The sequence below is a fragment of the Ascaphus truei genome, chromosome 5 (assembly GCF_040206685.1).
Source record: "Ascaphus truei isolate aAscTru1 chromosome 5, aAscTru1.hap1, whole genome shotgun sequence".
Lineage (NCBI taxonomy): Eukaryota > Metazoa > Chordata > Amphibia > Anura > Ascaphidae > Ascaphus > Ascaphus truei.
In genome coordinates, this window is record NC_134487.1 from 17,419,883 (window position 1) to 17,560,911 (window position 141,029).

The following is a 141,029-nucleotide window of genomic DNA, read 5'->3' on the forward strand; positions in this document are numbered from 1 at the left end:
TCGGTAATGCTAGTGAAGCAACGTTTGTTGCTGAGGCACATCCATACATTGAAACGGGAGCATTTGGCATCAAACAGTAGTGTATAAAACACGCGCCACGAGTCAGGAGGGCTTGGGATGGGAGTGAAGCCTCCCACAAACGATTTTCAGCACATTGATTCTTGTACTGTACTCTGTAATCGGAGGAAGAGTTCCTCAAACAAACATAGAGGTTCTCAATATTAAAATAGCTCAAACTCATTGATGTATGAAACAGCCTCTCGGAAGCAATAAATACAGACATTGTCTATGATTGACACACGGGAATCTTCCAGTAATGGAAGACACAATTTCAGCATGGTGTAAAATGTTAATTAAGTAGAGAGACATATTTTAACCTGTCTATTATATTCCATTCCTACCAGAGACCCTCAAGGCTGCCTTCAACGGTCTCCCATGTTAATCTCGTCTGTAACGGTTACATACGCCTATAACACTGTCTCTAACTGTCCATGCAATGGCTGTGAATATAATGGATAACCTCCGTTCATTTAATGTAATCTTTGTATTGTCGTCATAACTGTGCCCAGGACATACTTGAAAATGAGAGGTAACTCTCAATGTACTTCTTCCTGTTAAATAAAAATACATTCTGTTCCCACTGAATATTAATTGTAACCCTTTGTAGGGTCATTTTATAATCCCACCTTGGCTGCAGTGCATAGTTAAGAAAAACAGTGCTCTTAAAGCTGCCGTTCAAGCAATATCCTAAATGTGTTTTATTTTTTATATAAATCAGTACTGTACTATAAGAAAATAATTGTAGCGTTTTTTTTTTTAAGTGAAGACATTTTTAATGTAATAAGCATTTTTGTTTCTATAGCAACCTTTTCCAAAGTCATATCCCCATCCTCTTCTGGGACAGGCTCTGGCACACCCCTTTTGCCCTCTTTCTAGCAGTGCACCAATTGTATCTAGTGCCAGCCTGGTCACATGATCTTCCCCACAGAACTTTGCATCTTGGGTACTGTTCTGCAGCACTAACAGTGATTTAGTGAACCCCCGAGCCGAATCTTCGCCGATCGATCGGCAACTTGGCTAATCACCTGTCAGTGTGCAGATTGTATTGATGCACATATTGAAAGTGAAAATAATTTAAAAAAATTAAAAACAGCAGTTTTAATGCTTCATATTGCTTGTCAGTCTTTAAATTAACCCTATATCGCTGCCTGCCAAACTCCCATATTTGTTAACCTGTATAGATGTTGCATCCATCATGTAACATTAGTAAGAAATATCAGTTGAAGATGTAGCATGTGACCAATAGTAAAATGGTAGACAATGATCATTTTAAATGGGGCAAGGAATCTGTAGAATAATTCACTGGTAAGTCCATGCCTCTGCACTTGTCCGCTAATTGATTTCTCGCTTCTATTCCAGCCGTGGTGGATTTGAACGGGAGGTATTTTGGTGGCCGTATAGTGAAGGCGTCTTTCTACAACCTGGATAAGTTCAGAGTCCTGGACCTTGGGGATCTATAGGAACTGTAACAGTTTGGGGGTCTATGGAAGTCTCGAAGTGTTCCATACAGTCTGTGTCAGCAAATTGGAAATGATCTCAGATTTAAATTTGTCACGTTTATTGTGATGAACAATATATTTTTTATTTTTTTGGTGTGTGTAGTATAAAGAACTTTTATAACAAATCTCGTCAATCACTGACATGTCATGTTCAGGTCTCGTTATTGTGCTGATGTATTAAACATTTTTAAACTTTTTTTTCCCTCCTTGTTTGATGAGCGGGAGGGAAATGTTTATTCAACTATGGATTATCTGCTGCCGGGGGAACTACACATAAGCTAAATTTGGTTCATACTAGTACCCATGGGTACCAAATAATAAACCTATTTAGGGTATACCGTGTTGTCCTGCAGGGCATTTGAAGGTTAATTTGAATCCTTCCTGTTTTGGAGGGGCCAATGAGTCACTGACCCCCGTGGAAATGAAAGTGTTAATTATGCTTTAATCCCTTTATCTGTGATGGTTTTGAGAAATTGTCTTCCGTGTGCATTTTGTGTTTTATTTTTGTGCAATGTTTGTTTATTCTGGCAGTGGCCAAATATTTTCTTGCTGAGGTGTTTGTTCAGCTTGGTGGATGGGATGTATTTTGCTACAAATGGTTGGTGAATTTGTCAGTAATTAATGCCGTTTTAGATATGCGCATAATTGTATTGTACAAAAAAAGTGGCGACTGACCTGTGACAACAGCGCGGCCTATCTAGCATTGAGAGACATCGAAGCATGACCGGGCACTCTGTGGCAGCGGCCCCAGTGTCCGCTCCTGCACGCCGGCCTAGCGGTCTGTGCTTGAGCTGCAGGGGGAAAGAAAAGATTGCGACTGGTGAGGGGGAAAGCCGTGGCGGGGGACAGCCATGTCACGCAGCTGGTTCGCCTTCATTGGCTGAACCGCCGCCATGACGTGGCCAATGCTCGAGCGCCAAAAGCCGATCTTTTCTTTTGGCCAAGGCGATTGTGCATCGCAGCTTGTGCACGCACGCCGACTGGGGCCTGCCTCATAGAGGGCTGTGCCTTGTGTGCGGCGTGTGCAGCGCAGCGGCCACTGGGGACCTGGCCTGTGTCTGGCTGGAGCGGTGATGGACAGATCTGCACAGCTAACTTGTGGCCCAGGAGGGAGAAGTTTGCGTGAGTGACTGTGTGTGTCACTGACGCATAGAGCCCCCGAGATCGGGGGGGGGGGGGGGCGGTAGAGAGAGGCTGTGACGGCTTCCTCCCTGCTCCATCTTTACAAAGCGCTGGCCCCTAAGGCCTCGGTCGAGTTCCCCACCAGCAGGGGAATCCTTCCGAGCCGGTCCCCCCTGGCGGCACAGCGCACTACACGCTGTGGCGCGTCAGCCGCTATGGGACACAAGAAAATGGTGATCCCTAGCTTTGACGCGTCACGTGGTGTGGCTGTGAGCCAATGAGGAGGGGAGGCTTCGGGAGGAGGAGAAGCTTCGGGGAGCGGGGAGGAGTGTGGAGTGAAAGCAGCGTGAGTGCCTGTCTGTGTGTGTGTGTGTGTGTGTGTGTGTATATGAGTGCATGTGTGTGTGTGTTGCTTACCATCAGCAGCTCCAGCCCGAGTCCGTGGAGGGAGGGGGGGGAGAGTAGCGGTTCCCTCCTCTCAAGCCACGCCCCCCCTCCCTGTCAAACCTCCCACTCCCACCCACCTCCCGCTCCGGCTCCCGCTCCCTACAGACCGCATATCGCGGTCTGTGTATGTCAGCGCACCGCCTGTCTGCAGTGCGGGCGCGCTGACTCTGGGAGCGGGGCCTTAGCCTAAGAATTCCAGCTGGCTACTACATTTCTCTTTTTGTTCACCCCTGGGTGCAAATCTGTCAGTCTATGTATAATTATACCACTTTATAACAATGAGTGCATCACAGTATTATGGAAAATAATTCAATAGTGCTGGTATAGATTAAAGAGCGTTATTAATGTCAAACAAGCATTTTCAGCACTAAAGATAGATGCCCGTTTTTGACGAGTTTTTTTAATTGAAGTAGAGACTTGGATTTAGCTGACAATACAGGTCCTGAAATAGAGGCACGTTGGGTTATTTTGAATTGCGTGGGTCGTTTTGCAACTTTAACTGTGGCTTGTGAAATAGGGATTTTAATTTGGTTTGACAGGGGTGTTAACTCTAATCAGTTTAAACAGTAACAGCTGCCGGTTATTATAATTGAAATAAACGTCGGCATCCTATTTTTCAACCCAAACTGAGATTGGCAGAAAATGCTCGGAGACATTACTTTTACAAAACTCCCTCTCGGTTCTTCGATCTGTAATTTAATTAAAAACAATAGTCTTTAACACATGCCTGAAAAAGGAGGGGACCTAAGCAGAGTGTAAATTTTTATATTTTTCCTTTAGCATTAATGAAGGAATAAAAATCTGCCAAGAGAACTCTTAGGCTGCGGCCCCGCTAGCGCTGAGCGCGCTCTTGCTTAGAGCATGAGTGCCGGGTGTCCTGCAACTTGCAGGGCGGGGGGGGGGGGGGAGGAAGGGGGGGCGCAATTACGGGCAAGCGGGAAAGTATAAAAAGTTTATTTACAAAAGCGCCGAGCGTGTGCCCGCGCATTTGTGCGCATCGTGTGAGCGGGAACATGTATGTACATATGTAACCGCTCCAAGCGCCGCCCGCTCAGCACTAGCGGGGCCGCACCCTTACCTGATTGCCTGTGTATGTATTGAGGATGCGATGGGGGGAGTTGGGGGGGCGTGTTTGTATTTTGGGAAAGATCTTTAACAGTAAGTAAACGATTAAGAGTATATATGAACGTTGGAAAGAGGTGGATTTGTGCAGTTTTTCTGTATCTTCTGAGTTTCAGGCAAAAATAAACAATTTATCAATGTGATTGAGCCTTTCTAAAAATCACAGTTAAAATAAACTTTTTTTTTTTGGTGTCCTTTTGAAAATAAATTTTCTGTTTCCTTGGGTGACATATGCTTATCAGATTCAGATCTTGTGTATCTGTTTTAAAGTAATGATGATGTCACCATTAATCAAAGTAGGAAGGAAGAGCCTGGCACTACGGATTTCTGCTTGTGAAATTTTTGGATTTAGCCAGTTTATACAAGCAGAAATCCGTAGTGCCCAGGCACTTCCTTCCTATTTCACTTGGAATACCACCCTGAGATTCCTGAACCAGGAGCACCGGTATTTATCATTATTTTCTTTGTTGGGGAGTGCAGCATTCACCTTCTAATTTGTAACCATTAATCAAAGAACATAAGAAAAAGAATCATTAAAAAAAAAAATACGTTGTCGAAACTCTTTGAAGCATTTGTTTTCCATGTCTGCCAACCAAAGGGTTAATTCCCACACCTCCGGCAGTGCCCCTCTATGTAAGCGGTTTAGCAAGAAAGGGGTGGTTCAGACTAGGGTGTAAGAGGGAGGTCTCTGGGTTGCAGGGTGAAGCGCAGGACATAATCTTCTACCCCAGGCATGTCAAACTCTAGTCCCCGAGGTGGGTATATGCAGGCCTTGAAAGGTATCTTTAGACCGGAGGTTTGTGTCTCTCGCAGGGTTCCCCACTGGTGATGCTCCCGCTCCACAGATGGCCGATTCGCCCAATGGTACACAAAAGATAAAATGCCAAATAGTGTGGTACAGTACAATTTAATAAAATAATAAAAAGACCAACATTTGATGCACTCACATGCTAGATGATCTAACTGCACGATTTACAATGTGCCGTCCGCAAGCATGAGGGGCTGAACAGTGGTGTGTGTGGAGGCTTTATCCCGCGTGTATCTCTTCCTCGCGGCCGCAATTCAGAGCGCCAGGTCCACCTCAGATGACGTCACCTCCAACAGCAACCTCCCAGCAACAGAGAATATATATATATTTTTTTTTTTAAAAAGGACTCCCCAGCCTGCAGCTAGTGAAGTTGACTCCAAGGGGTTGTCAGCCTCTCTCCTCCTATGGCACCTTGGTTGGTTACTGTGCGGAGACCCATGCGATTGGGCAGACCGCGTATGCGTCTTAGTACGCAGCGGGAATATGGCTAGTACGATGTCCCATGTGGTAGTATAGCACACGTGGGCGCTCCCACACAACGGCTCAGGCACGCCTTAAAACACTGGGCAAGCTATGACATCAGAGAGGTGACGGCCTCAGAAAATGTAAAGCAATCTGCTGCATGGAACGCTGCGCAGAAAATCTAAATCGGCTGCAAGAAGCTGACAGGATCGCAGAAATCAGCATGGAGGTTGCTTTCTGAAACAGGGCAAGTCCTTTGTTTAGAGTAGGAAATGAAAGTAAATGCATATATTTTGTCACCACAGATCCACGGTCATACAACCAGAAGAGGAAACTTCTAAAGTTGCAATGGAGGCTCTGCATAAAAAAAAAAGTGTCTAAGGCAAAGCTCGCACTGCCTGCTACGGCCGTGCGCTTCCATGCGCGCCGCCGCTGCCCAGCGATCTCTGCTCAAGCTGCAGGAGTTGGGGAGGGGGGGGAGAGGTCCGTGTTCCCGAAGCTAGTTTTATTTATTTCCCTCGTCCGTCCCCACTGCACACTGCCGTCCCCACAATTTCAGCAGCCAATCAAAAATCTGGGCATTGATTGGCAGCCGGAGATCACAGATTGAAAAGACTCCCGCGATTGCAGCAGCGTCGACGCCGCACTATGCAGTCAGTGGTCGGTGACTAACGCGCACGTCGCGAAGTGCGCAGTGTGAACGGGGCCTAAGAAAGCTAAAGTGTGTGCAGCATGTGATAACCCAGCATTAGAAGCCAAGAAAGTCTGTGGAGACAGCAGCAGGGGATACAAATGAACAGATTAATAGTTTTCAGTCATGGATGAAAGATACAGTAACTCAGAGGGTGGAGTCAGCAGTACAGCAAGACTAAACCAGAACAAAAGAGATCAAGATCTCAAACCAGTTTAGATAAAGTGAGTCTCCTTCGGACGAATCGGATGTATAATGTCAGCATATCGCTGATGCAGAGTACTGTGATTCCTCAGAACAAGAGCTTCAGACGAGAATCTGAATTCAATCTGGAAATGGTGGAACCTCTAATGAAGGCAGTGAGGGAAACCTTGAAGTTAGAGGATATGGAAGAGAACAGTCAGAGCAGATACATTATTTGGGGAAACCCAAAAAAAGACCCAGGTGTTTTCCAATCCATCGAGTAATTAAGGATACGGTACAAGCAGAATGGGCTCAGCCTGATAGAAAACTGGTGATCCCCAAAAGTTAAACAAAATGTATCCGTTTGGACAAAAGGATGGGAAATTCTGGGAAGTAACCCTTAAAATTTATTCAGCAATATTTAGTGTTACAAGAAAGACAACCATACTAGTTGATGACGCAGCATCCTTCATGGATGTGATGGATAGAAAGATGGACAGTTTTCTGAAGAGATCGTACCTGGCGGCAGAGACAGCATGCAAACCTGCGATATCGACCAAGTCGGTATCAAGAGCTATGCTATGATCCCTAATATTGAGGAGGCATTAGAGAAAGCAGTCAAACGAGCTTCAATTGTAAAAGCTTTATCTGAGATCAAGTGGGCGGTCGACAAGATTGCTGAAGCTTCACTTGATGCGGTAAAGTTACCAGCCAGATCAATGGCATATTCTGTAACCGCAAGAAGAGCTTTGAAGCTCCGACAGTGGATGGCGGATTCAGCATCGAAGAACAGTTTGTGTAATTTACCTTTTGAGGGAGAATTCATTTTTGGAGAGAAGTATATCCAAAGCATCAGGAGGTAAAAGTACTTTTTTTGTCCCAAGAAATAAGGACACAGATTTTTTTCCACATATCAATCGGAGAGAACACATTATAGAGAAGCAAGGTCATACCGTCCGAGAAGACCATTTTCGAGACAAACTTCTTGGTGAGGTCAACGAGTCCAGCGGCCTCCAGTTGGGGGAAGATCAAGCCAATTCAGGGCTGCATTGACTCAATCAATAAAAGACAGGTGGGTACTTCAGATAATTTTCCTATGGATACCACCGTTGAAACTGATATTGGTGTTCTTTATTATACACCTCCCTTATTGTATTGCTTGGGTATGTCCCTAAGGTCCCACTGCCCTGGGGAACAGGAAAAGAGAGAATTTATCCAGCCTACCGTAATTTTGTTTTCCTGAAACCATGGCAGTGGGCACATAGTTACCCTCCCTATGACTAATTTATATCAGTTACTATCTGCAGGTAGTAGGAGGGGCCTTTGGTGGGACTACCTACAGAATTCAATTTCCTGTCCCACTCAAGCTAAGGATGGTCTTAACCCTATGGTGTCCACTGCCATGGTTCCAGGACAATAAAATTATAGTAAGCTGAATACATTTTTTCATTTATTTATTTATTTATAAAATATTTTACCAGGAAGTAATACATTGAGAGTTACCTCTCGTTTTCAAGTATGTCCTGGGCACAGAGTTAAGACAAATGGTTACAAATACAGTTACATAAATGAACAGGGTATACATTATATACAAGACATTGCGTGCACAGTTAAAGATAATATATATTATGGGCGTAGGAAATAGTTACAGACCAGATTAAAATGTGAGACAGCCTTAGATTTGAAAGAATTTAAACTGGTGGAGGATGTGAGAGTCTCTGGTAGGTTGTTCCAGTTTTGGGGTGCACGGTAAGAGGAGGAACAGCTGGATACTTTGTTGAGCCTTGGGACCATGAACAGTCTTTTGGAGTCCGATCTCAGGTGATAAGTGCTGCAAGTGGTAGGGGTGAGGAGCTTGTTCAGGTAGCTGGGTAGCTTGCCCAGAAAGTATTTGAAGGCGAGACAGGAAAGGTGAACTTTGCGCCTAGAGTCGAGTGATGACCAATCTAGTTCTTTGAGCATTTCGCAGTGATGTGTGTTGTAGTTGCATTGGAGAACAAAATGACAAATTGAATTGTAGAGTGTGTCAAGTTTGCTAAGGTGGGTTTGAGGTGCCGAGCCATATACTATGTGTCCATAGTCAATAATTGGTATTAGCATCTGCTGTGTTGTGTTTCTCTTTTATTTAAGTCCCTATCACCTGGTAATCTTTCCTGCGCCGCCTTACTTACTGGAAGGGTACATGTGATTTGGACAGTGACTGCACCATTGTGCGCCTGTCTAAGGCTGAACATGTCCAATTGGTGGGGGTGAGGATGATGGGTATGCTTCAAAGTTAGACCATTGGTGGGCAACAGGCGGCCACCAACCGCACCACTCTAGGTCGGACAGGCCCACCGGAGACCTGGGAAAATGCCCTTGAAGTAGATGACGTTGCCCACCCCGGGCTCAGCTGCCAAGTGAATTTTACAAACTCTTGTGAATTAACAGAGAACTGCCAATAAATCTTGCTAATTTTCCTGGCATTTACAGGGAACAAAACATAGCGCCCAGGCACATTTCTCTAATGGGAAATGACGAGAGAACATAACGTTCAAGCCTCTCGTTTGTTTTATACCAATCCATGGTTAGGCCTTGAAACCATAATCAGCAATACAATTGTGTCTACCAATAAATCTACCTTGACAGAGATGCTTCTTCTAATGAGGTACAAATTAAATACACTACCTGGTCATTTGCCTAGGGGTGATCAGATGTCCAAATAAAATGCTGTTAAACCAACAGCACGTTGATTAGCACTCAGTGTTGTTTTTCTGCAGGGGTGTAGGTGATGTAAGTAATCTAATTAGCCGAATACTGATGTATGTCCGAGCTCCCAGAATGTAGCAATTTCAGCTCTAGGTGTCACTTAAAAGGAGCACATGCACCCCCAAAATGTTTTCATTAGTTTCAGCTTTGGGGAAAGTATCTCGGGAAGCAGGGGGTCCCCGGAGCTGAAATTAACGCGGTTCAGCACCAGAGACCCCCTGATTTAAAATGTCATGTACAAAACAGCGAACTTCTGTAGGATTTCATAATGATTATGTAAAAAAGGCAAAATAAAGTTAATTTGTACCATTAAAACTTAAAATAGACACATTTTTTTAGCTTGTATGGATATTCACACCCATTAAATAGGTTCAGTGATTGTTAGAAATAGTATACAGTATCTATAATTCCACATCTAACCAAATCCGACACACATAGTATAACTCCGTTACTTAAGAGTATTGGGTTAGTAATAAGCGCCAAAATACTCAATTATACAGCATTCAAATCACTTCCGTGTATCGGTCAGTACAAAGTAAGATGTGTTGCTAAACAAGTTCAACACACACTTCATCTGACATATTGTCAGCATGTGTAACTAAAAGTGAACGTGCAGCACAGGCTGTCATGTGTGCATACATAGACCCATCCTATAAATCGGAATAGGTCCTGTGTAGTGGACACAGTATAATGTGGTTATATATCCTCAATTGAGTCCACAGTGCACTGACAAATGGCAAGGAATGTACTTAAATGATAGTGTGAATCAATCACCATACAACCCCTTGTCCAGAAGTCAATCCACCCACTGCCTCCGAGACATCAACGCAAGAATCAGAGTACGTGCAAAAGTAGGTGAAACCCTGTTTTTATCTGCTAAATTAAAGGGGATAATTAGAATCAGGTGTTGAAATAATTAGGAAGATAGATGATCGATGCGGCACCGCAGTTCCTATGGAAGTCAGACTCACCAGGTAGGATGATAAAATTAATTTATTTAACTACATAAAACAGATACTGACAAACATGACTAGGAGACCTCCTCCCACGCGTTTCGAGCAAGTTTGCTCTTTCTCTACACTCCTTGAGAAAGAGCAAACTTGCTCGAAACGCGTGGGAGGAGGTCTCCTAGTCATGTTTGTCAGTATCTGTTTTATGTAGTTAAATAAATGTATTTTATCATCCTACCTGGTGAGTCTGACTTCCATAGGAACTGCGGTGGCATCGATCATCTATCTTCTTATTCATATCCGGATCGTGGCCGCGCAACGGAAGGACGTCATTCATCCTTGTAGGTGAACATCCAGCCAGGAGACTAGGGGAACGGTTTACTGTGAGTATCTACTCTATACATACAGCTGTGCAATTGCAGCCGATCACCATACACTGGGAATGGGACTGCACTCAGCTACTACCACCATATCTCCATTAGGCTTGTTTCCACATGTTCCACTTACTATCTTACAGTACAAGCTTATTAAGCTAGATCGTGTGTTATACCTGGAGTCGCCAGACGGTCTCTCTTGTTTAAATAATTAGGTAGATCTTTATCACACGCATTACTACAAGTAATTTGTACCCACTCATGATCCGTTAAAGATATACATTAGACAATTTGGTCAATATCACCGTATATGACTGAACAGAGTGCGGGTAATAGGGAGCTTTGGGTGATCCTCTCCTCACCCTCTCTTTTGGAATCATGTTTTCCCTATATCCACCAGTTGCATCCAACTACTGAATTGAATGAGGTGAGCCATGTGTGTGGACAACTTGTTGCGCTGATACTTTCAATAACAACCTGTTCTCCCTGACACAAGAGCAGACGGTTCCTGAGCCCTGCACGCAGCCAGGGTTGAAGCAGGCCCAGTAATACGCTTACTCTGACACATGGTACCAGCACGACGAGTCGCTGATACATGACCGCACTGCCAACGGAGCCTAAAACAGTTGTTGAATCCGACCTCTGTCCTCAGTTTCAAAGCAAGGGCGCATTGAGAACAACCTCTCACCCCCCCTGCCCAGGCACCACTCATAATAAATCAAAATAAAACAAATGGAACAAATTAAAATACTATAGAAAACAATATTAAAAAAAAAAAACACACACACAAAGGTTCCTGTCTCATCTCAAATTTTAATGACGGATTAATCCGCAGGCAGGTATTAGAATTTCTGACGAACTTCTTTCTTACAATACGACGACGGATTCCAAATAAACACATTCTACGGAATGGATTTTGGTTAATCCCGCCGGAAGGGGTGGGGGGGGGGGGGGGGGGTGGGGTGTTATTTTAAACCTTCATTACCGAGCCACATAGTGGGGGATTTTAATGGATCCACATGGGTTAAAAGTTGGAACAATCCGTCTGCGGATTTTACCCCCTGAAACGGATTTTGAAGGGAGAGCCTGGAAAATTCCAGGGGACGGATTTGGACTGTTGTGCTCATCTCTAATCATTATCTAATTCAGGGGTGGCCAACTCCAGTCCTCAAAGGCCACCAACAAGTTTTCAGGATATCCCCAAGTTTTCAGGATATAGTTTTCAGCACAGGTGACTCAACCAGTCTCTGCTTCAGCACAGGTGGCTCAATTTGTCCCTGCTTCGGCACAGGTGGGCTCAATCAGGGGCTTTGACTGAGCCCCCGATTGAGCAACTTATGCTGAAGCAGGGATATCCTGAAACCCTGACCTGTTGGGGGGGGGGGGGGGTCGGGTGGATCAATCAGTGGCTCAGTCACAATGACTATTGTAATCAGGTAGTTCAGGAAGAGACAGTCCATACTGTATTATTACATGAGATTGGGATATTTGCAATGGGATCGGAGTACCGGGTTATGAAGAGTATCTGAAGGACAAATCAGGCTTAGCAGTATAAGCCGTTTAATGCAGCAGGCAGAAGCTATATGGCAGTGGTTCTCAGACCTCTCCTGCTTCTCCGGGGCCACACCAGTGTTCCGATGCACCCACCCAGCCTTCTATCAATGTGCAAATTGGGTGACTTTATCTGTGCGCAAGTGCACGTTCCTAAAAAAAAGTCTGTGGCTGACGGTCCCCTGAGGAGAGGGAATCCACGTAATAAATTGCATAGGAAGCGCCCACTATGTGCTCATTTGTATTTCACTACCCAGAATCCTACTCGGCAGCTTAAAGCAGCAGTTCAAATAATATCCTAGATGTGTGCGTTTAAAAAAAAAAAAATCAGTTCTGTACGATGAGAAAATAGTTGTACTGTAGCATTTAAAAAAAAAACTATTTCTAAAGACATTTTTAATGTATTAAAATGTAATGTAACAAGCACTTTTTGTTCCGATAGCAACCATTTACAAAGTCACATCCCCTTCTTCTTCTGAAATAGTCTCTGGCACACCCCTTTTTGAGCTCTGGCGTCTCTAGCAGTGAACCAATTGAATCTAGTGACTGCCTGGTCACATGATCTTCCCCACAGAACTTTGCATCATGGGTCCTCTAACCCCCGAGCTGAATCTTCGTCGATCGATCACAGGAGATGCAGCTTGAACTGCTGCTTTATGTGCTGTACGACATGTGACTATGGGGAGAAGGAAGTAGGTTTACTGTATATACCCGTGGAATAGATTTGCTAGTTCTCTTATTCCAATTTAAAAACCTGGGCTGGCTAAACCTGCTGGGATCATCTGATGTCGTCAGCCTGACCATCCGGAGTGCCTACCAGCTCTATTTAATAATAATACATTCACTGCTTTCACATTGCAGTGTTCCACTGAAGCACATCAACATGAACTAGGAAAGCAGCCAGCAGCTTTTCTAACTGATCGTTTTATGCCAAGGTGCAATATATCTAGAAATGTGCTAGTTCAGGGAGCCAAGGATATATCAGGTCACTTGAAGAATTGTTGCAGAATGCAACACTTTGTATCAAACCTCACAAACATTCTAGGATTATTTGTAACTAAATACTCCAAGTGAGCTGTTCTATGTGTCAGCATCTGGCCACACTATGGCAACATTGTAGCTAAACCACCAATTGTCACTTCACTGAATGTAAAATCTCTTCTAACCACAAGATATTTGCAACCACAATTAGAACAGGGCAAATAGTGTCACTCTGAACACAGATAATGTGTCAGTTCCCACTTGAAGTGAACTATTTGTGATTCTGGTATTTGTTGCTCAAATATTGGCTGACTAAAACCAATTAATCAGTCAATCAATCAGTCAATCTCCACGGACGAGGTGGAATTATATTATTGGCCGACTAAAATGTATAATTCAGTCGTTCTCCACGGGCTGGGTGGAAACACACTAACACCTAATATTCAGGAGACTGGCTATTTGCTAGGTCTTATGTGAATTAAAAGTTTGTCTCTTTTTTTGTACACGTTATTTTAATAAAGATATTATTAAAGATTAATTTTAATACAACTCATTAATCAGACAGCTGGCTACGGAGTGCTTTTCAAGCTAAGTGCTTTTTTCTTTTTGTAGATTATTAGTATATTTCTCAGCGCAGCAGCGTATCCTATCCTACACCACTCTATCCTATCCTACACCACTCTATCCTATCCTACACTACTCTATCCTATCCTACACCACTCTATCCTATCCTACACCACTCTATCCTATCCTACACCACTCTATCCTATCCTACACCACTCTATCCTATCCTACACCACTCTATCCTATCCTACACCACTCTACCCTATACGGAACCTAGCTGAGCAGGGGCATTAACTTTAATAATGTCCCCTCCCCCCATTCCCCTCCCCCCCCATTCCCGTCCCCTGCCCCCATTCCCCTCCCCCTCCATCCCACCAGGTGTCCCAAGAAGCCAACAGAAGCAGAATATTAAAAGCATAGCTCGCATCAGCTGTTTGCTACTAGAAATAACTAATAATGAAATAATAACAATCACTACAATAATAAAGATATATAGTGTATATATATATATATATATATATATATATATATATATATATATATATATATATATATATAAAATATGATGTGTGTGCTTATTTACCTCTCCTACCCACATACAGTGGCAGAGTATAATGCTATGTCATCTATTTCATCTTCCCAAATCAATATGACACTATATGCAATTAAATGAACATTTGACTTAACAGAAGTGTTTAACGTTTTAAATTTAATTTAACATTTGTTATTATCTTTAATTCATACAATGTCTTTAAATATAATGTATAACCTCTGTTCATTTATTGTAACCAAAACGCTATGCCAGCGGTGTGCAAACTGTGGGGCGCTGGGGAGATTGTCAGCGGGAGGCGCATGATTTGCAGAGGCCCCGTGCGCTTCCCAAAGGCACTTAAATTAAGTGCCGGGGAAGCAGCGAAGGCCTCTGTAAACTGCACTTACCTTGCTTCTGTTGACACGTCGTCACGGCAACGTGGTGTCAAATGACACCGTGCAGTCATATGATGTCACGTTGCTATGGCAAGGTAAGAGGCGGGGGGGGGGGGTGAGGGAGGCGCAGAGTGGGGATCAGCCGGCAGGGTGGCGAAGGAAAAAAAAAAAAAAAGATTGCGCTCCCCTGCTCTGTGGAAAAAATGAGGAACAAACCTCAAAGAACCGATGCTCCGTCAATAGCCATGATGAAATAAAGAAATGTTGTTAAGCAAATGTCTCTGATTCCTTCGGTTGTGTCAGCGTGTGTGGGGGGATTAAGTAAATAAGCAAAGTGTCCTCGCTGTGTTGAGAGTGGACTCAGCCAGGGTGGGGAGTTAATAAGCTTAGTGAATCCAAATAACAAGAAATTTCAATGCCATGCAGGCAATGCGATACTCACAGTGTCCTCGGATAGCTTCCCTTACCGCACCCTGTGTCCCACACCATATATCAGCTGGCCGGTAATCACGCTGAGCTGCCCGTGTCTGCCTGTTGTCGCTGAAGTTTGATGAAGGACCCCCACACGCAATCGGATCACTGTGCGTGCTCCAGCCGGTAGATAGTGTAGCAAAAAAGGGTAGAAATGGTGGTCACTGCTCCCCCGAATCCTCGGAATCAACCAAGCGCTAAGTAACTAAAAATATTATTTATTCATGAAATAACGAGAAAGCGTACAAGGTGTACAGCTCCAACGCGTTTCGTCTCCACAGAGACTTTATCAAAGAGTGACGTGCACTGTAGCAGGTGAGCCTTAAGGAGGTAAAGCTCTGATTTCATTGGTTGAAAATAGAAAGGGAGGATACATCACAGTCCACCTGTTGCAAAGTGAATGTAATCACGAATGCAACAGGACTGAGTATACTACCATTAAAAAACCTCAACACACAAAACTACCACAGAAGAGATCACCCGCAACACAAAAAGCTGACAAAAAATATATATATGAAAGAAAATGTCAAAACAAAACACAGAATATACAGTGAAACAATAAAGAAAAATATTGCTAATAATGAACAATGAAAATATATAATAACAATAAAACAAAGAATAATAAAAAGGACGAAGAAAAAAATAAAATAAAATATATATATAACGAATAAAGAAAGAAAAAAAGGGCTATATAATAATGTTATTGAATTGCAACATAGATGCATAATACAAATATATCAAAATATATCAAACTGAATAATAGTGAATATGGATAACTATAAAATATTAAATATTGATTGTGTGAAAGAATATTTTGCATTATATAAAAATCATAAATAAATAATTGAGGCATCTGTGTAAATGCACGATTTCAATTTGTATAATGCTAATAATACATAAAAGACATAATGATGGAAAATACAGAAATATATAGGAGACATAACTATTGGGAATTAGAATAAAGAATAATAAGGAGGATAGGTATAAGCAATGTGACATATATCATGAGCACCATAAAGGGGGTTTAATCATGTAAGAAATGCTTAAGCTACCAATCAATGTTGAGACCCCCAGGAGGAAGAATGCCCATGGTATATATCCAGAACATCTCCTGCCTATTCAACCTATTCTCCCTATCTCCTCCTCTAGGATGAGGTGGTATGTACTCAATACAGGAAAAGGAAAAATTGGCTATGCCTCCTTTTGGACATATAGAAAAGTGACGGGACACTGGATGGGCAAGATCTTTCTTCTTAATGAGTCGTACATGTTCTGCTATTCTACACCTTAAAGCTCTTATAGTGCGACCTATATAACGTAGACCACAACCACATTGTAAGAGATAGATAAAATACGTAGTAGAGCAGTTCAAAAAGCTCTTAATACGATATTTGTTCTTATTTTTAGAATTGGTCAGGAATTTAATTGGTTGGGCATATCTGCACATAGAACATCTGCCACGTGAAAAAAATCCAGTAGGGATACCTCCAATAGGAGGTTTCATAGAACTAGAATCAAACTAGGAGATAAGTGAGACGCAAGTGTCTTAGCCTTTCTATAAACAAATGTAGGACCTGTTTGGGTAAGTTTACAAATATCTTTGTCAAGTGACAATGTATGCCAATGTTTCAGAACTATATCTCTAATTGATTTAGATTGTTTATTATAAGTAGGAATAAACAATGGACATACATTGTCCTCATTTGAGTATGTTGTTTTGTTATTGTATTTATATTTCTTTTTAACCAGGTCTTTTCTATCAAGACCATCTGCATGATTAAACGCTTCCAGAATTATAGTCTCATTGTATCCTCTAACAGAAAATCTCTCTTTCATATCATTAGACTGCAAGATGAACATATCATCATCAGAACACAGTTTTTTAACCGCACAAATTGTGCTTTTGGGATATTTTTGACAAGGGAGGGGGGGGGGGGTGACAGCTAGTTGCACACAGAAGGGAGTTCCTGTAATGTTCCTTTCTATAAATATCTGTTTGGATTCTCATCCCACCATCAATATATAGTGTCAAGTCTAAGTAGTTAACATGGTGAATATTGTGTTCATAAGTGAATTTAATATTTTAACTGTTCTTATTAAGTTTGTGAATAAAAGAAGAGAGTGATAAATGATCCCCATCCCACACCATTATCAGGTCATCAATGTACCTCTTATAATATATAATTTGATTACGAAAAGAATTAGTGTCGTGATAAATAAATTGTGCTTCACAAAAACCCATAAACAAATTAGCGTATGAAGGTGCAAAACTCGTGCCCATAGCTGTGCCGTTTCCTCTTTGATCTTCTTGTTCTGTATGTTTTTTTGATCCTGTTTGGGAAAAAGAGGACTGGGAAGATGGTTTACTTGGCTTGATGTAAAATGAAGACGTAGATGGCTTTGCCTGCCCCCTTGATGTCCCCCGAAAATCTCTGTTATGATCTGATGGACCCTCAAACGAGACTGAATGAGATCTATATTCATGGTCTGACTCGGAGTTGAGAAAAAAATCATTATTTTGTCCCAACTCAAATAGAGGCCCCTTTATCTCTACATTTGAGAGGTTAGTTGAAAGAGACCTTGGAATACTAGCCAGTGGCTTCTCTTATGCACATATGAACTCTAACAATCTCACATATTCAGAAATTCAACAAATAGATCAAATAAAAAAAGACTATAATATAATACTCAAAAGTGCAGATAAGGGGGTGCATTGGTTATTCTGTCGGCTGACCAATATCAATGGGAAGCCTACAGACAATTAAGGGATACTAACAGCTACGAGCGTCTGAGGGGAGATCCAACCCCCAAATATTTGGGAGAACTAGATGAATTGATTAACTTTGGTAAAATTCTTACGGTTATTAATAACAAGGAAATTGATTTCTTGAGCTGTCCACATCCCGTGGTTCCGGTGTTTCACCATCTCCCAAAGATCCATAAGTCACTGGTCGACCCTCCTGGTCAGCCCATAGTTGCGAGTATTGGATCTTTGGGAGATGGTTTATCACGGTATGTGGACAGCTTCTTACAACCTTTGGTTTGTCGACTACCATCATTTATTAAAGACACAACAGACCTTATTGTTAGTTTGCAAGACCTAATCTGGAATAAGAACTATAGGTGGGTTACACTAGATGTGACCTCACTATATTCTATCATTGAACACAAACACGGGTTAGCAGCAGTTGAACACTTTCTGGATTTATCTGATCTTTCTATCTCACATTGCACTTTTCTTTTAGATTCCATTCATTTTTTACTCACTCACAATTATTTTTTATTTGATACACATTATTATTTACAAAAGTTAGGCACAGCTATGGGCACGAGTTTTGCACCTTCATACGCTAATTTGTTTATGGGTTTTTGTGAAGCATAATTTATTTATCACGACACTAATTCTTTTCATAATCAAATTATAAATTATAAGAGGTACATTGATGACCTGATAATGGTGTGGGATGGAGATCATTTATCACTCTCTTCTTTTATTCACAAACTTAATACGCACAGTTATAATATTAAATTCACTTATGAACACAATGTCACCATGTCAACTACTTAGACTTGACACTATATATTGATGGTGGGATGAGAATCCAAACAGATATTTATAGAAAGGAACATTCCAGGAACCTTCTTCTGTGCTAATAGCTGTCACCCCCCCTCCCTTGTCAAAAATATCCCCAAAGCACAATTTGTTAAAAAGACTATGTTCTGATGATGATATGTTCATCTTGCAGTCTAATGATATGAAAGGGAGATTTTCTGCTAGAGGATACAATGAGATTATAATTCAGGAAGCGTTTAATCATGCTGATGGTCTTGATAGAAAAGACCTGGTTAAAAAGAAATATAAATACAATAACAAAACAACATACTCAAATGAGGACAATGTATGTCCATTGTTTATTTCTACTTATAATAAACAATCTAGATCAATTAGAGATATAGTTCTCAAACATTGTCACTTGACAAAGTTATTTGTAAACTTACCCAAACAGGTCCTACATTTGTTTATAGAAAGGCTAAGACACTTGCGTCTCACTTATCTCCTAGTTTGTTTGATTCTAGTTCTATGAAACCTCCTATTGGAGGTATCCCTACTGGATTTTTTTCACGTGGCAGATGTTCTATGTGCAGATATGCCCAACCAATTAAATTCCTGACCAATTCTAAAAATAAGAACAAATATCATATTAAGAGCTTTTTGAACTGCTCTACTATGTATGTTATCTATATCTTACAATATGGTTGTGGTCTACGTTATATAGGTCGCACTATAAGAGCTTTAAGGTGTAGAATAGCAGAACATGTACGACTCATTAAGAAGAAAGATCTTGCCCATCCAGTGTCCCGTCACTTTTCTATATGTCCAAAAGGAGGCATAGCCAATTTTTCCTTTTCCTGTATTGAGTACATACCACCTCATCCTAGAGGAGGAGATAGGGAGAATAGGTTGAATAGGCAGGAGATGTTCTGGATATATACCATGGGCACTCTTCCTCCTGGGGGTCTCAACATTGCTTGGGAGCTTAAGCATTTCTTACATGATTAAACCCCCTTTATGGTGCTCATGATGTATGTCACATTGCTTATACCTATCCTCCTTATTATTCTTTAGTCTAATTCCCAATAGTTATGTCTCCTATATATTTCTGCATTTTCCATCATTATGTCTTTTATGTATTATTATCATCATACAAATTGAAGTCGTGCATTTACACAGATGAGACTATGTCTCAATTATTTATTTATGATTTTTATATAATGCAATATATTCTTTCACACAATCAATATTTAATATTTTATAGTTATCCATATTCACTATTATTCAGTTTGATATATTTTGATATATTTGTATTATGCATCTATGTTGCAATTCAATAACATTATTATATAGCGCTTTTTTTCTTTTTTTATTCGTTATATATATTTTTCTTTTATTTTTTCTTCTTCCTTTTTATTATTCTTTGTTTTATTGTTATTATATATATTCATTGTTCATTATTATCAATATTTTTCTTTATTGTTTCACTGTATATTATCTGTGTTTTGTTTTGACATTTTCTTTCATATATATATTTTTTGTCAGCTTTTTGGGTTGCAGGTGATCTCTTCTGCGGTAGTTTTGTTTTGAGGTTTCTTTTAATGGTAGTATACTCAGTCCAGTTGCATTCGTGATTACATTCACTTTGCAACAGGTGGACTGTGATGTATCCTGCCTTTCTATTTTTAACCAATGAAATCAGAGCTTTACCTACTTAAGGCTCACCTGCTACAGTGCACGTCACTCTTTGATAAAGTCTCTGTGGAGACGAAACGCGTTGGAGCTGTACACCTTGTACGCTTTCTCGTTATTTCATGAATAAATAATATTTTTAGTTACTTAGCGCTTGGTTGATTCCGAGGATTCGGGGGAGCAGTGACCACCATTTCTACCCTTTTTTGCTCCCCTGCTATGTGCCCAGGACATACTTGAAAACGAGAGGTAACTCTCAATGTATTACTTCCGTGTAAAACATTTTTATAAATAAATAAAATAAATACAACACTATGGCCTGTCCATACAGTATACAGCCTATATGTAAACACAGATTCACAGCATTTGTATGTGTCCCCTGGCATTGCAATGCGTTACAAGCACTGCCAGCAGTGTAAGAGTTACAATTCAAATGAATTATGTATTGAAAAAATAAATAAAACCTATATAAACCCTTCCGTGGCAAGGTTTAATATAATGTATAGCAGTGAATATAACCCTGTCATTTATGTGTGTACAGTATGTTCTATAGGTTGTAAAGAAACTCATTCAAAGCAATGTCACAGCCAGGGTTACTGCAACTTCCCCTGTGTGCGCAGTGCAAAGTCTAACTCAGCCTCTTCCCTGAAGTGACGTCAGAGTGGGGGGGAAATTGCCCAAATTAGACCGTTTCCTGCTTTCTCTGGGATCCCCTCTGTCCAGACTGCTGCTGGCCTCTTCAACCTCTGATACTCCAATCACAGTGTCACTAGCTCTGACCTCAGCTATGTCATTCCGAAAAGGTAAGGGCAGAGGGTATGTGCCACATCCCATGCTGATTAGAGGGAGGTGCAGCTGATTGCACAAGCAGAGCCCAGTAACACTTTACAGGAGTTATCTGTAAAACACAATAATGGTGCAGTCCACACATTGAAACAAAGTGACATAATGACAGATGTTTCAGGAAGTATGTCTTACTTGTGTATGCCGTTTTCAGAAAGAAAAGTATTTATGTTCATTTCAGGGAGAAGGAGCGGCTCAGTGAGTAAAGACATTGACTGGCACTGAGTTTATTTATTTATAAAATGTGTTACCGGGAAGTAATACAGTGAGAGTTACCTCTCGTTTTCACCTATGTCCTGGGCATAGAGTTAAAATGACAAATAATACATGTTTACAAATACAGTTACATAAATGAACAGGGTATACATTATATACAATATATTGCATGCACAGTAGGAGATAATATATATTATGGGCGTATGTAACAGTTACAGACCAGATTAAAATGTGAGACAGCTTTAGTTTTGAAAGAACAAACTGGTGGTGGATTTGTTAGTCTCCGGTAGGTTGTTCCAGTTTTGGGGTGCACGGTAAGGAGCAAGTTTGAAGCAGGGGAACACTGGTTCAATTCCTGGTGTTGGCTCCTTGTGACCTTGGACAAGTCACTTTATCTTCCTGTGCCTCAGGCACAAAAACATAGATTGTAAGCTCCACGGGGCAGGGACTGTGTCTGCAAAATGTCTCTGTAAAGCGCGAAGTAAAACTTGCAGCGCTATACAAGAACATGCTATTATTATTATTATTATTATTATTATTATTTGTATTCCCCTTTTAAAAATAACATGCACTAATATTATTAATACTGTAATTATTAATACACATCATTAGTATAAATCTCATGTTAAAGAGTGAAACTGTTTTAAACCATGTTAGGCAGTTTATTGTAATCATTGTGACAGGAAGTTTTGGGGAGTGTATTACTGACCCTATCTCTGTTTATTCTCTCCCTGCCTTATACTATTTGGCTTTCTAAGTGGTTCTCTGGCACACAGAGGGTGTGTAGTAATGTGATTGTCAATATTGTTTTCTCCATTGGATGTATGTCTTTATTAATACAGTGACATCCATGTACACAGCGCTTTACTGCAGTAATACATGTGACACAATAGGAATAAGCCCGTAAGACATAAAAGTGGACATTAGGAAAGGGAGTCCCTGCCCTGAAGAGCTTACAATCTAGGGCTGCGTTCCCGCTTGCGCTGAGCATGCTGTGCGCTCGGCTCGTGCCGCTTTTACTTCTTGTACTCTTTATGTTGACGTCCCCATTCATGCGGCACGGGCACGCACGCTCTCCCAAGCTTGGCGCTTGAGGAGACAAAAAAAAGTGCGCTTGAAAACGCGCTCAACATGCCACCAATGCCCCCACGCGCACGCGTGCAAAATAGACAGGACACCCGGCGCTCATGCTTTGAGAGTTGGTGAAGTCACCGCTCTCAAGCATGAATGCGGTCAGTGCCAGCGGGGCCGCAGCCTAAGTGGTAAGTAGGGAGATCTACGGCTGAGACTATACCAAGGCGGCAGCGCTATTCTGTGACGTCGCCGAGCGGCATCTTGATTATACCGGGGAGACAGGGCAGAGGAGGCTTGGAGGCGTGGCCATGAGCGGTTTGCCTTTTTTGGCTGAACCGCTCACGTGACATGGCTGTCGCCAGAGAAATACAAATGTCGTAGTCTCTTCCCCAGCCGTCGGGTGCACCGCGACCGTCGCCTGCGGTATGAGCACTTTAATTGTATGTATGCTACTTGTTTTGGCGCCGTCGCTCCATGCAACGCACGTTTTTCAGTATAAACACGGCCTTACAGAGACAGTAGGGGGGTGTTTTTGTAAGTGCGTCGGCAAGAGGTCCATCGCAATACTAAAGCGATCCCTCTCATCACCTGGTCAAGAAATAGGGGGTCTTCCAAACCAAATGGAGTTAATCAGAAAATTATACAGGGGACCTTCATTGTTATTGTGTCTCCCTGCATGATGTAGCCCAGAAGTGGCCAACGCGAGCCCTCAATGGGCCACCAACAGGTCAGGTTTGGAAAGCCCTGCTTCAGCACAGGTGGCTCAATTGTTGACTATATAAATGAGTGAGCCACAGTTTGAGCCACCTGTGCTGAAGCAGGGATATTCTTCACATCTGACCTGTTGGTGGCCCTTGAGGACTGGAGTTGGCCACCTCTGATGTAACTCAATCATTAAAACAACAGTTTCCCCAACCGCATTTTTAACCCCCCCCCTTCTTATTTTACCAGGATGAGAAGTAGGGGGTCCCCAGAACTGAAACGAGCTATTTTCGGCTCCAATAACCCCCTGGTCCCTGAGATACTTACGGGTAAAAGTAGCCAATTTCACGTCCCCCTCCAGGGGAAACAAAATTGGGGTCTCCCATTGGCGCGGGTGATGTAGGGATTTAAATACCAGAAAGTAACCACCGCTTCTTTAACCAGTAAGTATCTGGGGAATTCACGCTCCAATCAGGCTGCAGGGATGAAGAGTATATGACAGCCCCATGCAGACATGGTAAAGGCCTGTCCTATAGTCATGGAATCCCTCCGCTGCCACAGGAACAAAAGCAGAATGCCCTGCACACTTCCTCTTACATTCCTGATGTGGGGGCCGGGCAGGTCAGGGCCTGCTAGGAAAACGAGCACAGGACTCAGGACTCTGAAACTCCTTGGGAAAAGCGTCACTGCGCGGATTAGTACATTTCTTGGTGGACTCTTTCCATCCAGCTGCATCTATTTTGTTGGTTCGGTGCCTGGTGTCTGCATCCTGTGCCCAATGCAGAACAGCTACACGTGCCAGTGCGTGAGGATATTACTATTATTCTCTGCTGCTCCCTTTTAGGTGAACCAGCGGAAGGATCATTAGCCGGGGCAGAGTGCACATACGCCAAGTCCACTGGGTTGGTTCCAGAGTTTGCCTCCCAGCGGGCGCCAAGCTCTGGTCTCTTTATGAGCTGCACCAAGTTTGATACGGCAGTACCATCCTCCAAGAACTAGATTAGATCTATCGGTACAAGGGAACTCGTGTAAATATTGTTTCGTGCTAAAGTGCCACAATGGGACTGAAATGGTGATTCCACCTAAGAAAATGAACAGCATTTGTCGTGAGTGGCTGACCAACGCTTTTATTAACTGCCACGGTCCAAAATCAATGGTACAAGAGGTGGCTCTGCACCAAAAATTGCCATTTTAACAAAAAAGTCCTAAAAATGTAAAAATGTCAGTATAGGTCAGTGAGACTGATACCAAATCCACGAGACTCTGAGAGAATCTGCACATTTCTGATTTGAGCTATTTCTGAGGATTCTGGGAGGGAATACAGCAAGGTACAGGATACAGTGGCAATTCTTAACTCTTTCAGTGCGTTGCTTTGCAGGCTCCCTAGCAATGAAAGGGTTAAAACCATTTGATGATAATGGGGAGGGGGGGGGGGTGCTACTGCTTTTAATTGCCCATTCTTTCAGATGATATGTCTGACTGACTGAATGATTTTGACATTGCAGACACCCCTGGCAGGGAAGGGGTTAAGCGTGTGAGAGATGGTGCAGCAGGGCAACACCTTGCTGAGCACAGGAAGCTGCAGTAATAATCACCTGCAAGTCGGCAATCACGTTAACTGCAGGAAGTCCAACTATGTCCCTCTCTGGGTTAAAGATTGTGCTGTTGGCAGCCCCGGCAATAAAATGGTGCAGAGTTTACCCGGAAGGCCGTACATGCAAAGACTTTAAGGTGCAATCCACAAAGAATGCCCCAAACCCTTCTCTTTGCTATCACTGGGGGGTGGAGTGTTTGTCATTCAAGTGTGTCCTCTTTCCTTACCCCAGGATCGGGGTTCTTATCGGAGACAGGGAGCCAATGAAGAGAATGGGTGGTCGGAGAGAAGAAATCAATTTATCTCACCATGTTTACAAAGTAACTGAGATACGAGTATTTTAAATTACTCATAAATGTCAGATATAGTCGAAATAAAAACTCCCCCAGATTTAACCCCTTATACATGCTGCTGCCATGCCCATTAGCACACTTTATAATGACAAAAGTGATCTATAGCAAGGGTGTTCAATTCCAATCATGATCCCCCCAACAGGTCAGGTTTTTAGGATATCCCAGATTCAGCACAGCTGGCTCAATCACTGAGCCTCTGATTGAGCACTTGTGCAGAAGCGGGGATATCCTGAAAACCTGACCTGTTGGAGGTGCTTGAGGACTGGAGTTGGGCACCCCTGATCTGGAGACGGCGCCATTTTTAATAGGTTAGGTGTAACTGTTTGACACCCTTTGTAAACAGAAGGGATGGATATAGTATTGTAATTATGAGCCATCATTAGTCTCACAGAGATAAGCAGAAGTAGCTGTTGTACTTTGATTTAACGAGGTTTAGTAAACCGGGCCTTAATAGCGTTTGTCAAAAAACTATCGCAAGGCTCTCCGTCTTACCATCAGGAGACGGGGCGGGGGGAACGACAAAACTCCCGCTGCGAAACATAGTTACGCCTTTAGCTGCCGTAGCTGCGCGTGGAAACATAACGCTCTGCCGGCCCCGCTGCATAGCGTTTGTACCACTGGTTCTCAAGCGTCAGCAACAGTCTGTATGGGACTAGGTCACCTACACAAGGGGTGTTTAACTCCAGTCCTCAAGACCCCCCCCAGGTCAGGTTTTCAGGATATCCCTGCTTCAGGTGGCTCAATCAGTCCCTGCTTCAGCACAGGTGGCTCAATCAGAGTCTCAGTCTTTGACTGAGCCTCTGGTTGAGCCACCTGTGCTGAAGCTGGGATATCCTGAAAACCTGACCTGTTGGGGGGAGGGGGTGGGATAAAGGACTGAGTTTAGCCCCCCTGGCCTACACAGCAGGAGTAAATGAAGCGCAGGAAGATGGGGGTAAAGGGTTTCTAAACACGCGCACTCCAGAACATAAAAATATAAGTACAGTAGCTACATGGCTGTTAATTAACACCGTATACATAAACCTTGGCCCCTTGCAGACGCACTTACCAGAACGCCCACCTACTGTCTCTGTACGTTCTTCCTACCAACACATTAGATTGTAAGCTCTTCAGAGCAGGGACTCCTTTTCCTAAATGTTACTTTTATGTCTGAAGCACTTATTCCCATTATTTGTTATTTATATTTGTTATTTATATGATTGTCAGGTATATTACTGCTGTGAAGCGCTATGCACATTAAGGACGCTATATAAATACATACTGTACATACATAAACTCATACACTGCACCACTTATTACGTTACTTTGACAACTGAGCAGATGTGAAACAAGATAACGTTTAACAATAGCCCTTCTTAGTAAATCACAGATAATTATGATTTAGACCCTAATTGGCTCATTAGCACCCCTTTTACATACCAGGAATTTAAAATAACACATCATATTACTGGTGAATACTCTGATTTACACTACATTGCTTTGTTACATACCATGTACACCATCAGGGGTTAAGCCCACATGCAAAATGCTAACGCTGCTTAGTGAATCGGTGCCTAGTGAGAGAGACAAACGTATTGAGGTTTCCTTGGAATGAAAGTGACACGCAGAAGCAGCACTTATTAGAAATCCTTTATTATTTATTATAAATATTTATTATTAAGCCCGGGGGCAAATCTGGTGGGATAATATGTAAGAGATATTAAAGCAGTATAATAAGAAGGGGTGAGGCTTTCGAAAAAAATAATACAAATGTTTCTAAATATTAAAAAAAAAGTGGTGTTTGTGTACACAGTTAAAGTAGATGAATTGATCCAATAGAAATGTGGATTTGTTGTAACTTGTGATAACTTTTATGTGTATTAGCGAGGTTGGGGGTATTTTTATATGTATTGGGGAGGTTGGGGGTATTTTTTTATTTGTATTGGGGGGTTTGGGGGTATTTTTATACTGTATGTATTGGGGGGTTTGGGGGTATTTTTATATGTATTGGGGGGTTTGGGGGTATTTTTATACTGTATGTATTGGGGGGCTTGTGGGTGTTATATGTATTGGGGGGCTTGTGGGTGTTATATGTATTGGGGGGTTTGGGGGTATTTTTATATGTGTTTGGGGGTATTTATATATGTATTGGGGGGTTTGGGGGTGTTATTATATGTATTGGGGGGTTTGGGGGTATTTTTATATGTGTTTGGGGGTATTTATATATGTATTGGGGGCTTGTGGGTGTTATATGTATTGGGGGGTTTGGGGGAATTTTTATATGTGTTTGGGGGTATTTATATATGTATTGGGGGCTTGTGGGTGTTATTATATGTATTGTTGGGTTTGGGGGTATTTTTATATGTATTGGGGGGTTTGGGGGTATTGTTATATGTGTTTGGGGGTATTTATATATGTATTGTTGGGTTTGGGGGTGTTATTATATGTATTGGGGGGTTTGGGGGTATTGTTATATGTAAGTGGCAGTGGAAGCTCGGCGGCGTGGGACAGAGAAAGGAAGAGGCTTGATATGGAATTGCAAACTGTGTACACAACACGAAGAAGGGATCTATGAGGTTCGGAAAGCTGTGTATATTATTATCTCGGTGACAACTCTTTCTGTAAGACCATTTGAGGATCAATGATCAAAATTCTGTCGTGTGCAGACCCTCGTAATTCTACTGCGTTTACAATACATCGTCAAATGCAATTATCCCGAAGTCAGAAAATGAGAAACCTTTTATCCAGGAGTGGCCAACTCCAGTCCTCAAGGGCCACCAACAGGTCAGGTTTTCAGAATATCCCTGCTTCAGCACAGGTGGCTCAGTCGAAGACTGATTGCGCCGCCTGTGCTGAAGCAGGGATATCCTGAAAACCTGACCTGTTGGTGGCCCTTGACGACTGGAGTTGGCCACCCCTGCCCTAATGTGTAATGTTTTTAGAAAGTTATTTCTGAATTTTCTGCTTGATGAGTTAATGCTGTTCTTGCTTTGGTTAAGTGTTATTTTCCCTGAGAACACTGCTGGGTGAATCTGGGCCTATTAGCAAGTACTGCTTGACACAATTGGGACTACCCACCGCCCCCTCCCCCCCACGCACAACAATGCAAGAACTAGGCCCAGAACCACTAAAGGGTGCTCATCTTCAGCACGCCTCGGCCCCCAGCACCCTGTTGTGGATCTGGGCCGTCACGTGCTAGCTGGCTGGACCCCGGGAGTAGGGTTGCTCTGATTCAATCTTCCGGGCTTTCCGGGAGGCTAATATATGGCCGCTCTTGTTGCCAGTGAGCACGGCAAATGATGTGTATTGCGCTCCAGAGATAACGTGTGGTTCTGGTTAAAAAGAAAACGTGGCACCATGTAAATCTTTAGTAAATAATATGCACATAGAAAGCAGCATACATACGTCACTATGAGTTCTGCTATGTAAAATATGAGGGTGACCGGAGCATTGCAGCTGTCGTTCCCCGAAGCATCTGATCCGCATCACACGACTTTCTGAAATCGTAGCTGATGCTGATGTAGCAAAGAGGAACTGTACTTGGTTATGTAACGAAGGGGCTGATGTAGCAAAGAGGAACTGTACTTGGTTATTGGTTATGTAACGGAGGAGATTCTTTGGAGGCTGCTGTCTGCTTGACATCTGACGGCCTAATAAATAGGGTTGCCAGGTTGTTTCTCAAAAAATACTGGACACAAGGGGGAAAGGTGTGACGCGCTTGGCGCACACACACCTCTCTCCGCTCCATGCTGTTTCCTCCTCTCCTTGGCCCCACCCCCAGGCTCCTGACACCTCCTGCATAACCCAGCAGCAGCCAATCAGGATCGAGGAAACTGCCCAGCCCCCTAGGAACAGCCATGCTTTCTCCCTGCTCGGGGGGGAAGTCCCGCGGCCCCCCAAGCCGGTCAGGTCACTATGTTCAGAGAGGTAATGCTAGTATACACATACATGCCCAGTATTACCTCTCATTTTTACTGGACAGTGTATACAAATACAGGACAGTCCGGTTCAATACTGGACACCTGGCAACCCTACAGTACGTAATAAATTAAACTAGTCAATGTTTTTAAAGCTTCATTCTTGCCGACAATTTTTTTTTTTTTTAACATTTTTATTTTAATTTAATATCTCCAGCATTTAATTACCTTTAATGAAAAGTAATTACCCAAGCTGCCAATCGATCCATTCATCCATCTTGTGATCGATCAGCGAATATTTTGCTCTCTGGGTTCACGTAATGGCTGCCTTTCAACATATCCTGAGATCTTTGAAATGCAACAGCTACAATATAACCTTGTATTACTTAGGGCCCCGTTCACACAGCGCACTTCGCGACGCTGTGTGCGTGAGTCCGCGTGTGCGCACCTCCGTCTGCTGGGCGATGTGTGATCATCCCCAGCAGACGGAATGATGCGGCAGCGGGGGGGAGGAGGAGAGTTTTCGTGGCAGACAGTTGCGTCTCCCGTTCCCCTGGTTCCCCCCCGTTCCTCCCCTTTTAAAAATTATTATACTGCGGGGGTCGGGGCTGTGTAAGCAAACATAAAAGAAAAGCGTGTGTGTGTGTGTGTGTGTGTGCGTGTGCGTGTGCGTGTGCGTGTGCGTGTGCGTGTGCGTGTGCGTGTGCGGAGCAGGGAGCTGCCGAGTCTCTGTTCACTTTCAGCAGCACATGCATTGATTGGCTGCTGAAACTGACGTCGCGCTGCTGGAGCCTGGAATCACACTTTCAAAAGACTCCCGCGACTGCAGCAGCGCGGACGCCGCGCTTTGCAGCCAATGGTAGTTTGAACAGTGAACACTACCATTGGCCGCCAGTGGTCAATGACGAACGTGCGCATGTGAGCGCGCACGTTGCGAAGTGCGCAGTTTGAACGGGGAATATGGGTAACATTAGCTATTGTTGCAGCTTTCCTCTCAGCCACAGTCTCCTGCTGGGAGCACTGCAAGAGATCTGTTTGTGGTCATTTGCTGCAAAAGCTTTTGCACTGCTCGGCTCATAAAGATGTGTGCCAGAGCCTGCTACAGCAACCAAAGGAAAAGGTGCTCAGCACATTAAAACGCATTAAACATGGCATTAAGAGGTCATTGTTAATGCAGTAAGTATTCTCTAATACTGCAGAACTGATTTATATATAAAAAGGATGCCTAATGCCGCGATGGCAGCTTTAAAAGCTAAATCTTATTTATTTAAAAAATATCTTTCAAACACATTACAAGAGCCTTTGCAAACCTTTCTGCCAGCCATGTGCACGAACATAATGTGTGTAAGCTCTTCGGACAAGGCGATTAGTGTGCCACTGTAATGCTGTTGCCGTTCTCTGGAACGGGATAAGGAGGCTTTTTAGCATTGGGTGGTGAATGCTGGTATAATAAGAACCCCTCTCATGCTAGCATGGGGGTTTTAAATAACCTAAACTCATTTGGAGACCTTGCCTTGCTGAACTTGTTTGTGTATAAAAATAAATATAATATATATTTATATTTATAATAGATATACAATAATATCACTGGCGCCCTTTAAAATTCTCATATAAATGTAAAGATTGCAGCTAGTTGCCTGGCAACCACTGATTTGTTGATTATATTTTGTTGAGGGATTTTAAAACAACATTATAGTAATAAAACACAGCAGAATATGTAATAAACACGTTTTAGGTTCAGTTATGCAGTATAGACTGCAGTCGTTTGAATAACAATTATAATTAATTATCTCTGGACTTGATTATTTTATCCTTCTCCTCTCTGGCCTTCCTGCCTCCCAACTCCACACAATATTTTCATAATGCCATTGTTAGAGTTATCTCATTGTCTCCTTGGTCTGTCTCTGCATATCCCTTTAATGGCTCCCCATCAAGCTCACTATTAACTATAAAATACTTCTTCTCCCCTTCAAGGTTCTGCGTCCTTATACCTCCTCTTACCTTACATCCCAGCTCTAATCTCCCATCCCTTACAATCTGCTGAAGGCCGTCTCCTTTCTGCTCCATTTGTCTCCACCAGCACTCTCAATTCTCTTGGCTCTACCGATGGAACGATCTCCCTCCAACATTGGCCAATCCACACCCCTCTACATCTTCATGTCATGCTTTAAATCACACCTCCCCAGCAAAGCATGCATCCACATCTTCTCCCCTCAAATGAGTTCTTTGTTGCACGTGCTTCTATTATGTTCTGTCTCTCATTTCATGTAGATTGTGAGCTCTGCAGGGCAGGAAGCTTCCTAATTCCCGTTATTAACTACCTTTTTTAATGCACTTGTGACACTTTGTATATTATCTCCCGGTGCTGTCTTGCTAATTCTGTAAAGTACAGTGTATATTGATGGCGATATAGAAATAAATGAACACATACATACAATAACAAATGCGTAACATACAGTAGAGCAGTAACAAATGCAAAAGGTCTTATAATATAGAAAGAGCACTGACATTTATGGAAATCAATAGTTTATTGTTACATGTTGTTAAACAAACACAAATAACAAGAGTATTATAGCACATAAAGTAGAAAAACGCTAACATCTTAAAAGTCTCAGTTGTTATTTATCAGACGTACTAGGAGTTTATTGGAAAAGGTAATTCTTCGAGCCATCGTGTCCATGTAACCCATGGGGCGAGTCCCTATAATGTATCGACCCGTAACCTCTTACATGGCCCAGCTCAAGCGTTTCTCTGGTCCACAATGCATTGCAGGTGCCTGTGATACTGAAGCAGTTAAGCTATCTCTGATATTTTGGTCTGGCTAAGACTCTGATAATGTCTGTAATATTTAAGAACATTATGTGACTTGGAACGTTTGATTAGATTTCAACTTATTTTGCCATTCTTGGAGGTTTGCCTCAATTCGAGGACCGTTCTGTCAAGCGCAGCCCTGTTTAAGTGAAAGTATTTGCCTGGGTTCTGTACTCTAATCTGGCACTCTGCCCATCAGCAATGTAAGAAACCAATATGGCACAGAATGTATTTTGTTATAGAAACACAAGATCAGACAGCAGAAATGTGTGCTATGTACTTGCAGGGGTGGAATTAGTCACCGGTGGGCCCCAGTGCAAGTTTTAACAAAAGGTCCCCGTGGTTCCTACCTGTGGAGATGGCGGGAGCCCACTCAGGTGGTGATTGCGGACGTTGAGTCTAACTTCCTTGTTAGGTTCACCAGGGTTGGGCTCCGTTCTCCGACGGGTAAGGCTCCGCAACAAAGGTAGGGCCCACGGAGGAGGCGTGCCGAGAAGGGTGCTTTTAGAAATTCTGGTGGTGTTATGCTGTTCTGGTGGCAAAAACATATGGACGAGGGGTCCTTGAAGCTGGTGGGCCATAGTGCAGCCACGCCAGCAGTGCTGAGGCAGGGATATCCTGAAAACCTGACTGCTTGCTTGCCCTTGATGACTGGAGTTGGCCACCCCTGGTCTACAACCAGCTACAGACATACATTGAATAACTAGCCACTGGGGCATCGTTTTGGATCCTACCTTGAAGTGTGAACTACTGAGGTATTGCTTGGGTATACATGGAGACAAGCATCCCACAAAGGGATTGTGGGTTTGTGATAAAAGACAAAAACCCACCGGGATTGGCTAATAAGAAGTAACTACAAATAGAGATGTTTAAGAAGTCATTTTAAGATACATACTTGGGATTGTCTGTATACCTCCTGTTATTCAACGAATCATTATGTACGAGCCAAACAGAAACCAGCGGTTTGTGAGATACCAAGTATTTTTTTTTTCCTGTAAGCTTTTAAATGTCCGTTGATTTTTATGAACCGTTCCTAGCACCAATGAAATCTTTGCAGCCACATTGCCCGGCCAGTGGCCGAAACCAAAGCTGAAGGAACGCCCCAGAGAAGATAAATAATGAGGGAGAGGGGAAATAAGCGTAACGTTCCCCGAATGTATATCCCTGCAGCCGGGGTGTGGTTACACTTTTATACCACCAGGGGGTCCACAGAACAGCACAAACTTCCCCAATTGCTTCACTCACAGACAGTCAGGATGGTAACTGAAATCTTCCTAATTCCAGGGGGAAGACAATTAGCCAGAAAAACATTAGCATTTGTACATGTAAGTAAGCCCCACCCTTGTTATACTAACTAAAGTATAGGGCCCTGGATAAGGGCACTATATAAATGTTGTTATAAATATATACTTGTATCAATATACATTGTAGTTTATACAAGTTTCGATTTATAATGTTCAAGTAGTCCCCCTGTACTCCTTTGGACGGGGGGGGGGGGGGGGGGGTATGACAGGGTGGAGGTTGAGGCACAGAGGCAAAAGGGTAGGTAAGAATTAAGAAAAAATGTAGTGGTCAGAGGGGTAGCGGGGGGGGGGGGGGGGGAGATAGAAGTACAAGGGGAAAAGGCTCACTCTTTTTGCTGCTGGTAGCCACAAGGATCCTGCCCTTGTTATTAGTGTTTGGCTGTACGTTCTTCATGTTGTAGGGTTGCCAGGTGTCTAGTATAGAACTGGACTGTCCTGTATTTGGACACTCTGTCCAATATAAAGTTAGAAATAATACTGGGCATGTATGTGTCCGGTATTACCTCTCTGGACATAGTGACCTGACCGGCTTAGGGGTCCGTGGGATTTCCCCGAGTAGTGGCAATCCTATTCATGTTGTATTCAATATGTTTGTTACGGTTGCCATTTTATTACAAAAAAGAAATATAAGTGAACAAATGTGTTTTTTTTTTTTTTTTTTTTTAAATGATAATAATTGGTTGTCCTGTTTGTTTGTCACAGCCAGCGGTGGGGTAGTGTTCAGATTGCAGGTGGGAAGGATGGATCAATGATTCAATTGGAAATAAGGTTGGGAAGGTGTTGCTGCGCTGTTGCTATGGCGACCGGTCTGGTGATGCCCTTCCGGGTTGGCTGGTGGTATATTATATATCTCCTGCTAGGCCGAAACAGGCGGTGGGCTTTGCGGTTTATAAAACACAAGTGGATTAACACTGGTGTGGGTGCAATCGGACGCTGCGTGTATTTGATATGCTTTCTAATAAACGCGGTGGCCATTTTAGCACATTTTTAGTGTCTGTGTCTGATTTGGTGGGAGGCTGGGTCGTTACGGGACTGGGGGACTAACTCGAGACTTCCCGACGTCATGAATGTGAATACATAATCATTTCTCAATCATTTTAGCTTTGATCTAATTGCATATGTTTCCAAGGATATACAGCAAATAAAAATATCACTTGTGAGCACATTCATATATCTCAGACAGGTTTCAACCTTTCCTTATCTCTTGGCATGCAATGAATCCACTGCAGCTAGGGATTCTGGGTAATGATATGCAAGCGAGCACAGTGTGTCTCTCTTTACTCCATTTTACCATGGACTCCTATAAGCTTATGCCTGCTGGATTACACAGCTTTCCAGCACAGCCTGGGTTAAAGAAGTGAAAAGCCAGTAACCCTGCTCACAGACAGCTATTTCGATCTTTTGGGTCTCATCAGTGTGAGGTTGGTTGCTGGCTTATGCAACGTGAAGCTGGTAGTGGGTATAACCAGACATTAAAAAAAGTGCTGGTGGGTACTAAAAGTGCCAAAAACCCTCCACCGTGCAGGATGGCCACCATTTTTTTTATACAGTCCCTGTGAGGTGAAGCAGAAGAGAGGATGAAACCTAATAGCTTGGAACAGTTCCCATGGCAGGTCAGCGCTGCAGTTCCTGTACAGTATGTGTGCATGTGAATGGGGCATGGACACCCCGTGCTGCTGATGAGGAAGTGAGCGTGTTCTGCAGCACAAAATGTTCCTCATATGGTAAACCCTTAAATGTCATATTGGCCAGCACTGCATGTTGCTGAAGCTTCATATTGTCTAAATTAGAGGTGTCTTCAAGGACCACCAACAGGTCAGGTTTTCAGGATATCCCTGCTTCAAAATAGGTGGCTCAGTCAAAGACCGAGCCACTGATTGAGCCACCTGTGCTGAAGCAGGGATATTCTGAACACTGACCTGTTTGGGGGGGACGGGGACTTGAGGACTGGAGTTGACCACCCTTGGTCTAAAACTTCTAAGCAATCTAACACCTTACCAACACCAATAGATAAACATTCACTGTTGGAACAAGTTAGGTGAATATCAACTTTTTAAAAGACTAGCAAGAGATCACTACACAGAAAAACTTTTTTTTGGTGGGGTGGGGTGGGGGGAGGGGGGAACGTAAAATGTGACCCTCTGTTTAAATCCCCCTCCTGTTAACGCCTTCGCTGGTTGTATAGGGTTATCAAAACCATCTTGCCATACGCGCTGTCACGTTAACAAATAAAACACTGTGCACATAGAAGAGACCTGTGAGTTTTTAATAGCTATTTACAGTAGTCGACAAATCACCAAAAAATCTACTCGCCGAACAAAAAAATCTACTCGCCACCTAGTACCACACGTGTGCTGCTTGGGCCAATAGGAGCTCGCCACGATGTTAAATCCACTCGCCCGGGGCGTGCAAATGTATAGGTTTGTCGAACACTGGCTATTTACACCTGGGAAGAACTCTTCTGTGGGTCGCTCTAGAGCAGGAGTGCTTAATTCCAGTCCTCAAGCTCCCCCCCCCACCAACAGGTCAAGAGGCTCAATCAATCCCTGCTTCAGCACAGGTGGCTCAATCAGTCCCTGATTCAACACAGGTGGCTCAATCAGTCCCTGCTTCAGCAAAGGTGGCCCAATCCATCATCCATCAGTATGACTGAGCTACTAATTGAGCCAGCTGTGCTGAAGTAGGGATACCCTGAAAACCTGGCCTGTTTGTGGCCCTCGAGGACTGGAGTTGTGCAAGCTACACGGTATAGCTGATGTGTTTGAATTTGGACCTCGATGGAAATAGAAACACATTAATTATTGACAGGATGCAAACACGTGAAACGGTTACTTAAACGGTGATGGGCTCTTTCTAAGGAAGCCACTTACTGTACACTGATGCGTGTAAGCAACTGGCTTCATTAGAAAGCTTTTTTTAACCTGCTATGCATGTATGTATGTCTTTATTTATATAGCGCCATTTATGTACATAGCGCTACACAGCAGTAATTCACGTGATAATCATATAAATAACAAATAGTACAAATAACACATAATGGGAATAAGCGCTTCAGACATAAAAGTAACATTAAGGAAAAGGAGTCCCTGCCCCGAAGAGCTTCATTGGTAGCAATGTCCTTTTGAGGGCTCATGTCTGTGAAACAATATAGCAGGACTTGCATATATGTCAGAAAACCACATACAGTAGCACCGTGTTTGAGTCGCTTGCAAAATGTTATTTTGCACCAAAAGTAACCTCTTGATCCCAAATGATTGTGAATGCATTGTTTCCCTGTGCATTGCAGACCATCTGGCAACTAAGGGGTTAATTGGAATGGATACGGAGCAGTAAAGGACAAATTGGTCCTGCAGCCCGCTCGGCACCACCAGAGACTTGTTCTGGACATGCTTATGCATTAGTTGACGGGAGCAGTATTACCGGACATCAATGTAAACTTGTGAATAAAAAGTAGAACTCGTCTGTAATCCAACTCCGCCCGTGCGATGGTTCATTGGATTTGTACAGCGGTGGCTGCCTTCCCGGTGGGAGAGCTCGTGGTATGTACAGTTACTGCGTGATCTGATTGCACTTTCACTCGCTCTCGCACCCACTCACTCGCTCTCGCACCCACTCACTCGCTCTCGCACCCACTCACTCTTGCACTCAGTCACACACCCAGTCCCTCACTCAGTCACCCCCCAGTCACTCAGTCACCCACCCAGTCGCTCACTCTCTCACCCACCCAGTCGCTCACTCTCTCACCCACCCAGTCGCTCACTCTCTCACCCACCCAGTCGCTCACTCTCTCACCCACCCAGTCGCTCACTCTCTCACCCACCCAGTCGCTCACTCTCTCACCCACCCAGTCGCTCACTCTCTCACCCACCCAGTCGCTCACTCTCTCACCCACCCAGTCGCTCACTCTCACCCACCCAGTCACTCTCGCACCCACTCACTCGCTCACTCTCGCACCCACTCACTCGCTCTCGCACCCACTCACTCGCTCGCTCTCGCACCCACTCACTCGCTCACTCTCGCACCCACTTACTCACTCACTCTCGCACTCACTCGCTCACGCTCGCACCCTTGCACCCACTTGCTCTCGCACCCACTCGCTCTCGCACCCACTCGCTCTTTCACCCACTCGCTCTCGCACCCACTTGCTCTCGCACACACTCGCTCTCGCACCCACTCGCTCTCACACCCACTCACTCTCACACCCACTCGCTCTCACACCCACTCGCTCTCACACCCACTCGCTCACTCTCGCACCCACTCGCTCACTCTCGCACCCACTCACTCACTCTCGCACCCACTCACTCTCGCACCCACTCACTCTCGCACCCACTCACTCTCGCACCCACTCACTCTCGCACCCACTCACTCTCGCACACACTCACTCTCGCACCCACTCACTCTCGCACCCACTCACTCACTCTCGCACCCACCCACTCACTCTCGCACCCACCCACTCACTCACACACCCACTCACTCTCACACCCACCCACTCACTCACCCAGTCACCCACCCACTCACTCAGGCAGTCACATGTCTTTTGTTGAAATATAAAAATAAACAGGTTGCATTGTAATGGTTTTTTCTGTATCACAATAAGAAAACAGTTAAGTAAAAGTTGTGCGCTAAAAACTATTTTTCCGTGGTAAGTGCGCTATGGGTTCAGGCGGGGTCGCTATGGGTTCGGGGGGGGGGGGGAGGGCTGCGCCTGCTCCTGCTCCTGCTCCTTTCATTTATCCCGGGCCCCATGATTTCTGTTGGCGGCCCTGATCAGCAGAGTGTATGAAATGTAATCGCCCGGTACAGTTCCCATGGCCCGGGCAGCAGCAGCCGTGTCTCCCCGTGAACAGTGCATGCACACCCCGTGCTGCTCAGATACACATGCCCGTGTACTGCACATGGCTTCCAGGAACTCGCAGGACAGGCAGACTGTCAAAACAAGTACAGGATCCGGCCAGTGCAGAGGAAAACATGTTTTCACTCTTACTGTAATCCGGGATCACACAGGATAGCATTCCTGGGGCTGCATAACTCAGCAGGAGAATGCTTACAGCCTGGGTGCTTGCATGGGGGGTGCAGCATTCAAAATATTATCATCCAACTGAACTATCTGAGGTGGGAGAGGAACATCTAGTAATGCACAAAGTGTGATAAGGAGCCGGAAGTTTTATATGTTGTAACTAGGAATCCTAGCAGTAATAAAGACATTTAGTAACTGTGTTGGTCCTGAATGACACTGAATTCTTTGTTACTAGATGTGACGGTGAATGGGTACCCTGGCTCACTAATAAAGGTTAAGCCCACTTGGTTGCCCCTGATGGATGTTTTGGGGCCCCAGAGTGTCAGCTCCTGGACATGACTGTTGTGTATGTACTGCTGTGACTGTATGTAAAATATGCGACAATAAAGAATTTTTGTGTTTTTGCCTTTCCAGGGGTGCCCGCAAGCAGTGATTGCTAGGCTATGAGTTTAAGGGTGGGTTTTGCGGAGAAAGTCTTTTCAGATTTTGGCTATGTAGTGGGGTTCCAGAGTTACTGGATACCCCAAAAATGTAGTCGGGAATCGGGTAAGATTCTCAGATACATTAAAGCACAAGGCTCTGGTCAAAATCCTACCCTGAAAACGTTCTTGCAGCTCACCGCCAGGAGTCTCTGCTTCAGCACAGACCAGAAAGGTAAAAGGGGCATATGGGATCAAGGTATCCCCAGAATGGTACAGGGGTCCCTAGTATAAGGGGGATGCCCAGTTCATGCCCCAGTCACCCTGAACCTGGTATAGGGGTTCAGGGGGTGCTCCAGCTATAGAATAAAGCTGCCAGGTTTATTTTGTGTAAAAAGGTAAAGTCAGGATTTTGCAGTGTGGCCGGGATATGGCTAGTGAGAATAGAGTATACATTCTTATTCTATACCTGACACCAAAGAAAGGCTTAGAAATTTTTAGCAAGACACAGTATTAAAATATTAAACGGGTATGTTTAAAATGTATTATGCTTTGTGCACTGTAACATGAGCAGGGAATTTTCAAACCCGGGAACCGGAGAGACCAAATGGCTACCAAGTTGGTGCCAGCGGGTCTGGTCTAGGTCCGGACTTGAAAGCAACACTTGCCCCAGAAGTGTGAGAGCCATTAGAGCAGGATGGTTGGGTATCCACGTCCGGGGATGAATACGAGCCATCCCGGCAAGTAGTCACCTGCCTTGACGTGTAGGCACCTAGCCCCTCAGGTGGCTTCTGAATAATAAGTGGCTATGGTGGCAAACTCACGCATGCCCTGATTTCATTCTGAAGAACCCACTGCCCGGCTTGGGAAGATTGGCAGGCAGCTGATTGGCTGGTTGTAAAATTCCCACGCAAGAAACCCGGCAGCCAAACCGGACCTCAGATTCTAAGCACCAAGACAGCAGCGGCAAATTTGAACTGACCAGAAAATGCGCTGTGAGAAATAGACGCGAGCCGGCTTCAGAAATTTCAAGGTCCTGCTTTTCGGGGCCAAGTTCTGAAAAAGGAAGGTAGCGGTCACGGCTGGAACTACAAGCCAAAAAGAGTACCTGGGCGTTTGGTACTCGCTCCCGGGCAAGGGATTTTAGCACCTCCAGAGTGGAAAGGGCGGTGACGTCAGGAACTGCATGCCGAGTTCAGTTCCAGTACTTTTCGGGCTTAGTCTCGGTCACCTAAAGGACGTGGTAAAGACTTTGTTTTCTGTGCTATTGCAACTAGGAAGGGTTAGTTTTGTAGCCCAGACTCCCAGTAAGTGTGTTTTCTTCTGTAAATTGTAATCATTGTGTATATGTCTGTTTCTAAGGAATAAATCACAATTTGTTTAACTTCTTGGTTTTGCTCAGTGATATGATCCCGGAATAAAGGTATAAATTACCTGGTCTCCCGTGACACTAGGGGTCATCACATAATATAGAGGTTTACTAGCTGTAGTGATTCTTAATCGGATAAGATTTTAATTATTGTGTAGGTTCAGAAGGGAACTATATAAGAGCTAGCTGTACTGGCGTAACATACGCCGATCTAGGAGATCTGAAAGGTTGTTAATTAAACATTACTCTTTGTTTTCACCCTTACCTGTAATGCCTTGAATCCTCTTGTCCCTTCTTCCCCACCTTACTCTCGCCTCCATCATGTCCTGCTCCTCTTTGCACTCTCTTCCCCTCTCTTTGCACTCCCTGCCTTACTATGTCTGCTACTCTCGGCACACTACACTCCCTTCTCTTACTTATCTCATCTGTATCCTACTCTCCTTTCTGTCTCTCTGTTTCCTCCTTCTAACCTGTGTCGCCTCCACTCTCTTTGCACTCCCTCCTGTCTGATGTGCACACTGCTCTCCATTCCCTCCTCCTCATCATTCCTCTGTCTTTCTCTCTTTGCTGTCCCTCTCTGTCTCCTCCTCTCTTTGCTGTCTTTCTCCTCCTCTCCTTGCTGTCTCTCTGTCTCCTCTCCACTCCTTGCTGTCTCTCCTCTCCTCCCTCATGCCCTACTCCTCTTTGTGCTCTCCTCCCCCCTTTGCACTCCCTGCCTTACAGTGTCTGCTCCTCCCTGTGCACACTACACTTCCTCCTCTCCTACTCATCTGTCTTCTCCTTTCCTTGCTGTCTCTCTGTTTCCTTCTCCAACTCACCTTGCTGTCTTTCCTCCCCATGAGCACACTGCTCTCCGCTCTCTCTTCCCCTCCCCCATCCATCATGCCCTGCTCCTCTTTGCACTCTCTCCTCCCCTCTCTTTGCACTCCATGCCTTACTGTCTGCTCTTTTCTCTGCATACTACACTCCCCCCCCTCATACTCATCTCATATGTATCCACTCCTCCTTGCTTTTCTTCACTACCATTAAAATCCCCTCCCCCCGTGTGTCCTGGGTGAGTGAGAAGCCCCTCAGTCTATCACAGAGGGGAATGTGTGTATGTATATATTTATATAGCACCGACGGTGTACTCCGCACTTTACAAAGACAATACAGTACAGGGAATTCTAATAATACAATAAACGCATTGAATCTCGCCACCAATGGGAACTTCATAAACATTGTGTCCTATAAGATGGAATTCAGTTTTTATCTCCCAGTAATTATAAATATTACCCCCCCCCCCTCCTAGGAAATCAGTCTGATATGCTAATATCCTGTTTGTTTGCCGTGCTCAGACGCAATAAAGTATACAGAGAAAATGTTACCATTCATGTCAAGACACATTTATTTTACAACAGCGATTCTGAGCACTTCCATCTTTGCCACGGTTTAGTGCAGAGGTAGCCAAGTCTTCGGTAGTCTTTCGACTGAGCCACCTGTGCTGAAGCAGGGATATCCTTAAAACCTGACTTGTTGGTGGCCCTTGAGGACTAGAGTTGGCCACCCTTGGTTTCGTAAATGAGTTTAATAGACAATAGTATTGGTCTCTCAAAGTGTTGCAGGTTCTGTCCAAACAAATATAGTATAGCAATTCCTTTAATTGTCAAGTACGGTATGCAGGACCACTGCTTTCAGATCAATGGATTCCTGGCATGTCCACTGACTTGTGCAATTTCCATCATCCTTTCAGCTATCTCTGATTTTGTTTTTGAGAAACAGTGTTAAGAAATATAACGTTGCCAGTCTTTAGTTTCTGTAAGAGGGATTCAACGTCCTGTTTTCGTCATTTGAAGTGACACTTCCTGCTACACCTCACCATCCATTCCCGTTGGTTGTTTTGTTACTTTTTAGTGACCTTTTTGTAGTAGTGCGCTGTACAGAAGAGTAGAGAAAATGCTAGTGGTCACCTTGGTCTTGGACAGAGATGGGCGAACTCCCCGGGATTTGCTCCCCCGAGGTCTCGCTTGAAGGTTTCTAAAAAGTTCTAAAATTTGTGAAAATGTTCCTTGGACTTTTTTGGGCCAAAACGTTCTGAACTTGTCCACGTTCTAGAGAAATTGGCGAATTTCACCAGCGAATCTATGTTCGCTCAACATCCAGACCCTGAAATAGGGTTTTCTTCCTCTCTCGCAAGAAAACATATTTCTGGCTGTGGAATTGAATTTGACTTTCCCTGGGTGAACGTCTTGCAAACTTGTAATGCGTGCAAACAAATTGAAAACAAGGGCAAGTTTCACACAGTTCGCAGACTTAGGCGAAAAGTTCACACATGGAGAAGCGTGGATTCTTTGAGGTTGGGGTGCCTTTTTAGGGAACTCTCATGTTGGTTCATACACAGGGCTATTTTTGTTGGGGGAACTATTTCTTTACAAAACTATTTGCGTCCACACACTTCACTTCCCATCACAGAGCAGCCAAATTGATTCAGATCTGGAGGACTTATTGAACCAGGACTGTGGTAAGGCTGGGATCTGAACCACTTGACCTCCTAACCTTCAGTGCCTCACAGGGAGGAGAAGTAAAGGAGTACCCACTGCACTTATAAGCAGAAAGGACACCAACTAAGGTCAAACAGAAAGCAGTTTAATGCAAAGAGAGAATCACATCTAATTAAACAGAACATGCTAAACAGGGTATTGTCAGAAGGCAACTACCCAGACAAACATTCTCCCAGAGGGGGTACACCCAGGAGGACTGGGAAAAGGGGACAAACAACACAATAACCTACATATTAAAAAACATGTAAACAACACAATAAAGTACAAAAAAGTGCTACACAGTGCAGAAGGCAAAATCATTAAAAAAAGGGAAAACCCAGTCTAAAGTCATGGGGGGCGGCTACGTCTTAGTCACTTAGTCCTTCTAGGCTCGTTCCCACAAAAACGTGGTACTTCCCTTCAAGAGGCAAAAAGAGTCCCATAGCTACAATGTGACATATGGATTCTTCATCTGTAAGAAGGTGATGCAGGATGGATCCAAAGACCATCACATCAGCTGCTGGCTGCTCTGGATCATCATAGTGTCCAGCATGTAAGAGGAGTCTGCTTTCTGTGTGACCTTAATTGGTGTCATAGCTGCTTATGAGTGCTGCGGGTACTCCTTTACTTTTGTATCTGGCGAGGGTTTAGGGAGACCCTCATACCTGCGTGCCCCACTTTTTTCTTTCTATATATGTAGTGCAATAGTGCTGACTGACCGTAGACTTATCACATAGAGGAAAACACAACTTGACAAGAGGTTAAGATTTTCAGCAACTTCAGCACACTGTTTGTGTTCAAATCCCTTCCTTTCTGGCTCGAGCCTTGTTTTGATGCTAGAAGTATTTTGAGGGCAGGCAGAGTTTGGAAATATGAGTTGACTAGGAGATATGCTATTTCAGATTCACTTGGAACGGATCCCTGGGGGAGTAACGTCATAAACTAACAAACATATGCACTATGTTTACCTGACATTGAAATGGTACTAGAAGCTAACACAATGTTTTCGTGCTATTACATTTTCTGTGCCAGTGTACAGTACATGCGAAGGCATCAAAGTAAATTAGGCAAGAACTTCTTGACATGTTTTTTCTCTCCACATTGCACCTCTCCTCCACTCACTGGAGTAAACACAGCACATTGCAGGTGTTCTGTTCCAGCCTAACAGCCGCCCCCCCCTGCCCCCCGTCGGCATTGTGAGTCCTCCCCCCACCCCCCGTTTCATACCTCACGAGCCCCCTCTATTTCCCCACATCGGCATCTTCCCAAAGGCGGACAGTTTGAGGGGGCTCCCCAAGAGCTGCTCCCTCTGCACAGGACCAGCGTGCTAAGGGTTAACATTTGCTTGTACTTTGTGGAACGTCAACCCCACCCACTGGAATGTTAATGAGCCAAGAGGACACAGAGACCTTTGTGTTCAAAGCTGCATTGAATCTCAACCACCCAGTGTGCATCTGCAATGCCCCAAAGGCGGACAGCCTTTGGCGCAGCCAAAGGGTGTGAGCCGTTTGCTGCCGTTCGCTGATGTTAAAGCTGCTCTATATCAATCTGAAACTCACAAGCCCTTTATCCCGTGTACCCAATTTTCCAACTCTATCTGTCCATGAAATGTCTGTGAATTGACTGTATAACCCTGTTCTTTTAATGTAACCATGTATTTTTATAACTGTGCCCAGGACATACTTGAAAACGAGAGGTAACTCTCAATGCATTACTTCCTGGTAAAACATTTTTATAAATAAATAAAAATGTATTTCGCTCCCTCTTCTTCACTCACCCCCTCTCACTCTCCCCCCCGTCTCGCATGTATTTCCCTCCCCTCCGTCTCACTCACTCTTCCCCCCCTCCTGCGTCGCATGCATTTCTCTCCCCTGGGTCTCACTCTTACTCCCTCTTTTCCTCACTCCCTCCCTCCCCCCTCTCTACTCTCACTCGCCCCCACCTTTCGTCAATTACCCCACTCTCATTCAATACCCCCCCAAAAAACATATATAAAAAAAAAAACCACCCCCCTAAATAAATATAACCCCACCCCAAAACATAATAAAAATACACCCATCCAAATGCATATAAAAAAAATACTCCCACTCCCCAATACTTATAAAAAAATCCCCCCAATACATATAAAAAAATACACCCAATCCCCCAATAGATATAAAAATATACCCACCCCAATACTTATAAAAATACACCACCCCCCAATACATATAAAAATACACCCCACCACCAAAAGATATAAAATTACACCCCCACCCTCCCCAATACATATAAAACATACAGACTTACATTGTGGATGGTCAGGCCGGGCCTGGTGGCTGTAGCGGGCCTGACCTGTGGCCAGGCCCAGCTGCCGGTCCACTAACAGCCAGGTCCTTGCTCTCCCAAAGCTGCAGGCCTCTCTCTAACTCTGTCCCATGCTGAGCTTCCAACGCTGGCACGTGACGGGCCTCCCTCTCATGCCGGCAAGCGCAGGAAGTTGGGCCAAGCTTACTTCCGGCACAGTGATGTCATAGAGGCCCGTCACGTGCCAGCATTGGAAGCTCGGCGTGGGACAGAGTGAGGGCCTGCAGCTGAGGGAGAGCCTGGGCCCAGCTGCGAGAAGGACCGGCAGCCAGGCTTGGCCAGAGGTTGGGTCCGACTTGCAGTGCCGGCAGGCCGGGCCCCTGCAGTCACTTGGCCCTGGACACCTGTCCCGGACGTCCCCCTGTCAATGAACCTGGTCAGGACTATCAGCAGGGGGAGCGCAGGGACAACTGTCCAAGAGCACAAAAGGGAGGCCTGCCCATAGGGTTGCCAGGTGGCTTCTCCAAAAATACTGGACACAATGGTGAAAAATGCGACATGTTCGAGACACACACACGCTCAAGACACAGACAAACACACACTCGATATACATACACACGTTCGAGAGACACACACACACGTCTCTCTTCGCTCCATGCTGTTTCCTCCTCTCCTTGGCCCCACCCTCAGGCTCCTGACTCCTCCTTCTGATGGGCTGCATTACTGACCAGCAGCAAATCAGAATGGTGGAAGCTGCTCAGCCCCCTAATAACAGCCCATCTCCCTGCTCAGGGAACTCCCACAGCCCCCCAAGCCGGTCAGGTCACTATGTCCAGAGAGGTAATACCTGACACACACATATCCAGTATTACCTCTATTTTTTTACTGGACAGAGTGTTCAAATACAGGACAGTCTGGTTCAATACTGGACACCTGGCAACCGTACACGTCTGGCCAAACCCGGAAGTTAGGCCCAACCAGAAGTCGGATCCAACTTCTGGTATCGGCCGGGTAGCACCTTCCTCTGCTGATGTCACCAAGCAGAACAGGTAGGACTCGCGGTCAGGAAGTCCTCTCCCTCCACCCACTCAACAAGCCACAAGCTCACCCTACCCACCGTGCTCAACAAGTGCTCCGCTTCCCACTCCCCCCATGCTCAACAATCCGGGGCCCAAGTGTACACTTCTGTCCTGGGGCCTAGTAATTCTGATGGTCGACCTGGGCACGGTCATCCCGAACAGCCCCTAGAAAACGAGTGAGTGCCGAGCAGGTGCCAGGGCCCATGCTCTACCAGGTATATCATAGGGGGACTGTAAAGGTTAAGTTACCAAGTAAAATGGTGAAGGAGCGGCTCAGTGAGCAAACACATTGACTGATAACAATGACACTTTGAGTTGGGGGAACCCGGTTCAATTCTCGGTGTCAGTTTCTTGTGGCCCGCGGCAAGTCACTTTATCTCCCTGTGCCTCAGGCACCAAAATCAGAGATTATAAGATCATACGGGCAGGGGCTGTGTCTGTAACCATCCTATGTGCTGCGTACCGCGCGCTATACTGTAACTGTGATACGCTTTGTGTCCCATTGGGAGAAAATCGCTATATGAAATAAAGTTATTATTATTACTAAATAGACCTGCTAATTCAGCACAATATAAAGTTCTGTATGCTCCGGTTCTTACTGGTGTTCTGAGATACAGCTCGCCCCCGTATAAGTAACCTGTTATTGGTGGTCAAGTTGAGTTAAGATGTTTATTTGCAAGGACGTTCTGGTATGCAGAGCCAAGGGGAAAGGGTTTCTAATTCCACGAATCTGAGCTCAACAAACTTTATGTTCTTCAGGAATCCTGTTGATCAGCTGGCTTTACATTTGTTTTGATCCTAGAAGTATTTTGAGTGTGCAGCAAATGTGTGAGATGTGAGTTCACTTAGATGTTATACCTTTTGCAGTAGGGATTGGAGCCCTCCATGGAGGTGCTCGGCTCCCTCATTTCCAGCACAGGGGGTAATAAAGAACATCAGAGCTATTTACTGTATGTATTTGCCCTGCAATTGTGTGGACGGGAATGTTTTATATGAATACATTCTCTATTACAAATCTCTGTTGCAACATACAGCACTGAGAACGTGGAATTGGTGGTAAAGCCTAATGTTTACCCCAATAAAGGGGAGCTGATACATATTATATATATTATATAAATGTATTTGCAGACCTTTTAATGTAATCAATATTTGCTAAGCTTCGTCTTGCTACAGTAGAACTGTTAACAACGGTTACTTTTTACTTATTGCCTACACTATGTCATATGCCCACACTGACTAACATTTGGGAGATTCTTTCAGGGAGATTTGGTATAAACATGTGGGCGATTTCTGAAGTATCCATTTAATTGCATGGGGATCATGTGCAGAACAAGAGAACGGTGGACCCCAGTGGCAAGACATTTCTGGCCTTCCACCTCCAAGGAAGCGTCTCCGTAGAGAGCCTCTGCAGAGCTATGGATTTCGTGGTGCGTTTTTTACCTGCCTGACAGTGACTAACAGTCGCCAAGCTAGAGTAGGCAAAATTGCTCCCAGAATGCTTTGCGGCAGTGCTGGTGCCACACCACGAGCATGACCATTGAAAATAAGGCCATGGGCTCCATTAAGGTGGAAATTCCACGTAGCCAACCAAAAAAAAAACATATTTTTGTAAAGCGCTTAATAGTCTAATTGGTTTCCCTAAACAAATCTAACCATGCTAATAGAAAACGTTTGGCTTTCGTTTTATATATATATATATATATATATACATACTTAGTTAAGTTATGGTGAGTAAAAAAAGTGACAAAAACCCTCCACAGCAAAGCATACAGTAGATGGAAATAGAACTGTATGCTCATTTGCATGTCTTAGTCAGGTCTGCAATCCCGCCTTTCACCATTATCACCCAGCACACAGCACTTCCACTGCAGCAAGGGATTCTGGGAAATGACATGCAAATGAGCACACAGTGCCACTTTTTGCTTCAAAACCATTTATCCTCATTGCTTCAGCTTTGCATAGCCAGTTACCAACCCCACACTGATGAGACCCATTAAGGTCGAAACAGGTGTCTGTGGGTGGGTTTACTGGCTATGCATCTTAACCCTGGTTGTGCTTAAAGCTGTGACCATGCAGCAAGCTTAAGCCTATAGGGAACCATGTTTAAAATGGGTTTGAAGCAAAAAGTGGCACTGTGTGCTCATTTGCATGTAATTTCCCAGAATCTCTTGCTGCAGTGGAAGTGCTGTGTGCTGGGTGATAATGGTGAAAGGCGGGGTTGCAGACCTGCCTAAGACATGCAAATGAGCATACAGTAATATTTCCATTTGATATATATATATATATATATGAATTATACATGAATTTCTTAGGGGCCTCTGAATAAGGATGTGCTCGTCAATCTAGTGTTTTCTTTACCCCTATCAAACCTCATCCTTATCAGTGAGGCAATAGAGATAAGGGAAGGGGAAGCGAAGGGACTGTGGAAACTCTGGTAGGACACACAGTGACATCAGACAGAAGGGAGCACTCTGGGGAACTCGAACCCCTCCCAAGTCTCCGCTCACCGGGTTTGCAAACAAACTTTAAAAGGTGGTTAAAAATACTTTATAGATGTCAGATTTACTGTAGGTAAAAAGGTGTTAATCACCCAGATTTAACCCCTTAAACATGTTGCTGAGATTAGATAACTTTGGTGCTAAGGGGATTGCACCTTCTTGCACTGGCTATAGATGCGCCCTGATTGATGTATGAAGTATGAAGCCTGTAGCTATGAGAAATATAAAACCAGACGCAGACTTTTATTGGCAATATCATGGTCACAGTGGCGGATTTCCCATTAGGCCCTAGCCTAAGGAGGGAAAATTGGGGGCGGGGGGGTGGCAGAAATACCCGCCCCCGTATACTTTTGTCGCGCTCTCGGGCCTATCGGGCCTGATGGGAAGTCACCTTCTCCTTCTGAACCCCATCATCAAATGACGCCGCGGGCATCACCAACGTACATCACCAACGTCGGCGCAGCGTCAAATGATGTCATGACATTGTGTTACCATGGCAAAGCGACGTCGCGGTGACATCCGTGGCGTCATTTGACACTGCGGTTCAGAAGGAGGAGTGGGGCGGCAGCAAGGAGGCCGCTAACCGCCATGGGACGTCGGATTTTCAAACGCGCCGCTGGATGGGCAATCACCTCTAAACCACATTATTTCCGTTTAATAACTGCAGTAATAAGCAGAGATCTGTCACTTACAAACCTATCCTATTTGTGCCCCGAAGCATTGGACTGACATCCCCGATTGTCCTCCCGTTAGGGGGAGGGGGGGGAAGGGGGGAGGTGTGAGGAGATTTCTGTAAGTCCCTTTGTTACCAGTTTGATGTTGCTACGATGCTGGAACGGTCACTGCTGGGAAGCTACGTTGTGTTGAAATACTGGGTTACAGACACTTAACCGAGACCGAGTTTCATCATTTAAATGCCCTCGTGATTCCATGGTGATCCAATGACACAGGTTAGATAATGACCATTTGCCAGCTTTCAGTTTCACAATATGGGTAGCTAGGGAAATAATGATGTGAGTTTAAGCCAGTGGCTGAAGTAGGATGATGTTTGAGATTGTGCTTACTAAACCCCCCTTTTTTTTTTTTAAAGAGCAGAGTCGAAACTTCCAATTGGTTTTGTACGTTTTTAAAGTTCAAGACATCTGATTTAAAGCAACAAATCGGGGGGGGGGGGGGGTATCCCGAAATATCCAAAGTCTCACCTCTAAGACAGTGTTACACTGCTATTTTCTTTCTCCAGAAGGTGCTAGCATAACTGATAACATGGCTAGAGCCAATGAGAATATTATCTGTGTCATAGCGATGTTCTCAGTCTAGTGGCCTTGTGAGCCAATGGGAAGCCGTGACATCATCCGGTGCGGCTTCCTATTGGCCCACGTGATGCAGGAGATTTAAAGCAGCAGTCCAAGCTGCCGTTCCTCCCCCCCCCCCTTTAATATGTGCATCAATGCAATCCACACAACGATAACTAATTAGCTAAGTTGATGATCGATCCGTTCTCCTGTGATTGATCGGCGACAATTCGGCTCAGGGTTCACTAAATGGCCGTCAGTGCAGCAGAAGAGGACCAAAGATGCAAAGTTCTGTGGTGGAGATCATGTGACAGGGCAGTCACTAGATACAATTGGTGCACTGCTAGTGAGAGGGCAGGGCTCAAAAAGGGGTGTGCAAGGCCTGTTTCCGAAGAGGTAAGGGGATGTGACTTTGTAAATGGTTGCTATAGAAATAGAAATGCTTGTTACATTATAATACATAAAAAATTTAATTCAGAGTTGCTTTTTTTTTTTTTAAATGCTACAAGTATTTTCTCATAGTACAGAACTGATTTATTAAAAAAAACAAAAAAAAACACACGTAGAATATTGCTTGGTCTGCAGCTTTTTAATAGCGGACTGCAGGCAAACGATTACACTATCCCCCCCAGCACTCCCCATCCTGTGACAGCTTCTCTGATGATGCTGCAGTTTGAAGAAAAATGGAGAGTTCATTGAATGTCAGACGTTTATGCAGCGCGAGATGTTAGTTTCCCATTAACAAATTAACAGGGAGAGCGGCAGAAAAAAATCTGCAAAATAATCTGAAAACCTTTAGTAAACTGCACTCGGAAAAAATTAAACAACCGCAAAGTTTCAAGACAAGTTCCCCGTTTTAGTGTTCGTACATGAACGTGACCCTCCGAATCTCCAGCTGCGCCTATCAGGACAACCCAACAAACCTGATTATATTCGTGAAAGCGTTAAAAAACTTAACGCAACTTGTGAACAAATTCGAACCCAGACATTTTTTCCCTTTAGATTGTAAGCTCTCCGGATCAGGGTCCTCATTACGCTCTGTATCTGTTTGCGCTTGTCTGTCCTTACTTGTATATCCGGTCAGTTTATGTCCTTGATGTCACTCTGCACCCCCACTGTACCGAGCTATGGAATAGGTTGGCGCTTTTTAGAAATAAAGAGTAATAATAATTTGGTGAATTTGGATCTGATACAGATGACCATGTATCAACGCAACGAAAATCTTGTTTTCACGCACTGCACCAAACTTGTTGCTTCAGCTCCATACACAAGGTGCAGATTTTTAAGCAAGAATTCTAATGTCACCTCATACCTGGTGTATTTTTTGGGGCTCAGATTGAAAGTAGAAAGTGACTCACAGAGGCGCACAGTGTGATACATCTCATTACAATCTGTGCACCTGCTAACTCCTCCCTAATTCTTCCTTTCCACGCTGCCGAAAACAAGCCAGTGCACATGGGGCAAAAACTGGTGCAATGTCCTTGATACATTGCTGCAAAGAGATGCAACATAGAAATGATGCAACTTGTTCCAAATGTCTCTACAAATTGACCTTAGTACATGGGCACCTCGTTTTTATCATGAAAAGCATGCTTTGTTATTTGTTTTTGTTTACCTGTCTCTGACCCGCACTCCCCTTGCAGCATTCTCCAGATCAGGACGAACCTATAAATGTGGACAAGTCGTAGCCAGGTTCAAATAGGCGTGGACAAGACCGTACTCATGACATGTCTTTTGGAGGTGTGAATATTGTGGTACTTTGCTTAAGTAATACGCACATTATCTTTAATAGATTTGTATTCTGTCAATTGGGGGACACTAAAAGGTCATTTGTATCCTGACAGTACCCTTTAATTTCCTACAGTCTTTCTACAATAACCTTTATCAAATAATCCAATCTACTAACATGATAAAAGCTCATTTAGTTTTGTTTTATATCCAGGTAAAATAATGTAGTTATATTTCATTGCTGCGCACTGTTCTCTGGCACTTGACCTTCTCAAGTTCTTATGAGGTCTGGGATAACTCAAGCTTGTCTTATATCCCCTGTGAACCTTATTATATGCACCATCAGCTTACTGTATGTGCTGGGCTTGGCAGGTCAGCTTGCTGATGGTTCAGCACTTGATGTTCCTCTTTATTTAGTTATGGGATTCCAGCATTCATGAACTGAAACCGTTCCAACACAGTAGGCCACGATGAGGCTGCATAAGAAATGGTTCTCAGTTGGCGAGCAATATGTCAAGCTCTATCACTGAATTTTTGGGCTATTTATTTAATGCTAAATCAGGCATTTTTAATGAACATGAGGATCACTACACATAGTGTACAGGTTACTTACGCAATCCCCAATAACGCTGTGTGAGTCCGTGTCAGCGGTGTAGTAGCCACCCAATACTGGGTATGTTGGTTTGTGATGGTGCCGGCACACCATGGAAGCTCGTTCTGTACTGAACCGGTTACAGGCCTGTGCTTCGGTGCCACTGAGCTTTTATAACTGTTGAGTGTCCCCTCCGGCAGCGCTTGATTTCTCGTCCACGTCTGCACTCGCTGCAGACCTCAACTGAACTTCATATTCTGCGCAGATCTGATGCAACATGGCTGCCCCAGCCCACCCTTTTAAAGGCTCCTCTCCCTGATAGTACCTCCCCTTCCATAGCCATTATTATTGGCTGCTCTCATGTCCATCACAGTCACATGTCCAGAGCACATTGGAGAGGATCCTGCCAGGGGGCAGTGCCAGTGTGTGTGTGAGCTCTTCACACATGGGGCTACATTAGCTTCTGTGAGGAGGTAGGAATTAGACTAAGGGAATGCAATTGATGTTATCTACTTAGTTTTTGCAAAGGCTTTTGATACAGTGCCACACAATAGTTTAGTGTACAAAATAAAGGAAATTGGTCTGGGTGAAAATATATGCACCTGGGTTAAAAACTGGTTGAAGAATAGAAAATAGAGAGTTGTCATAAATGGAACCTTTTCTGATTCGGCTAAAGTTCTAAGTGGTCTGATTTAAGCTTTAGTACTGAGGTCCCTGCTATTTAACTTGTTTATTAATAACCTTGAAGTGGGCATAGAGATCAAAGTCTCCATCTTTGCTGACGACACAACATTATGTAAAGCAGTAATGTAATTTCTCTACAGAACGACTTGGATAAACTGGAAATTTGGGCAGGTAATGCATTTGGAAAGCAAGAATAATCATGCTACAGTACTTACAAATTAAATGGGCCAAAATGATGTCAAACTGGCTTAGCAATATCGCTCAATGTCAGGCAGTAGCTGCAAAGGCTAACAGGATATTTTCCTACATAAAACGGGGTATGGATGAAGGGAAGATTGCATAATGTTGCCACTGTACAAATCCTTAGTAAGACCACACCTTGAACATGGAGTTCAGTTTTGAGCACTGTTCTATAAAAATGATAGAACTGCAAAAAGTGCAGGGAAGAGCCACCAAATTAATAAAGCGGACGGAAGGTTTAATTTATGGGGAAAGGCTAGCTAAATTAGTACTGTTTACACTAGAGAGAAGAGTCGTCGAAGAGGGAATATGATTACTCAGTATTTACAAATATATTCAATGTCAGTACAAGGCACTTTCAAGGGAACTTTTTATCTCATTTACAGAACACACGACATCATAGTATCCCTTGAGATTGGATGAAAAGAGACTTCACCAGCACAAAAGGAAAGGGTTATTTATTATGAGGGCAGTTCAAATGTGGAATTTACTACCCATGGAGACTGTGATGGCAGATACAATAGATATCTTTAAGAAAAAAATTAGACATCTTTATTAGAAATGTATACACGGATATGGCAAGTAAGTTAAACATAGAAGGGACGTTGATGCAGGTAGAAATCGGATTGCCCTTACTGGGGTCAGGAAGGAATTTATTTTTTCCCTTTGTTAAACAAAATTGGCAAATGCTTTTCTGTTTTTTTGTTTTGCCTTCGTATTGATCAATTTAAATATAGGATAAAGATTTCAGACAAAAATAAATATGGCTTCTATTTACAAAAGCAATTACATAGACAGTACGTGGTGCCATGTCATTCTGCATCTTTATAGTACCAGTGCATGAAGATACTATAGGGGTAATGTTCAAATGTTAAAAACCGGGGAAATTCCAAAACTCCAGCAAGTTGCTTGGGATCCCGATGGCATTTTCCCACAGCGATTTACTTAAGCATTTTTAGGCCTGGGACATAGTAAGCACTTAGGTGCTGCTGCTCGCTCTTGCTTGCTGCCGCTCGCTCTACCAGGAGCTTTTTGCTGTCCTGGCAGAGGAGACAGCAAGCGCGCTTGGGAGGCGGGTATCACTGTGTGTGTGTCACTTGGTAGCTGTCAGTGTGTGTGTGTGTGTCACTTTGAAGTGGTCTGTGTGTTTATGTGTCACTGGGGAACCTGTGTGTGTGTGTGTGTATATGTGTGTGTGTGTGTGTGTGTGTATATTATATAATATTTTAAAAATTTAAAAAAAAGACATGTTGTGAGAATAAATTATTTATTAACATTGTGCAAATTTGATAAATATATTCTCGCATGCGCACACACACACATACATACACATACATGCATACACACGCATACACACACACATGCGCACACACACACACACACACACACACACATGCACACACACACACATGCACACACGCACACACACACACACATACACGCGCACACATGCACACACCTACACACACATACACACACCTCTGTGCTGCCTCTGTCTTGTCTGGTAGTGCCGGACCAGCTGCAGACCCATTGGATGGGAGCGGTCACGTGACTGCTCTTCCGCTTCCCCGAGCGGCAAATTTCAAACTTGCCTGTCTCGGGGAAGTTTCTCCTCCTCCGCACGCATCAGCACGCATCAGCACGCATGCGGAGGGAGAAACTATAGCCGCGCTGATTACAGATGCAGGGGCTTTGTGCATCTGTTCAGCGCGGCTCAGCCCGCCTCAGCGACGCTTGTTTATGCAAATTTGGTGACCTTCCCCAACCCAATTAAGAGCAATTAATATTATTATTTTTGGTGAATGTTTCTTTTTGGTTTTAAGATGGTAGTTTATGCTACTTTTTACCACAATATTTTTGGTGGTCGAAGTGCAAACATGTCTAGTTGCCGCAATCAAAGCCAGGATGGTAAATCAATCTGAGCCCCCGGGGACCCCCTGCTTCCAGATATACTAACTTCTGAGGTGCTGCCAGTATCTCTGGCAAGTTTAAAGGTGCAGGTCACACAGGCCAATCGGAAGCCGCACCGGATGATGTCACGGCTTCCTATTGACATGTAAACGATTACATTGTTAGACCGCGCATATATTGATGTCACTGTCGCCGCTATATAAATAAATAAAGAAAGTTGGACTCAGTAATAATATATGCACCTGGATTGAAAACTGGTTAAAGGACAGACAACAGAGGGTTGTCATAAATGGAACTTTTTCAGGTTGGGCTAAAGTCGTGAGTGGAGTACCTCAGGGATCGGTACTGGGACCCCTGCTTTTTAACTTGTTTATTAATGACCTTGAGGTTGGGATCGAGAGCAAAGTCTCCATCTTTGCTGATGATACTAAATTGTGTAAGGTAATAGAATCAGAGCAGGATGTAATTTCTCTTCAGAAGGACTTGTAGAGACTGGAAACGTGGGCAGGTAAACGGCAAATGAGGCTTAATACAGATAAATGTAAGGTTATGCATTTGGGATGCAAGAATAAAAAGGCGACTTACAAATTAAATGGAGATATATTGGGGGAATCCTTGATGGAGAAGGATTTATGAGTGTTTGTAGACAGCAGGCTTAGCAAAAGTGCCCAATGTCATGCAGTAGCTGCAAAGGCAAACAAGATCTTATCTTGCATCAAACGGGCAATGGATGGAAGGGAAGTAAACATAATTATGCCCCTTTACAAAGCATTAGTAAGACCACACCTTGAATATGGAGTACAATTTTGGGCACCAATCCTAAGAAAAGACATTATGGAACTAGAGAGAGTGCAGAGAAGAGCCACCAAATTAATAAAGGGGATGGACATTCTAACTTATGAGGAGAGGCTAGCTAAATTAGATTTATTTACATTAGAAAAGAGGCATCTAAGAGGGGATATGATAACTATATACAAATATATTCAGGGACAATACAAGGAGCTTTCAAAAGAACTATTCATCCCACGGGCAGTACAAAGGACTCGGGGCCATCCCTTAAGGTTGGAGGAAAGGAAATTTCACCAGCAACAAAGGAAAGGGTTCTTTACAGTAAGGGCAGTTAAAATGTGGAATTCATTACCCATGGAGACTGTGATGGCAGATACAATAGATTTGTTCAAAAAAAGGTTGGACATCTTTTTAGATGGGAAAGGTATACAGGGATATACCAAATAAGTATACATGGGAAGGATGTTGATCCAGGGATTAATCCGATTGCCAATTCTTGGAGTCAGGAAGGAATTAATTTTTCCCCTTAATGGGGTTTTCTGTTTGCCTTCCTCTGGATCAATAAGTAAGTATAGCTATAGAATAAAGTATCTGCTGTCTAAATTTAGCATAGGTTGAACTTGATGGACGTACGTCTTTTTTCAACCTCATCTACTATGTAACTATGTAATATGTAACAGATTTGGATTCTGAATCCGTCAGACAGATTTTCAGTGATATTAACAAAAAAACAAATAAACAAAACAAAAAAAAGATTCTGAGACTAATCTGAACGGAACTGGCCAATCCACGGCGGATTCGAATACTAGCGAAAATTTTGCCCAACTCTACTACTGATCTAGTCTAAATCAGTGAGACTGGCTCTAAATCAGTGAGACTGGCCCTAAATCAGTTAGACTGGCCCTAAATCAGTGAGACTGGCCCTAAAATCGGTGAGTCTGGCCCTAAATCGGTGAGCCTGGCCCTAAATCGGTGAGACTGGCCCTAAATCAGTGAGACTGGCTCTAAATCAGTGAGACTGGCTCTAAATCAGTGAGACTGGCTCTAAATCAGTGAGACGGCCCTAAATCAGTGAGACTGGCCCTAAATCAGTGAGACTGGCCCTAAATCAGTGAGACTGGCCCTAAATCAGTGAGACTGGCCCTAAATCAGTGAGGGTTACAACACATTACTGGGGGGCGGCATGTCTGAATTAAGTAGCAGCTGGCTAAAGGTAAAAACTACTTTACAACTCATCCATGATCCCCGCAGCTTTGCATCTGCTACAGTATCCTTTTCTAAGTATCGCAACAACACTTGTATAATAATAATGTGTAGCGCTGCTAGTTTTACGTGGCGCTTTACAGAGACATTTTGCAGGCACAGGTCCCTGCCCCGTGGAGCTTACAATCTATGTTTTTGTTGCCTGAGGCACAGGGAGATAACGTGACTTGCCCAAGGTCACAAGGAGCCGACACCGGGAATTGAACCAGACTCCCCTGCAGCAATCTCAGTGTCAGTCAGTGTCTTTACTCACCGAGCCGCTCCTTCTCCTGTTCATATTATATATCCCATGGAATGTATTTCTATATCAATGGGGCGACCATATTTGTCCTGGCATAAAACGGACGAATGTTGAGCATGCGCGAACGGCAAGCGCCGACTACGCATGCGTGAATGCATTTGCCGGGTGCTTATGCGCATGCATGATCGCCACTTGCCGACCTCTCCTGCGCACGCACGAATCGGAGCTTGCCAGGGCGCGAATGTACGGCTGGCAAGCACAAGATTGCGCATGCGCACGAGCGGCCGGCAAGTGCCGATAAAAACCGGGACAGTGGCCAGAAATGTAGAGACCCGGAAAAAACGGCTAAAACCCGGGGACATCTGGTCCCCCTATTTCCATGTTCCCAGAACGCAGGTAAATCGTATTACCACAAAGTCACCGAACGGGAACGCACGCGGTAGGAAAAATGTTTCGGGTGTAAAGGATATTTGCCAGTGTGTGCTTCTTGGAGTTAAGCCATTGGATTAGATTTGCTAAATTAAACACATCTTAAATTAAGAAGACAATACTGTTAGTGGGGTGGGGCGCTATCATTTTATTATTGATGTATTGTGTAGCTATAAAGTAGCCAAAATCTAAAGTCATTACAGGAGACTCAATTGTCCAACGCACACTTTTCTCTACCTGGTGTTTCGATGTTGAAACCCTCATAAAAAAAGAACAACAACATCACAGCGCCAGCCTCAGATTTAAAAGATAAATGTGCATTCCCACATTTATCCCCTAGAGCAGGAGTGGCCAACTCCAGTCCTGAAGGCCCACCAACAGGTCAGGTTTTCAGGATATCCCTGCTTAAGCACAGGTGGCTCAGTGATTGAGCATCCTGTGCTGATGCAGGGGCTGATTAAGCCACCTGTGCTGAAGCAGAAATATCCTTGAAACCTGACCTGTTGGTAGCCCTTGAGGACTAGAGTTGGCCACCCCTGCGCTAGGAAGTAAGAGGGCAGGACAAAAGGTATGTCTTGAAGGCATGGTTAAAGAACAGGTGGGAGTTGTATCGTAATAATTACCCACTTCGCTGCATTATGCTGCAGAGTGTGACAGGTTCATCTGGAAGCACAGGAGTTGTGTTACCATTGCACACTTTGTGAAGGAGCTCTAATACCATAAGTAAAGTGTGTGTGTATATATATACAGTACACACACACTTTACTTATGGTATTAGAGCTCCTTCACAAAGTGTGCAATGGTAACACAACTCCTGTGCTTCCAGATGAACCTGTCACACTCTGCAGCATAATGCAGCGAAGTGGGTAATTATTACGATACAACTCCCACCTGTTCTTTAACCATGCCTTCAAGACATACCTTTTGTCCTGCCCTCTTACTTCCTAGCGCAGGGGTGGCCAACTCTAGTCTTATACATAGTCATATATATACACACACACACTTTACTTATGGTATTAGAGCTCCTTCACAAAGTGTGCAATGGTAACACAACTCCTGTATATATATATGTGTATATATATGTGTATATATATGTGTATATATATATATATATATATATATATATATATATATATATATATATATATATATACTTGGTTATATAGTGCTAACAATGAACACAGCGCTTTACAAAAGAGTGACTGCTACTGTATGATCATGTTGGCATGTGCCTGACATGACTTTTGTAGCTATGTTCTGTTAGTGATTGCTATACACGTGTGAATCTGCTGCTAGTAATATCTGACCCCCACTCCAGCTGTTCCCAAATGATGAGTCACAAGGTCTTTTCCATTAAGTCTGTGCTGCTTTGCAATTCTCTTCACTCTTTCTGGTTTTCCCACTGAAAGACCAAAATACCCTGCAACCTAATCCTATTTTACATATAAATGTGGCTTCTGTGTATTGTGTTTCAGCAGGGACTGGGGCATTTAACCCATCCAGTGCTGAGTCAAACCAATGCTTCATAGGCATCCCTGGCCTCTGGAGTCGGTGCTGACTTTTACCCAATTAACCCCCAAGTAACGCTTTGATAATGATTTCTATTCCCGTTTATGGTCTGTTGGAAACGTTTGTTGCAAGTAATGAAAATGGATGCATTGTTAATTATGCGTTACGTGTAACTGATGCGTTACTCAACTTCTAAACGTACTAAATATGGATTTTAATGCTTATATATTATATACTTGTTGGAACAAGGGGTCCTTCACCACTGAACTCTCTGAATGCATTTTTGAACAGATTGATGATTTGTATGCTTAAAACCCCATTAAATAGGTTGTGTAATATATATATATATATATATATATAATAACTAAGTGCGCAATTAAAACACTATAATCAGACAATGTACCATTAAATGCTGCCAATGTGTTAATACTATACACAATAGTAATGGAAATATAGACAGGAGAGAAAAAACACAGACGCAAATAGTGATAAGAGAAAACTGTTGCAAAGTTTAGCTTGTATATATATATATATATATATATATATATATATATACACAAGGTGACCAGGAAAATCCAGGTAACAAAGAGACAGCACACCGCAGTATAATGGATAAATAAAGTGTATTAACAAGACAGGGCAGCCAACGTTTCGGTCCTCAGAGTGGGACCTTCCTCAGATTATAGTGATTCTGAATAAATATAGAAAATCCATCCCGATTCTTGTGTTCTGCTCAAGGATGTCTTCTCTCTTTGTATCTAAAACCCTCTCCCGCCTTAAACCCTTCTCACTGACTGCCCCAAACCTCTGGAATACCCTTCCCCTCGATCCCCGACAAGCACCCTCTCTATCAACCTTTGAGACCCACCTTAAGACACACTTGCTTAAAGAAACATATGAGTAGCACCATAGATATTACTAGACACGATACATAAAGCTTGGCCCCCTGCAGAAGCACTTACCAAAATGCCCTCCTACTGTTTCTGTACATTCCTCCTACATACCAATTAGATTGTAAGCTCCTCGGGGCAGGGACTCCTCTTCTTAAATGTTACATTTGTCTGAAGCACTTATTCCCATGATCTGTTATTTATATTTATGTATTATTTGTTATTTAAATGATTACCACATGTATTACTGCTGTGAAGCGCTATGTACATTAATGGCGCTATACAAATAAAGACATACAATACAATACAATCACCAGTGCAACCTCTTCGGGGTTTGAATAAACTTGAAGAATGCTGTTCTAAGAATATCCCCCAGGAGAAAGGTTTAGCTTGAGCAGAGTAGACATACTCATTATTATTATCTTATTATAGGCTAAACATGGTAGCATTAAAAAGACTGCATGCCGATTTGGTAAAAAAATTCCAGGCATTAACATTTGCAGTTTCATGGTTCCTTCAGCACCAGAGTACCATCGGATTTCCAGTATAACCGCATTATGTGATCTGGAACTGAGCAGGCCCCAGCTGCCAAAAATTGAGAGTGTGTAAAGAGAATAGAGAAGAGGTCCCAGGACAGAGCCCTGGGGTACCCCCACAGAGAGATCGATAGAAGAGGAAGTGTTAGCAAAAGAGACACTGAAAGTACGATGGGAGAGGTAAGAGGAGATCCAGGATAGAGCTGTGTTATGAATGCCAAGAGTAGGGAGAACGTGAAGGAGAAGAGGGTGGTCCACAGTATCAAATGCTGCAGAGAGGTCGAGCAATATGAGCAGAGTGTAATGACCTCTGTCTTTGGCAGCATGGAGGTCATTAGTTATTTTAGTGAGGGCTGTATCAGTGGAGTGAGCAGTACGGAAGCCAGATTGTAGAGGGTCTAGGAGAGAATAGGTGTTGAAAAAATGGAGCAAGCGAGAGAATACAAGACGCTCAAGAAGTTTAGAGGCAAAAGGCAGGAGGGAGACCGGTCGATAGTTAGAAAGACAGGTAGGGTCAAGCTTGCTGTTTTTGAGTAATGGTAGAACTGTTGCATGTTTGAAGGAGGAGGGAAAGGTACCCAAGTAGAGGGAGGACTTAAAAATGTGTGTGAGCGTAGGGATTATAGTACGAGCAAGGGGTTTTAGGAGATGGGAGGGAATGGGGTCAAGAGGGCATGTGGTAGAGGGAGAAGAGGAGATTAGCAGTGACACATCCTCCTCTGTGACAATGGAAAAAGAGTGCAGGAATGCATGAGGAGAGTTAGGAAGAGGTATAGGATGGGAGGAGGATACAGAGGTGATGTCCTATTGTATGGATTCCACCTTTTCCTTGACATAGTCGGCAAAGTTCTGAGGTGAGATGAAGGAAGAACAGGCAGCAGAGGGTGGTCTGAGTAGGGAGTCAAAGACAGAGAAGAGGCGGTGTGGGTTAGACTTGTGCGTGTTGATTAGTGAAGAAAAGTAGGTTTGTTTAGCTTGAGAGAGGGCAGAGTTGAAACAGGATAGAATATATTTGTAGTGAAGGAAGTCTGCGAGACTGTGAGATTTCCTCTAGAGGCGTTCAGAGGAACGAGTGCAGGAACGCAGCATGCGCGTGTGGGAATTTAGCCAGGGTCTGGGGTTCAAAGGGCGAGAACGGCAGAGAGAAAGCGGGGCATGTAGATCAAGAGAGGAGGACAAGGCAGAGTTGTAGTTCCTGCCGAGGTTGTCAGGATCTGGAGCAGAACTGAGAGAGGAGAGGGAGGAGCGTAAAGTGGACTCAAAAGCAGGCAGGTTAGTAGAGCACAGGTCTCTGCAGAAACAAGGGGTAGATGGAGATGGAGAAGGGGAGAAGTGAGAGAGAGAAGATGAGATGAGGTGATGGTCAGAGAGAGGAAAATGGGAAATGGAGGAGTCGGAGAGACATTTTTTTTTAGTGAAAACCAGATCTAGGTAGTGGTCATCCTTGTGGGTGCTGGCTGCAGTCCACTGTTGAAGGCCAATAGATGAGGTTAGAGAGACAACGCGAGAAGCCCAACGGAGAGAGTGGTCATCAATATGGCAGTGGAAGTCCCCAAGGAGAAGAACGGGGGAGTCTTAGGAGAGAAAGAAAGAGAGCCTGGATTCAAAGTGAGAGAGAAAGACAGAAGGGGGATGAGTAGAAGTAGGTGGGCGATAGATGACCGCCACATGGAAAGGAGAGAAAAACTGGAAAGTGTGAGCCTCAAAGGAGGGAAAAGCAAGAGAGGGGGAATAGGAAGGGTACGGTAGCGGCAGATAGACGAGGGCTGGAGCCCCCACTCCTCCACCCCTGTCATCAGGGCGTGGAGTGTGGGAGTAAGAATGGCCACCATAGGAGAGGGCAGCTTCCAGAGCAGAGTCAGACTGAGTGAGCCAGGTCTCAGTTATTGGAAAGAGGAGCAGAGAGTGGGAGAGAAAGAAGTCATCCACAGAGAGGCACTTGTTAGAAAGGGAGCGAGCATTCCAAAGGGCACAGGAGAAAGGGAGAGAGGAGGGAGGGTGACAGGGGATGCGTATGAGGTTAGAGGGGTTGACATAGTGATTTATTACGGTGTGAGCAGTATTTTTTTTAACGTATTTTTTTAACGTATTTTTTCATGGAATATTTTGGACATACTGTATATCCTCTTGGAATCTGAATGATGCAATTAGTAAATGGATGGTTTTTTAAAAAAATTTAAATTGGCTGATCCTTATTAGAAGGCCGAAGGGGCTGAGCTCCTATAGTGACTGCCTTTTGTTATTATTTTGCTCCATTTGATATAGAATCAGGGGCACTTTCTTTATCGTTTTGTCTCAAGCATTTATCCTAATCTTTAGGCATGTTGCTGTACCTGGAGCCTACATGCATTTTCTTTCCCCCTTTAAAGCTGCAGACCAAGCAATAGCCTATATGTGTGTTTAAAAAAAAAAAAAAATCCGCTCTGTACTGAGAAAATACTTGTAGCATTTTTTTTTAAACAAGTGTGAATGACATTTTCAATGTTATATAATGTAAACAAGCATTTTGGTTTCTATAGTAACCATTCACAAAGTCCCATTCCCTTCCTCTTCTGAAACCAGCTCTGGAACACCCATTTTTGACCCCTACTCTCTCTCTCTAGCAGTGTACCAATTGTATCTAGTGACCGCCTGGTCACATGATCTTCCCCACAGAACTTTGCATCTTTGGTCCTCTTCTGCTGCACTGACAGCCATTTAGTGAACCCCCGAGCCGAATCTTCGCCGATCAATCACAGAAGAACGGATCGATCGGCAATTTAGCTAATTATTTATCATTGTGTGGATTGGATTGATGCACATATTAAAGGGGAGGGGGGAAACGGCAGCTTGGACTGCTGCTTTAAGGAATGAGCAATACAAGTTAGAATCTGTATACAGTATTGCATCAGCAGGTGAGTTCTGGGCGTGCTGCGTTTACGTTGCTCTGTCAAGAATCCACATTCTTCAGAATTTCATGAGTAGGAAATTACATACTTTTTGTGGGCTAATAAAATACTACAGTATATTTGCATGGTGTGTTTGAGTAGAAGGTGAGGTTTTTTTGGATACATGGTTATATACAGTGCTTGACAAATCACCCAAAAATCTACTCGCCGAACCAAAAAATCTACTCGCCACCTAGTCCCGCCCCTAGTCCCGCCCCCAACGCTGCCTCTAGTCCCGCCCCCAGCCACGCATTTAAAAAAAAGCCATAAATTAAATAAATTGAATAAATTCCTTGTAAGAACATTCGTTTTTGATATTAGTTTATTTATTGTATTACATTATACTACAATTAGTCCTTGGTGTGTGTGTGTGTGTGTGTGTGTGTGTGTGTATAAATGTCAAATCTAGAAAAAAAAAGCCAGATGTGGATGACTAGTTTCCTGCACCCCTTAACCAGTGTCTGGATGCCCCCGCTTCACAATATTTAAAGCAGCAATCCCGTCTGGGATCTTACCTGATCCGCAGACCCTCAAAGTCCAGGTACCCTCATTCCCGCAATGTTATACATTGGAGGGGAGGTGTTCGTTACCTGTCTTCTGGGTTAGGGGGGTTCGATGTCTTCCGTGTGAAGCTTGAGTCAGATCTGGAAGTAAGCAGTATAGGTTATTTCAGTGTAGTATAGGGCAGTTAAGATATCCAGATCCATAGTGCGAGAGTGTGTGGGGGAGAGAGAGAGAGAGTGTGGGAGAGAGTGAGAGTGAGTGAGAGAGAGAGTGGGAGAGAGAGAGAGTGGGAGAGAGAGAGAGTGGGAGAGAGAGAGAGTGGGAGAGAGAGAGAGTGGGAGAGAGAGAGAGTGGGAGAGAGAGAGAGTGGGAGAGAGAGAGAGTGGGAGAGAGAGAGTGTGGGAGAGAGAGAGTGTGGGAGAGAGAGAGTGTGGGAGAGAGAGAGAGTGGGAGAGAGAGAGAGTGGGAGAGAGAGAGAGTGGGAGAGAGAGAGAGTGGGAGAGAGAGAGAGTGGGAGAGAGAGAGAGTGGGAGAGAGAGTGGGAGAGAAAGAGAGTGGGAGAGAGAGAGAGAGAGTGGGAGAGAGAGAGAGTGGGAGAGAGAGTGGGAGAGAGACAGAGAGAGAGTGGGAGAGACAGAGAGAGAGTGGGAGAGACAGAGAGAGAGTGGGAGAGACAGAGAGAGAGTGGGAGAGACAGAGAGAGAGAGAGAGTGGGAGAGACAGAGAGAGAGTGGGAGAGACAGAGAGAGAGAGTGGGAGAGACAGAGAGAGAGAGTGGGAGAGACAGAGAGAGAGAGTGGGAGAGACAGAGAGAGAGAGAGTGGGAGAGACAGAGAGAGAGAGTGGGAGAGACAGAGAGAGAGAGTGGGAGAGACAGAGAGAGAGAGTGGGAGAGACAGAGAGAGAGAGTGGGAGAGACAGAGAGAGAGAGTGGGAGAGACAGAGAGAGAGAGAGTGGGAGAGACAGAGAGAGTGGGAGAGACAGAGAGAGTGGGAGAGACAGAGAGAGAGAGTGGGAGAGACAGAGAGAGAGAGTTGGAGAGACAGAGAGAGAGAGTGGGAGAGACAGAGAGAGAGAGTGGGAGAGACAGAGAGAGAGTGGGAGAGACAGAGAGAGAGAGAGTGGGAGAGACAGAGAGAGAGAGAGTGGGAGAGACAGAGAGAGAGAGTGGGAGAGACAGAGAGAGAGAGAGTGGGAGAGACAGAGAGAGAGAGAGTGGGAGAGACAGAGAGAGAGTGGGAGAGAGAGAGTGGGAGAGACAGAGAGAGAGAGTGGGAGAGACAGAAAGAGAGAGTGGGAGAGACAGAGAGAGAGAGTGGGAGAGACAGAGAGAGAGTGGGAGAGACAGAGAGAGAGTGGGAGAGACAGAGAGAGAGAGTGGGAGAGAGAGAGTGGGAGAGACAGAGAGAGAGTGGGAGAGACAGAAAGAGAGAGTGGGAGAGACAGAGAGAGAGAGTGGGAGAGACAGAGAGAGAGAGTGGGAGAGACAGAGAGAGAGTGGGAGAGACAGAAAGAGAGTGGGAGAGACAGAGAGAGAGAGTGGAAGAGAGAGAGTGGGAGAGAGAGAGACAGAGAGAGAGAGAGAGAGACAGAGAGAGAGAGACAGAGAGAGAGAGACAGAGAGAGAGACAGAGAGAGACAGATAAAGAGACGTCAAGGCGCTGTGACGTTGACGCTGCTCCGCGCTGATTGGATGTTTTCAGCCGACAGTGCTCTGAAAAACAGCTTGGCTGTCGGCTGAAAACTCCAGCGCCTCAGCACGCCTGCGGACGCTCGCGTGAGCCCCCTCTAAAGGCATCCTCATTGAGTATGCAGGGGCTCAGCGCGGAGCGTCCGCACGGCTCAGCGCGGCCTGTCCTTCTATGGACTCGGCCAGAGAGACAGATAGAGAGAGACAGATAGAGACAGATAGAGAGAGACAGACAGAGAGAGACAGACAGAGAAAGAGAGAGACAGACAGAGAAAGAGAGAGACAGACAGAGAAAGAGAGAGACACACAGAAAAAGAGAGAGACACACAGAAAAAGAGAGAGACACACAGAAAAAGAGAGAGACACACAGAAAAAGAGAGAGACACACAGAAAAAGAGAGACACACAGAAAAAGAGAGACACACAGAAAAAGAGAGAGACACACAGAAAAAGAGAGAGACACACAGAAAAAGAGAGAGACACACAGAAAAAGAGAGAGACACACAGAAAAAGAGAGAGACACACAGAAAAAGAGAGAGACTCACAGAAAAAGAGAGAGACACACAGAAAAAGAGAGAGACACACAGAAAAAGAGAGAGACACACAGAAAAAGAGAGAGACACAGAAAAAGAGAGAGACACACAGAAAAAGAGAGAGACACACAGAAAAAGAGAGACACACAGAAAAAGAGAGACACACAGAAAAAGAGAGAGACACACAGAAAAAGAGAGAGACACACAGAAAAAGAGAGAGACACACAGAAAAAGAGAGAGACACACAGAAAAAGAGAGAGACACACAGAAAAAGAGAGAGACTCACAGAAAAAGAGAGAGACTCACAGAAAAGAGAGAGACACACAGAAAAAGAGAGAGACACACAGAAAAAGAGAGAGACACACAGAAAAAGAGAGAGACACACAGAAAAAGAGAGAGACACACAGAAAAAGAGAGAGACACACAGAAAAAGAGAGAGACACGCAGAAAAAGAGAGAGACACGCAGAAAAAGAGAGAGACTCGCAGAAAAAGAGAGAGACTCGCAGAAAAAGAGAGAGACACACAGAAAAAGAGAGAGACACACAGAAAAAGAGAGAGACACACACAGAAAAAGAGAGAGACACACAGAAAAAGAGAGAGACACACACAGAAAAAGAGAGACACACACAGAAAAAGAGAGACACACACAGAAAAAGAGAGACACACACAGAAAAAGAGAGACACACACAGAAAAAGAGAGACACACACAGAAAAAGAGAGACACACAGAAAAAGAGAGACACACACAGAAAAAGAGAGACACACACAGAAAAAGAGAGACACACAAAAATGAGAGACACACAAAAATGAGAGACACACAAAAATGAGAGACACAGAACACACACAGAGAGAATGAGAGACAAAGACAGAGAGAGGGCGAGGGCGACACAGGGAGAGGGTGACACTCACAGACACACACTCACTCTCACAGACACGCAGAGACACACTCACGCACACACTCACGCAGACACTCACGCAGAGACACACTCACGCAGAAGACTCACAGACACACACTCAGAGACACTCACTCACACACACAGACACACACACACAGACAGGCACACACAGACAGGCACACAGACACACAGACAGGCACACAGACACACAGACAGGCACACACACAGGCACACTGACAGACACACAGACACACAGGCACACTCACAGACACACTCACAGACACACAGGCACACTCACAGACACACAGGCACACTGACAGACACACAGACACACAGGCACACTCACAGACACACAGGCACACTGACAGACACACAGACACACAGGCACACTCACAGACACACAGGCACACTCACAGACAAACAGGCACACTGACAGGCACACAGGCACACTCACAGACACACAGGCACACTCACAGACACACAGGCACACTCACAGACACACAGGCACACTGACAGACACACACACACACACACAGGCACACTGACAGGCACACTCACAGACACACACACACAGACAGGCACACACAGACAGGCACACAGACACACAGACAGGCACACAGACACACAGACAGGCACACACACAGGCACACTGACAGACACACAGACACACAGGCACACTCACAGACACACAGGCACACTCACAGACACACAGACACACAGACACACTCACAGACACACAGACACACAGACACACAGACACACTCACAGACACACAGGCACACTCACAGACACACAGGCACACTGACAGACACACAGACACACAGGCACACTCACAGACACACAGGCACACTCACAGACAAACAGGCACACTGACAGGCACACAGGCACACTCACAGACACACAGGCACACTCACAGACACACAGGCACACTCACAGACACACAGGCACACTGACAGACACACACACACACACAGGCACACTGACAGGCACACACACACAGACAGGCACACACAGACAGGCACACAGACACACAGACAGGCACACAGACACACAGACAGGCACACACACAGGCACACTGACAGACACACAGACACACAGGCACACTCACAGACACACAGGCACACTCACAGACACACAGACACACAGACACACTCACAGACACACAGACACACTCACAGACACACAGGCACACTCACAGACACACAGGCACACTGACAGACACACAGACACACAGGCACACTCACAGACACACAGGCACACTCACAGACAAACAGGCACACTGACAGACACACAGGCACACAGGCACACTCACAGACACACAGGCACACTCACAGACACACAGGCACACTCACAGACACACAGGCACACTGACAGGCACACTCACAGACACACAGGCACACTCACAGACACACAGGCACACTCACAGACACACAGGCACACTCACAGACACACAGGCACACTCACAGACACACAGGCACACTCACAGACACACAGACACACTCACAGACACACAGGCACACTCACAGACACACAGGCACACTCACAGACACACAGGCACACTCACAGACACACAGGCACACTGACAGACATACAGGCACACTCACACACTCACAGACACTCAGTCTGTCACTCACACACTCACCGGGTCACACGTGGCAGCAGTGGGGTCTCCGCACGGCAGTGGGCCCTCTCCAAGACATGGGACACACAGCACAGCGTGGGCCTCAGCAGCAGCAGCAGCAGGTCCCCCCCCCCCCCCTCCGAAGTGGCCGACGCCGCAGCACGCTCCCCGGACACCCCCGGGCAGCAAGCGAGGATAGGGGGCAGGTGATTAGGGGGAGATCATGGGCAGGAGGCGGACTGGCGCAGGAGGCGCGCACGGGGGAAGCTAGGTTGGCACTTCCCCCTCCGTCCCACGTGAGGAGCGGAGGGTGCGGGGGGGCTGGATCGCGCGCTTGTTTTGGGCTTCCCCCTCCGTCCCACGTGGGGAGCGGAGGGTGCGGGGGGGCTGGATCGCGCGCTTGTTTTGGGCTTCCCCCTCCGTCCCACGTGGGGAGCGGAGGGTGCGGGGGGGCTGGATCGCGCGCTTGTTTTGGGCTTCCCCCTCCGTCCCACGTGGGGAGCGGAGGGGGGAGGGTGTGGGGGCTGGATCGCGCGCGGCGCTTGTTTTGGGCTTCCCCCTCCGTCCCACTTGGGGAGCGGAGGGGGGGGGGCTGGGTTGCGCGCGGGGCTTGGTTTGGGCTTCCCCCTCCGTCCCACGTGGGGAGTGGGGGGGGGGGGAGGGATGCGGGGGATTCTGGGTTGCTGGGGGGAACAGGCAGCGCAAATGGCAGGACACTCTGCTTGCCCTGTGCACGCGCGCCGGGACCACAGGATTTGCCGCCATTTTTTTTAACTTTTTTTTTAACCCAATCAGGGAGGGGGATTATTTATTTATTTATTTAAAAAAAAAAATTGGCACGAGCAGGGGAATTCATTGAGCTGCAGCACGGGTCGCCAGCTGCCTAAATCCACTCGCAACGGGCGACAGGTTATCATTATTTGTCGAGCACTGGTTATATAGCAGATGCTGGCATCCACAGCCAGTGTTTAAGAGCAATGGGTTATTTCTGCATATAAAGCCCTTGTTCATGATCATTAACTCAAAAGTGGTCGCATGACTGCGCTGTGCAGTAGGGGTGGTGGTACTCTGGTGCCGTGGCCCTATCGGCACTCAAAGGGTTAACCGAGCTTTGTGGATCTATATATCTGACTGTCCCATAAACGTTTGCAGACTGCTGTAGACTCCGCAGTGTCAGCCCACTGGTCAATAATTGACCCTAGACATCATGAAATAAACAATATACAGCATGTGCATTGATGTGTGTTTGTTCACGGGTTGTATCCCATGACTTGCATTACTCATCTGGGAAGTCCATGCTTACAAAGCATTACGAACAAGAAACCATTTCCTCTTTCACGTTATTGCATGTTATTGCAGCTGCACAGTTATTGTGCTTCGCGGTGGCAATCCTACGGAGCAGCCCTAGTGTAATTCTAATCTTATCTGATACTCGTTGCACTCCACCTTTACCTGTTTGGGTTTGGCTAAAGACGGCATCATAATTACTCTACACAATGTAGAAAATAAATACAAGTGTACAGTAAATCAGGGGCGGCCAACTCCAGTCCTCAAGGGCCATCCACAGGACTGATTTTCAGGATATCCCTGCTTCAGCACAGGTGGCTCAGTCCTCGACTCAGCCACGGATTGAGCCACCTGTACTGAAGCAGGGATATCTTGAAAACCTGACCTGTGGATGGCCCTTGATTACTAGAGTTGGCCACCCGTGGTGTAGATGAACAATTGCTTGTGGATACGAGAGATCAAAACGTTTGTGTAATATGGAAACATACAAAGTCCGAAAGAACTGCAGTAGGGCCCCGCTTTACGGCGTTCCGCTGATACAGCGGTACCGGGCAGGGGGCCACCATGTCTGCGCATGCGCACAACGGGGGGTGCAGAGATCGCGCATGCGCAGAACGGTTGTCGCGCTTGCACCGAACGGAGGTTGCGCATGCGCAGAAGGGGAAATTGCCAGTCTGCGCATGTGCAGATGCCGAAAATCACCGGTACCGGTTTCTGGCAATTTCCGCTTCGCGGCGGGACCCTAGAACGGAACCCGCCGCATTACCGGGGCCCGCCTGTATATCAAGAGGCTTCGCTCCCCTACATTTAACCCATTAAATACATCACTATGCTTACATCCCTTTGGTCCCAGGACAGACTGCCAATTGAATAATGATAACGGACTCTTGTTTACGTGGCACAGTGCAAGCACCAAGCGAGCTGTACGTTGCAGCCAAGAGCAGCTTAGTTAGTTTAGACGAAAAATGATGTGTTCCTGGAGCACTGTGTTAAATCTATTCAAATAAGTTGTATATCTTGTATGTGATTATATAACAATGTGAACAAATGTGATAAGATAACAATTGCGTTATATCCATGTTAAAAGATCACGTGACTGTTGCCCCAAATCAAATCATATAATGCTTTGATTAATACAACATAGTTTCTCTTAGGGTCGGGGAAAGAAAAGAGAAAAACTCCCAAATGTCTCCTTATCTTTTTTTTAATCACAGAGAAGGGTGGGGGGGCCGTGTTGGTCCTTTCTTCCATGTAGTAACACAGGGGGAGAGGGAATAGGGGGCATGATACAGTACGTTTTATTGGACCAACAAGTAGTTGATGGGTTGCAAGCTTTCCAACCTCTCGGGGTCCTTCTGGGGACAAACAAGTGGTTGTCACACACAAGTTTTTCATAGAAAAGATGCTTTCATGCCATTAAGGGAAGTGTGGATCCCAGTAAGGGAAGTGTGGATCCCAGTAAGGGAAGTGTGGATCCCAGTAAGGGAAGTGTGAATCCCAATAAGGGAAGTGCGGATCCCATTAAGGGAAGTGTGGATCCCAGTAAGGGAAGTGTGGATCCTGTTGTGTAGCGCAGAAATCGCCGCGTGGTTGCTTCTGTGACGTAACTACTAGTGTGCATTGTATCCCGGGTGATCAGCAGAGAGAAGACAAGCATTCATCTTACTCCGAGTTCCCTACGCGTTTCAGGAAAGATTTCCCTCGTTCGGGATAGTTGATATCTTTAACCCCTTCCATGCTGGGGGTTGTGGGGGGGGGGGGGGGATTGAATTACCTCTCATACCATTGGTTTTAAATATGTTCAAAACATAATGGGGATTTGTACAAGAAGCGTTTGAGAATTTGCTGATTTTAAAGTAAAATGATCTGCCTGCCAGGGAGAAGGACTTTTCTTAAGCGTGGGCTCGCCGGGGTTATGGAGTAAACCTCTTTGTAACCAGGGGGGCGGGCCAAAGCAAAGCTTTAAATCGTTCTTGTAAATTCTTGGCTAGCTTTAGGGTAAGTCGAGCAAGGATGGCCGCCTTGGGCCCTGCTCCTCCGGTGGCCCGGCGCTCCCTCCTCTCCTCGTTGCCGGGATCCAACTTCCACCACGGGGCCCCCAGACCGGCAGAGAGGTAGGTGTGGGGGGGGGGGGGGGAGGAGGTGGTGTGTGTTCTCTGTGAGAGGGGGGTCATAGCTTTTCCTTAGCTGGCCGTCTCTATGGTGCTATGGTGACTGACATCAAATGACGCCGCAATGTCATATGACGACGTGTTGCCAAGGCAACGTAACCGGCCACCATGACGGCACGTTGCCATGGCAACGTGACCTCATATTATGTCACAGGAGGAATGCTCGACAAGGTGAGTCCTTTAACTTTTTTTACTTTCGGCTACCGCGCTCCAGCCAAGAATAAAGTATCACAAAATGATATAAACAGGAACCGAGCCCTATTCTGCTCATCCCTGATTTTACCGGATCCTATGTGGAGACGGGAACAGGACTGTCATTTCTAGCATCTTCTTGTCCAGTGGCGGATTTCCCGTTAGGCCCGGACTTAGAGCGGCAAAATTTGGAGGCGGCAGAAATGTCCGCTCCCATATACGCTCCCGGGCCTATTGGGCCCGATGGGAAGCAATTATCTGTTGCGGCCGCCCTCTTACCTGCTGCCCCCCTCCTCCTTCTGAACAGCAGCATCAACTGACGCCACCAACGTGGCATCACGGCGTCTAGTTGACATGGCAAAGCGACGTCGCAGCGCCAAATGACATCATGTTACCATCACAACGTGACATTGTGCGACATCACGTTGGTGATATCTGCAGCGTCATTTGACGCTGGGGTTTAGAAGGAGGAGGGGGGGGGGGGGGCAGGTAAGGAGGCGGCCACAACAGCTAAGTGCCATGAGCACAATCACAGAAGAGACCACACAGCCTGAAACAATGGTGTTCTAATGAGCAGGAAACGATCACGCTGTGACGGATTTCCACAGCGGGCAGCAGCCAGCACAGGCTTGTTTATTGTGTAAAGTGAGTGCTAAGTGCACAGTCTACTAAGGCTTTGGTCCCGCTGCAGCCGGCGGCCACCAGCTCCTTTCCTCCAGTCTGGAGGTCCCCGCTGGCTCCTTCCGGCGTGGCTGACTGCGTGCTGTGACGCGTAAGCCAGCCGGAGCTACAAGGAGCTTGTGGTTTCGGCGAGTGCCGCGTCATGTGGCATGCAAGGGAACCAGTCACGGATTGGATCCCAGCAGCCAATCCGATTCACCCCCCTCTGCTCCGATCCTCCCTGTTCCGATTCCCCCCCCGTTCCTCCCCCCCTCGTTCCTCCCCCCTCGTTCCGATCCCCACCCTTGCTCCGTTTTCCCGTGTGTGCGCCCGTGTGCATTTGAGGGGCTCAGGGGCTCGCCCCCTAACGTCCTGGCCGCGCCCCCCACCCATTTTGGCCATGCCCCCCCCCCCCCCGCGCCGGAAAAATTTCACTACAGACCGCTGATCGCGGTGCAGTGAATTGCACGCGCCGCCGGCAAGCAAGGTGGCCGTGCGGACGCATGCAGCGGGGCCTTAGCCTAAGACAGTGATGCGCAACTGCAGTCCTCAAGCTCTCCCAACAGGTCAGGTTTTCAGGATATCCCAGCTTCAGCACAGGTGGCTCAATCAGAGGCTCAGTCAAAGACTGAGTCTCGGATTGAGCCACCTGTGCTGAAGAAGGGACTTATTGAGCCACCTGTGCTGAAGCAGGGATAGCCTGAAAACCTGACCTGTTTGGGGGGGTGAGCTTTGGGACTGGAAATGAGCTTGCACATATTATTAACCATTTCATTGCTGCAGAAAAGTGTAGACACCTTACAGGTAGAACGACCTGGGAGTTCTCCATAGATGAAGGTGTACCGTGTACAATGCTTCGGAAACCTCACACGCCCCTCCATGTAATGTCATCTACGAAGAAACCCCTGTTGTGTCCTCAAAGGTATCGCAACTAAAAATGAATCTACACTGGATCACCGGGAACAATACGACTACTGCATTCTGATGTAAATGATTGTCTTATTGTCATCTATCAAAACACTAATAGGAAATTATAATTCCATACATTCGTTTTTATAGGGGGTAGGGGATTATTCCTTAGCGGCACATTCCCCGGTGAGATGCCTAGTCCCACTATGAAAGCCCTTCTCAAATGTGAGATTCTGGCATATAAAACCAAAGAGCACATTAAAACATTGCCCCTTTTTAATTTTGATATTATTTGCATATGTGAAGCATGTGACAATGTATCATTCTACATTCCTGCCCAAGCTGGCAATGGTTTGGTGCTCCTGCTATAAATCTGTAAAATCCTGGCTGTGTGCATAATGACTGCTTCAATCAGTGCAACTCAGCAGCTACAATGTATCCTCCTATTCCTAAAGTAACATTATCTATTGTTAGTTTGCAGATCACACTGCTGGGAATATTCGCAACAAATTATCACAAATAGGAAGGTGTTGCAAAGATCTTCCTGGGGAAGTGCTATAGAAATCAAAGGATGCTTTGAAACTCATTAAAAATGACGTTAAGAGTTAAATAATAAACAAAATACAGTCAGTATAATGTAATACTACAGAACTGATTTATATATATTAAAAAAAACCCCATAAGATTTCACGTTTTGCTGCTGTAACCCCCATGCCAGGTTATTGCAATGGCATATCTGGCAGCACATGGGTTAACAGGAGAACTGTGAGTTCACCAATCTATATGGCCACAGATGCTGAGAATGAGTGAGCCTGTCTCCTAATACTGGGGGAGGGGAGGAGTGTGAGTGCAGGCAGTCACTCATAGGACAAGGGAAACATCTGCTGTGCACAGGGGTGTGAGTGTGGGGCTGGGTGTGAGTGTGGGGCTTGGTGGGGAGGGGGATCTCCTCTGCGTGGGGGACGTGAGCGACGTGCATGAGAATGACAGGGCAGCAGGGAGCCTTGATCACCCGGTCACCTCAATGGGCTCTCTGCTATGCTTATTAGCACAATGCCTGATAGAGCAGTAAGGGGGAGGCTTAGCAATTGGGACCTAATTCACAGCTGGGGGGGGGGGAATTCTATGGTCCAAAGGTGGTGGAGTGTTAACTGCTTCAGTGCTGGTGGGGCTGCACAAGGGGTTGTGTATGTAGAAACATTACACGTTATATCTTTGGTAAAGGAATATGAAAGTGGTGAATATAGTGTGTGTGTGTGTGTGTGTGTGTGTATATATATATATATATATATATATATATATATATATATATATATATATATATATATATATATATATATATATATATATATATATATATATATATATATATATATATATATATATATATATATATATATATATATATGTGTGTTGTTTTTTCCCTCATCTTATCTAGTATCCGAAACAGAAGCACATTAATCCCATTAGGATATTGGTATATTTAGTTTTTATTTAACTGACCTGGCTATCTCAATTTCTATTGCTTGCCAATAAAACATCTGATACAATCTCTGGCTCCTGACCACTGGTCAGATAAGCAGCTTTAACCTCTTATTTACCAGAATCTAGTGTGTGCATGAAACTGCCCTCCTTCCATATACTGTGTGAACAGCTGGTGCTTGAGAGATTGTGCATTGATTATTCTGGAAACACATATATGTAATCACAGTATGCGAGAACAGCAGTAAAAGGGAAAGTGTGTTCCATGTTATGTTATGTTACCACTAATGAATAATACACAGATTAATAAACTGAATGTGTGTGGATGCGGTAGAGCATTTTAGCAGCTGAATTTGCCTAAATCAATTATTAATTTTGAATGTGTAGCATATGTTAGTGGAGCAGATGACAAGATGTGAAGGCAGACAGTATACAACATACTGTAGGTAACACTGTATCTTGCTGTCCTTTTCACAGGTGACCAGCATTAAATAGGAGATTAGTTAAAAGTCAAGACAAGTGACCACTTTATTGTACTTTCCACTTTTTATTTTAGCCCCAAGTTTCAAAGCATCTCTCCCATGGCTTGAATTGAATTCACTAGCCTAGAACAAAGGACGTGTATCTTTTGAATGGGTGACTCCCTCCCCCCTCCCTCCTCACAGAGATGCCCATCACCCACAGAGGGAAAGGTAGCCACAGATCCATGCAAACGTACAAATAGCAGAAACAGCCTTTTTTTTTTTTTTGCAAAGGGTTGATATTAAATGGAAAAAAATAAACAGGGTGGATATGATGAAATAGTCCACCTCGTTGCAATCGGTGTCTACTTTTACAGTGCAATATAGATTTATAAAGGATGCAGAGTTTAATACCAGACTGGTCAAAACCTGCACTGGTCATCTCTCTGGCCTAAAATGTGTCTCCAATTTAGAAAAAGAACTGCAGTAATATTAGCGATAACCTGATATCTAGCATACACCCCCCTTTAGGAAGCAGACATAGTATTGACCATTTCTCTGCCCCCCCCTATAGCAACACAAACAAAGTGTTAGCTACAGCAACACAGAATGTAGTCTTCCCCCCCCCCCCCCACCCATAAGATGGAAATAATTTATTAGGCACAGCTGTTCCTAAACCTATTTCCCTTTTAAATTGTGATATCTTTTATTTCACCAATATGACACTGTTTGTAGACACTTGAATACATTGTGAGTTAGTTCAAACCCTTCCATACTTCAGACTACAAGACCTTATTCATGTAGTAATCTCCCTTCCTGTAAGACTTTGATAGCCTCACTCATTTTATATACCAAGTTAAACTAACAGTGTGTGGTCCAAGACACTCATATGGTTATTAGACTTTGGCAGGTTTGACATTATAGTCTCCTGAGAAAACATCTCTGAGCCAGGAATGTGAAGTCTGACTCATTCATAGCAAGTCTCAATCAATTTCAATGTAAAGCCTGACTCATTCATAGCAAGTCTCAATCAATTTCAATGTAAAGCCTGACTCATTCATAGCAAGTCTCACTCAATTTCAATGTAAAGCCTGACTCATTCATAGCAAGTCTCACTCAATTTCAATGTAAAGCCTGACTCATTCATAGCAAGTCTCACTCAATTTCAATGTAAAGCCTGACTCATTCATAGCAAGTCTCACTCAATTTCAATGTAAAGCCTGACTCATTCATAGCAAGTCTCACTCAATTTCAATGTAAAGCCTGACTCATTCATAGCAAGTCTCACTCAATTTCAATGTCAATCGTTTCATAGATTTCAACAGGATCATTTGTTATTTTAAAAAACCCAGTTTGTCCAGATCCCCCACATCACACTCCTCCTGGTCCCCTACCTTTGAACATTTGAGTAAAAAAACTATAGATTGTAAGCTCTTTGTAGCAGAGATTCCCTGTTATATTTCCTCTTAATGCTTTTACCCCTGAATTGTATATTAAAATAAAATCTCTGTTCTTTATACCCTGTGCATGGGTCCACTGCAGAGCTCTATAAATATGTTAGCCAGTACAACAAAAAGAAATAAAATAATAATAATAATAATAATAATAAGGCCATTTCCCAATACTATGTAACAGAATGTGTAAATACTGTATTAAAAGGTTGCAACCCAGCAGGTGAATACGTGCAGGTCTCCGCACAGCATGCAGTACCTAGAGATGACCGCTTGGCGGCAGCTGTGAGTAGCACGATGAATGGGAAGCAGCCGCCCCTTTAGGGGATGTCAGGACAGTCACGTTGCCGGCCGGTTTATTACAGGCTGCAGAGGCTGAGCCCTGATCAGTAGCGTCTGCAGCAAGCACAGGGAACCTCCACCGGAGCTGCCTACACCCCCCGCGAGGACCAGCGTCCCTACAACCTCCCTGCGGGACCCACCCGGCACATTTATTTGCAGCTTTCTGATTTTATTTCTTTTCATTTTAAACATGTTTTGCCCCAAATCTTCCTGCTGAGGATCTGTGCAAAAAAAAACAAACCCTAAACCGGTTGCATTTTCAGCCACGTTTTTTAAGAGGATCATTTTTGGGGCGGGTTGGTACTGTAGATCTGATTTGAAATATTTTGCCACCATGCCCATGGAGCTGACCCAAAACAGGATCCAGAAGATCTGGTTACCCAAGGATGATCTGCCTGTGATCCCACGCAGATGTAAGTACCCCTCCCACGTGGGCAGTGCAGAGATGCTCCAGGTGCTGGGCTCAGCTGTGCTGCTGACTGCATGGGTTATATTGTATGTTAAATGTGTCACCTATGCTGGTAATACTGTGTGTTTTACACTGATCCGCATATAGGGATCTTCCTACAGGGATTCCTGTGATGTTGCTACATATTAGCCAGAGGATAAAGAGCCAGACCCACAGGGATTGTATTCCCCCATCACTTGGTTCTTGTGTGTGTGTGTGTGTGTGTGTGTGTGTGTGTGTGTGTGTGTGTGTGTGTGTATGTATGTATGTGTGTATATATATATATATATATATATATATGTATGTATGTATGTATATATATATATATATATATATATATATATTATAATGTGTATGTATATAGTATATAAGACCTTTACATGTCACAAAGATCTCTGACCCTATATGTTGTCAGGACAAGGATTATTATTTTTTAGATCTACTTGTTTCAAGTTGATCCTGTGTTTGAATATTTTAGGATTTTAGCACATTCTTGTACTAATTCGGTTTAAAATTGAGATGCACACACAGGATGTATCATGATGTCAGTATTTGTTGCAGTAATGCAAATGCTGGCTCCATTTAACATTAATCAAAGTGGAGGGGAGTGGAGTGGAGTGGGGGGGAATTAGCACCCTGTTGGAATGTATGTACCCATTTAATTCACAGTGTGCTGTAATATGGGGGTTCCTTTATCACGTGGTACATTCTTATCCCAGTCTTGGCTTGTATAGTAACACTTTATCACAGGGCAGTAGTCTTAGTCATACAATCCTAGTATTAAACAGCGGGGGAAACCCCATTACAAATATTAACCCTTTAGCAGCCGCACTGCCCTGCAGTGACTGTGGGCCCCTTCTTAAAGCACATGGGATAAACATGACGCGGGGAAACTAATAGAACTTTAATGTTCGAGCCCCTGTTACCCTTATGGTCATTGTTTGCCTTGTTACAGGATACATAATAACCAGAGACCCCCCCCCCCCCCCGTACATGTGTAATACAGAGAGCACAGATCGCTTCCCGGCGTCACGCCGCTTTTAGGAGGGGACTCCCTGGTATTACCTCACAGGGAAGTTGTTAAGAATCCTGCTTTCTATGGGGAGAGAAGGGTGCTTGGGGTGGGGGTGGCAGTGATGGTGGGACCCCCGTGGTGGTGGGATCCCCTGGCTGTGGCGGTGGGATCCCCCTGGCTGTGGCGGGGATGGTGGGACACCCGGGATGGTGGGATCCCCCTGGCTGTGGCGGTGGGATCCCCCTGGCTGTGGCGGTGGGATCCCCCTGGCTGTGGCGGTGGGATCCCCCTGGCTGTGGCGGTGGGATCCCCCTGGCTGTGGCGGTGGGATCCCCGTGGCGGTGGGATCCCCCTGTCTGTGGCAGTGGGATCCCCCTGGTGGTGATGGTGGGATCCCCCTGGCTGTGGCGGTGGGATCCCCCTGGCTGTGGTGGTGATGATGGGATAGGAGCTGGGTGTTATTGCTGAGGCATGGATCCTGGAATCAGCTGGTGATGCGTTGCATTCCTTTCCCAGCACTGGCAGATGACCAGAGCGCATTCCTAATTACAGATGCTGCATTGGCCCTCCCCCCTATCCCTGTGCTGTGTATTGGGACAGGGGAGGGATGCTGCATTGGCCCTCCCCCCAAACCCTGTGCTGTGTATTGGGACAAGGGAGGGATGCTGGTCATTATGGGGGAGTGAGTTAGCCATAGAATTCACTGAGGCCGCAGGCTCCATGAAGCTCTTAAAGCGGCAACCCCCTCGCATCCTATAAGTTTAACTACTGTTGTATAACTACTGTTGTATATTTTATTTGTAAAGCGCTAACATATTCCGTAGCGTGGTACAAAGAGGGGACCGTGATGTAAATGACATCAACAGAATGATTTACCAAATAAGGACAAACAAGCGCAAACGGATACAGAAGGCGACGAGGACCCTTGTCCTGAGAGCTTGCACTCTACAGGACTGCATATAATGTTAGTATCTTGCCCCCTGGTTTTCTTAATCCCTGGCTTCTTGGGTTACCATGGTAACCTTTACACTGCACGAGGCCCTGGGGGAAGCTTCATTTTAACCTCCCGGAAACGAAATATTAAAACATTAGATTTCAAAGAATTAAACCCGCTTTGGAAAGGGCAATAAGGTATCTCTCTAAAAATGAAAGGCTAAATAAATGGCGATCAGTGAGCCCTGGCGCTTGACTTGCGGTCGTAGCCTGTGCTAAAATAACTGACGGTAACCCAGCTCCTGCAGTGCCCAATGTTTGCGAAACACGACATCAGCCCTTTTATTGCCAGCACATATTGTGAAGCGGCAAGCGGGTTAAACGCCCGGCCGGGTACCTCCCATGTGTTTGCAAAGAGCCGCTTCCTGCATCCTGAGTGCAGCCCCATGAAGGGGTTACACGGGATTCCTGTAAACCTGAGCGACTGAATGGGGTGATGCAAGCAGCCAATGGGCAGAAGGCAAGCGGTGTAACCCTTTCACGTCCAATTATTCTACAAAACACTGGCACCGTATCCAATCAGTGTTACAATATCCGCACGTCACTGGGTGTTTTCTTTGTCGGTGGATATATAGAAATACACAGATTTAAGCATGGTCTGGGGCTGTCCATCTGATTTTGCAGATATCCGGAGTTAGAAAATGTGCCATTATTTCTTGTTTCCTGTGTGCGTGTGTTGTAGAGTATTACAATATATGAATACAGTACATGCATTAAGTAAACAGTGTTGTACAGAATAAAAATGTATCTCCAATTAGACTGCAAGGTCCTCTTTCCTTTCCCGTTATAAATGTGTCACAAAATCATAATTTTTAGCTACCGTTGAGTGCAGTGATTTTTTTTTTTCTTCAACAGGGATTTCTAGGAACCCTTTCAGGCATCCCTAAAGGGTTCCCTGTAATTTTCATGTCATTTGAGAAATTGTACCAAATATATAAGAATTTACAATGCATCTGATCTCAGACGCGCAATTAGAGAGGGTTGGGGATCCTTACAATGCATCTGATCTCAGACGCGCTATTAGCGAGGGTTGCAGTTCCTCAGAATTTGACAATATAATTATAGAGTTCCTTAACCAAAAAAGGTTAAAAAAAATAAAAACCACTGGTTTAGTGGCTTTTTGTGAAATATGAAAGTGTAGATATTTTTTACTAGGAAAAAATGAATAGCTTCTATGCATTTACAACGCTCCTCTGGTGTTGAAGAGGTTAAACTGCAAAATATTTCCCCATGCATAAAAATTGTGTGAAAAACGTGCAAGGATTGCAATCAAAGGATTGTAAACTTTTGGCGCCTAGTGGGAATTAGCCAATTGCATCTGTCTAAAACGGGTGTGTGTGTGTGTGTGTGTGTGTGTGTGTGTGTGTGTGTGTGTGTGTGTTTGTTTTTCCGTTAAGTCAACTGAACTTTTGATTAACGCAAACTTTATCACCGAGTCAAAAATGGTGACATTCTCAGTTTTGCTGATGCCGGCAAAAAGTTTGCACATGTACAGTAAATATGTCCAGTTAATAAGTAGTGCATGCTGTCCCGGACAAGAGGAGTTACTTCTGAAAGTCATGCAGTGATCCCCACTCGCGTGTGGCGGAAGGATGTCGGATAAGGAAGGTACACGTGATGTTCAGATTGGTGATCCCAAATCAGACTAAACCAGGTCTTCCCTGAATAGAGTTGGTTATCCAGGATTAACATTGACCCTTCGACTCTAACCTTCCGCTCTCCCTTCTATCTGGGGGAAGAACATTGTTCATGGTTTATTTTTTTTTTTTTTTTTTTTTTTTTTTTTTGATATAGTGCTCAAGTGACATAATTTGTGATAAACGATAATATCTTGATTGGGGAATATCTGGGGGAAGACTAAGCCCCGGGCCATAGATGTTTGGGGAGAGCGGAGGCGCGTTAACGCTGAGGCTCGCCTGCATCAGTTAGCGCGATTGCACGGACTGGCAGGCGAGCCAGCGTGCGCGAAGGTAGCCGGGGGGAGGTGGTTGGAGGCGGGGTCAGTGCGTCGCTGGGCCAATCGCCCGCGACGCACTGACGTCAATGTCACGGCGCCGTGACGTTGACGCTGGTGTGCTGCGATTGGAGGGTTTCAGCCGACAGCGCGCTGAAAAACAGCTTGGCGCTCGGCTAAAACCTCCAACTCCTGAGCACGCCTGCGGACGCTCGAGTGAGCCCCCTCTCAAGGCATCCTCATTGAGGATGCAGGGGCTCAGCGCGGAGCGTCCGCACGCCTCAGCACGGCCTGTCCATCTATGGACACGGCCTAACGTGTTTGGCCCTTTGTGAGTCTTGTGAATACTCCCAGTGTAAATCTGATTCGTTACAGTGATCTGTGATGGTGTCAAATCACTGGAGGGCACTAAAAATATTAGTCATTCTCCTGGATTATGATGCAATTCTTGTACAATGGGTAACTAGCCACTGGAATGACCGCTTGCTGGGAAAAAGACCCACGCAATAATCCTAGATAAACTGGTTTGTCAGGCGTTAGTGGAGACCCTAGATTATATTTAATTGCGTTGATCCTGTATTTGAACAATGCAATATAAAAGTATATTTTCTTAGTGCTCTTGGGAACCTCGGCGGGTAAGCGTGGCATTATAAGACCCAGGTGTTAATTGCATGGAGTACTTGCTGCGCCTGTAATTAAAGCAAGTGACCTTTTACTCAGTGTACATACAGATGACCGTATGCACTACATCAGGAGTCCAGTCCTCAAGGGCCACCATCAGGTCAGGTTTTCAGGATATCCCTGCTTCAGCACAGGTTTGTCAATCAGTGGCCCAGACTTCAACTGAGCCACTGATTGAGCCACCTGTGCTGAAGCAGGGAGATCCTTAAAACCTGACCTGTTGGTGGCCCTTGAGGACGGGAGTTGGCCGCCCCTGCATTACATGCAGACATGAAACAGATTGAGTTATTTTACATGCCAAGTTGAAATATAGAGTGCAGCAAATTTCTCCCTGAACAGTGTTGGGGTTGTATAAATAAAATGACACGCAGACACACACACACACACACACACACACACTCTGTCACCACTGGTGAGATAACACTCCTCTGCTGTATGCACACTCCGCTATGTGTGTGTGTCATTAAGAGCGACGCCAGCTCTCCGGCATACCGGTTACAAATGCTGTCTCGGATATTTCCCACCGCACGCTGCTCCCGTGACTGCGCCCGCCAGCTTGTTCTGCTTGACTCAAGCGGGGATAGCTGGTATTAAATAGAGTATTTCTTCTGTATGTGCTAAATAGACTAAAAGAGTAATTCATTCTATGCAGAAGCCGCTGATTGCATCATAATTGTCCCAAAACTCTCAGGCAATGGGCTTTTTTTTTGGGGCTGTTTCGGCGTAGTATTTAATTACTGCCTCAGTAGGTCATTTAGTTGTTAAAATGGCAGAATGACTATACTGTACTATATATTCGTGATTGCAGAACGACTATACACAGGAAATTCTTCTCATTTACTTCAGTCTGGTTTGTATGGCAGGGAAGGGGTTAATATAAGACGTGTTATACACACTATATACACACACTTTAATAAAACGTTGCATTGTAGCCTGCTGCCCTTTAAATAACTATCTGTAACCATGTATTATTTGTCTTAACTCTGTGCTCAGGACATACTTGAAAACGAGAGGTAACTCTCAATGTATTACTTCCTGGTAAAACATTTTATAAATAAATACACGTCCATTACAAATAAGAAGGAAACAATATCATCTGTTGAAAACCGCAGAGGACGTCCAGTAGCCCTATTTTGAGATGGATCAATAAAAAAAGATTTGAAAGCCCCCTGATTTGGGGGAAGGGGGTCTGAGGTGATGGTGGAGTGGCCGGGAGACCTAATCCCACCGCAGGGAGCAGCAGGGCAGATTAGCAGAGTGACCAGTGATTGAGCAGGTGCTGGATACTGGTGTGTGCTGCAGGATGTGGTGCTTTTAAGTTAATGATGTGAAATAGGCGGAAATGAGCACACACGGCTTTGTAAAACCCTGTAATGTGTTGCAGATTCAGGAGGCATCGGCCGTACATTCTGTTGTCGTGTATGTTACATGCAAATAGATTTTGTGTTTTTTTTTGTTGCATACATTTAGATTATTCAAAAAACAAACTGTGAATTGCCTGGCGGCTAATAACGTGGTTCACATGTATTTCTTTGGGGGAGGCGGAGGAAGGCAGCCAATTAATGAGTCCATTCTGAATATTTGAAAACATTTTTGCCCTTGCTAATATTTAGTGATTTTCTGGCACTTTTCCTGTGCCCCTTACCCTGAGAAGGGAGAAGGGGCGGCTCAGTGAGTAAAGACACTGCCTGGCACTGGGGAGCCTGGTTCAATTCCCGGTGTCGGCTCCTTGTGACCTTGGGCAAGACACTTTATCTCCCTGTGCCTCAGGCACCAAAAACATAGATTGTAAGCTCCACAGGGCAGGGACCTGTGCCTGCAAAATGTCTCTGTAAAGTGCTACGTAAAAATAACAGCGCTGTACAAGAACATGCTATTATTATGATTATTATTATTATTATTATTCCCTGTTCCAGTGCATGGCTCACCCCCATTTCTGGGCTTCTGCACTTCATATACTCTGGTGGTACATTTTTTTAGTTGTCCGAGCGCTCCCCCTATCTCTCTCCTCAAATAATGAGTAACGTCTATGCCGTAACTAAGGAGAATAGATCAGATATGTGGCCCTTATCTGTCCATTTTAGGGGGTTTCCCGTTCCATCCAAATTCATATGCGTTTGCCGCTGCATCAGCACACAAAGGGTTAATAATTGAAAGTCCTCGGATCGCCCTGCATTATATAAGCGTTATAACTGCCTACACATCATCTCGCTTCAGCGGACTCTGCCAGGATTGTGTTTTTTTTTTTTAGTCATTATAGGCGTTTCTTTATACAGCATCGCGTACATTGTGGATTAGGTTCTGGAGAGCACATTACCTGATCCGCAGCAGGCAGGATGCTATTGGTCATATCATGGTAATGAGCTTGTCTGGCTGCATTGCCTGCTGTCTATTCCTCACCTGTGCAAGGTCATAAAGAAGGACGCCTTGTCTGTTCCTGTGATTATTGGTCTGCATGCTAATTATGGAAACACCGTTCTAATTAATGAGCGAGTTGCAGCCGCCAACAAATGCAGAAGGCGTAGGCAGATCACATGTATTTAATTGCAACAACGTATCTTACAATGAATCGTTGCATTTTTATTGGGCTTTGCTATTTTTGTACACTTGTATTTATTTTTAGAATTGTATTACCCCTCTGTTATTAAATACAATGTATCCACATACAGTCTGTGGTGCATTATTTTAAATATATTGGTGGTTGTGAAATTGCAGTTCTTTGCTTGACTTCACAATGCATCGCAATCCGTTCTGCTTAACACTATAACAATGTTATCTTCTTTTTAATACGAGCTGAACGGGTAACCCAGTGGTAATGGCACAGACTTTTGAATTGGGTGAACCTGGTTCCAGCTGTAACGCTCCCTTTTCAACTTTGTGCAAATCAGATTGTAAGCTCTTCAGGGCAGTGACTAATTTTCCTTGAAAAGGTACAATAATGAGGTAGTTCTGAAAGACACAGGAATATGATATGAAACACACACTGTTCCAATGAAACGGGGCACAGCGTTTTAGGGACAAGCAGAAGGCTTTTATAAGGGTTCTTCTGAAATATAACAGGAGGGTTCGCACCTGCTCCAGTATCCCGGGGCACAGGGTGCGAGACTTCTGCTGTAGCCTTCGTTGCAATTATCAGGACACTTCTAATTAACACACACAAGGGATAAATGTGAGGTCACTTCCTGTTGGAATTCTAAGCTGGAGTGTGGAAAGGGCCTTTTATAAGGCTAGAATCGCACCCTTTTTTTTAAGCTATGCAACCAGTGGCCTATAAGGGACAACCTTCATTTCACGTGGGCACACTGGACAGGAAACGTTGGTGCCATGACACAGTAGCCATGTTTGTGCTATAAAACACCACCTGCTGTGAAGCCTCTTCCGGATAAAAAAAAATATATATGGGGCTAAAATCTTCCCTAGCACAGGGAAGCAGGCACATTGAATAACTTGATGATAACCTGACCCCTGAGAGCCGTTCAATCCCCGTGGCAACATCCTGTCCCTTTTTTATAGGCCGAGTAGGAAAATGTATTGCTGGCAATTTTCCTGCATATTGATTGGTTCTAAATTTACCCCTCGTGCGTGTTTCAGCCAAAACGGTGGGAAACGTTTGTTGGGTGCCAGCTCGCTGACATGAAATAGGCCGTGTGTGCTTGGGATGAACCAATTGCTGTAGACCTGTCCCATTAGTGGAGCCTGTAGCTTTCCGGTCCTGCAGGGAGCTTCTTCTCCACCCCATGGAATAACTCGTACCGGCGTTTGATTAGTAGTGCTTGACATTTGCAAAGTAACCTGTTCCATTGCTTGATTTTAAAACCTGTTTTGTGAGCTGATCTTGGTAGAGCAGTGAAGGGATAATGTAATCTAGAAGGCAACGCGTGATTTGAGTCAATGACAGAACATCTTGCGCAGTGCGACATTATTTTATTAGAAGGGATTTCTCCGGTTCACATTTTTATGTTGGGGGGGGGGGGGGGTGTTAAAGAAATAGCGGCCTAATTAAAGGAGCAATCCAAGCCTTTTAATTTCTTTTAATGCGCGATTTGAAGCAGGGGGTCTCTGGAACTGAACCCCATTAATTTCAGCTCTGGGGACCCCCTGCTTCCAGAGTTACTTGCCTCCGAAGGGAGTGCGGGTATCTGTGCAGTTTTAAAGCCCCCGGTCACATGGGCCAATAGGAAGCCGGTGTGGCTGAAACGGCTTCTTATTGGCCCGGGAGCTCTGAAAAGCAGCCATAATGTGAACCCCGGAGTGGCTACCAGCGCCCACTAAGTATCTCCGGAAGCAGGGGGTTCTCAGAGCTGAAATTAATGGGGTTCTTCTCTGGAGACCCCCTACTTCAATCCTGTACACAGAAAAATGAAGAAAATTAAAGGGGGGAGGGGGATAACCAAAATGCTTGGATTGTCTCTTTAAGGTTCTGAGTGGGGGGTGTTATAGTGCGTTTGTGTTGTCCTGGGTTTACTATCTATGTTCTCACCCAGCTCCCACTTTGCAGAGGATTAGTATGAGTTCTGCATGGCTGGTCCAGTTCTAATAAATCCAGCCAGTCTGCTGACTCATGTTGGGCTAATTATTGAAACTGGCGGGGAGTGGAGGTGTCGCATTTCCAGCAGTTTTGGTGTCGGGTGTCTATTGATCTCATTTATCAGCGGAGTATTTTTTATTTATTTGCACTTTTTTTAAATTTTCTTCTTTTGTTTTAGCTTGCGGACCCCAGCTTGCCAACTCCCCCACTGTGATCGTGATGGTGGGGCTTCCGGCGCGCGGGAAGACTTATATCTCCAAGAAGATGACGCGTTACCTCAACTGGATCGGTGTCCCAACAAAAGGCAAGTTGTGCGTGTAATATGAGCCTATACAGGATGACATCGGACATAACACCGCGGCTCGCGTTGAAAAGCTTCATTTCCTGCAATGTGTATAATACTGAACATCTCCTGTATTTATCCAGTCTTCCACAGTCACTTATCTTGGAGAAAATCCTTATGCACTGACTGGCACTGAGTTTGAAGCAGGGGGACCTGGTTCAATTCCCGGTGTCGGCTCCTTGTGACCTTGGGCAAGTCACTTTATCTCCCTGTGCCTCAGACACCAAAAACATAGATTGTAAGCTCCACGGGGCAGGGACCTGTGTCTGCAAAATGTCTCTGTAAAGTGCTACGTAAAACTAGCAGCGCTATACAAGAACATGCTATAATATTATTATTAATAATAATAATAATAATATCTCCCTACAAAGTAGATAGTTACAAGCCATCTGTTACATTTTATTTGTCAAACAATAGACTCCAGCTATCTTTCATCCAAAAGTTGTATTATGGCTCAAAATACAAGGGATACCTTGGCGTGGTTACAGGCTTAAAAATACTTTACCCAAAGAATTTGACTAAATGACCCTTACTTATGAGGAGATCTAGTTCTATCTATATCTCCGATGTAGCATTGGGGCTTTTTGTTGTATGCATTGGGTCACAATCCATGTAGCAGTCCTTTTTGACACATATATATGGTGTGGTGGGTTTGGGTTGTGTGTATTGAGAATACCATGAGTGGACCTACGTTGGAAATTTTCACATGATACATGGTGACCCTTTTGTAAGAACTGGATGGCTTCTCTTTTGCAGTTTTTAATGTGGGAGAGTACAGGCGGGAAGCAGTGAGACATTACAGCTCATATGACTTCTTCCGCTCGGACAATGAGGATGCCATGAAAGTCAGAAAGTAAGTATCGTCCCGCTGCCTCCTCGTTACGTCTGTTTTAATAAATGGTTGTGGACTATGAAGCACGGTTTGGTTTGCTCCATGTTCAAACCCCCCCCCCCCCCCATACCTTGTCTCCGGCGTCACCTGACATCACGTTGCCAGAATCTACCGGAGACAAGGTAAGGGATAACCAGAGGCCTCACGCGCTCCCCCGGCATTTAGTTTAAATGTAGTGGGGAAGAGTACGGGGCCTCTATAAGCGCTGCCCCCCAAACCACCCCCCAAAAATATTGCGCGCTCCCCTGCTGTAATGTGAATGTGAATTAATTAAGTTCTCTGTTTGCGTGTGTTGGAACTTGGAATGTATGAGGAATATGTGTTTACTACAAGTCAGTCTATTTAACACTTATTACATGTTAGTGAGTCCTTATACGCTGGCTCCTCTGATGCTTTTCCAGACAATGTGCCTTGGCTGCCCTGAGAGATGTTAAATCCTATCTGACTGAGGAAGGTGGACAGATTGCGGTGAGTACCCGTTCTTGTCCCGGAACCTGATTTTTTGTTTTTTTTGTTTTTTAATTTTTATATACCTCACTGAAGAGGTCTGGTTCTAATATATGTATCCTTGATTTTTTTAGGTTTTTGATGCCACCAATACAACAAGAGAGAGAAGAGGGATGATCAATCATTTTGCCAAAGAGAATGGATTCAAGGTGAGCTGGTGCAGAATCCTCACAGGGTGTAACAGGGTATATGTAAATACAGACCTGTGTGTAGTATCCAGGGTCATTTAAACTCTTCTTACCGCTGTTTAATCTCTACCTATTGGCACTAAAGAGGAAAGGTCTATAGATGATCATGTATTGTACATGGGGCTTGCAGATGTTAGTTCTAAAAGTAAATAATTCTGTTTGTTTTTCAGGTGTTTTTCATTGAATCTGTGTGTGACGATCCGAGTGTTGTTGCCACCAATGTTATGGTAAGAATATGGGGGGGAGGGAAAGTTACATTTAGGGAGAAGTTTTTGGGAGAACTATGGCAATTTTAAGCAGGGATATAACATAACCTCAGGGCTTTTGCTCTATTCCAGTGGTTTCTAACTTTTTGGGGGTTAAGGAACCCTAGGTGAAATTCTGAGGAACCCCAACCATCTCTAATAGCGCATCTGTGATCAGATCCTTTTTAAGGAACCCCAACGGTCTCTAATAGTGTATATGAGATCAGATGTATTGCAAGGAACCCCAACTCTCTCTAATAGCGCGTCTGAGATCCGATGCATTGTAAGGAACCCCAACCCTCTCTAATAGCACGTCTGAGATCCGATGCATTGTAAATTCTTCTGTATTTGATACAATTTTCAAATGACCAGAAAATTGCAGGGTACTTTTTAGGGATGCCCGGGGGAACCCAAGGGTTCCTAGAAACCCCTGCTGAAAAACACTGCTTTATTCCTTGACCTAACTATGTGCATTCTTGCCTTGTTTATTCCTCTGTCACTTCCTGTGCATTAGTAATAATCGATATTGCATGCCAGTGGCCAGAAAGCATTTGTTGTTGGTGGGACATCCTTGTAATAGATTTTCTTGTTCTGTAAAAAGGAAGTTAAACTGTCCAGCCCGGACTACAGAGATTGTAATTCGAGAGATGCCCTGGATGACTTCATGAAGAGAATAAACTGCTACAAGGCCAGTTACCAACCTCTGGATCCAGACAACTTCGACAGGTGAGCGCTACATTGCAGGTGTAGCTGACACACAATTGTAAAGTAAGAGCTAAAGGTGGGTTACTGAATAAATAGCGATAGTGCTGATCTGGGCACTGTTGCACAGAAACTCCCATTCATTGTAATGGAAGTTTGCGTGCTACAGAGCATTGTGATGTGCCCTAGCGCAGTTTAATGAAGAACTCCCAAAATGTCACAAACCTACTAAACAGGAGTTTTTTTGGGGCAATATTATGGTTTCACCATCTACAAAAACTCTTTAATCTAAAATACCAATAGAGGAGTTGAGTTTTGACCATAGCATAAACTATGGTGTCTCTTGGTAATTCAAGGCGATCTTGTGTCTTCTGCCTCCTAAGATGTCCTTCTGTTCTCAGGGAACTTTCCATGATCACTGTGATTGATGTTGGCCGGAGGTTCCTGGTCAATAAAGTTCAGGATCATATCCAGAGCAAGATTGTGTATTATCTAATGAACATTCACGTCCAGCCCCGCACCATATACCTGTGCCGACACGGCGAGAGCGAGTTCAACCTTCAGGGGAAGATTGGAGGAGACTCTGGGCTGTCACATCGGGGAAAGAAGGTAGTGATCATTAGAAAACGGCAATTTATTGAGCTGAATATCCTTTGTTTGGATTCCTTCCATACTGCTAACATGTTCAGTAGTATTACAAAGTATGGGAGGGAAGTGTACGTCAGAGAGCAGAACTGCTAGAACAGGAGCTCGTACTCTGGTTGCTGGAGGGTGGCAAGCTCGGGAGATGTTCGGAAGTATGTTTTTACAGCATGGGTTGTGATTTTGTGGAATAAGCTGTTTGTATGGGATATAATCCCAGTGTTCAGGGCTCAGCTATCCTAGGTACATATATGTAAATGTACACTTAATCACAGCAGTAATTAATCCATCCAGACACTCGAGCATAAATGAAGGCTGTATGAGACTCACTATGGTAATATAAACAGGAAGGTGTACTAGTTATGCTGGAGGAATAACACAGATCTCCATATATACCATAAAGGTACTGTATAAATCCCCAGTAAAACCAAAGTACATACCATAATGTGCAGTCCGTGTTAGAGCCTCAGTAGAACAGCTGCTCGATCTTTGATTAACGCGTGCGTCACGCCAGTAGCATATGAAGATAGTGTGGGGTCCGGTGGCGGAGCACTGCAACGCAAACAATGGGGGCTGCAAACGAGTTCAGGAATAAAAACGATTTATTGCGTGGTCATAAGGAGTACAAAAACTCTGACGCGTTTCAGGACCTGTTTTTGTACTCCTTATGACCACGCAATAAATCGTTTTTTATTCCTGAACTGGTTTGCAGCCCCCATTGTTTGCATTGCAGTGCTCCGCCACGGGACCACACACGATTTTGTGGAATAGTTTTCCAACAGAGGTGCTAGAGACTAAATACTTTAAAGCTGCAAATCAAGCAATATCCTACATGTTGTGTTTTTTTTTAAATTTCTTTTAAATCAGTTCGGTACTATGGGGAGAGGGGGGGACGGCTCTGAATGAATTTAAAATATATATATATTACAATGTAACAAGTGTTTTTTTGTTTCTATAGCAACCATTTACAAAGTCACATCCTCTTCCTCTTCTGAAACAGGCTCTGGCACACCCCTTTTTTTGAGCCCTACCCTCTCTCTAGCAGTGTATCAATTGTATCTAATGACTGCCTGGTCACATGATCTTCCCCACAGAACTTTGCATCTTTGGTCCTCTTCTTCTGCACTGACAGACTAAATAGTGAACCCCCGAGGTGAATCTTCACCAATCGATCACTTAGCTAATTACTTATCATTGTGTGGATTGTATTGATGCACACATTAAAGGGTGGGGGGGGGGGGGGGGGGAAAGCAATTTGCACTGTTGCTTTAAGGGAATTAAAAAATAGCTATCCTAAGAATGAAAGAAAGTAAAGGAACAAATAGGGTCCGATGTTTGGCAGCAGATTAGAAAAGAGGCTGACTGGAGGGTGCCAAGTGCTTCTTATCTGCCGTTAAATTCTGTGTTTCTATACTAACGTTCTGGCACACTTTTTTAATTTTTCATATGTTTTTTTGTTGTTTTTATAGATGCGGCAGCTGTTTAGCTTTAAGGAAATGTAATGGGCTGAGCAGCCGACCCTGCTTCCCAGGGTTCACAATATGGCCGCCCATTACAAAAGGGGAAGTGCTGTGCTTTTTTGTAAATGGTTGGCATAACAACCTAAGGAAGATATTAATACACTGAAACTCAATACAAAGGACTGTGTGTGGGGGAGACATAATGCAGATTTTTACAAGACACATCGGATTTTGAATGTATTGCTGCTAAAGGGAATTATAGATATAATATCTAAGGTGCAGGACACACTTTAAAACTGAAATACATTGACCATTTTGTGACCGGTCATACTGTACACTTCTGTTTCCAGTTCTGAGGGCGTTCTCCATTTCTGCTTCTCCTGACATAACGAGATTACTTAAAGAGTTGAAGTGACCCAGCTGGGCGGCTTGGATAGAGATGACTAATCACTAAGAGGTTGTGGACCATTTGACAGACACATTGTGAAGACCTTTGCCTCCCTTCTCTCCTGTCTTAGTTTGCCGTTGCCCTGAAGAAGTTTGTTGAGGAGCAGAACCTGAAAGATCTGAAAGTCTGGACGAGTCAGCTGAAGAGGAGTATTCAGACAGCCGAGGCGCTGAGCCTGCCCTACGAACAGTGGAAGGCATTAAATGAAATTGACGCTGTAAGCTGTTTATCTTCTTCTGCATACAGTCTTGTTTTTGGCTGTTGCATTCCTTCAATGAATATTGGTTGTTGCAATCCTTCTTGAATATAATTCTACCCCAGAGATTGCTAGATAGGTTTGCAGACATTTGTTTTACACGTCTATATCTATTATATATTTCAGAATGTTTGTCTGTGTGGCCAAACTATAAGACCTAGAACAAACAAATCTGGAAGGATTACTTTATGTATCAAAATAAGGAGAACTGTCATGGTTTGGATCTCCTCTAACACCCCACAGGGTTTGCTGCTAGGAATGTTTGATTTCATAGGTTTTACATGTACAAAATAGGTAAGCAAGTCAGCCACGTGGTGTTGTACCTGGTAGGTTATGTCTCTGGCACATGACATCATACCGGACATAGCCTGGTGGCAGATAAGGAGAGTCAGATGGCTATAGAGGTTTTTATACAGAAAACAGACCTGAGGAAGTCAGTTAGCACGTGAGGAGAAAGTAAGAATGCCGGAGAAGGGGAGAGAGAGATGGAAATAATTGGGATATCATAAGGTAGTAAAGGAAAGTGATCGGAGGGATGAGGTTGGTTTCTTAGAATCCGGCGTTGCCCGGGAATTCTATCAGCTAGTTCCATATAAGTGCACTGTGTTTAAGTTTTTCAATGTAAAAATTCAAGCAGATTATAAGCGACTTCTATTATCTGCCAAATTCTCCAGTTACTCATATCTGCTAAAAGAAAGGCATATTTATATTTACATTACTTTCGTCACAACAAACATGTGATTAGCATAAATGTCCTTAATTACCCTTGATGCTGAATTTGACGTTCTTTGTAATCTATTCAGTCATTTCTATTTGTGTCTGCTTCCCCCCCCCACCCCTCGGGCATTTACTTAGCTGGGTGGTGTAGAAGGTTTCAGGACATTCCTCCTGCAGTGATGGGGTTAAATGTTTGTTTGGGCACCTGCAGCGAGAGGAGCGTGGCTTGCTGTGTCTTTGCCTAGATAATAACATTTGTGTGTTTGCCGTCCCGCAGGGCGTATGTGAGGAGATGACCTACGATGAGATCAAAGACGTGTACCCGGAAGAATTTGCGCTGCGTGATCAGGACAAATATTATTACCGCTACCCTTCAGGAGAGGTGGGTTCCGTGTGATTAAATCCTGTTTGTTTTTGTGCGAGGCTGAAGGAGTTTAATTTAAAAAATAGACAAATATTCTGAATAGATGCTGAACCCTTATGCAGTGTGGCCCGTCTTATTTTGTGTACATTTTCGGTGCTCTATAACAGTGGTGTGCAATCCTTTTTAGCCACGACCCTTACATTTAAATGTACACTTTGTGAGACCCCCACAGCAGCCCCTCATGCTACAAACGGACTGATCTATTGTTCGTTCTTAATCTGGTCGAAACCAATTAGGAGCTGAAATCATAATCTGTTTGATTATGGGTAGCAAATTTTAAATACTGTAAATGTTACTTTTATTAAAGTTCTTCCCCCCCCTTTGTTTTTATAGTCTTACCAAGATCTGGTTCAGCGTTTGGAACCTGTCATCATGGAGCTGGAACGGCAGGAGAATGTCTTGGTGATTTGTCATCAGGCAGTAATGAGATGCCTCCTGGCCTATTTCCTTGACAAAAGCGCAGGTAAGCGTTGCGTCTCCCTGTACATCCTACAATCTATAACGAGGCTTGTGAAACTTTCCACTCTTGTTGCTATTGAGTAGAAACAGATTAGGAATAAGTGTTCAACTCCTGCTAGCTGTATTTTGTCCTGGACAAGTGTAGTCTTGTTGCAGGGCGTGATACCTTTTTAGAATGGATGAGCATCTTTCATACATGTAGTTTATACACCATTTTAAAATCCATTACACACTACATCTTTTAAGGTATCTTTTTAAAAGACGCTGGTATTTCGCCATGAAGACTTCTATAATTGTAGAAGGAAACCTGGCCGCCTGCGTGACCCCCTGTCTGCAGACCATTAACACTAGTATTTAGTCTCCTGTGAAGTGATGCACTTCTGCAGATTATTAGCGTCCTTGATCTCGGGCGTGAAGGTGCATCCTTCTATATGACAATTCGTCTATACGCGAGTGGTTACTGGGAAGTTTGGCAAAAACATTGACCAGTCCTTTTCCATTACCACACATCTCTTAATTATCACAAACAAGTTACCATTGAGATTACATTATAATGTATTTTAATACTGGAATACTTTTAATTTCAGATGAAATGCCATATCTCAAGTGTCCCCTTCATACAGTGCTGAAGTTGACTCCAGTTGCATATGGTACGTTGTGACATGTCTGTCTTGCTTGAATCGCTGTTGCACTCTCTCCACACTGGCAGAACCAGTAATGATTTGTATTTTGCCCAGTATTTTTCCTGATATCAATTCACACTATATTCTTAGTCTGTTGTGTAGAATTACTGGTCTGCCTGTCGGTGGCAGAAATCGGATGTCAAGGCATGGAACGAGTGCCCTTCCTTTGTGTCTCCTGCACACCTTACTATTAGAGACTGATCTTTTCAAACAATAATGCATTGACCACTGGTTTGTTCTCAAAGATGTTTTTTTTTATAAACACATTAAATAAGGATGTAGGACCCAGCAACCTCCATGGCTTAAAACCAGCAATATTTGTTATTTAACTTTGCGTAAATATACGAAGAATAATAATTCTACGTTTCCTCTTTCTTTAAGGCTGCCGTGTAGAGTCCATCTCTTTGCACGTTGACGCAGTTAACACTCACAGGGAAAGAACTGAGGTGAGGCAGTTTCCGTGCTTGCATTTTGTTTGTTGTGTGTATCTCGGCCTTGCACTGCGATGGGTGTTACCCCTTCACTGGGGACACGCCCATTGCAGGCGCCACCAGCAGCGGAAATGTTGAGCAGTGCCCGGCCAAGCTTAAGCTGTGTGCTCAGACACCACTTCCTCTATAGCTTCTGTTATCTGCCTGCTGTGTATTTGGGGAAATAGTGAAAAAATTATTCTTGTTGACTTGCTCTCTTGTACAATAATTATGATGGCTTATTTAAAAATTAGGATAAATTACAACATATGGTTGCGTAGAAATAAGACCTTTTTTTAACAGGAAAGCTGAGAAAGTAACCATTCTGACCCGTCCTTTACATAAAGGTAGTATTTTTGTATGTACTGCTGAAGCCCAGAACGTGCTATTGCAAACATGCTTTAATAAAGTCATACATTGGTCAGGCTATAGTACAGTAGTATTTGGTACAAGTATCAAAATGGTGTAATATGGAGGGCACTGCTAATGTAATTATTGCTGTAGGAGCAATGGGCATATAAATAGCATTGCATAACAAGAATGCTATCCCCCTCCCAGAGATATCCAAGATATTGGTGTGGTTGGTAGGGAATGCAAGTTACAAGACGCCCAGGTAGTCATGTGTCAATCTCGAGCTCTGAAGGACTCTTTGTTTGTAATCAAAACCTTTTCCCTCACTGCTTTCCTTATTTAGGAAACAAAGAAGGGACCTAATCCACTGATGAGACGCAATAGCGTGACCCCTCTAGCCAGCCCCGAGCCCACCAAGAAAGCTAGAATCAACAGCTTTGATGAACTTGTTGCTTCCTCGTCTGCCTCCCTTTCTGGATGTGCCCCCCAGGAGATGGTCGCTGGACAGGTGGGCTTGTCTCTTTTTTTATTTTTATTGTCCTATCTTGTTTTGACATTGCTCTTTTCTGGTCAGCGCTTCGCTGAGCGATCCTGAGATTGAATATGGTCAGTGCTTATGTGGTCAAACAAATTCCTCAGAGTACAGGTCTCCTTTAGGACAGAGGTACAAAGCTCTACTCACACGTTCACAATGCAATTCTCCATTTAGTGTAACAGCCAAGAACAGAGGAGAAGCAATGCTTCAGGTTCCATATGGACCCGTCATCAGAACCTGAAACATTGTTTCTCCTCTGTTCTTGGCTGTTACACTAAATGGAGAATTGCATGATGAACGTGTAAGTTGATCTCTACTTTGTACCTCTGTCCTTGAGGAGACCTGCACTTTGATGACTTTGTTTATGTTGTGTTGGCTGCACAAGCCGGATTCTCATCGCCTGAAACTGCTTCCCGGCACTCTGGAACAGTACTTATGTGGTTGAACTGGTTCTTGCTCTTATTAAAATGTTAGTGTAAGTGGCACCAATTATTATTATTATTTGTTTTTTTAATCCCTTCCGTGCCAGTGTAGAAGGCAGGAGGTTACTGTTCATTAGTAGAGGTTTGTGCATTAGGTGAAGGCAAAATCAGGGGGAGGTTGGCGTTGACGTTTGCATTTTAATAGCACTGTAAGTGCTGACGTTTACTGTCCATAACGGAACACTGTGCAAAGCCTTGGTGGTGATTGCGCTTGTTCACGTGCTGCAGTTAGTTGGTGATTTATACTATTAATGCTGCAGCTTCTGATTAAACACCACTGGCAATGAAAAGGTTTCTGCGGTTATCGTTTGCCCTTTGAACTTTTTGCTGCCCTCTGCTTCTGTTATTTAATTCTGATCTCTACTTACACTGCTTCCTTTTCTCCTTGCAGCCTTTGCTAGGAAAGGCTTGTCTGTAAGTATTACCTATTTGCATTTCCTCCGTATTACGTGGCTTTAATCTTCTGCTTTTTTTTCCATGCTGAAATGGTCTGCAACACACAGCTTTGCATTGCAAGCAGCTAGAACCACTATTGCATTGCACTTTGCTTTGTCATTTTGATGCATTTATTCATAATATTTTTAACATGTAGCCAGCGGACAGTTGGACTTTGAATGATGGAACAATGCAGGCCCTATGGGCACATGCCTAAAAGCAGGGGTGTCCAACGGGTCAGGTTCTATGGATATCCCTGCTTCAGCACAGGTGGCTCGGTCATTGACTGAGACACCTGTTGGCAGGGATATCCTTTACCTGAGAACTGGAGTTGGCCACTTCTGCCCTAAAGTGTTTTGTGTGTCATTAGATCAGCATCATTGTGACTACCATGGACACTGTATGCAACTCCTGAGTATATGATAATTATATTGGATATCCCATATGCTTGTAAAACATAGTTTGATTGTTAAATCAAATACAGAGGAAGCGACTGACTGAAGAGGCCGAGTTTAGAGCACATCTGTACCATGGGAAAGAACGTTTTCTTAATTACTGTGGGACAATATTGAACCACCCTGTATTATGTACCAAGTGCACACCTCCAATAGGGTATAGGGTTTAATTGTACTTCCAGACGTGTAGTGCAAAGTTCTAGTAGCTTTATTGATGCTGGTGAACCATAGATGCAATTCAAATAGAGATACTTTTTAATTGGCAGATATGAGTGTTAAACTCTGATGTATATATACGTTTGCAGAAGACATTAGTGACGTCTATATATAGAACGATGGCTGCTGATTACTTATGTTGATTCAAAGAACATATCCAGCTTTAACAAGCTCCTGACTTAAATCGCTTTCCCTCATTTCAAAGGGTAACCGTTTTGATGATCATAGGTACAAAGTAAGATAACAGAACATATAACGATCAGTCCAGTCTTCTCTTACCAGGAAACCTGGACGTAATGATTTGTATTAAACTTAATAATAGATGCTGGTTTTCATATGAGTAACTCGGTTTCATGGCAATGTCTTGGAGGATGTGTTAGAAGACCATCAATAGTCTGACATAACAGAGGTACTTTAAAAGCGCTATTTTGTTGTTGATATACAGCTATGATGTGCCATTTTGTGGTATAGCAGGACCTGGGTTGAGCATGCAGTCCTATGGGAATTCTTTGATATTCTGAGTTGCAAACATTTGTCCATACCACATGCTAATAGCGCACATCACAAATGTATGATAGATGCTCATGTTGATCCGATAGAAGGTATTACAGCTTGTTTTGCGTTCTCTTAATTGGTCCTATTATATATTGTTTGGTATGCCATAAAGCATCCATATTCCCCCGCCTGCTCAATGTGTGTTGTGATTCTCTATATCCCGCCATATTGCTACAATAACAGACTTTATAACCGTGTCTTTTCCTGCTTACAGAGCATGAGCACGTCTCAGAAGCAGTGTTGAGTCTTCAGGGACAATGTAAGGCAACAGCAGAACAGCTGATCCCTGCCGCTGCATTCCCGAAGCTTGCTTTTGTACTCATCCATTCTTGCACAGAAGTTCGAGCCTACAGCTGCTTCTGTGTCGGAACCTTCGACATCGGAATGGAAATGCAGATATCGCCACCAAGGAGTTTTAAGACATTTGTGTTGAACAAGGAGCCCTCAAGTCACTTCAGGAGCAGAGTGCAGAACTAAAACGGCTTCTGCCGCACTAAATCTAATCTTTATTTTAATGTACATTTTTTTTTTTATATATACTTTTTATCTGCATTGTCTTCAGCGTTTTAGTAATCTCTGTGTAGATGTGATGGCTGATTCATTTTGTTTTGTGTGTACATAGTTGAGGAAGTAGAGACAAATGTAAACGTGTATATCTTTCCCTCTCCAAAAAAATAATCTAGAGCATGGAAAGAAAAAGAAATATTCTGAGCTTCACTTTTACTGAGAAACATAAAGCCAAATGTCCTTTTTTGTCGCTGGAGGAGCTTGTAATTTGTGCCAGGTCCCCATGGTCAACGGGGATACGATGCTGAGCTAGAATCCTTTCTTCTTCAGTCTTTCTACATTTTCTGTGTGATATTCAAACTGTGGCTTGGTTGGCATTTTAGGGATCTTGGTGCAAAAGCACAGCATACAGTAGAATAGCCTCAAGTGGTGGTACCAATTGTTTCCCCTTTAGTATAAGGAAAGCCCCTGTTTTTTTAATGTTTGTATCTCTGTTCATCACCTAATATTGACATTTTCCAGAATAGGAATCTCTTTATGATGGGTTACCCTATGAGTCTCTAACTCAGTCCTCAAGGGCAAGGGCCAGTTTTTTGGGGATATCCCTGCTTCAGCAAAGGTGGCTCAAGACTGAGTCGCCTTTACTGTAGCTGGAACTGATTGAACCACCTATGCTGAAGCAGGGATATCCATAAAACCAGGCCTGTTGGTGGCCCTTGAGGACTGAGTTTGAGGCCCTCTGGGTTACACCGTATGGTGCCTATCTGGACAGATTGGTCGCTCGGTTCCTCCGCAGACACTTCCACGGTTGTCTTGCTATAGTCGAAGACCACGCAGGAAGTTGCTTTTTAACCTCAATTTCACGGAGTCTGTTTATTCGAATGAGAAGTTAAGCGAAGTCTGCCTTTTGTTTTAAATTGGTGGTCATCCCTTTATGCCGTCACCCGTGGAAATGTAGGGGAGGAAAAATATAAACCGTAACATCTCTTTGTATTTTACAACTAAATACTTTTTTAGAACTTTTTATTTTTTGTATAAAATCTTGTATGGCTGCTTTTAACCCATTCAATTCAAAGGGGCTTTGCAATTAGTTACTTGCTCCTCTGGCTTGTGAAGGGGTTAATTGCAAGTCTATTGAAAGATTCTTAAAAGCAGCAATTCGGGGTTAATTTCTGTTTTAAATTTTGTTCTTATTACAGGATTGAAGCGGGGGGTCTCGAGTTGAACCCAGTTAATTTTAGCTTCCCGTGACCCCTTTGCTTCTGGAGATACTTACCTCCGTAGTGGTGCCGGTATCTCTGCAGGCACAGGGACTGCGATCCTTAATGTAATGGCTTAAACGTCACACGGGCCAATAGGAAGCCGTGATGTCATCGTGTGCGGCTACTTATGGGCCTGCGTGACCTGCACCACTCCGCAGAGACACCTGCACCTACAGCGGTTTCTCTGGAAGCAGAGTCCCCCCGGAGCTAACAGGGTGCAGCGCCGGAGACACCCCTGCTTCAAACCGTTTATGAGTTAACCCTTGTTGCTGCTTTTAAATACCACAGTGTGAATATCGCTGCACTATATGTAGTGGCATACAGAGGTCCTCACTGAGCTTCACAATAGCTGCTACTAGAACGGTATCATCTCTGATTTGCTTTCTACTCCCTCTGGCTCGGATTGACTGCAGCTGCCTCAGCGGTTCTCTCGTCTCTTTAGAGCAATCTTTGTGTCTCTGATACGCAGGGAACGGTCATTTCATGATGTACTTCCAAAAATAGGTTTTTGTTGTTTTTTTAATATGGATTCACTTTATCTCAAAGATGCATGTTTGCACTTTACTATGGCGGTCGGCCAGGGTTGGGACATGCACCGTTACAGTGCAAATGGTGCTTGCGGGTCTTGACAGAGACGAGATGGCTAAAGACAATGTAATTTACCCATAACCTCTGGTTATGTCTGTGGCCTGGATACATTGCAGCTGTGGGGGGCTTGAAATGTTGATTGACTCCTGGTTGAGAGGAGCCCTCCACGTTCTGCTCTCCGTATCGGAGCTGGAAGTAAGACTGTTTGGCTGTTTATACATGCGATTGAATTTGAATGGAAGATTGCGTCGGTTGAAATAATTTCACTTTTTTTTTTTTTTTTTTTAATTGATTTTGTTGGCATTTATTGTGTTTTTTTAAAGTCTGCAGTTTAAAAGTGTTTTCTAGAAATACAAAATGTAGATTATTTTGCCAACCCAGACAAGAGAAAATAACTGGTTAGTGTGTATGTATATATGCGAGTGTGCAGCATATACACGGCGTACAGTGCAATATGGGATTCTCCGGGGTTTCTCCTGTTTACCTTTGCACTAAATCTCATTTCCACAGTAACACACACATACACGCTATATATATATATATCGTAGTCATCTCTGGGTCCGCCCCATAGAAAAGAATATGTATTTTTATTGACGCTTCATATGCACATACAGCAATGTATGAATATATTTGCTGGCGATGGGTTTCTTTGGAGCGTATACCATTTGTGGAGCTCTTGGAATCTGTGTCTTTTTTTGCTCCTAGTAGAAGGTGGCGAACTCCAAGCAAGAAGGGAACCTCGATCCATGTCACTATCTTACACCCACAACACACATTACACTGGGTAACTGGCAGGAACACAAGACCAATGACTTGTTTTTCACCGTCTGTTAACTTTTTTTTTTTTTTTTTTTTTTAAATATGTTGATAGTTTTGCTATTTATTTATTTAATGTATTCAGCTGAGCTTGGATCCATTTTTTTTTTTCTTGTACTTGTTGATCGTTAGTTGTATTTTGCTGTGTGTATTCGTCTGGTATAATTGCCCGAGAGTCGAGCTACGCCTGCTAACACAGGATATGCCTTTCAGAAATGTGTATATTTTGCAGTTGCTGGACCAATAAAAAAGTATCTTGTTGACATACATCTGTCATGTCGTCTTATCTTTGGTTTACCCAATATATAAAGCCAGTCCGTCTTAATACATTATTTCATGTTGTATATGATGTCTCTCTGAGGCTGGAATACATTCACATGTTAAAGAAAGGCCCATACTATAATACGGTAAACTCCTGGGTTCTGTCATGAGTCTTAAGCCGCGGAAATAGTAGGCAGGCGCGTGGCTGCCCTAGGGACGATCCGTGGCCTTTGGGGAGGGGTAGACACAATGGGGAGACATGCCGTAGGCGTGCCCGTGATGTCACGTCATCGGTTCGCCCTCATTGGCTGAACCGCTCATGTGATTCCTGCCTTTCTATGAGCGCATGTGTGGCCCTTGGTGAACTGATGACTGATCCTGGCCGGGTACACACTCTCACATTGTCACTACACATCCCTGGAAGGGAACGGCCTCTTCCACCAGTATACTGGCCACTGACTTTCCCTGATGTGGAACCTTGTCTGCCTAAAAATTGTGGTTGCGCTTCATGGCACGTGCGGTTGCGCACTCTTATGGCCTGCCTCATGGAGGTACAGCCTTTTGTTCACGCCGGTCGCAGGGAGTATGCACGTGGCCTAAAGCGTTTCCCCCCCCCCCCCCCCCGTGGCATTTGGGAAATAACACCGGATATTGCTTTGTTAGAACACCGCAACAAATGTGACTGCCTGGCATCCTTCCTTATGGGTAGTTAGGGGAGCTCATGCCAAATGAAGGAGATTGCTACAGCAGTTCGCATATTTGCTGTGGTCTGTTCTAAAGAAGTTTTACTAAAGTGGCAGCTATATTTGTACATTTTTAAAAAAATTTTTAACATCAATGTCTCACCCAAATAGACAATGTCTGAATATGTTTACAATATAAATGTGTGGACAACGTTACTATGTTGATTTTATTAGTATATTATGTTGACAATGTCCAATTTGTGTGTGTGTGTGTGTGTCCTTGCCCGGCTCTTAAGGAGATTAGATGCAGTGACTCTATACATGATTTTGCTCACTCTCATGCCTTGTCAGGGTGCTGTGTCCGCGCAGGCTGGGCGTAGATATGCTGATGCAATAATGCAGGGCGCCAGGAACTTATATAGTACAAACAAGCACTTTGACAGCCATCCACAAGGCTCCTCACACTGACATCATCCACAATAGACATACTTGTATCTTCAATGCTTGTGCTACTTATAGCTTCCCTAGTTGGCACCCACTCTTCATGATCTAGGGAGGTGTTTAAGCTCATTTCTGTTACCATCATAAGTGGCCATCCTCTAGCGGCCATTACTCTTTATATCAATTGGGCCCCATCTTGGGTTACCCTTTCTGTCCTGAACTGTGGGATCACTATCCCAGTACAAGGTGCTGCGTGCCTCTCTTAAGCACTGTTTCGGAGACAACATGGCCTCTCTGCAGTTCCGCTTTCCAATTGGGTCCCAAGGCTACTACTGTGATAACCCCTAAAGGACGTAGGCTTCCTCTTTTTGAGCCTTTAACCTGCTGTAGTACCATGGCTATGGACGCTCACTGGGTGGAGCACTTTACCTCACTATAAAATAACAAATGGACAGGAAAAGAGGTAGTTGAGATGGACAAGGCACTGCAATGGTGGCGTGCGTGCGTGCGTGCCATGTGTATCTATTATATTTTATATTTTAAATTTTAACAAACACACAGGAATGGAACAAACAATCCTCTGATGCGTTTCTCGCCGTATGGCGCTCTGTCAAAGAGGACAGGGCGGTATTACTATAAATGAACTATACACTTGTATATAAATAGGAACATATTTACACTAACAGTGAGGCTCCTCCAACTAGCACTCCAAAAAAAACAAGTTCTAGACCCTTTGAGACTGTCTTGTATATCCTCATGGTGATGTCACTGGTCCCCATGAATACAGAAGGAGTAACTTCTTTCCTGCTAAATCACTCCATACAATGTGATGAAAGAGGGGCATCACCCTGCATGAGTCCACACAGTTAACCCCTTAAGGCAATTAAATTTGTATATATCTTTTTTTTTTTAGTTCTTGCCAACTGCAGGTATACGAGCTGTATGGTGTTTCTTCACGTGAAGAGGATTTTCTCTTTCATTCTTTTATAAGCACTTAAGTGGGTGTCAAACCACATGGTTTTAAACCATTATCATTCATGCTGTATATTGATACCCTATTCATAACCTATGCCAAACTAGGTATACTATGTCACGGGAGAGCAGGTACTTTTAATACCTTTTATATTTGTTAAGGGATCATACATTAGGAAAAACAAAGCAGTAGAAACAAAATGTAGTGGTTTTTGGTAAACCCGCGTACAAGAAGAAGAAATACACAATAGACAGACAAAAGCACACTTACTGGGGGTCTGGGAAAAAAAAATCTAGGCTTTCTTAGGTGCAGGGCGCCCGCTTGGATGAGCTTACCCTGACTGGGATATACCACTGGTTCTCCTGGTCCTCTTTTCGGCTTCAGTTCCCAGCCGAGACTGCTTCGTGCAGTTCTCAGAACTTGGTCCTGACGTCTGATTTAGTCGGTTGCTCTGCTATTTCGAACAGGGCATTTCTTGTCTTCACTGCTGGCTGACGCGCCACAGCGCTTCGTGGTTCAAGACAACAGAACCCACTGGGGCCTGCCTGATTGAGGTGAGTGTCTGGTGTGCGGCACGCACTCCGCCGTCACCACCGGAGACTCAGCCAAACTATGGTCCTAGTCATCCCGGCTGCACACGCGCCTGGTGGAATGGAGGCACGTGCAGAGACTACAGCTGCGATCGGTTGTCTGTAGGGGAGAGCTAAGGGCGTGCGGGGCTATGACGGGGCAAAACTGTCCTGCCATTGGCTGTGCGCCGCCACGTAACCGCGTTGCGGCATGGGAAGACAAAATTCTTGTCTTCCCTGCCAGCGTATGCGTCACAGCGCTTTGCAACTGGGGCCTGCCCCATAGAGGGCTGTGCTTTGGTGTGTGGCGCGCACGCTGTAAGCATGACCACCGGGGACTCAGCCTTACTGGGGAAGATCAAAGCCCATTAGCCATCAAGTGTGATACACGATTGGCAAAGTTGGAGAACTCTGAACGGTACAATACAGCAGCCTCCAGCAATGAATGTACTGAGGCCGCCTGTCCTTCCTGATATCCGGAGATACAGACCTGAAATAACAAGCCAGGGTTTTAGCAGACATGACTAAGCTGTCACGTCAACAGAAGCCACAAGAAGTCTTTCCATCTGCTGCCCAGATGCCAACAGAAGCTGCATCTCCACTGCCAAGTCGTGGCCAGACTCCCTCCTGCTTCTCCTAACGGGACACGAGTCCACGTTAACAGCAAGTTGTGTGAAAGCGCCTACGTGGCTGGAGTCAGGTTTAACATCTAAGGCTTAGCAAGGAAGGAGCTAACCAAACATGATCTCAGGACTGGCCAAGGCAAAGGCAGCGATGTGACTGGGAGCACATCGTAATAAATGGCACCTCTTGTGAGCCCAGCTGTGCTAGATTACTGCTCCCCACTAATAAGTGAGGTGATCCAGATGTAAACCATATGCCAGTGTGCACTGCCTCATTAACCCTATTGGTGCCACAGAGGTCAGGTCTGCAGTACATTGCGTCTCTGGCCTCACTGGCAGTGATAGGGATTAACTCGACAGTGCTGAACTACTGCAGTTTGCAATGCACGGCAAACGTCTACTCATAAAATAAACATGAAGGTTTCACATTTGTTGCAACTACTAAGTGCTGGAAGAAATAGCAGGACTTTTCAAAAGTCAGTATCGGGCAGGAACGTTTAATAAGAATGAATGATGTATTGTGTAATTATCCAATTCCATTTTACCAATGCAGAATGGAATATTTTTACCTTTTATAAATTGATTTTACCTGCTGATCATATAAATTTAGCAGGGTGTGGGGTCCCAGCCCTCAAAGAACTAACACTATCATCAAATAATGATGTACAGTAGTAAGGGGAAAGGTTGGGAAAAGTAGCGTGGCACAGCAAACGTGATGACTGAAGAGCTTGGCAAATATTATTTATTGAACACTAGTCCTACAGCGGGCAAGCGAAGAATTTACAACTTTTTTCTTTGATCAACTTCGACCAATCCGATGACGGCAATGCATTTGTTTTGACGCGAAGTCGCGTCGCTGTCGCCGGCAGTATAAGCGCGGCCTCTTTGTCAGAATTTAGAAGAATGTATATAGTTTACTTGTCTGACAGTACAAGTTAATTACTTACCGTTGGCTTTTACAAGTACCAAGTTAATAATTATAACTATGTTTAAAAGCTGTGTTTAAAACAGCATGCATTGGCGTTTAACCATGTAATGTGGTCTTGAGACAAAAGGTGGCACTGTGTGCTCATTTGCATGACATTTCCCAGAATCCCATGCTGCAGTGGAAACACTGTATGCTAGGTGATAATGGTGAAAAGCAGGGTTGCAGACCTGTCTAAGACATGTGAATGTGCTCACAAGTAATATTTGTATATGACACACACACACACACACACACACACACACACACACACACACACACACACACACACACACACACACACACACACACACACACACACACACACACACACACACACACACACACACACACACACACACACACTCTACTCTACCCATTTACACCAGTTAATTTGAGTTCTCTTGTTTTTACACACCCATACTGTTAGCCATATTTTACTTTTTCATAGGTACCATCTGATCTGTCTGTAGTCTCTCTACCTGTATAAACTCAGTATACAGAATTTCTATAAACAATTATTAAATGTCCAAATGTTTGCTAAATAGTTTTCAAATGGCATAAATAATTACATAGGAAGTCAAAAATAGCTCCAGATCATGGCATTATGTATTTTTTTAAATTGTATTTTTAGATTAAATCCACATTTTCCCATAATCTAAAACCCAAAGTGCTTTTATAACCAACCCCAAAACAAAACCACGTGGCCACGTGTGTATCTCCAATACAAGTTTATGTAAGCTAATCAAAGTACAACGTACTCACATTGCTGAGTTACAGGGAATAAACGGTGAATACCATATGTGTTAAATTATGAACCTCTTTTCCATGAGAAATACATTTCCTGTTTTCTGTCAGACGAACTGGCACCCAAGAACAAAGAGTTGAGTTCAAATATCTCTCCTTTTCTACCAAGTCTTACCAGGGGTACTGTACGTGCCGCCTCGCAGTTCAATGTGATACCTGAAAATAATGGTCTGCAGCTTGATCCCATGGGTGCAACCTTTTATAGACTCCAGTGCAATGTGGGACAGTAACCTCTATGTAAAAAAGGACATCAATGTTGGATTTATTGACTTCCATCCATTCAACTCTTACCGGGAACCCAAGTTATAAAACTCCCAGGCGATGAGATTACAAAGCAAAGACTGTTTAGAATGTCAATTCTGTGGTGGATCAGTCCATATTGTCTCACATTGAGTTAAGAGTTATAAGCCCAAGACGTAGCTAAGGTCTCCACAGGTCTACTCATTTATTGGCAGCAGTTTGCGTGTTGTAAATACAGTGACCATCTGGTTAAACAATAGGAAAACAATGTATTCTTACAGAGAGAATGTGAGTGACATAAGACACATTGTATCAACAATAGGATTCTGTAGAAATTAACTACAGACACTGGTCTATTTAAAAAAAAGAAAGCTCCTGACTGCAAAATTGGTACAACAATGCAACAGATTTATCAAAGAAAAGGAATCGCTTTCGATGCAATGGAAATGTTGTTTCTTTCATCAATTTGGTGTAAATCTGCTTCAGTTTTATAGATAGGAAACTATGATAAATATTCCCCACCTTCATTATGCACTAATTGAAAATGATTTTTCTTTTCAGACCTAAGGAAGCAGCGAGATGAATCAACACTGACAATCTTCACAAATTAATCCGTCCGGGCCATCCACTAACAGTGTAAACAGTAAACCCTTAATAGTCAGTGATGTTGGATTAAAAATCTGCTCCATCCACAATGAAATAGCCTCTCTAATGGACCATGATAGAGGAGATACTATCTGCAGTGGAGAGGCTTCGACGTACAAATTCATAAAATGGACAAACCTTCTTGAATCTTCTCCCCTTGAAACCTGTTGCACTATTTTGGGGGGTTGGTGATGGAACACGTTGAAATCCACAATGCATCGCATTATTCTTTAGGCAGTATAATAATATTGATTAGGGTACAATAAATCAATATTCATTTATTGCCCAAAGACTATTGTGCTGTATTATTTGTGGATTTGATATGATTTGCAGCTCTGCAGCAACTGTGGATGGAAGAACTGAGTAGTGGAGGGGGGGGGTGGGGGGAGGGAGGGGAGCAAGAGTTTGAGCTTTACTAATCCCAAGTGATATATCCCCTCAAATACACCTTTAGGCTGCGGCCCTAGTGGTCACTGCTGCACGCGCGCCTGGTGGTCTGGCGGCGCATGCACGGGTGAAAGCTTCGGTTTGCAGTCTGTGGTTGAACTGCAGGAGAAGAGAGGGGGGGTTGATGACGGGGTGCGGCCATAACGTCACGCGGCTTGGTCGCCTTCATTGGCTGAACCGCCACAGTGACATGACCAATGCCCGCCCACTGCGCCAAAAGACAAAAATCTTGTTTTTTGGCCAAGGCGGTCGCGCATCGCGGCTTGTGCGCGCACGCACACACGCCGACTGAGGCCTGCCCCATAAAGGGTCATGCCTTGTGAACGGCGCGCATGTTGTTGCGAGCGCAGCCGTGGCCACTGGGGACCTAGCCAAAGACAACACGTGGGGAGACACCTCTGCAGAAAAAATAGGCTCTCTTGAAATACCCGAGAAAATGATTTGCACATTAATTCTATTTGCATATTAAAGTAGGCTACTACAAATTTTTTTTAACAGATTTTCCAAAATGAATTAATTTAACCCGAAAGAGGTGACCCGACGTTTTGGCGGTCAATTAAGCCTTAAACAAAGGAATGGCGTGAGTATCTGACCCGCAAGGGTCCAGTCTTTATAGTCCCAGTGCTCCTAAGTGTCCTAGGTGAGTTCAATCCGGTGTTGGTGCTGTGCGCCTGCGCAGTCTGGCTTCCACTCATGATCCCGCCATGTTTCGTACTCCTGCTGACGTCATCAGCTTCCCGCGCATGTGTCCTCTGTTGCGTGTGGAATTCAGTGGGCTCTGCATCCTTCTCAGGTCCATGACGTCCTACCGAATCTGTGCACCCTATTCCCAACTGAACAGTAGAGAGGATGTAAAATACCCATCATCTACAGTGGAATATCATTTTAAAGTAATACGCTGATGATTTGCTGTTCAAAATTAACCACAGATAAATTGGCGTATGATGGTGCCACATTACCGATAAAGGCTGCATGGACAGGACAGCCGTAATGTCGGTTCATCTATTCTGGCTTAAATAAATTCATTTTGGAAAATCCGTAGTGCCCTAATTCTCTATCTTGTATGAATGTCATATAAGAAACATTAATATAATATTATTAAGGAGTTTTCAAGTTAATATACACTGTATTAATAAACAATGTTACTTACTGAAATAGAATAGTAGATGGCCCACTTACGTGGTTATACAGGTTACAAAAGGCAAATGGTCATGAATCCGTCAGCTTTACCGTGTTTTTATAATCACATATTAATCCTCTAAATAAGTTATCATACTGTGTAGCAGTATCTACTTCTGTGACTGAAGACACTGCTATATGTAGCAGGGTTCCCCCTTCTTACCTCTTGGGGGGAACTAGCTCCGTCGCTCGGGAGAAGCACTGAAGTTGCGTCGGCCATGTTGTGGTTGGCGCAGCCACATAGTTACAGTCTATGTGTTTTGCGGCGGCCATTTTGGCATGTAGCCATATAGCCCCTGGCTACTAAAATTTTCTGCCCTAACATAGAAGCCCTGGTACCAGTGCAGGCAGTGTAGGGTTAATCCCTTGCTTTATTGCTGCAGTAAGGTAAACTCCAGTAGTTACAGGGGGGGGGGGGGAGGGGCCCACAGCCGAGGTGGTGCCCACCTACCGGGGCTAAGATCTGGGACCCTCCCCTGGTAATAAAAAGGGACTGCAGCTCAAATTATAGTTGTTGGTTCTTGTTCTTCCCTTCCTCAGGGGAGTGGGGTAAGGGAGCGAAGGAGGGGCTCTGGGGCCTCAAGCCCCTTGGGTTTGCACCAGGGACAAGGAGAATATATATATATATGTAGCCCCCTGTAAACAACACAGGCTATACCTATCTTCCTTCTGCTGTGGTAAGTCCTGTTAAGATCAGGAACCAGTAATCATCCTGGGTTTTCCCCCTTAATAGCCCTATCCTGAATGATAGACGCAGGCCTGGACTCTGCTGCAGGCGTGAGCTAGAGGGGAGGTCCTGTTGACATCACGAGGGGCGGGGCTAGCTCTATATTTAGCAGCCAACTCCGGTGAGTAGTGTGGTGTTCTTCGTTCGAGACTAGTCAGAGTCTGGAGTTGCCGGTTAGTTATGCCGGGAGTATGCAGGGCCGCTAATAGGCCATGAGTCAAGAAATCCTGGGGATCGGTCTGAGGATTTGGAGGGGCCTACAGTTTCCCCTGCGCAGAGTGCAGGCGAGAGCAGAGCGGAAAGAATCAGCGTCCTTTAGTAGAGCTGATAGAGTTATAGACTTGGTGGACCAATGCCCTCACCCCACTGCCAGGGGTGATGGGGAGAATCCAAGACCCACCGCGAGGCTAACCTCGGGGGTGGGCCACGGGGTATTGAAGCCCTAGCTCAGACCATCCTGCCGGAAGAGTGACTTGGAAGGAAGGAGAGGAGGAAGTATCTGGGCAAAGGCGAGCGGCGTATAACCCGTCCTGGCTATTGTGTTGCGGCTGTTGGAAGCCCTTATTGTTGGGATATTGTTGCTTTGTCAAATAAAGAGGCTTTTCTTCATACGTAAAGACTGTGTGTGAATTGGAAGCTATTACCCTGGGACCCAAGGGGTTCTTCTATACCAGTCCTGTCCCATATTCCTGGGAGTATAGAAGATGGAGGCGCTGCACCACTAAGAGATAATGGAGGCTACCACCCCAGAAGCCCGGTCCTGGCTCCCACACAACATCGCGGGAAGCTCAGGCCCTCCTGTTCCTCACAGGTGCGCACCACACTGCATGTAATCTGCCCTCATGCACCCTAGACACCACAGTAGAGTCTGGTGGAGGGGGGGAAGCAGGGTTACATATATATACCAAATAAAGACCCAGTTGTTTTATCTTGCCTGAGCATGAAGTTATTCAGGGGGAAAGAAGAGAGTTTCCTGCAGGGACTACCCCTATCCATGACAGGACCCTGGGGGATGGAGGCGCTGCACCAAAGAGATAGAAGCTGAAACCCCAAAAGCCTGACCTGTTGATCCCAATATACCAACGGCAGATGCTCAGATCTCCTACAGATGAGCACCACGCAATACCAGGCAGCGAACAAATCTCTTAGGGGGGAGGGAAGAGGTGCTACATATATATATATATATATATATATATATATATCAAAGACACAAAAATGAATACCGCATCACTTCCAAAAGATTAATGCAATGTCTAAATAACCTACTTAAATCAGGAAAAATATACCTGAGATAATTATAACAGATAGAAAAAATAAACTGTAGGTGGTGCTTGAGGAAAAGTTAAATATGAAAACACAAAAGAAAAAGAAACCTCTAAAATAGCACTCAGACAAATAATTGCAAAAATATAAAGGGTACTTTAATTAAATCCAAAAGATAACAGAAAAACAAACAGCTGACCAATGAACCCGCCTGACTATAATAGATTAGTGGACAAGAGAAAATAACAAAAGTTAATATATACAAAACCCAATAAAAATACAAGAAAAATTGATGCCCCAAAGAATAGACCTAACTCACTGAGGGAAAAGGTAATTTCCTGCAGTGAAATAAATCAGACCGGCCGGTCCCAAGGAATATTACTGGCTAGAGGACATCATACAAAAAGGTCAAAAATACAAACTAACAAAAGCATACAATCAAAGAAAACCATGGTGCTGAATTGATGACTGTTGGAGTGTAAAAAACACTATAATAAGCTAGTTGCAGTACAGATGATGTTAGTAAAAAGGCATACATATACAAAACTTCATTTAGTAACCCAAATACATAAAAATGCAAATAAGATGGGGAAACAAATGAGGGGTAAATAATCTGAGATACTCAGCTCCTGGCAAAATGAAGTACTGCAACCATCAAACAGCACAGCACAGTCCACTATTAATGTCCAAGGATATAGGACATTGATGAAGGTTCAAAATAGAACATAGGCAGGCAGGGTCAGTGCTTTTGTCCAAGTAATGAGGGCATACCTGCCAGTTGACGTCATGGCCTCGCCCCCCCATCTTTCCCCCTTGCAGCTCTGCCGGGGCCTCACTGTGGTTTTTTTCTGTGCAGCTATATTCACGTTGTGTCTTTTGTAGGAAATGAGATGATAGGTTTAGCAATTCACACTTTATTGAAGAGCTGGAAGTCCATGGTGTGAGAGTGTGCGCTACCATGCGTGTGACGTGAAGCGCGTCTTTACCTGCAGCGATCTGTGGCCTGGATAGATGTGACTGGGGGCGTGTTGGGGGGCGTGTCCGTGACATCACGGAGCTCGTTTGCCCTCATTGGGTGAACCGGTTACGTGACCCGGCCGTCGCACTCGAAATCAATTTATTTTGTCTCCTCATATTTCGCGTGCTTTTCAGTTCCAACGGTAGCGTGCTCTAAAGACAGCCTCATAGAGGCACATGTAATAGGTGGCGCCAAACCGGCGTTCTCGAATTTTATAGAATAAGGCCCCACAACTCTTTCACGATAAGACTTCACAATTTGCAAATCCCCACTTTTGGTCTTTGCGTTTAGTCGTTTGTATTAATGATGACAGCATTAGTTAAATAGTTGAGAGTTTATGTCAGTGAGACTCAAAGAAAGTAAAACAAATTATTGGTACAACTTAAAGAGGAATGAAATACAGTACAGGCTGTCCTCGTTTTACGACGCTTCACTTTACGACGAATGGCTTATCCGACGCTGTCCAATGCATCTCTATGGCCGGTTTTACGACGCCAAAATGGCTTATCCGACGCTTCTCGGCCTTTTGGCTAAGATCAAGGCGATATGAGTGCTCCTCTCGACCTGCACAGCTATGACCAAATGCAGTACTATCCTATCTGGGGTTTCAGTAGGAAAGGTCTGTGGCAAGCATTTGGCCCTCTAGCTCGTTGAGAGGTGATATCCAGACCCCGGACCACAGAACCCCTGAGCCTTCGGGCTAAGGGGGGATGGCATTCGAACAACCAGCCCTTCGGGGCTGGGGTGCACCCGCACAACCCTCGAAAGAGGGGAGATGATGCGAACTCCCTTGCAGGCCTCGGGCCAGAGGGAGGAAGAGATGGATGTCCTGAATCCTAACGGAGGAAGGCATCAATGTCCCTGGAGACCTAGGCTTTCGGGCTGAAACCTTCAGGGAAACTGGGCACTTAGGGCGGGTCTGACTTCGGTTGGACAGTCCAAGGGCAAGCTCCCTATCCACTGAAGTGGACTGGGATCCGATGAGCGAGAGGGTGTACCCTCTCGGGAGGAAAAAAAAAAAAAAAAAAAAGCTGTCCGTGAGTAGGTCTTTTGGCTTCTCGGCCTTTTGGCTAAGATCAAGTGTAGGGTCTGTCCTGTGAAGGATGGCCCTAGTTGCATCACTTGGTCCTCTGGTCATGGGCTGAGAGGGCGGATGCAAAGTAGCCCGGGCATTTTTAATCTTGCACCACCAGGCGTGGAAAACCTGGTGGAGTATCACTTGCTGCACTGTGGTTGGTCGTTTTGGGCGTCTGGCCTCCACTTACGAGCACTTGATCAGCACAGATAATTTTGCACCGTCCCCTATTTTTCCCGCACTTGGCCCCCCTTATTGCCTTCCGCTGAGGGGACAAGCCAACTATTTTTTTTTCACCCGCCTGGCCTTGCAAAGGGCCGGGCGTGCACTCGTGCACACTTTTTTGTGTCGTCTGTCAGAGCACTTCCTGCACTGCATCACACAGCGCACAGGAGCACTTGCACTATGGATTTTTGATGTTTCGTTTGTTGAGTTATCGTCACCCCTCTCTCCGGAGAGCAAAGACTGAGTGCTGGCTAGTAGTCGCCATCCCTTCGGGGGAAGATTGCGGTGGGTTAGTAGGCGTCAGCCGAACACCCTAAAGACTTGGACCCTCCTGCGGCGTCAGCTGCACTAGGAGGGAACAGGAGGACTCCAAGGCTTCGGCTGGAGAGGACTGCTTATGGCACGGACTGGCCTACTCTCCGGAGCGGACTTTGTCACAAGTTTTGAGCACCTGGTCTCACTGGACCATGAGCATGGTTTTTGAGGTGGAATCACTTTTTCACCACTCGGGCTAAAAAAAAAAGAAAAAAAAAAGCTGTCTGTGAGTATGTTTACTGGCTATGCACTTTAACCCAGGCTGTGCTGAAAAGCCGTGTGATACGGCAGGCATGAGCTTATATGGGTCCATGTCAAAATGGATTTGAAGCAAAAGGTGACACTGTGTGTTCATTTGCATGTTGTGTCCCAGAATCCTTTGCTGTAGTGGAAGCACAGTATGCTAGGACATAATAGTGAAAGGCAGGGTTGCAGACCTGTCTAAGACGTGAATGTGCTCACAAGTGATATTTTAATTTGCTCTAGTCTATAGACACATTGGACTGGTATTGAGGCGAGTTAGATGCTGGAATAGTCTCTGCTGGCCTACATAAATCATATATCCCAAGGCACACTGCTGGTATTAATCCAAGTGGAACTGATTAGTAGACTGGCACTCTGGGTGCTGAAACTGGTTTGATGGGATGTACAGTAAGTATTTATGGCTTGGGCCTGGGTGGGACGAGACAAGCTGCAATTTAAATGTCATTGAAATGCAGGACTTAAGCTCATATTGAAAGCTCCTTAACTCATACTCATGCTGTTATTATAACTGCTATAATGTATTAGGTGACTGCACAGAAGGTGGAGTTTGTAAACATGGGGTTAGGACAAGGTACGGTTGCATGAAACTCTTGATTGACAGGAAACCCCCAGTCAAAGTCCTTTTTGAAAATAAAAGCTTTCTGAATTTCCAAAGAAACCCCACGCACACGCACGCGCACATACGCACGCAAGATGGGACCAAAGAGGTACTAAGTAAGAAAGTATAGACCAGGGGTCTCAAACTCAGTCCTCAAGCGCCATCAGCAGGCCTGCTTTTATGGATATCCCTGCTTCAGCACAGGTGGCTCAATCTGTTTTTAACTGAGCCACCTGTGCTGAACAAAAGGGGTATTGAAGAACTGCTCACCTAATTAACCAATTGTCCTTAAAAAGTAGGTGCAAGGGGTGGGTTATAATGCAAACAGGATTTGAACAGAGAAGTTCAAGAAGTACCCCTATAACTGCACTCTAAACTGTATGTAAATGTTTCAGAAGTAGTAGGGTAAAATATCCCCCATACCAGAAACTAAAAGGCGAAAGCGGCGCAAAAAATAAAAAAGTTTTATTACATAATTCAATAATAGACACTCAAATAGATAAAAATGGGTATGAACTGGACCCCTAAAAGGAGCGAATGGAGTCCTAATGGAGGTGCTTATAGTGCTATTAAACCTTTATAATTGCAAGGTGCACCCCATAGGTTCCTGCAAACTTAAGGACACATATAGCCACTGAGTCTGGGTATATAGGAGTGGTATTCCTACTGGTGTATATACTCCTAGAACTGTGTTGCAATAACCAGGGTGTGGACCCTATAGCGTGTGTAGCTGGAGTACTGCAGTCTGTGTGATTGGCTGGGAATGGGTAAGTGACAGAGTATTCCTAGGTTGGTAAATATCAGCACTATGTGCTACGTGTAGTGTAAACCAAGGATATATATACTGTGGATAATGCAGTCCTATATGCGACAGTATAATCACAGACCCCAAGAGGGTAATGGCATATCCGTCTCGCAATTCACACCTCTGCCAAGTTAGCTCACAAAGCTAGAAACTCCTTAAACACAGATGGCTGCCGTTACAGCCGCAACAAAGCCCGTGGTTGGCGAATTGCCAAAGCCCACACGGAGGGAGGTATAATAAGTCCCAGCTTCAGGGAGCTGAAAAACGGCTAGCCTATACCAGGAGAATAAAGGAATACAACCCGTTTCAGATGGCTGAGAGTGTCTTTGCAGTCGCTCCTACAGTGACGTCGCCGTCATGACGTCAGCAAACACCCGACACGTGTTTCGCGCAGATGACGCGCTTCATCAGGGGGAGGAGTCTGCCCTTCCGTCTAGGTGACTGGTATATATAGGGGGATCTGTGTTCCTATTGGTCCCTATTGTAATTGGTAATATTAGCATAGAAACATAGCGTAAATGACCCTGTCAGACCGGGTTAAGTCAAAAAACGAATCGTTCAGGACTTCTAATATTCGTAACTTTAGTAAAGGTTTGCACATTCAGTGTACTGTTGGTTATCCTTATGCACAGGTGTCCTGATACTGTGGTGCACTCATTGTGGTAAGTGCAGTACCAGATAACTTTATGTGGCTGGTGGGAGACTCAAAAAGGTAGGTAAGAGGACTTGTGTAATGATAAGGCTATCTCATTTATCAAGTGTAGATAGGGTAAGTAAGAGGCGACTGGGATAAAATCCTCCTCCAACATGAATATCGATGGATTTATCTCCTTCAGACACAGGCCCCCTCGGGACTTAACGAGGGTTTCATGTATTCCTCATTTCTACGCTAGTGTTTATGTTAAGCAAGGACACTACACATCCCCTTGCTTACTTACCTTTTTAAGAGACACCACTATTATGGCATCCAGTTCATCTATGTAGCCCTCACCCCCACGATAGAAAGCCATTTCGTATATACACTTACATGCTAGTATAGTGAGCTGCATTTATATACATCTATGCCATTGTTTTTCTTAACATATAGTTGAATAATGAGACATCTTTTTGGGATCATGGTATACAGTATGTAAAGAAAGTCTAGATCCGTATTGACCTTAGGGGCGGATCACCTAAGTGGGCGCACACTCCTACACCTCTACTACTGTACGCGTTTCAGTAAAAGGTGGTTTATCTACCTTTTGCAAGAGTAACCTACGTTTACAATGGCATTCAGTATATTTATGTAGTCCTCACTCCCACGTTAGTGAGATATATACATCTATACGCCAGTATGTACTATAGAGGGCTATACCCATATGCCACTGTTTACTTACCCTATCTACACTTGATAAATGAGATAGCCTTATCATTACACAATCTTTGCAGCTGCGCATTTTATTATGAAGTAAATTAAAAATAGATAAAAATATAGAATACAACAAATACCCAGTTTGGGGTTTTCAAAATAGTAAAAGTGTCTCTTAATTTCCCCCAAATGCAATTTTACTCAATTAATAAAGTGGGATATACAGTATAATCCTGTCCTTTTAAATACACATTTGCTTGATGATGTCACACGCCTCACCGGCACCGGCGGAACATTTAAAAGGGAAAAAAGAAGACACTGGCAGAACTATTAACCCCTGAGCAAGCTCGACGGAGCGAAACGCGTAGGGTGGAGCCATACAGATGCTAGGAGGACTATCCAGTGGCTGGAGGACTTTCTGGAGAGATTCTGGCTGGGATTGGGCATTATCATTTGTTGACTGTGCATGGCCGTCGCAGCAGAACTACCCGTGGAGGAAGGAGTGAGTGCCATTTCTTCTTCTTCCAGATTCTAACCCTGGGTTGTCTCAACACCTATTCATGCACATTGAGTGTGAGTTTGATATCTCTTACCTTTTTATCATGTAAAAGCAATATGCACTATTTTGTGTCTTCCCTATTTTTACATGTGGCATTTCCTTCCCTTGTCCCTTCATTCTACTCACCTGACCTTGGCGAACGCCATTGCAAGGGTGTCCGGATTCTACATTGAGTTGGTTACTCCAAACAACCACACTACACTAAACACTCACATACTGTACCACGTGAGCGCTTTTCTTATCATTTATTTAACATTGCACATATATTCTTTGTGTAACGGGTTTTCTGACCTGGCCTGACCCACCCAATCTCATATTGGCCCCTGTGGTCTAACCAGTCCCCATTACAGTGTGATGTCTGGTGGTGCACCTGTTGGCAACAGGACTCCTGAGTCTCCCGCATGATGGTGTATGGGGATTGCCCGCCCAGACAGGCAGCTGAGGTAGTGGGTGCATGAGTCCTACCTATATTCAGTGCAGCGCCTCCACCTCATCAGGATCCCAGCTTGAGCTTGTGGATGGTCCTGGTGAGGAACTCCTCTGTGGTGCAGCCCCCTGTGTAATCACTCCACACATACACAAGAGGGTTTCTTTTATCAGCAACATCTTTATTGGTACGGTGGGCCAGCTGCCCTCCACAATGGGGTGTAATTAGCCCTCCATCGTTCACCGTACTTCCCTTTGAAAGGTATTGTCCTCCTTAATTAGGGATTCCCTATCTCCCCTTAAGGAGATAGTCCCTGTGCCAGGTCCCTGGTCACAGTCTTATAAGCTGTCTCCTCCCAAGCCTGCACTCAGACTTGCTCCTTGTCTCATAGCTCTTACATAACCTTCCAACAGCTTCTGAACTCCTCCTCTAACAACTAACTTTTGAGCAGTGCTGTGCCTTATGTATGCTCTGGGGGCTGACACAACTCTGACATCACTAATCATGGATTCAGAGCATGTGACCACTCCCATCCATACACAGGGCACCTCACCAGGGTGTGAGGGCAAACCTCCATAATTACTGCTGGCATGCCCATAACTTACCAGGCCTTACTGTCAGCAGGAGAGATGACTGCAGCCATTTTACATCATGGTTACATTTGTAATCTATTTTTCATATACGCCTGGACTGATTTGCACTCCTTTCGCCTCAACTCCCTTCTTGGACTTGTATTGAGTCCAATATCTGGAGCAGCACTCTTTTCAAGGAAGTATATACTGTAAATGTATATTATTTTTACACTTGTGTTCACATTCATCACTAGTGAATGATATTTGCACTCATATTTTTTCTGTTTGTGCGTGTGTGTGTGCGTGTGTAAATATATATAAAGATCACTTCTGAGCACATTAACATGTCTTAGGCAGGTCTGCAACCCTGCCTTCCACCATTATCCCCAGCATACAGTGCTTCCACTGCAGCAAGGGATTCTGGGAAATGGCATGCAAATGAGCACACACAATGTGTCACCTTTTGTCTGAAAAACCATTGTTACATGAGCCCTTAATGCTCGCTGTTAACACAGCTTTAAAGCACAGTATGTGAATCAGATGTAAAACCAGAGAAACCATTCACAGACATGTTTCAACCTTAATGGGGATCATCAGTGTGAAGTTGGTTGCACTGCTGGCTTTGCATTTTCAGGACTGTAGGGTTTACCATCACGTTTTAAGTTATGGTGGGTGAAAAAGGCAACAAGAAACTTCCACCGTATTGCATATGTAGCCCATCGAGCCCCTCCCCCACCACCCACTCCCCCCCTACCCTCATATCGGGTGTTTCATGGTCTGGCTACATGTCTGAATGTGGTGCGCACCTGCTGGCAACAGGAGGGCCTGAGTCTCCCGCGGTGACATGGACTAACACTTGTCCCATGCTGGACTCACTAAATAGGAAGTGCACTGCTCTTTAATAGTTTCAGCAGGCACCGCCCCTGTGTCTCTTGATTGGACCCAGGGTCAGGTGACCTACCTTCACCATTTCAGGGCAAGTGATTGAGGTGGGGGAAATCCATGATAACTCCTGGCAAGCCTGCCCTTAACAGGCATTACTGCACAGGAGGAGGATAGAAATATAGCCCCAAATCTTACCAGGGCTACACTTATAGCAAATAAAAAGATCGCATGTGAGCACATGTCTTAGGCAGGTCTTCGACCCTGCCTTTCACCATTATTCCCAGCATACAGCACTTCTACTGCAGCAAGGGATTCTGGGAAATGACATGCAAATGAGCACACAATGTGTATATATGTGTGTGTGTGTGTATATATATATATATATATATATATATATATATATATATATATATATATATATGTATGTATATATATATATATATATATATATATATATATATATATATATATATGTAGCCCTTTTTCTAACACTCTAAAGAGACTACGGACACTGCACACACCTGTGGCTCCAGGAGATCTGAGCCTCCGCTAGCTGGGAGCCTGGGGTAACACTTATTAGCGCAGCGCCTCCACTTACCCAGGATCCCCGTCATGTAAGATTCACCTGGGCAAGAAAGATAACAACACACATTCGTGCAACCATTTTTACTGTATGCAATAATAACCTTGTCACTTTATCATTGGCATCAACACATAACACATAACCTTATACTATACTCATCGCTTATACACTAACTCAGCTAACTGGTAATGTCTTTATACTGTAACGTTAGTGGCTCCGCCACGCTCCTACGGAGTATTGTCCTTATAAAAGTTGTGGCTCAGCCACGCTCCTAATGAGTATGTCTCTGTCCCGTCACCACGTGCCCCACACACTGTGTCCTTGTACTAATAGAAGAGATTGCTCCGTGTACTTAGGCCTTTGGCCACTTCACTAGTGTCCCCAAAGAGTTACGCCTAAGGCGGGATCAGCGCCTGTTGACCGGTGTTGGTGCACTTGCTGTAAATACCTTCCGGTCATGGGGGTGACCGGTAACAGCTTCGAAAAGGGTCAGACGAATCCGCAGCCTGCCTCCGGTGTCGCAATGCTCAGCTGTCTGGTCCCAAATGGCTCACAACCACCTTGCTCCGCACACGGGTCCCTAACTGCTATACAGTAAGGTGAACGTTCGCTACCACTATAGGACGTCCCTGCAGCACAGCTACCTACTTTGACTCCTAAGGGCCTGTGGGGATAGCTGTCCTATGCAGGCGGGTCACGGACCCCCTGCACTCACACTGCCTCCTCCAGCAGCTTCCGGATCTCCTCTGCCTAGCGTGGTCTCTCCCCCACGCTTCCCTTTCCTTCTCCCATAATCCTAGCCTTCTGATTGGCTTCTCACATCAGATGACTGTCCCAGATCTCATGGGAGTTATAGTCCACTGACGGAGCCTTTCTCTTATTGGTCCGTCGTTCGCGTGCTTACACTGCGCACGCACAACCTCTCTGCTCTGTCAGTGCCCCCTGTATGGTTGCGCAATAACAACATGGCGGCGCCCTATACTGTCGGGCCGCCGTGGAACCTGCACTACTCCCTCCGGGCACACACTGCATCCACATGAGGTATTTAACACACCCCTACATATATATATATTTCATTTGCATGTAATTTCCCAGAATCCCTTGCTGCAGTGGAAGCGCTGTATGCTGGGTGACAATGGGGAAAGACAGGGTTGCAGACCTGTCTAAGACATGCAAATGAACATACAGTAATATTTACAGTGGCTATATATATATATATATATAGACACACACACACACACACACACACACACACACACACACACACACACACACACACACACACACACACACACACACACACACACACACACACACACACACACACACACACACACACACACACACACACACACCTTCATGTAGTATAATAAACCCGTTTGCAAAATCTAATTTCCCATAGGTAATGTGCCAGCCCTCAGTTTGTTAGAAGAAGGGGGGCTCGCATGGCCGCCAACACGCTGGGGGGGGGTGGGGGGTGGGGAGCCCTATGGAAACTCTTGAATCTATAGAATATGTTCACTCATAATGGGGCCCTGAAAAAAATGTTGCCCGGGGACCCGTGCATGTCTAGCTACGTCTAGCTGTATTTATTTATTTTCCCATATTTTTTGTTTTTACATCTTATCCACTTATTCTTTCTGCACTTATATTGTTATATTTATTCACTATATCACTTTAGTTTAGCACTTATTGTCACTATATAATAGGTTTTTGACATCTAGGATTGTTGCTCTTTTGTTTTTATTTCCGTTAAAATATACATTTCAATATATAGGTAGGTGGTCATTTACCCTTTGACTGCCAGTGAGCAAATAAATAGGAAGTTGCAGGCTTGCCGGTGTTGAACAGGCTATCAGGAACAGGTAATAGGAACTTAGCAGGGATGCAGCTACAAGCAGGGTCTGTACATTTACAGGTACAGTACTCAGCAGGTAACACGTACTTAGCAGAGTTCAAGCAGGGGTTCCTGCCTTGCAGGTACTGAACAGGTTAATAGGAGATCCCCATGAGAGCAGCCAATAACACTGTTCATCTTAAGTAGTCCCTCAACTGATGTATGGAGCCATTACATGTGCTAACCTTTCTTACAAATGACATCACCAATGACATCACATGGGAAAAAGCCCCACCAACGTCTTACGTCATTGGTAAGAGCGAACTTTAACAAAAAAAATTGTGCAAAAACACCTGCATAAAAAAATCTGCTAAATTACTTTTTTTTGACAGCCAGGTATCCGTGACAGGCTGCAAATCCCATACACAAGAAAATTGTAGTCATTTAATACATACTGGAAATAGTATACAGACCGCCTTCATTTCAGGTTGTTATATAATTTAAGCGCTCTTTGTACCTCTCGGATTATCTGGCTGCACGCTGTACCTGTGACTCAGGTGTGAGGAATGCGGAGTCCTCTTTTATAACAGGTGACAAAAGTTACATAATAGTGACTCAGAGGTAAGGTTGTACCTTTATATGGCATTCAGCGGAAGTGACACAACCTAGTCATATGTCTGCCTCTGACATACAGTACTTCTAATTGCATGCAAGTTATAATCAAGGCATTTACCTAGGAGACAACTAGAGCAGTGCCCTCTGTTGGATTCAGTAGGTATAACTGCACAAGAGCTTAGTCAAACGATGAGATTATATAGTAATTGGTGTCTAATGGAGCATTTAGTGCTAAAGAGATACATGTAAAAATACTATACGTATCCTCCAAAATGAAGACAGAGCCGGCACATGAGGGTTTTTTTTTTGAAGAAAGGGATTTTAATCCTCAAGAATTGACGTTTCGGTCACCAACACTGACCTTTGCCAAGATAGATTAAAGTGATGGGCAATACGACGTATAAGTACGCTAAGTCAACGTCCTTACGTAACCCAGGTGCTGTGTACGTGTAATTAAACCATCGAGCTAGGTGACCCGGAGCCTCCGGGCACTTACCTCCGGGCTACAGGTTTAGCCCGGTTTATCTCCGGGTGGCGGCGTCTCTGGCATTCTTCTTCAATTCCCCCCTACAACTGCAGTGAACATGGCTGCGCAGCGTCAAACGACATTGCCATGACAATGGGACACTACGTGATGTCATGATGCTACGCGGGGTCACGCAGCCATGGTCACTGCAGTTAAAGGGGGAGTTGCAGCAGGATGGCGGGAGACGTCGTCGTACCAAGTAAGGGAATTAAAAAAAAAAAAATGTTCTCCGTGTTGGCCTTCAGTAGAAGGTGGCAACACTGCCCACCCCCTGTACCAACAACCAATCCGCTCTGCCATTTAACCCTTTCATTACCTTAGCGGTTAGCTGCTAAGGTAATGAAACTGGCTGTCATTTTATTTTTATTACATAGGATTGAATTCGGGGGTCTCCGAAGCTGAAATGAATATACGGGTCAGCTCCAGAGACCCCCGGAGACCCTCAGATTAAATTCTATGCAGTAAAAATAAAAGAAACTCCTTGATATGGAAATGGCGATTCTGATCTCGCGACCCTTTAGTTTGCGAGGAAAGAATGCGAGGTTTTATAGTACGATATGCATATCGGAATTTAGTGAATAGCAGTTGCTGGCAAAAAATGTGCGTTTGGGCACCGCACTACTTATTAGTCAGTGTTATAGCTCGTTAAAAACACGTTTCAGTGCGATATTGCCATAGTATCCCAGTTTTGTGAACACATGCAATATCGCTCTAAAAGGGCATTTAACCAGCATTAATACACTTATCGAAGTTTAGTGAATAGGCCACATAGTGTCTATGATGCCACAATGTCACATGACGACGCGTTGCCATGACAACGTAGCATCACATGACACGGTGACGTCGAACGCTGTGGAGGAGGGCCGCCCCGAGCTTACAGGCATCAAAAAGGGTACGTCTGCCACTATGCTACAGCATATCTATATTCTCTATTGATGCACAAGCTGGAATCTGTAGTATTCATTAAATGTCTATCAGACTCACAAGTTGCTAGTCCAATATAAGTGTGCGGTGCTACAGTATTTAAAGAGGATGGTTTCCGTTTTGCTAAGACTGGTAGTTGCCTTGAAAGCTACAGCTCTTTAAATGAGTACGTCACAGTTAGAGGCTAGAAATTACACTTTATGCCGATGGCCAGTATTTGAATATTTTGGATCTCTTCTTGACACATACAGTAACAACGTCTCTGAACTAATTTGTCATGTGTTATTAATCATACATTCAATTCCTCAGTGATGATGCCATTAAAATACAATATGCCAACTCCTAGTATTATTTAATGATGTTTTTTATTATCGTTTGAGATTTGATGCCATGTACTTATTAAGTTTAGCTAATTTCTACAGTGCAAAAGTTTAAACTTTATATGTATTGCACATGTTTTTGCACCTTAGATAAGTTACATAGTACATGAATGTCTATGACAGGCCTGCACAACTCGTAAAGTGCGAAGGGCCGAACTGCTCCAAGGAAAAATAAATTGGGCCGCACGGGTAAAATCATCATCATCATCATCATCATCATCTCTCCCCCAGCACCCATCATCATCCTCATATCTCCCCCAGAACCCAACACTATCAACCATTGCGATACTCCCCATCTATCTCTCATACCCCCATCTCTCCCCCTCACCCACACACAATACACCCCACCACATCAAACACACAATACCCCCCTCCACATCAAACACACAATACCCCCCTACACCCCACACACATCCCACCACCCCCTGCAGCTCACATCCCTCCCCCCTGCAGCTCACATCCCTCCCCCCTGCAGCTCACATCCCTCTGCCCCCTTGCACCTCACATCCCTCTGCCCCCTTGCACCTCACATCCCTCCCCCCTGCAGCTCACATCCCTCTGCCCCCTTGCACCTCACATCCCTCTCCCCCCTTGCACCTCACATCCCTCTCCCCCCTTGCACCTCACATCCCTCTCCCCCCTTGCACCTCACATCCCTCTCCCCCTTGCACCTCACATCCCTCTCCCCACTTGCACCTCACATCCCTCTCCCCCCCTGAACCTCACATCCCTCTCCCCCTTGCACCTCACATCCCTCTCCCCCCTTGCACCTCACATCCCTCTCCCCCTTGCACCTCACATCCCTCTCCCCCCTTGCACCTCACATCCCTCTCCCCCCTTGCACCTCACATCCCTCTCCCCCCTTGCACCTCACATCCCTCTCCCCCTTGCACCTCACATCCCTCTCCCCCCTTGAACCTCACATCCCTCTCCCCCCTTGCACCTCACATCCCTCTCCCCCTTGCACCTCACATCCCTCTCCCCCCTTGAACCTCACATCCCTCTCCCCCCCTGAACCTCACATCCCTCTCCCCCCTTGCACCTCACATCCCTCTCCCCCCCCTTGCACCTCACATCCCTCTCCCCCCCTTGCACCTCACATCCCTCTCCCCCCCTTGCACCTCACATCCCTCTCCCCCCCTTGCACCTCACATCACTCTCCCCCTTGGGTGGGTGACAGTGACTGGGTGACAGTGACTGGGTGGGACACAGTGACTGGGTGGGTGGGTGACAGTGACTGGGTGGGTGACAGTGACTGGGTGGGTGACAGTGACTGGGTGGATAGGTGGGTGACAGTGACTGGGTGGGTGACAGTGACTGGGTGGGTGACAGTGACTGGGTGGGTGACAGTGACTGGGTGGGTGACAGTGACTGGGTGGGTGACAGTGACTATGACAGTGACTGGGTGGGTGACAGTGACTGGGTGGGTGACAGTGACTGGGTGGGTGACAGTGACTGGGTGGGTGACAGTGACGGGGTGGGACACAGTGACTGGGTGGGAAGAGTGACTGGGTGGGACACAGTGACTGGGTGGGACACAGTGACTGGGTGGGTGACTGGGTGGGTGGGTGACACTGACACTGACAGTGACTGGGTGGGTGGGTGACAGTGACTGGGTGGGTGGGTGACAGTGACTGGGTGACAGGGTGACAGTGACTGGGTGGGTGACAGTGACTGGGTGGGTGGGTGACAGTGACCTTGACAGTGACTGGGTGGGTGGGTGACAGTGACTTGACAGTGACTGGGTGGGTGACAGTGGGTGGGTGACAGTGACTTGACAGTGACTGGGTGGGTGGGTGATAGTGACTGGGTGGGTGACAGTGACTGGGTGGGTGACAGTGACTGGGTGGATAGGTGGGTGACAGTGACTGGGTGGGTGACAGTGACTGGGTGGGTGACAGTGACTATGACAGTGACTGGGTGGGTGACAGTGACTGGGTGGGTGACAGTGACTGGGTGGGTGACAGTGACTGGGTGGGTGACAGTGACTGGGTGGGTGACAGTGACGGGGTGGGACACAGTGACTGGGTGGGAAGAGTGACAGGGTGGGACACAGTGACAGGGTGGGACAGTGACTGGGTGGGTGGGTGACTGGGTGGGTGACTGGGTGGGTGACAGTGACACTGACAGTGGGTGGGTGGGTGACAGTGACTGGGTGGGTGGGTGACAGTGACTGGGTGACAGTGACTGGGTGGGTGACAGTGACTGGGTGGGTGACAGTGACTTGAGAGTGACTGGGTGACAGTGACTGGGTGGGTGGGTGACAGTGACTTGACAGTGACTGGGTGACAGTGACTGGGTGGGTGGGTGACAGTGGGTGGGTAGGTGACAGTGACTGGGTGGGTGACAGTGACTGGGTGGGTGACAGTGACTTGGGTGACAGTGACTTGGGTGACAGTGACTAACAGTGACAGTGACTTACCTTGACCCGGGTGGGTGCAGGTTGCCGCCGGACGCTTGCTCCTCCTGCCCCCGATATCCCTGCGGCAGCTGCCTGGGACGGGAGGTGGGCTTGGGGGCGCGGGTTGGGGGAAGGGGGTGGAGGAGGGCACGGGAGGTGAGCTCGTGGGGGACGCGAGAAGCTGGCCGCGGAGGGAAGCGGTGAGAAGCAGGCCGCTGGAGGAGCTGAATTATTTAATTATTACTTCCCCCTCCGGCCCACGTTGGGAGCAGGGGGGGGAGCGGGCCCGCAGAGGAGCTGCATGTTGCTTCCCCTTCCGCCCCGCGTTGGGAGCAGGGAAGGGGGAGGGGAGCGGGCCCGCAGAGGAGCTGCGTGTTGCTTCCCCCTCCGGCCCACGTTGGGAGCAGGGAAGGGGGGGGGGACGGAGCGGGCCTAGCGCATGCGCACCGGGACCGCAGGGAATTGGCGCCATTTTTTTTTCAAAGTTTTTTTTTTTTCAAAGTTTTTTTTTTCAAAGTTTTTTTTTTTTTTCAAAAAAATTTTTTTCAAAGTTTTTTTTTTTTTTTTTAAATCTCATCGAGGGCCACACAGAGAGGCCAGGCGGGCCGCATGCGGCCCGCGGGCCGCTTGTTGTGCAGCCCTGGTCTATGACAACATTGGACGGATTCCCCAGTTTCAAATCATCCTTACGTCTATTTCTATATATTTTTATTTGCAAACAAAATGGACACATTAGTAATACTTAGTGGGTACTTAGTAATGAGACGTCCTCTAGCTAGATGATTAGCATATTTATAAGTCGTATGGCACATGATGTTAAAGCTGCAGTTCAGTGAATATCCTGCATGTGTGTTTTTTTTAATAAATCAGTTCTATAGTAAGAAAAAATACTTTTAGCATTTTCTGTTTTAAAAACAACAACTTTGAAAGACCAATTTTCTTGTATTCTATTTTAACAGCCATTTGCTAAGGCACTGCCCCTTCATGTCCTGTCACAAGCCCTGGCACACACCTCTGTCAGCCCTGCCCTCCCTCTAGCACATGTCAGTGCAGGAGTGCTCATGAATATTCATGAGCTTCCACTGACAGACAAGCAGAATATAAACAGATCCCTTCACTAATTATGTCACCAAATTTCGACCTAACAATACATGGAGAACGAATTGAGCTGCAGCTATACAGTTCTTTAGGTAATTAGAGATTGCACACATAAAACTATTGAAGTAAAAAAATAAATTAAAAAAAAAAAAAGACTGAACTGCAGCTTTAATCTATCTTGAGACAGGTCAGTGTAAGGCCTCGTCCAGGGTGGTGCTGAGCGCTCAACCGCTTACCGAGCAAGCAAAATTGATTTTGCTGCTCGCAAGCGCGTCACTTGAGCGGTTCGCCCAGTGAGGGCGAACCAGCTCGTGATGTCGGGGCCGCGTCCCCAGACGCGTGAGCAGGGCGCAGTGCCGGAGCGCCAGTTTCCACCCTGGACAAGGCCTTAGTGACTGAGATGACGATTCCTGTGGATTAAAATCACTTTACTCAAAACACCCCTAAAGTGCCGACTCCGTCTTCATCTTGGAGGATATATATAATATATTCATCTCCTTGCTGTGGGGAGATTTCCGGGCACGCTGACTGTGGCAGGCAGCTGACTGTGACCGGGAGAGTGCACCTATTCACCCATGTCTGTAAAATTACCATTACAGTAACCAAATCATCTTTGTTGCCATTTATGATGACTATTTTGTATTTCAAATAAATGTAGTATGTTTAAAGAGTAAATGCAATTTTGCACAAACAAATTCATTTTTTTTAGTAATAAAACATTTTTCAGACTTCGATTTACAGAGTTCACCAATCTATCTGCTTGGGTTTGGATTTTTATGGCAAAAAAAATCAAATAAGTAGGAAAATGCAAAAAGAAAAAATAAATCACTGGAAAAGTTTCAATAATTAAAAAAAGATACCACTATGCCAACCTACATACCCTTGCTCTATATTCTAGAGTGCCAGTTACTGGGGTTAACCCCTCTATGCACCTTACATACCCAACACAGGTAACCTAACTTTATTAACCCAAATGGCACTGATTCACTGCAAACTAGTGAGAGTCGAGAAAGGTAAGATGGTGGTAACTGTAACACTTGCTTCCTAAAATAATTAATCCAGACCAAGTGGAGTTTATTTTCGGCCGCCAGGTGGCAGACAACATGAGGGTAATAGACCTTGTTCATCTAGCAAATGCTTAAATAAAAAACACATTACTGATTTCATTGGACACGAAAAAAGCCTTTGATTGGGTACTGTAGATTGTGAATACGTGTGCAACTCTGCAAAAATTCAGAATTTGGGATTCCTTTCTGAAGAGAATTAAAGCTTTGTATAACCAACCCTGTGCCATGCTGAAGATTGCAGCTAACACTGCTGACGGAATTCATATTAATAATGGAACGTGACATGGTTGTCCGTTATCTCCCCTTTTATTCGCTATTCGTTTAGACGGACTAGCTACCAAGATTCAGAATAATACCAATATTTCTGGACTAATAACGGATGCTAAAGAATCCAAAATTGCATTGTACGAGTATGATATCCAGCTCTCTCTTACACAGCCCCTGACCGCTCTCCCAAGCCTATTTGAGGATATTTCTATATTCAACTATTTTTCCAACTACAAAATAAATTATTCAAAATCAGAGGCACTGGCCCTAGAAGTGGATGGGGGGATGTTGAAGTTGATTTAAGGTGAATTCTATCTTCAGATGGAGAGAGGACCATAAATATTTTGGGACTTATCTAACAACTCATCACGCTAGACTCTATAAAGCGAATTATCCAGAAAACTTAAAAAAGACTTGGAAGAATGGACCAAGTACTGCATTTCTTGGGTTGGTAGGATAATATCAGTTAAGATGAACACTCTCCTTATATTATTCTACTGTTTCACATTCTACCTGTTTGCATTCCAATCAAGAGTCTGGAGGACATGCAAAATAAAATCTCAGCTTTCCTCTGGGGTGGAAAGAAACCCAGGGTTAAAAAGACTGTGAACACTTCCTTCAAAGGGGAGGGGGAGGTATAGCCGTTCCTGTACTAAATAACGAAGGGAATCAGCGCTAATCACTAACCCAAGAGTGGTGTATAAAGGGCTATAATAATAAGTGTGGTTATGTACTAACTAGTATACAGTGAAACACATCAATCACTCACAAAGTAGTAAATGTCCCATATATAAATGGTGATACTCAAGTCCTGCTGCCAGAGTCCAAAATAGCAAGCAGAGAAGATGTCCTCCGGCGCGTAGACACAAGCCAAGGTTCTAGACATAAAAGAAATGCAGAAAACACAGCAGTGTATTACTCATTAGAGTAATATTACTCAATTAGCCACTCAGAAAAATAGGTACACTTACAGGTTGACTGGTTATCCCAGTTCTGTTAATGTAGCTATGCTCCCAGATGAGGGTTCAGTAGTTACACCAGATTAGATGAGACTAAGCTCCAGATTAGTCAGAATAATGGCTTGTTATAAACAGAAAATATCATGGCACAATAAATGGAATCAAATGAACTGGCTTAAAACAATATTGCACTCACAAACAACACATGTATATCAGCGTGTTGAATAGCTTTTCCTCACCTGATGATGATCTCTGTCCTCCCCTGTCCTGATCCGCCCACAGTTGGGATCCGCAGGGTCTCATCACTAGAATCTCTTCACCTCTCAGAAGTCTGCTGCGCTCATCTCCTCAAGAATAGTATAAGGGGAATCCCCTTCTCCCCCTTGACTCGTGCACAGCCTGGGAGAGGTAGGATGGCAGCAGTATTCGGAGCACGCTCGCGTCCGCGCACGGGCACCCGCAGGAGCCGTCAGCTGACTATTGAGTATTGGAGAATCTACACGTCACATGTACTACGGTGGCCTGCCAGGTACAATCCAACATAAACTGCAAAACTTCGATATCCCTGACAAAGCAGTTTGCAAAATGCGTTGGATTGTGCTTCGCAGGCCACCATAGTACCTGTGACGTAGATTCTCTCACACTCAATTGTCAGCTGACGGCTCCTGTGGGTGCCCATGCACGGATGTGAGCACGCTCCGGAGGATACCGCTGCCATCCTACCTCTCCCTGGCTGAGCCCGAGTCAAGGGGGAGGAGCAGCGGGACAGATAAAGTTTGAAGGTGAAAAGTTACATTACTGAAGTAGGAAGTAGCAAATAAAAATATAATTTCTGACCACATTCTCTTAGCATATAATACTTCCACTGCAGCCAGAGATTCTGGGAAATGACATGCAGATGAGCACATAGTTGTGGAAGAAAGCTACCAGCACCCCCTAAGGTGCTGCATTTAATCTGAACACCTTCAGTGTACATCCGCGTCGCCACAAAGACGGACAAGTGATGGGGCTCCCCAACAGCTGCTTCCCTCTTCACTGGACCTGCGTGCTAAGGATTAACATTTGCTTGTACTTTGTGGAATGTCAATCCCACCCACTGGAATGTTAATGAGCCAAAAGGACAAAGTACTTTTATTCACAGCTGCATTTAATCAGAACCCCTCAGTGTTCATCCTTGTCGCCCCAAAGGCGGACAGCCTTTGGCGCAGCCAAAGGATGCGAGCCATTGGCTGCCATTTGCTGATGTTTGTTGGTGTTTAAGCTTCTTTATTTCAAATCTGAAACTCATCAGGCCTTTATCCCCCGTACCCAATTTTCCAACTCTATCTGTCCATAAAATTACTGTATAACCTCGGTTCTTTTAATGTAACCATGTATTGTTATAACTCAGTGCCTAGGACATACTTCAAAACGAGAGGTAACTCTCAATGTATTACTTCCTGCTAAAACCTGTTATAAATAAGTAAGAGTAGGAAGAGAAGATTAATATGTGGATGAGAGGAAGATTTAAACTGTTTGAGACAGATAAGGTGATATGAATGGAATTACGTGGCTCTGTAACAGGAGAAGGGACAGCGAGTAACAGCAACATGTTCTCTTCAGTTTTAGGTCAAAAGAATTGGAGGGTAGATTAAGGAGGACACAGGAGTGAGGTATGAGGCATAGGTGATAACATCAATACTACTCTTAAAAAAGCCAATCCTTGAGAATTGGTTGAAGTATTAAATAGAGGTACTCATTTACTGTTACCGAAAGGGATCCACGTTCAATATATTTGGGAGTTGAGACTTCACCATTTTTGAGTCATCGGCTTCCTTGCCCATCTGCCTCTCTCAAAGAAACTCTGCTACCGAGTTTAAACAGTATCTGGAATACCCCGTGATTTAACAGGAACACCCCGTGTTCCTCCACCCCGCTGCGCAACAATAGAGAACAGTGCCATGCATGTATGTAGTGTAAATAGTAAACAGCAGAAGGAAATATGTGGGTAACCTCTGACATTATTAACCTGCCCTGTATTGAATATATTGTCACCGTGGCTTTACCCAGCGTATTATAATGTACGTTGGAATCAACTATGATACCATATCCTCTAGGTAGCTATCACAATGCTTGCCTCCTTATCAGAAGTGTGTTTGCATATCACTGGGGTTGTGGAATGTGAGTATGTGACTGTGAGCACATACACAGGGAAGCCTCGGTGTGACTGCATCTGAGCATTCCCAGGCTGCAGGGAAACCTCCATGACTCAGCAGCAGCAGGAGATACAAAGGAGGTCAAAACTATTTTTAACTTAGTCTGACTTGACATCTGATAAACATCACTCAAGATGTGTTTTAACGGCTGGGGCATATCCAGGCCAGCACTCTGCAGGAAAAGAAGCCATTTATATTCCTTAAACACCCATACAAGTCAGGATTATACAACTAAGGAACCATTGTAAGTGTAATCCTCCCTGCCCGGCATCTAGGGAGATTACATTGGTGTGTTATGTATGGCTACCCCGCATGGGTTACCTTGACTCAGGGTGCGGGATTCAGGCGGCTGGGAGATGAGGTAGCAAGGTTGTATAATACTGTAATGGGCGCCAGGAAATGTTATAGTACTGTACAACTGTCATTTACTGTATGTGTCCCCAAGCACAGGGACCGCTCATTCATATATTGACAATGTTGCGCTGTATTTTACATTAGACATACATGAATGTGGTTCTTCCATCAGAGCCCAGTCTTAACACTTGAATGGAGGTACATATCTTGGTTTTTCACTGTGCTAGGACCTGGTCCCCCCTCCCCTGGTTCCCCTTATTTCTCATGCTTTGGTTAAACTAGGCCCAGTGAGGGTCCTAGTGGGTCCTGTATACAGCTGCTTCCACTCCTGAATGATACGTTGTTTTACGAATTCTTTTCTTTCAGTCCTCCTAGCGACCATCCTTTATCAGGACACATTTTATATAAGCGTTTTGGACTATAATTCTTGCTCTGTCTCTAGCACTTTATAACGTGCTTATCTTCATCACTAAACACCATTTTGTAATTATGCACTTAATGAGGTAAATATGCTATCACCAATTCCGAAGAATATTTATTAGATTATCAAACAATTCGCAAATGTAATAATCTACTGTGATAAACTTATACAGGCAGTCCTCGTTTTACAACGCTTCGCTTTTCAACGAATGGCTTATCCAACGCATACCTATGTTCATTTTAACAACGCCAAAACAGCTTATCCAACGCTCTTACAACGCTTTGCAAAGTTGTTTATGTGTATATAATATATATTATATAATATAATACTATATAATATATTATTATGTTTTATCTTATATTATATATATAATACAGTATATACACTATATAATTTATGTGTGTGCTGCATATCTTATTATCTGCATAAAATATTTTGTGTATTTTAGCATCAAAAATGCCTTCAGGAACGTAACCTTTCATTTAAACAGTGTTCCTATGGGAAAAAGTGTTTCGCTTTAAGACGTTTCGCTATCCAACGCCATTTTGAGGAACGCATTGTGTCGGATAACCGAGGACTGCCTGTAATTGCCCAAACTTTCATGAAAACAGTGATTTTTGTGGCAAGATGTGACGAAAAATAAAAGGGGTCCATTTTTTCTGAACACTGTTTATATACTGTATATGTATGTTTTGTGATACTGTCACTGTCCTTTAGGTGCTGGAACAGTGCAGTAAGGGACTTTTCAGCTCTCTGAGAGTTAATTCCTAGAGTAGCCAGCAGCAGCAACTGCCTAATTAATCAGGTTGGACTCCTTGAGTGAACAAGGAAGTGTTTAAGGCAGGTACAGAGAGCTGCCATGCTGAGCCAGAGAGATTGTTGTCCCAGAGAAGGGGACAGAGAAAGTATTCCCCATCCTAGGAAGGAAGGCTGGCACAGTTCCTTAGACCGGCTGGACGATGGCCGCGGAGTCTGCTGGGACTGCCTGGGTTTGAATCCCAGAGAGAAGGAAGGACGACAGACCGTGCTGAAGCGGGGATATCCTGTCCTTGACAATGGACGTACAGAGGAGAGTTTCTCTGAGCTCACATGTGGCCGAGTTCTTCTGGAAGGTAGGACGCAAGGCCGTGCTGAAGCAGGGAAGTCTGTTCCACAATCTGGACTAACAGATAAGGAAAACCCTTTATTATTGTGTGCAAAGACTGTATACATTGTTGCATATGCCAGGACATGTTTTAAGCTGGGAACCAGTATAGTTAGTGGACACAGAGCCTGATGTCACTTCCTTCACTGAATAATATACATCACAGGAGGTGAGGGCAAACCCCATGATTACTCCTGGCAACCTGCCCTTTTAACAGGGATTATTGCACAGGAGGAGAAAGGCATGTAACCCCAAAATTACACAGGGCTACAATACAATTTAAAAAAAAAACGGTAACTTGGACTGCTGCTTTAAAGGCAGAGGCTGCCAGTGAGAAGATCTCAGTGATTGTAGGAACCTGGTAGGTGGAAGGGAATAGAAGAGGCTAGAAGGTATGGAATTTAGTGGACAAAAGAGAGGCAGAGAGGGACGGAGGGGGAGAGGCAGAGAAGGATGGAGGGGGAGAGGCAGAGAGGGGAAGAGGCAGAGAGGGGGAGGGAGGAGGCAGAGAGGGGGAGGGAGGAGGTAGAGAGGGGGAGGGAGGAGGCAGAGAGGGGGAGGAAGGAGGCAGAGGGGGGGGAGGGAAAGGCAGTGTCACGCCTGTATGCCTGCAGACCAAGTTAGACCCCAGTACTGAGGTGGGAACAGTATGATACCACACACCCACAGCAGTGGGAGCAAGCCCGGAGTGTGGTATAGCATTGCTGGGCCTGTTGGAAGAGTTGTTAGAGTATACTTGCAACGCTTGGGGATGTCCGTAAGAATAGTCGTTTCCGTTTGCCAATGTTCGGGAGTCCAGAGGGTAGAGTCGTCAGTGGCTAAGCCAGGTCCTAGGAAGCCAGAGGTAAGCAAGGTAGTGTGCGTAGCAGGGCTAACAGGGATACCAGAGAGCAGAGTAGTCCAGGACAAGCAGAGGTCAAAGCCAGGGAAATCCAAGATAGCACAGGAGCAGGAAACACAGAAACGGAGAGAGAGCACAGCATAGGTCGGGTACACACAGGGAAACAGGAACTATTAGAGTAGTGGGAGAAGCTAGAGATAGGTCAGGGAGAGAAGAGGAGGAGACAGAAGGGGCAGTCAGAGGAATGGCCTGTACGGCTTGGGAGGCGGAGACAGGGGACGCCTGATAAGAGGAGTCTGTGCATGCACCCCCTGTAAGCTGGGGATGCGTGCGCACTGGATGCAACACAGGAGCAGTCCGCACGGAGCAAGGGAAGACCGCAGGAGGGAGAGGAAGCCAAGAGGAGGTGAACGCGCGCGCGGCCTGCGCCCGTGCCATGGCGTGCAAAGGCAGAGCGGAGGGATCAGGTGAGTCAGCGGAGGGGCATGTGGGCGCGCCCCCCTTGGGCTATGGGAGCGTACGAGTAGGGCACATCACCAGGCGTGCGGAACGCCGCGCCGCAGGTACCACGCAGGGAGGAGGCAACGGGACGGATGCCACCACAGGGGAAGGTGATGCGGGCGAGAGGGAACGGGGAGGATCATAGCAGGGGCTCAGGGACCGCGTGGGTATGCGAGACCTGTGGGGTACGCGATGCGGAAAAAGGAGAGAGGTGGAGGGTAAAGGAGCGGCTTGGGAAGGAGTAGGAAGGGCAACAGGAGACGGGAGAGAGGGACCAGGAAGGGAAGGAATCTCCTGAGTCATCACAGGCAGAGAGGGAGGGGGAGAGGCAGAGAGGGAGGGGGAGAGGCAGAGAGGGAGGGGGAGAGGTAGAGAGGGAGGGGGAAAGGCAGAGAGTGAGGGGGAAAGGCAGAGAGGGAGGGGGAAAGGCAGAGAGGGAGGGGGAGAGGCAGAGAGGGAGGGGGAGAGGCAGAGAGGGAGAGGCAGAGAGGGAGGGGGAGAGGCAGAGAGGGGGGGGGAGAGGCAGAGAGGGAGGGGGGAGAGGCAGAGAGGGAGGGGGAGAGGCAGAGAGGAGCGGGAGAGGCAAAGTGGGAGAGGCAGAGAGGGAGGGGGAGAGGCAGAGAGGGAGGGGGAGAGGCAGAGAGGGAGGGGGAGAGGCAGAGAGGGAGGGGGAGAGGCAGAGAGGGAGGGGGGAGGCAGAGAGGCAGAGAGGGAGAGAGTTGTATCTGCAGGGGAAAAAAAAATTCTGGGAATTGTTAACCCAGCAAAACAGGAGTCTGTGAGCCCGTGAGCACATGACTTGTGTATGTGATAAGGATTATTTGAAGATCAGAATAAGCTAACACCATTGTAGCTCCTGTCACTATTTTTGAAACACCTGGGCATATGACTTGACTCCCATTAAACATTTGGGTTGTATACTGCAGGGGTGAACAAACTTTTTATGCCGAGCCCCCCTTTTCATCTATGAAATTTCTCGGCTCCCCTCCCCCCCCCCGCCTGATGTAATCAAAATCACATGACGTCAGCGCCGTGAGCTGGTTCAGCCAATGAGGGCGCACCAGCTTTGTGACGCGTCCGCCACACGTCTACAATCTCCTGCAGCTAAGTTCACAAATGGCTTGGGCTGCAGGCGTGCGCACAGGCAATATACTGGTATTGGATCACTGTTTATTTTATTGTTTGCTGGCATCTGGTAATATGTTTTTTTCTGGTGCACAAAGGCAATACATTTATGGGGGCATTCATCCACCTCTTTGCTACATCCCTTCCCTCTCCCGCACCCCCTTTCTTTCCTTCTCCCATTTGCTTTCCCCAGTGTCATCCTCTCCGACCTACCAGTTTTATGTATTATTTATTTATTCCCATTTTAAATGTTGCCCAGGGATCAGGGACCCAGATAACCAAACTCAAGGGGGGTACTGATGAATCTCCCCTGCTGATCAATACTCCGAAGTGACCCCCCTGACCCAAAGAAGAACTTTCAGCCCCCCAAAACTGATCCTCCCAAGCCCCTCAATACTGCCATCTCTGCCTGACCTTCATCCCTCCATTTAGCCATTGTGCCTCTCCCTCCCCCCAGTGTCTCTCACCTTCCCCCCAGTGTCTCTCTCTCTCACCTTCTCCCCAGTGTCTCTCTCTCACCTTCCCCCAGTGTCTCCCTCACCTTCCCCCCGTGTCTCTGTCTCACCTTCCCACCAGTGTCTCTCTTTCACCTTCCCCCCAATGTGTCTCTCACCTTTCCCCCAGTGTCTCTCACCTTCTCCCAGTGTCTCTCCCCCTGCTCCAATATGTCTTCCACCTCTCTATGTCTCCCTCCCCCTCCCCTCAATGTCTCCCACCTCTCCATGTCTCTCTCTCCCCCTCCCCCCAATATGTCACCCACCTCTCCATGTCTCTCTCTCGCCCTCCTCAAAGTCTCCCACCTCTCCAAGTTTCTCTCTCCCCCTCCCCTCCATATGTCTCCTACACACACTCACACACTCACTCACACACACACACACTCTCTCTCTTACTTTCACTATTAAGACACACTTACTTTCACTGCAGTCCCCCCCATGTCGGCTGAAACCTGGGACAGGAGGAGGAGGGGCTGTGTGTGCAGGGAAGGCCCCGGCCCCGCAGCAGGCAGACACCACACACAGACACACACACACACAAACACACACACACACAGAGGAGGGGCTGTCTGTGCAATGGAAGGCCCCGCCCCCGCTGCAGGCAGACACGACACACAGACACACACACACACACACAGACACACACACACAGAGGAGGGGCTGTCTGTGTGCAGGGAAGGTCCCGGCCCCGCTGCAGGCAGACACCACACACAGACACACACACAGACACACACACAGACACACACACAGAGGAGGGGCTATCTGTGTGCAGGGAAGGTCCCGCCCCGCTGCAGGCAGACATGACACACAGACACACACACACAGAGGAGGGGCTGTCTGTGCAAGGGAAGGCCCCGCCCCCGCTGCAGGCAGACACCACACACAGACACACACACACACACAGACACAAACACACACACAGACACACACAGAGAAGGGGCTGTCTGTGTGCAGGGAAGGTCCCAACCCCGCTGCAGGCAGACACCACACACAGACACACACACACACACAGACACACACATACAGACACAGACACACAGACACACACACAGAGGAGGGGCTGTCTGTGCAGGGAAGGTCCCGGCCCCGCTGCAGGCAGACACCACACACAGACACACACACAGACACACACACACAGACACACACACACACAGACACACACACAGAGGAGGGGCTGTCTGTGCAAGGGAAGGCCCCGGCTACGCTGCAGGCAGACACCACACACAGACACACACAGACACACACACACACAGAGGAGGGGCTGTCTGTGCAAGGGAAGGCCCCGCCCCGCGGCAGGCAGACACCACACACAGACACACACACAGACACACACACACACACACAGAGGAGGGGCTGTCTGTGCAAGTGAAGGCCCCGCCCCGCTGCAGGCAGACACCACACACAGACACACATACACAGAGGAGGGGCTGTCTGTGCAAGGGAAGGCCCCGCCCCCGCTGCAGGCAGACACCACACACAGACACACACACAGACACACACACAGAGGAGGGGCTGTCTGTGCAAGGGAAGGTCCCGCCCCGCTGCAGGCAGACACGACACACAGACACACACACAGAGGAGGGGCTGTCTGTGCAAGGGAAGGTCCCGGCCCCGCTGCAGGCAGACACCACACACAGACACACACACACACAGAGGAGGGGCTGTCTGTGCAAGGGAAGGCCACGCCCCCGCTGCAGGCAGACACCACACACAGACACACACACACAGAGGTGGGGCTGTCTGTGCAAGGGAAGGCCCCGCCCCCGCTGCAGGCAGACACGACACACAGACACACACACAGACACACACACACAGAGGAGGTGCTGTCTGTGTGCAGGGAAGGTCCCGCCCCGCTGCAGGCAGACACCACACACAGACACACACACACACACAGACACACACACACACACACACAAACACACACACAGACACACACACACAGAGGAGGGGCTGTCTGTGTGCAGGGAAGGTCCCAGCCCAGCTGCAGGCAGACCACACAAGGACACACACACAGAGGAGGGGCTGTCTGTGCAAGGGAAGGCCCCGCCCCCGCTGCAGGCAGACACCACACACAGACACACACACACACACACACACACACACAGACACACACACAGACACACACACAGAGGAGGGGCTGTCTGTGCAGGGAAGGTCCCCGCCCCGCTGCAGGCAGACACCACACAGAGACACACACACACACAGACACACACACAGACACACACACACAGACAGACACACACACACACACAGACACACACACAGAGAAGGGGCTGTCTGTGCAGGGAAGGTCCCGGCCCCGCTGCAGGCAGACACCACACACAGACACACACAGACACACACACACACACACAGACACACACACACACACACAGACACACACACAGAGGAGGGGCTGTCTGTGCAAGGGAAGGCCCCGGCTACGCTGCAGGCAGACACCACACACAGACACACACAGACACACACACAGAGGAGGGGCTGTCTGTGCAAGGGAAGGCCCCGCCCCGCGGCAGGCAGACACCACACACAGACACACACACAGACACACACACACACAGAGGAGGGGCTGTCTGTGCAAGGGAAGGCCCCACCCCCGTTGCAGGCAGACACCACACACAGTCACACACACAGACAAACACACACACAGACACACCACACACAGACACACAGACACACACACACAGAGGAGGGGCTGTCTGTGTGCAGGGAAGGTCCCAGCCCCGCTGCAGGCAGACCACACAAGGACACACACACACACACACACACAGAGGAGGGGCTGTCTGTGCAAGGGAAGGCCCCGCCCCCGCTGCAGGCAGACACCACACACAGACACACACACACACACACAGACACACACACAGAGGAGGGGCTGTCTGTGCAAGGGAAGGTCCCGCCCCGCTGCAGGCAGACACCACACACAGACACACACACAGACACACACACAGAGGAGGGGCTGTCTGTGCAAGGGAAGGTCCCGGCCCCGCTGCAGGCAGACACCACACACAGACACACAGACACACAGACACACACAGAGGAGGGGCTGTCTGTGCAAGGGAAGGCCCTGCCCCCGCTGCAGGCAGACACCACACACAGACACACACACACACACACACACACACACACACACACACACACACAGAGGTGGGGCTGTCTGTGCAAGGGAAGGCCCCGCCCCCTCTGCAGGCAGACACGACACACAGACACACACACACAGACACACACACAGAGGTGGGGCTGTCTGTGCAAGGGAAGGCCCCACCCCCGCTGCAGGCAGACACCACACACAGACACACACACAGACATACGCACACACACACACACACACACACACAGACACACACACACAGAGGAGGGGCTGTCTGTGTGCAGGGAATGTCCCGCCCCGCTGCAGGCAGACACCACACACAGACACACACAGTCACACACACAGACAAACACACACACAGACACACACACACAGACACACAGACACACACAGACACACCACACACAGACACACAGACACACACACAGAAGAGGGGCTGTCTGTGTGCAGGGAAGGTCCCAGCCCCGCTGCAGGCAGACCACACAAGGACACACACACACACAGACACACACACAGAGGAGGGGCTGTCTGTGCAAGGGAAGGCCCCGCCCCCGCTGCAGGCAGACACCACACACAGACACACACACAGACACACACACAGAGGAGGGGCTGTCTGTGCAAGGGAAGGTC

General features: G+C 45.3%; 3 protein-coding genes across 6 annotated transcripts in view; all 3 read left to right on the forward strand.

Annotated features, from left to right (window-relative positions):
• The window catches only part of RBM17 (RNA binding motif protein 17), a 25,577-nt gene extending 23,822 nt beyond the window's left edge, over nt 1-1,755 (forward strand). For both annotated transcript variants that reach the window (XM_075599405.1, XM_075599406.1), the window contains exon 12: nt 1,420-1,755. In XM_075599405.1, the coding sequence (XP_075455520.1) occupies nt 1,420-1,520 (101 nt within the window). In that variant the 3' untranslated portion in view covers nt 1,521-1,755. The remainder of the gene's footprint in view (nt 1-1,419) is intronic.
• A 19,103-nt stretch (nt 1,756-20,858) lies between these two features.
• PFKFB3 (6-phosphofructo-2-kinase/fructose-2,6-biphosphatase 3) lies at nt 20,859-101,936 on the forward strand. Of its 3 annotated transcripts, none has more exons than XM_075599409.1 (16): nt 20,859-21,008; nt 87,210-87,335; nt 88,131-88,227; nt 88,668-88,734; nt 88,848-88,922; nt 89,132-89,188; nt 89,808-89,932; nt 90,310-90,517; nt 92,529-92,675; nt 93,709-93,813; nt 94,189-94,318; nt 94,902-94,964; nt 95,379-95,443; nt 96,162-96,326; nt 97,227-97,249; nt 98,711-101,936. In XM_075599409.1, exons 1-16 carry the CDS (start codon nt 20,993-20,995, stop codon nt 98,715-98,717), a joined length of 1,476 nt encoding a protein of 491 aa, XP_075455524.1. In that variant the 5' UTR covers nt 20,859-20,992; the 3' UTR covers nt 98,718-101,936. The 3 variants fall into 3 exon arrangements, with proteins under 3 accessions (XP_075455524.1, XP_075455522.1, XP_075455523.1); XM_075599407.1 differs by lacking the exon at nt 20,859-21,008 and adding an exon at nt 77,441-77,825; XM_075599408.1 differs by lacking the exons at nt 20,859-21,008; nt 97,227-97,249 and adding an exon at nt 77,441-77,825.
• A 33,209-nt stretch (nt 101,937-135,145) lies between these two features.
• LOC142494851 (uncharacterized) overlaps nt 135,146-141,029 on the forward strand; it is a 22,300-nt gene continuing 16,416 nt past the window's right edge. The window contains exon 1 of the mRNA XM_075599411.1: nt 135,146-135,661. Within this exon, the coding sequence (XP_075455526.1) occupies nt 135,519-135,661 (143 nt within the window). The 5' untranslated portion in view covers nt 135,146-135,518. The remainder of the gene's footprint in view (nt 135,662-141,029) is intronic.

Coding starts and splice junctions, on each gene's coding strand:
- PFKFB3 (XM_075599407.1), top strand. CDS start 77,747: ATGCCCATGGAGCTGACCCAAAACAGGATCCAGAAGATCTGGTTACCC. Junction 88,735..88,847: donor AGGAAGGTGGACAGATTGCG/GTGAGTACCCGT, acceptor TGATTTTTTTAG/GTTTTTGATGCCACCAATAC. Junction 92,676..93,708: donor CATTAAATGAAATTGACGCT/GTAAGCTGTTTA, acceptor GCCGTCCCGCAG/GGCGTATGTGAGGAGATGAC.